The sequence below is a fragment of the Cupressus sempervirens genome, chromosome 2 (genome assembly GCF_028749045.1).
Source record: "Cupressus sempervirens isolate cs-2001-9-10 chromosome 2, ASM2874904v1, whole genome shotgun sequence".
NCBI classification, from domain to species: domain Eukaryota; kingdom Viridiplantae; phylum Streptophyta; class Pinopsida; order Cupressales; family Cupressaceae; genus Cupressus; species Cupressus sempervirens.
The window spans coordinates 530,241,896-530,386,074 of NC_143119.1; the positions used below are offsets into that span (position 1 = coordinate 530,241,896).

General features: G+C 34.4%; 2 protein-coding genes across 2 annotated transcripts; both read left to right on the forward strand.

Moving 5' to 3' along the window:
• Positions 1–26,679: 26,679 nt before the first annotated feature.
• Positions 26,680–81,630, forward strand: LOC149573295 (putative RNA-dependent RNA polymerase 1). Its single transcript, XM_089814503.1, has 4 exons — positions 26,680–28,147; positions 35,107–37,013; positions 80,085–80,235; positions 80,596–81,630. Exons 1-4 carry the CDS (start codon positions 27,911–27,913, stop codon positions 81,376–81,378), a joined length of 3,078 nt encoding a protein of 1,025 aa, XP_089670629.1. The 5' UTR covers positions 26,680–27,910; the 3' UTR covers positions 81,379–81,630.
• Positions 81,631–92,816: 11,186 nt separating this feature from the next.
• On the forward strand, positions 92,817–97,000 carry LOC149573296 (uncharacterized). The gene is made up of 4 exons (XM_089815936.1): positions 92,817–95,573; positions 95,715–96,679; positions 96,775–96,843; positions 96,935–97,000. Exons 2-4 carry the CDS (start codon positions 96,410–96,412, stop codon positions 96,998–97,000), a joined length of 405 nt encoding a protein of 134 aa, XP_089672062.1. The 5' UTR covers positions 92,817–95,573; positions 95,715–96,409.
• Positions 97,001–144,179: the final 47,179 nt, after the last annotated feature.

A 144,179-nucleotide genomic window follows, 5' to 3' on the forward strand; every position in this document is an offset into this window, starting at 1 on the left:
GGTACCTCCATCCATGTCATCCCCTAATTATCTACCTCGTAATACGTACCATGTCACTGATGCCATATCACCAGCCTCGCCACATGGCAGTTTGTCACTATGTCACTATGGGATCTCAAGTCCACCATATCACTAGCAACATAGCGATGTCACAACACTTGTTCAACCTCACCATGTCAACACTTTGAGAATCGTGCCAAGCTCAGAAACCTCTGCCACATGTCCTCCTATGGTTTGTTCTCAAGTTGCTACTTGTCACATTATGGTTGGTCAGGAAATCCACATCATCCGTCTAGCTGCTTTGGTCAAAATTTGACTTTTTACATCTTTCGATCATCCATGGGCCCCATGCTAGAATTCTTTAGCTCAAAAGCCTTGTGTCTTGAAGACAATAAGCAATAGAGCGACTTGGTATTTAAATATCAAAAATTTTCTTCATGGCATTAATGTGGGATTAAAGACTTCAATGTTTCTTGCACTTTCCTTTGCCTTGTCAATTCTCACATTAAGAAAAGCATTTCATCTCATGCTTGGACACTATTAAAACCATCTCAAAACCTCCATTTCCTTTTCATGATCTCATAGACAGGTATGGGTATAAATGAAATTTTAAAGAAATAATAGGTGTCATGTTTAAAAAAATACACCAATAATATGTGAAATTTTAATAATGGGAATCCCTCTTGTGGCTTAGAACACATCACAAATAGGTAGGAGCCATTTTCAAAAGAAGTGTGAAGGGGTCAGTGATTAAGTGGCAAGTTTGATCATCCATCCAACGCATTAGGGCAGGGAAGAAGGCCAATATATCTAGGCTACCCAGTTGTGGGTTTTGATAACCGCATTCAAGCAACTAGTGAATGCAAACAAGTGATCCATTCCCACTGAGATGAGAATTATACTCCCACACATATTTTCAATAAAAATGAGACCATTTGTAGTTGGGACCGTCATATGCACACAACTTTGTTGTTTGACGTGGTAGTGAGAATGCCCTTGTTTCAATTCTGAGAGGCCATGAAGGATGTGAATAAATTAAGAGATTTGGATCCTTGGAGGATGTGTGATGTGAGTATAATAGGTATGTGGTCTATTAAGAAGTCAAAGGCATACCTTGGACCGATTGAGGATGTGGTGACATTTGAGCTTATAGTCCTCTTCATATGACCCTCTTCATCTATTTGACAAAGAAAGGGATGATATATGCGTAATATAACACTTTAGTGATTGATATCATTATAATTACTTTTTAGAAACACCCTCCTCATACTTTGATGGTCAAAATGAAAAAATTTTTCCTAATGTAGGTTCAATAACATTTTGAATCCCCATAGTTAAAACATTTCTTGAAGTTAGTCAGCCCCAAGGTGGGTTCGACAATTTTTTTTTCTATTTTCAAACAACTAACATCTCAAATTGATCTATTGAACACCTAAATCTGACTGAAATCAATTTGCATCAATGGTTCAATTTTAAAACTCATTTTCACCTCTTTTTGCAAATTGTCAACTTTGTGCCAAGGGGTCCTTTGACTAGTTTTTAAAACTAACCAAAACACTTGATTAAGTCATGCAATCTAATAAGCTAATACTTTGTTCCACACTCATGCACCATTTTAGATCTCATCCCATGATGACTTCAGGGTCAAAAGTTGCCCTATCAGAATGGCCTACAAGAAAAAATGTCAGAAGACCATAAAATGCATTCAGTTTTGACTTTGAAAACAAGTCAACCTGACACTTGGGGGCACAAAAATTTGGGTGTTAGTTCACTATTGTGAGGAGAGTATAAATCTAGGATTTAAGCTCATAAAAAATAACTAGGTGAATTTGGCAAGTGGTCAAAGTGGGCTACTCAGATTTGCAAAATTGGGAACAATGACAGAAAAGTGATTTTTGCAAATGGAATGGACCTAGGAAAGTGTGCAGACGGATTCATCTAGACTTGCAAACTGACACACTTAAAGAATTTTTAGAGTAAAACACAAAAATACAATCCATTTGATCTCACCTATCACAGACTCGGAGTTAAAAAATCTCGAACAAGGGTACTAATCAATCTACATTTCTTGACACCAGTAAAATATCATAAATTGCATTTGGAATCACATTCGAAAATTGATCAAATGGATTTGTCATAAGCTCAAATCTAAAACATAGCAAGTCTCTAACCTCTAGAATGTAATGAAAAAGGAATTTTTTTCATTTTGGTCAACTTGGTCAAAGTTATAACAGGTCAAACAGGGCCTCACAGAATTCTAAACAATTTACATCAACATGACAACACTAAACAACTGACTTTGAGGGATTCAAAACCTAGTCAAAATATGTTGAAACAACTTGAAATCTAAAACATAGGTTCTTTGATATGTGTACTAAACATTTCCAAAGTGGTGAGTCATGAAACATTACGAGGTGCAAGATATTCAAATGCAAACTAGGCTACATGTCATTGTTTGATACTAAGGTAAATATGCAGATTTGAACATTGCTCAAAACGGAACTTCATGAAATGAATCAGAATGGCAATTTATCTTCATGGGATGAGTGGATATGTTAAATTTAAGTTGTTAGAAACATTAAACACCTCTTAGGCCTCAAAAGGATAGCTAGGTAATCATGTATTAAAATGTGCTTAAAAGGACTCAAAAGCTTGGAATGGTACTCAAATCGGGAAGGCGATTTTGAGTCCCAACAATTTTTTCAACTAATAATTTATGCATGTATACATATCGTACCTTTGTAATTAATACATGTTCTAATTTTATTTTTTGCACACATTTATGTATGTATTGTAGGGGTACATGCCTCTTTTTACTCTATTTTTGATGCCAAATTGTGTACGTCGTCAAGACTCATTTGATGATGTAAGTAGTGGACAAGTGAGTTCTACTTTTTTTGAATTAGACACATGTGATTTTTAAATGTAATGTAATTTGCACGCAATTTATAAATTTAAAAGAGATTTAATTACATATGAAATTGTGTACATTGATTTCACTTTCTCTTGAATATATATATATATATATATCTAGGTGTCAACACATCCTAGTGAGCATCCTGATAGTCAGTCTTCAAAATATGAAATTGTGTACATTGATTTCACTTTCTCTTGAATATATATATAGGGGTCAACACATCCTAGTGAGCATCCTGATAGTCAATCTTCAAAATGCACTATGAGGAGACATCATGATGATAGTCCTACAACTGACGATCTATAGTTTTTTTTTACTATATATTATTTTCTCTAGACTTTCATCTAGAGAGATAATTTGATCTAGAATTTCATCTAGATTATACATTTTATTTTTTATTTGATCTAGGCTTTCATCCAAGTTATACATGTTTGATGATTGACATACGTATATATACATTCTCTAGACATTTCTTTTATATGTTAGATTATGTTGGATTATGTTAGATTTTGTTAGCATGTGTTGTTTTACACGTTAGATTATGTTGGAAATTATGTTAGATTAAATGTTAGATTATGTTGGATTATGTTAGATTACATGTTCTTTTACATGTTAGATTATTGTGATATTGCTATCAAGATTTACCTGTGTGATTTTTTAGTCAAACTTATTGACCCATGTTTCATGAGTAGTGATTCAACATGAATCCATCTCTCATGGAAATAAATGGAACACTTATCACTCATTGAGTCTAGGTGATGCTCATAGGGGTGAAGCACTGAGACTTCTCGGGAGGTCACCCATCCCAGTACTACTCATAGAATATCACAATTTGACTTGATGTGGAAATTATCTCCTACTTGTCAATGTTAGATTATATTAGATTATGTTGGTTTATGAAATTGATGTATACATATGAAATTGGTTAGGGTTAGGGTTAGGTAATTAACTTTACATAATTCTTGATTCCTAATAATGCAAGCGATATTTATATATGATTAAAGTCTAGTTCAAATCTAGTTCTATATTTCATCCCCTAAAGACACAAGTCCTAATTTCATCCCCTTAAGACAAGTGTTCGAATTTCTTCCCCTCTAGGCACATGTCCTAATTAGTTGCATACAAGTTCCTAATTTCTATAGTTGTTACAAATCACAATTTAAACTTCACAAGTTAAATGAAAGAGTAAAAGTAATATATAATTAGTTACAAGTCCTAATTTCATCCCCTTAAGACAAGTGTTCAAATTTCTTCCCCTCAAGGCACATGTTTTAATTAGTTCCATACAAGTTCCTAATTTCTATAATTAGTTAAAAATCACAATTTAAACTTCACAAGTTAAATGAAAGAGTAAAAGTAATATATAATTAGTTACAAGTCCTAATTTCATCCCCTTAAGATGAGTGCTCAAATTTCTTCCCCTCAAGGCACATGTCCTAATTAGTTGCATGCAAGTTCCTAATTTCTATAATTAGTTACAAAATTTCAATGAAAGAATAAAAGTAATATACAATTAGTTCAACCATATTTCAAATTGAAAATGATCAAGTTCAACCAAATTTCAAATTTCAAATAGCTCAACCAAATTTCAAAATGCTCAAGTTGTTTCAAATTACAAGTTGTTTCTATCTTGTATCAAGTGTGTCAACTCGATTCTGGATAACATTTAATATTTTCCATGATCATCAACATCGAGCCTCCACTTACGTATTCTAGGTCCTTTGACTAGATAAAGAGGTAGACCAGTGGCAATAACATGGTTACTATATGGATATACCTTGTTGTTAGGTTGATAATCAATTAAATGAATCCCATTCTTAAGTACTCTATTTTTCTTCAAATATGTTCCATGTACAACGATAGAACCTACATACACCAATCAAATAAGTCAATAAATTTGAATTCATAAAAACATAGATGTACATACACGTACATGATTCAACTATATACTAACCTATGGGAAACTTAATTCTATCACTTATTTCAATCTTTGTTAGCTTCTCTCTTTGTATTGTGTTAGGCAATAAATAATAGCTAACACTTTCTACATTTTCATATTCTCCCATGATTGCAAAAATACTGCTTACACAAAGTATATGTATATAAATTCCATGTGTCATGTACATGAGTATATATATTAAATAACTTACCAAAAATTATGAAACAAATACACTTGTATGTATATACATACATACTAACTCTGATCAATCTTGAAATATGGTCATACTCACTAGAAATCAATGGAATATCATCATAGTTTTCATCCTCAAACTCAATCATATTGATAACATGTAGTGGCACCAAAGTCCATTCACCCACATATCCACGTTCTTGATTAATGAAACCATCATAGTTTTCATCAATGCAATCAAGACAAAAACATAAGTATTCTCTTGTGTACAATGACCACACATTACTATATGTACTCATAACTCAATGCAAAGATCATGTCTTCTCTACCCTCTTGCATGCATGCATTGATCTTTGAATGTAAGGTCCATACATACATATAAAAAATGAGTTTTAAACATATATGTATCATATTTTAGTTATCACGTAATGTATTAAATATAAAATTAATTCAATTATAATATTCAAATTAATTTATACCTAATACCTCCCAAAACACTCTAAATGGTATGAATCAATCCACTTGCAATGACGTGTTGTTTGTATTTGTTGGCACCCTAAAATGTGTTTTGTGCCACTCAACCACATCATAGGCATTATTAATGTGATATCCTTTATAGTCCATTTGATACTTTCTTAAAGCATGTTTGATACAAGCTCCTACACCATCATGCTCACCATTTCCATGTCCACTCTCAAAAAAACTCCAAATGTGTGGTATATTAAGGTATCAATGATATCTACATACTACATAAAATGGTCTAGCTGATTTCAATTGTGTTGCACATCCATCTAACCATACAAAATGCTTTTCCATTTTTATGCCTTTATTTTTCAAATATTCAAAAAATGTCTTAAAACAATGTTCCATAAAATGTGTGTCATGTTCTTTGTCATCACTAATGTAAAAGTGATACTCTTTTTTAATGACTCATGCTTGATCTATACTTTCCACACCATCCAAATCAATTTGTGCACGTTGATAATAAACTTGAACCATAATAGTAACTTGCTCTATAAAGTAGTATTTTGCTTGAAGTTGTTTTTGAGAAATGAAGGAGTAATTCTTTGCAAAGTGAACAATAGAAAAAATTGTTCCGAGTGGGAAAGTTTCTCATAGTGTTTGAAACTATTCTACTTGCCACTTAGCAAAAAACCCATGACATATATATGGTTGAATCAATTTATGAAAATTTGACATAAATTCTCTAGCATGTATGTCATCCTCTACGTATACCAACCTTGTTGATTCTTTTCCAACTTTTGTTTCTAACTTTATGTACCTATATCTCTTACATTTTACCATCCTCATCATATTAGTATCTTCATCTCTCAAAGGAAATTTGGTTAGGTTATCAAGTTTCACAAGTTCCTCTTATGCAATCTATTTCACCTATTCCACAATCATTTGGTTTCTCACATAAGATTGATGTTATGAATTGGCTCAGTCATTTATGAAGAGAATTTTGAGAACCACCACTTTCTGCGATCATCTTTTTGAAACCTTGATAATAAAAATCAAATTCAACATGACATCAACAATAACATGTTTCGAAAGATCTATTTAGCTTCATAAAATAGGGTTTCAATCTTTCAAACATTGTGTCAAGATTTCAATTACAAAATGAGAGATACAATTCATGTTGCATGAGACCCAACCAATGTTTTGTGTGTTGAACATACTCCTTAGGCCTAGTCATTTTCTTGATGATATCTATTCTATTTGGTGAAGGATGTGTATTATCAATCCAAAATTGAATGAATAAGTTCTTAATTATTTCCACAATCCTATCAGATCGAGGAACTCTACACATTAGTGCCCAATTTCCTTCTAATATACTATCATCCAAATTGTTTCTCCTTTTTCAAATAATGTGATATCATCTTTCGACTATACCCAAGATGAGATGATAGTGAAGAAATCTGTCTTTTTTGCCATAATTTCTTATTTAAAATAGATGTTAGTGTCACTCTTTGTGCAATGGATTTATCTGCAGATCTAATTTTTTTCCCAACGTAATGTAACCCTTAACACTTTCAACAATATAATTTTTTAGTTTAGAAGTCTCCCTCTATCTTATACTTGTATCTATACCCAATAGTTTCAATGGCTCTTTTAATTCATCTTTTTAAGAAGTGAAATTGATAATAGTTGAGTTTTCTCCATTGTATCAAGATTCTCAAATTGTGCAATTATTTCTTTAGACTTTTTATTCAATTTCCTCGTTGTAGTATGTATAGGTTGACTAACATATTCTCTCAATTTTTCCACATCCATTTCAATTAAATGATCTATGTTTCTATGATTATTTTTTCTCTTAAAACTTTGAGCTAGATTAATATTCTCATTTGTTGTTTGATCTCGGGCTACAAGAAAAATTGAAATAAAGAATTAAGATACAACTTCTCTTTAGGGTCCACATATGTGTATATACATAAAAAATAAACTATTAAATACAATTTATCTAACCTTCAGATGATCCTTCTTTGATATCCATTCCTTCATCTTCAATTTCCTCATGTCCAACATTTTCATCATATACTACTGCACGTGCATGATATAACAAATAAAATCAATCACGTTTGTAAGGGGATTTGTCTCTAAGATTAAAAATCAAAGATATAAAGTTTGCCTCTAGACCTAGAAATCTAGAGAGAAATTGTATTTGTAAGAGATGCATGCATACATACCTGTTTGAACTTGGGATGAACCTTCTCCAACCTTAGTAGGTTGTCTTGGATAACTACATCCTAAATAAATTCATAATTTAAAACACCATAATTAAAATAAATCCTAATTCTAAATATTATAATTTAAAAGCCATAATGTAATAAACCCTAATTCTAAATATTCATAATTTAAAAACTATAATGTAATAAACCCTAATCCTAAATATTCATAATTTAATAAAACCTAATCCTAAATATTCATAATTCAATAAAACCTTAATATTAAGTTAATAGCAACCCTAAGTAAATTATATTTACCTTATTCCTAATTGGATAAACCCTAACCCTAACTATATACATGCAAAAAGTCTACAATACAATTGTACAATATATGAACTAAATATGCATTGAAAAAAAGATTGAACATGTACCTTGCCTCCTATAATATCCTACTCAAGTTTTTTTGATAATTTTCATCTTCTTGTTTGTCAGTTCTTCTTTGTGAATGTTTACTTTCTCTTTTACCTTTATTTCCAATGTTACAAATTTTTCTTCCAAAATTCAAAAACAAACAAGTTGCAAAATATTTCCTCCCTCCCAACTAAAGTGTGAATTATCTAATTGGATTTGAATGTTATAATTGAAATATATATATATATATATATATATATATATATATATATATAACAATGTTTATTAAAAAAAAAAACCCTTAAGGTCGACCTTAGTTTTGATTGAAACTACATTAGGTAGTTTCGATGGAAACTAAGGTCAGCCCATTTAACTGCATGGGTCAAGCTTTCTTAGTTTTGATAGAAACTGGACAATTTTGTTTCTATCAAAATTGATGTTTTGAGTTTATATCAAAACTAGGTAATTATAAGTCATCCCCAAGTGTAACAAGATTTCCAATATTTTCATGGCCTTCAAGCTTAATTAATAGGTTCAGATGGAGCACTAAAGTCACATCATTTTGCATGATAGAATTACTTTGAATGAGATTTCTAATGAGTATGAATTTGCTACATTTTGAATTTTTTAGGTATACATTTTTGCATGTGAATTGAATAGAGGTTCATTATACAAAAATAAACCTATATATTGGATGCTCATGGAAAAATAGTAACTAAGAGAAAATAAGTTTTGAAAACTAACTACAATCTCCGTATTTGAGTCCTATTTCAATCAAAAAAAGAAATCATGAAATCGGCTAAATATATAATAAGTTACATGTGTCAAAAACCATGTATGTCCAAATTCGTGTTAGGTCAACTTTAAACTCTGATAAAATATGAAATACTATGGATAAAGATATTAGATCACCTCCATGGTTTTGGTATGGATGTTAATAAACTAAATTTGAAAGAATTGCATTGATATCTATTGTAGAAAAAAAGTTGTGTGTGTCAAAAATAATGTCACTTTTTAAACATCAGGTTTTTGATAACATACCAATTTTTGTGGGAGAAAAAAATAATTCAATCAAATAAATTACAAAAAAATATTTTAAAAATATTTTGATTCTACACAAAAAATCCTAAAAGACTTTAATTTACTTCATCTTCAAATTCCTAACCGTTAAATGGTAATTTGCATCTGAAAGTGAAAGTTTTCTTTAAAATTCATAGTTAAGTGTCAGTTTAGGAAAAAAAAGTGTAACCCACTATTGTGGTTTCACCCGAATCTCTATAGCACTAATTCACTTGGCAACCCTTCAAGAAATCACTCTTCACCTCTTCATAACTCTTCTTAGCCTCCTGCTTAAGTTCACCAGTCAATAGCATCAACAACTTATCCAACCTTACTAGGTTAGCCCTTGTCCCTCCTTAAATAGGTAATTTTGATCTTTTACCTCTTAAACATCACTGTAGATCATAGGGTTTGGTCAGATTCATTGAATCCTTCCATCATTTTGTCTCTTCATTTCCATTCTAGAAACTTCTCCAAACCTCTCTTTGAATTCATGCATAGAAACGGTCAAACATGATTTCCCTTGAATTAAATGATCTAGGTCATCCATCCTTATCTTCAAAATTTTTTACATATTCCAAGAATTCAATTATGTTGGCTGGAAATCAAGATTTCCTAATAATCTATCAAATGTTGTCACTTGGCCAACATTGGGTTCTGACATTCAATCATCACTGAATTAATCGGTTGATACTAATTATTCTTGTTCAACATACATATTGATACTTGGTTGATACTGATGCTTGGTTGACACTATATTTTTCTCGACTTATGTTGTCACTCAATCAACTCTAGCATCACTCAGCATAAACTTCTAGTTACTTAATCTTTTGTCTTTACTCAATCAAGTCGATGCATTTGGTCATGTATTGATCACTTCTTCTAGGCTTCAATTAAATTGTATTCTCCACATGTGTTATGATTAAACAATCATATTATCTTGTCAAATTCTAACAATGATTAAGTGCCCATTGTAGTTCCTCATAACTCAACCTTTCCTCTAGGTCCTTTTGTTATCTCCTCTTCATCAATCATCTTGATATTGCACTCTACTCAAATAGCAATTGTCTTACCAATAAGGTTTCACATCACTGATAACATAACAATTGTTCCAATTGTAATTTTGAATAATTTCATGGTTCCATGTCTCCTTTGACAATAATTGGTTTGAGGATTTTGAGGCACACTTAGACCCACATAGCTAGGTGGAGTCAATGTCTGGTGCTTGCACACACCTGTATCACCAATTGACAAGATATAAAGCATATAAATATATATAGAAGCTGTAACAAATGAATTTTCATAACCAATTTAAAACTCCTAATGATATGATTTATAAGTAGTTAATTCCATTTCACATGACAATGACTTCTATTAACCAAATATAACTATGATAAAAGTCATTGTTTCTAATTGAACTATATTTCATATTCAACTGATATAACAAGAACGAGGAATATATATATATATATATATATATATATATATATATATATATATATATATATATATATATATATATATATATATATATATATATATATATATATATATATATATATATATATATATATATATATATATATATTGCTAACAATTTAACCATTTCTAACTAATAACATATTCAGCTGATAAATAACGACTAACTTTCTTAATTGAATTTATATCAAACTAAAATAAACATTTATTCAATGTAAGTGAAAAATATTTACTCTATCTGAAATATAAAACTATCTAATTATTTCTACTAAAGGATTATAAAGTAAAAGTGAAAAAGAAACATATATTAATAATGGAAGATTCTTTATTTGGTTGTTCAAGCTTTGGCATTGATGAGAGGAGAAGCATTGACATAGGCTTAACCTCCCAACCTTGGACCATACTTATCCCCACACATCGTAACTTATTAGAACGATCGTTCCTACCTCAAGATCAGGCTTGGGATGTTCTTCAGTCCAACCATTCGAGCTATCGTGTGGTCTGAGTGCCCAATCAGTTATACCTATATAACTCACATGTGCAAACAAACAAGTGATCTCAAGATTGGCATATATGCCTATAAACTACCTTGGCCAAGGATTTCAAATGGGTTCATGGACCCAATCACCACCACTCAACTTGAAAACCGATACCATTACTGGGACATGTATGAGCTATTAATTATTCATTATTTAGATATTCATATCTAATTTCATCATTTGTTCTTGCAGGTTATTTTAACCTCTTCACAATTCCATCGCTTCTATGTTAGGTGAATCCTAGGTGCTTGAAAGATTATGATCATCCTGTTATTATTTACATCTCTTCACCTTTTCTATGGCATCTTGCCAGTGAATTCCTCAATGTTTTTGAGATTATGAACATTATGATATTATTTACACCTCTTCACCATTTCTATGGCATCTTGCCAGTGAATTCCTCAGTGTTATAAGTATTCTGATTATGTTTGGGAATTATGATAGCATGGTCATTGATGTCAGTTCACACAATCAATCAAGTTTTCTACAACTACCATTTGTATTCATAAATGATATAAATCACAAGGATACTTGATGAAGATCTTCAATGATCTCTATGTAATGTAGGGGATCAAAAACAAAGTATTGTAAATTGATTTCAATCTAACATATTAGAATAGAAAGAAGTTATGAACTTGGAAACATATTTTGTTTTATTCTCAGCCCTCTCATTATATACTGACTGTAATATGACATTATACTTGGTGAAAATCAAACTATGAATTACAAATGCTTGTATTGTATTTCATTCAACCTTAGAATGAGTAGCCGACTACAGTTGGGCTTAAACTTAGAAAAGAAGAAGATAAATTATGACATGTGATTGCTTAAATTCATGACCTGCGATTAAGATGTAGCTTCTTTTGCCCCTGGCTGGAACTTTTGTTGGCTGCTAGCTCACCCGATATTTGATACTTAGTTTTAGTCTTCAATTGCCAATAGAATTAAGGAAAGAAAAGAAATCAAGTTTGAGAAAAAAAATGGGGAATGTTCAGTTGAGAATGTCTAATCTTGGCTTAATATGAAACATATCAGATAATAGAAAGGAGAGGAAGGAAGGAATGATTGCCCTTAGTCAATTCATGGCTTCTTTAAAGGTTAGCAAAGACTCCTCGACTTCCATCGGTTTTTCAAAATGTCCATTCAAATTCATAAACATTAATTCAATTTGAGAAGAAAAGAAATGTAGAGGGAAAAGAAATAAAAAAGAGTTAAAGAGTTATAATCTTTATTTTATTATTATTATACATTCTTATATACTTTCACATAAGTATATTGATGAGGTGACATCATTAGATTATATTATTATAATTTATTGGTGCCATTTCATTTTTATATTTATGTGTTCGTATGTAAGTGTTTATTATAATGATAAGATAAAAATTAATAAATAATCTCTAAAGTTATGTATTATTATTTAATTTAGATTATTTTATGTTTTATTATATTATTTCCTTAATAGCTCATGCGGTCCCATAATGTAACCCGTGGACAAGTCTTCATATCCTTTCCAAGGAAGTCTTAGGTCATACCTATCAATCCTGATGACTAAACCAAATGAACATCCCATTCCTATGATCCCATTTAGCAATGCTTCCCCTCTCTTTAATCTTCTCTTGCAATCACCCATGTAAAACATTCTCGCCAAAACATTAATTTCATAATATTTCAAAACAAAATATATTAATCATTAATTCAAATCAAACAACTATTAGTCATCTAATAAAAATTATAGGTTACCAGTCATTTCATCAATGTATATAAATAACTAATTCATTTCTCATGATCATGAAAAAAAAAATCGTTAATAGTTGAAACAATGTATATAAATAACTAACCCATTTCACATGATTATGAATAGAAATAATTTGTTAACAGTTGGTACAAATTATATAAATAACTAACTCATTTCACATGATTATGAAAATAAATAATTCATTAAACCAATAGTTATGATCAAATTTTAAAATTAGGGCAAAATTTGGAATGTAACATACCCTCTAGCTTAGATTTTTCATCGTCTTCAATGAACATAACAACAAAACTTAAAGCAATACTTAATTAGTTTAAACAAGAAGAAAATAAATGTTTAGTTTCCAGTTCTAGAGAAAAGATGTGGGTGTTTTTGGAAAAATTCATGATAATCCTCCCAAGTGGCATTATCCTCAGCATATTGGTCCCACTAGACCTTGCCCTAAATCACCTCCTAATTTCGTAAGCGTAGCTTACATACCTCAACTATTTTGAGTGGTCTTATCTCTATCACCCCTGGTTCTCGCAGTTGTAATAATTTCCAATCAATCATATGATCATGGTGCGTAATGTACTTTTAAAGATATGACACATGGAAGATGTCATGCATCCTAGCAAGGGCTAGTGGTAAAGCAATTTTGTAAGCTATCGGGTTCACAACTTCCATTACTTCAAAGGGTCCCACATATCTCGGGGCTAATTTAGCATTCTTACCAAACTTGATGGTACTCTTCTAAGGTTTAACTCTTAATAATACCTTTTCCCCTACTAAGAATTCTCTAGGTGTTCTTATGGCATCAACATAACTTTTATGTCTATCATTAGCTTCCTTTAATCTTTGACAAATCTGGATTAGCTGTTCTTCCATTTCTTTAAGCATTTTGGGTCCAACAATGATTCTATCTTCCAACCAATTCCAATTCATAGGAGTTCTACATTTATGACCATACAAGGCCTCAAAGGGGACCATTTTAATGGTGGACTAATAGCAATTGTTATATGAAAATTCTACCAAGGGTAAGTATGTTTCCCACTAGTATTGTTGGTCCATACAGTATACTCTTAGAAGATCTCCTAACACCTAATTCACTCTTTTTGTTTGACCATCTGTCTCAGGGTGATAAGCTGAACTGATGTTTAATTTAGTGCCCAAAGCTGAAAATAATGTTTTCCAAAATCTAGAAGTTATCCTAGCATCCCTATCTAAAATAAATTTCTCTAGAATTCTATACAATCTAAAAATTTCTTTTATGAATTTATGGAAAATCTTCAATGCTCCATCAACTAAATTCCCTAGTATAAAATGAGTAACCTTTGTCAATCTATCAAACATAACCAAAATGGTATTGTATCAATTTCGCATCATAGGTAATCCTTGTACGAAATCCACGAATATTATCTATCATTTCCATTGGGGTACCTCATTAGAGTGTAAACGAACTACTGGGTATCGATGTTCTATTTTACTCTCTGGCATTCCAAACAACTTGTGAAAAACTCTGTTATCTCCCTTTTTCATTCCCTTCCAAAAATATAGGGGTTTTATATTATATAGCATTTTTGTTACTCTTGGCTATCCAGAATATGGGGCTAAATGGAATTCTGCTACAATCAGTCTTCAAAATTTAGGGTTGATGGGTACATAGATCCTGTTGTGATATCTTAGTAATCCATCCTCTTCTAAACTAAAGTCTGTATACTTGGAATCTTGTGGATCCCTGATAAGAGCTAGGCTAATTTCTACATTAAACTCACCATGTTCTAAGTATTGTAAAATCCGGTCCCTTAACCTGAAGTTTATAGTAGCCATTGCATAGATGTGCCTTCTCCGACTTAGGGAATCTCCCACCTTGTTTTCCTTTCCTTTAATATAACTTATGTCAAACTCATAGTTAGCTAAAAATTATAGCCACCTCCTTTGTCTAGCATTTAGATTTGGTTGGGTGAAGATATATTTCAAACCGTGATGATCGGATCTAAGTTCAAAAGGAATCTAATTAAGTAATGTCTCCACATTTGTAAGGCATGCACAATAGTTGCTAATTCAAGATCACGGGATGCATAATTCTATTCATAGTTTTTCAATTTCCTTGATTCATAAGCAATAACCTGTTCATCCTACATTAACACACCTCCTAATCCTTTTTCAGATGCATCTGTTATGTGAACTGCTTTTGTAGATCAAGTACCTTTAATATGGGTGTTGTAGTTAGTTTTTCTTTCAAAAACTCAAAGGCTTATTGACATTTTTCTGTCTAGATAAATTTCTTTCCCTTTCTCTGAAGTAGTGTGATCGGATAGGCTATCCTTGAGAAATTTCTAACAAATTTTCTATACAACCTACTAATCCCATAAAGCTTCTAACCTCTGATACAGTTCTAGGTATAGGCCATTCCTTAATTGCTTTAATTTTGAATGGATCTACTGCTATGCCCTGAGCTGATATAATGTGCCCTAAATACTAAATTTCCTTTTGATAAAAGGCACACTTAGATAATTTTTCATATAGTTTATGTTCTCTTAATCTTTGCAAAACTATTTCTAAATGCCTTTGATGTTCTTCCTCATTCTTATAATAGATTAAAATATCATCTATAAAGACCAACAGAAGCTTATCCAGGCAGTCTTGAAATATGTTGTTCATTAAGCTCATAAAAGCTACTAGGGCATTGGTTAACCCAAATGGAAATATAGTAAACTCGTAATTTCCATACCTAGTTCTGAATGCAATTTTATGTATATCTTCATCCTTTATACGAAGTTGGTGGTAACTTGACTTCAAATCAATTTTTGAAAACACTATCGTGTCCTTCATTTGATCAAACAGATCATCTATTCTAGGTAATGGGTATCAATTTTCAATGGTAACTTTATTGAGCATTCTGTAATCTATGCATAATCTCATGGTTCTATCCTTTTTTCTAATGAAGAATAGTAGGGCTGCCCACGATGAAACACTGGGCTAGATCAGTTTCTTTTCTAACATGTCTTGAAGCTAGATTTGTAATTCCATTAATTTTGTACTTGTCATCCTATACATGGTGCCCAAGATATGAGTTCTGCTCCTGGTATCAAATTTATGGTGAAATCAAAGGCTCGAGAAGGGGGCAGTCCAGGGAATTCTTCAGGAAATACATCTAGATAATTCTTTAAATAGTGATATTTTTCCTCAAAAGATTCTTTTAACTTTTCTCTGATTTCCCCATCCTCATAAATATATTTGTCTCCATAAGTGGTGGTTTTAGGTTCTCTCTTGTCCTCAATCTTGACTACAAAAATCTCATAGCCTTTTCTTCCATATCTCTCAAGTTACATTACATAAATCTGTTTCAATCTAATTTCATGTTTAATCCCTATAATGCTTGTTGGTCTACCTCAATCATCCACACAACTTACAGTTTTGGCAAGACAATCTACCTTGGCCTTATGTTTACTAAGCCAATTGATTCCTATGATAATGTCATAAGACCCAAGAGGTGCTACATACAAATTCAATTTTGTTGAAAATTTTGGGAAGTCAACTTGAGCTTCAAACAGGCACTACTCTACCTTAGTCCTTGACTGGTTTGCATATTTGACTATCCATGGTTTTGCCATAAAGCTAGATCTTTTTGGAAACCTACTTAATAGTCTAGGTGCTATAAAATATTTAGAAGCTCCAGTATCAATTAAAATGAACATAGGGTTTTCGTAGATCTTACCTGGAGTTTCAATAGGGCCTATCTACTATTTTGTTTGCCTATTATTTAGGGCTGCATGAATCCTCTGCTAAAAAACTTATTGTTGTTGTGGAAAAGGTGTCATTGTGGCTGGTTGGTATTGGGTTTACTGTGGCACTTACTAGCACAATGATTTCCTCCATAGGTGAAGCATCATAGAATTGGTCCCTTCTTTTCATTATTCTTCTCATTCTTATTTGTATTGTAATTACCTTTAACATACTTGACCCCATTTCCTTTTGACTCTAGTTTGTTGTACTTGAAGTCCTTAAATTGTCTTTTCTGGGATCCAAAATCAACACCCTTTGAATTCCAGGTTGTTTTCCTCTTATTGTCTCGAATGGAATCATCCTTCTTGATTTTGTGCTCTTTCCAAACTACCTTCTCTAGAGCTTCCTCCATGGTTTAGGGGTGAGAACATCAACAACTCCACCTATTTTGTTCTTCAAACCCATGATGAATTTTCTCACTTTCAAATTGGTATCCTACTGATATGATGGTACATACTTTAATAGTCGAGTGAACTTCTCCCAGTACTTATGTACTAGCATGTCTCCTTGCTTCAAGTTTTGAAAGTCTAGAAGTTTCTAATCATAAAAGGTTTCGGGCAGCCAGTGGTTCCTAAAAATGGTTACAAACTTTTCCCAAGTGATCTTAGTGGTTTTTATGTTTTGTTCAACTTTGGTGTTTCCCCACCAAATTGCAGCTTCTCCTATAAAATGATATATTCCCTAAACTGCTTTTGAGGTTTCAGAGAAGTTCCTAATCTCAAAATATCATTCCATTTCAGTTAACCAAGCTTTTGCTTCCTCCCCAGACTCAGAACCAGAAAACTTGGGTGGTTTGATTTTCTTAATATCTGCTGATAGATCAGTCACTATTTCTTGTTTCTTTTATTTTTCTAATTGTTTGGGTGAGGAAGTTTTCTTATTATGCTCAAAGAATTCTATCTCTGCTCTAAGAGGAGGGGAGGATTGAGTTTCCTCACGACTTTGCCCCATTTGGGCTACCATTTCATTCATTCTTCTTTCCACATTTTCCAACTTTAGTTGTGTTTCTTGCACGATTTGAAGTAACAAGTCATTAAAAGACTGCGTGTTCTCATGAATTATGCCTTGATCTAAAACATTCTTGTTGTTGTTCATTTTATGTTTATTGTTTTCACCTATTAATTTACAAATTTGTGTCAATTAAGTGGATTTAAAAAAAAAAATCATAAAAGAAAAGGTCTTGCAAATACATGAAACACATGAATTAAGAACTTAGTACTTTGTTGCTTCACTTAGAGCAACCTTATTTACAAAATTTCCTCTATTGAGGATGTTTAGATCAAAATTATTTAGTCTTGCTTTGCAACACTTAATTTTGGCTCAGATTGGTACATATCCCGCACCATCCAAGCTCTATGGAACTATAAAACGGAATTGCCTTGCCAAACGTTCCAGTTTTGAATCAATTTGATCTTATATGTTGCTTTGCTAGCAAGAGTCCATTTGACTCTTTCTTTCTTCATCCATTGTATTGCCTAGTTCAGAGTTTTGTTGTCTCGGGGCATGGAAAAGTAGGTGTACTCGTATCTAGGCATGGTTTTAATTAAATAAGGAAAAATGGGATGTCAAGTCTTCTTGTGGGGTATTTTACGTACTTGCATCTTGTGCAATCAGTCTAGAACTTTTAGGTTTACATAGAAGGTAGTGTGCCCTAGGTTCAGTGCGAACCCATCGCTTTGATACCATATGTAACAAAAAAAAATTCATAACCAATTTAAAACTCCTAATGATCTAATTTATAAGTCACCAATTCCATTTCACATGACAATGACTTCTATTAATTGAATATAACTATGATCAAAGTAACTATTTCTAATCTAACTATATTTCATGTTTAGCTAATATAACGAGAATGAGGAATAAATATATATACATTGCTAACAATTTAACCATTTCTAACTGATAACATAGTCAATTGAAAAATAACGACTAACTTTCTTAATTGAATTTATATCAAACTGAAATAAATATTTATTCAATGCAAATGAAAAACATTTACTCTATTTGAAATATAAAATTGTCTAATTATTTCTACTAAAGGATTATAAACTAAAAGTTAAAAAGAAGCATACAGTAATAATATGAGATTCTTTATTTGGTTGTTGAAGCTTTGACATTGGTGAGAGGAGAAGCATTGACATAGGCTTAACCTCTCAACCTCAGACCATACTTATCCCTATGCATCCTATCTTATTAGAACAACCCTCCCTACCTCAAGATCGGGCTTGGAATGTTCTTTAGTCCAGCCATCCAAGCTATCAGGTGGTTTGAGTACCCATTCAATTATATCTATATAACTAAAGTCTACAGACAAACAAGTGATCTCAAGATTGGCACATATGCCTATAAACTACCTTGGCCAAGGATTTTAGATGGGTTCATGGACTTGATCACCACCACTCGACTTGACAATAGATTCCATTACTAGGACATGCATGAGCTATTAATTATTCATTATTTAGATATTCATATCTAATTTCATCATTGGTTCTTGCAAGTTATTTCCACCTCTTCACCATTCCATGGCTTCTATGTTGGGTGAATCCTAGGTGCTTGAAAGATTATGATCATCCTATTATTATTTACACCTCTTCACCTTTTCTATGGCATCTTGCTAGTGAATTCCTCAGTGTTTGTGAGATTATGAGCATTCTAATATTATTTACACCTCTTCACCATTTCTATGGCATCTTGTCAACGAATTTCGTAGTGTTATAAGTATTCTGATTATGTTTGGGGATTATAATAGCATGGTCATTGATGTCGGTTCACACAATCGATCAAGTTTTCTACAGCTACCATTTGTATTCATAAATGATATAAATCACAAGGATACTCGATGAAGATCTTCAATGATCTCTATGTAATGCATGGGATCAACAAAAAAGTATTATAAATTGATTTTAGTCTAACAATGCATAGCCGGCTATGGATGAATATCAGAATAGAAAGAAGTTATGAACTTGAAAACATATTTTGTTTTATTCTTAGTCCTATCATTATGTACTAACTGTAATATGACATTATACTAAGTGAAAATCAAACTATGAATTACAAATGCTTCTACTATATTTCATTCAACCTTGGAATGAGTAGCCAACTATAGTCGAGCTTAAACTTAGAAAAGAAGAAGATAAATTATGACATTTGATTGTTTAAATTCATGACCTATGATGATGTGGCTCTTCTTGCCCCTGGCCAAAAATTCTGTTGGCTACTAGTTCACCTGCTATTTGATGCTTGGTTTCATACTTTAGTGGCCAGTAGCATTAAGGAAAGAAAAGAAATCAAGTTTGAGAAAAAAACTAGCGAATGTTTAGTTGAGAATGTCTAAGCTCGACTTAATATGAAATGTATCAAATAATAGAAAGGAGAGGAAGGAATGAATGATCCACCTTAGTCGATTCATGGCTTCTTTAAAGGTTAGCCGAGACTCCTCGGCTTCCATCAGTTTTTGAAGATGTCCATTCAAATTCATAAACATTAATTCAATTTGAGAACAAAAGAAATGTAGAGGGAAAATAAATAAAAAGGTGTTGAAGAGTTATAATATTTATTTTATTATTATAATACGTTCTTATATAAGTTCACATAAGTATATTAATGAGGTGACATCATTAAATTATATTATTATAATTTATTGGTGCCATTTCATTTGTATATTTATGTGTTCGTATGTAAGTGTTTGTTACAATGATAAGATAAAAATTAATAAACAATCTCTAAAGGTATGTATTATTATTTAATTTAGATTATTTTATGGTTTATTATATTGTTTCCTTAATATCTCATGCGGTCCCATAATGTAAACTATGGATAAGTCTTCATATCCTTTCCAAGGAAGTCTTAAGTCATACGTGCCAATCCTGATGACTGAACCAAATGAACATCCCATTATGATGATCTCGTTTAGCAATGCCTCCCCTCTCTTCAATCTTCTCCTGCAATCACCCATGTAAAACATTCTTGCCAAAATATTAATTCCATAGTATTTCAAAACAAAATATGTTGATCATTAATTCAAATCAAACAATTACTAATCATCTCATAACAATTATAGGTTATCGGTCATTTCATCAATGAATATAAATAACTAACTCATTTCACATGATCATGAAAAGAAATAATTCATTAACACTTGGTAAAATGTATATAAATAACTAACTCATTTCACATGATTATGAAAAGAAGTAATTCGTTAATAGTTGGTACAATGTATATAAATAACTAACTCATTTCACATGATTATGAAAAGAAATAATTTGTTAAACCAACAGTTATGATCAAATTTAAAAATTAGGGCAAAATTTTTGATGTAACAGAAGCAATGATAGATATGGAAGGAGGAATGCGACATCATGTAGATCTCCCAAAGAAATGGCTATTACTACCTCCCCTCATCCACACACCAAGAAGAGTAAACATACATATATAAGGCATCATGGGTTAGCTTAAGAGCAAATAATAATAAGAACATTATAAAAAAGGTATTGAAAACACAAATAATGAACACATAAAGAATAATATAATTCAACCATATACCCAATATTCTAAAGACATCAAATAGAACATGATCAAATGCCTAATGCAAAGAAATATGTAACATCATAAGAAATAAAAGTGAAGTATAAACATATTATAGCATAAGAACCTAGTTGATTACCAGTTTCTGAGTAGATAGGTACCATGCTTTTGTGTTAAGAATGTATGATATTATCTTATAGTTTTACTTATACATGAATTTGTAAAGTTATGAAATCAATGGGTACTAGAAGTAACCTTATCTCCCAACCTAGTACATGTGTGCTTATGCTATCTTCAAAACCCTACTAATACTTGTTAAGATAAGAGGGGTATTACAATAACTATGTAGTGACTCTACTAGAGTGTAATCACTTCGCTCATACTAGCCCAATATGTATAATGGGTATGGTAAATCAACTCCCTTATGAGGTTACATATTATGTCCTCACACCAGCTTCTATAGAAGAATTGATATCGCTTAGACACACCATCCTTGCATTGGTTCCCTTGGGACACATAACTATTGCTTAGATGGGAAGATCACTTATCTCATATTAAGTTTTACTATCCCATGTTTATTAATTGATTATCACTTTTTAGAACCTCTCCATATTATCTTGTAGGCCACTTACTTGGAAATGGTGCTTGTATGAGGCACTCCATCACTTTACCCTATATACCCTTCTCATCATACAATAAGTGTCATTAGGATATGGAAGTTCCCAACCCAACCCAAACATAAATATACACTCAACTAGCCTAGATCTAGGAGTTCAGGTCTTATGAGATCGTGTTATAGGAATGTGCACATATTCATGAGTGAGAATAACCAACTTCATGTAAAACAATGATAAACAATATGCAAGGGTTGAATTCATTAAATACAACATTAAAAGAAAAGCATAAACACACTCACGAAATAAATTGAGTGGAAACCATAATGAGATACAATAACACAACTCAAAAAACCACTTTTCCAAGATCACAAATTCTCATGAAATACATAATTCATTGCATACCATACAATGGTGGCATATAATGCACACAAAGGAACCAATACTCAAATTATGGCATAAACTAGCAAAAGACAAAAATTCACACTTCACAACTAAAAGCACAAACTCAAATCAAGATTTAAAATCCTTAAGAATGTTCTCTATCCCTTTTGATTCCATAGTTCTAGTCTATGTGGCAAAGGATACTAACAAAAAATTCAAGTCAAGCTACACAAGGCAATAGACAATTATTGGGTGGTACAGAAAACAAGGCAATGCTCCAAACACAAAAAATTAAAAGCATCCCAAAATTCAACAAAATTGAAAATCCATTTCCAAAACATGTGCAAACTGTAAAAGATCCAATAAAAAGAAGTTTCATGCATACGCACAAAATTTGACAACATAAGTAGTAAAAACTTTCATTTTCAAACATGAAATCATATAAATGAACATGCTTGTCTAATTGGGTCACATGACTGCATGAAAATGGGGGGCAAATACTAGATCTCAACTTCTAACCATTTAGCTATAAAAAAAAGCTAAAATGAAGAAAAACAATAAAAATGAGGAATCCCTACCTCAAGTCAAAGCTCAAAAAATTGAAAAGAAGAGAATAAATTAACATGAGTACAAAAGAGGATGAAAATTATGGGGTATGTGAGGAATTGTGCCACAAATCCAATGAGCCACTCCTCACGAAGATATGGCGAGCCAATCTCAGCCAATGAACAAATCTCTAATTTCTCCAAAAGGGTTTTGGAGAGAAAAAATCTATTTTCCAAACACAAAAAGTAGAAGTGAGTGTGAAGAACTCACTTTTTTGCCTATTATAAGAACTTTTATTAAAGTGACTTATAAATTAGAGCATGAAATCACTTAAAAGACTAATTTTCCTATTTCTAAAATTAAATATATTGGCTTTAGGCATTTGGAATCCAACTATGATAAATTAGTTGGTAAATAAATTAAATAAATTAAATCATCAAGAATCTTCCAACACAAAATTAATTTTAGTTTTAATAATTTCCACCACAATTACAAAACCCTAAATGCATAGATACATTCACTGGCCTAATCACATAATGCATTATGAATATGAATCTACCAATATTTACCAAAGGGTTAATAATATAATAATTAGATACATAATGCATATAGGGATGACATTGGTTCAATATGCAAGGTCAAGATCACTATCTCCTAGTGCCCATTGTCAATGATATATGTACATACTCAAATCCTATATTAATGGAGGATGTATATGGTGCCTATTCAATAAACAAGAAAACATCAAGTACAAATGCTCAATATATAAATAGCTAAAGCATAAACAAACACATATTCACATTGAAGGAGAACATAACACTTTGTAGATCTCATATGCAAGTGACTACGACTTCATTCCCACTTCATACTAGCACCAACTATCAATTACACATAAAAGTTGTGCAATAGAACATAACAACATATAATCACATGATATTGCATTTAGGTTAAAATATTTAATTAATCATTTACAATCATTTTGACCTATATATTAGTTGAAATTGATATATATATATATATATATATATATATATATATATATATATATATATATATATCAACAACATAAAGGCATAATAACAATGAGTCCAAATTAACATCCTATAGATATATAATCCATCATCCAAACACATATGTAAATAAATCATTTCCTAATTATTCTAAGCATATGTCAATGGAAATAAGTAACTGAATTACTCAACAACGTATATGGCACAATAATTTACAAATCCTAAACAATCATCGTAGAGAAACATCAATAATCTCAAATGCAAAGTAAATCAGACAATATCGTAAGACACCATCATATAGATATAGTCAAAATACTACTAACAATTTGATTAAATATATAAGTCAACACTACTACAAGAACTAGAATCATATGTAATAGTCAAATGCATCACATAGTGCAACCATTACTTATATCTCAAGGGCACTCACAGAATAATGTTGTGATACCATATAAATCTAGGTGAGCATTGGCACAAACCTCAGTAAAACCATTGAATACATCATAAGCCTCATAAGTTAGACATAAAGCATAATTATTCTACTAATACAACATAAGTCAAATCACCCCAAAGGTTTAGAACACTCTTGGGTCCCAATATGATCACTCAAAAGGCTCAAATGTCAAGGTCACGACCATTAAGATGACATATAGAATGAAAATAGGAGAGGCACTACACCTCTTATGTTATCCTCATTTTGGCCCTGTCATAGATAAATTATATTAAAACTCAATTTGTCTTATTTTGCATATAAGTTCATCCAAACATAGAAGCCATTATGCTATCATTCTACCTTAACCTCATATGGTGTGCAATAACTACATATGTAACCAAATATATGACTTGTACTTGATTATAAACATGAACATGTCCATGGGACATGTCACCCTCGTAGCCTAGTTCTCCTAATTTAATTTGTATTCCCAATTCATTGGGTCAACTGTTTTAGATAATGAAACCATTACTTATTGGGTTAGACACTAAATATTCCATGTTTTTAATATTAATCAACAACAAAAATAGGTACCAACCCTTACAAAACCACACTTCAAGGCTGTAAAACTAGCATCACACTTTTAAAAACATTAAAAGCAACAAGTAGAAACACCACCCCAAAAGTAACCAAAAGTAGTGGTTAGATAACCTAAAAACCTAGAATATTATGCTTCATGTTAAGAACTAAGAATATTATATTCACTGATTAGCCCTAGGTCCATATTAAATCATCAAATAATTGAATTTCATTTTCTTTACATCATATAATGACTAGGAACTTGCACTAACACCTACATAAATATATATTTAACACTAAATTTATCATTTATTCATCTTACATATATACTTGATATGGATTTTAATTTGTTCATTGTAAATAATGATTCACTAGTTACTAAGAAACTCTCTATCTCTTTACAATCGTACAATATCTTCAAGGTGCTTTGTAGCACTAGCCATCTTTTGATACACATTTATGGGTACTATGTAGAGCATTAGAACATACGAGAAAGCTATATGACAAAGATGGAAGCACCTTAGGTAAAATGGATAGTAAGTAGAACTCATTTGAAGTGTGTAGACATTCTATAACATTTTTGATAAAGTGCAAAGCTCATTTTAATTCAATTATTGATCACACAATATACACATTAAATAAAAAGTCATCAACAACACACAACAAGTGAAAAGAACTAAGCACATCCTTACCCTCTCTTTAATATTCACACTTATTGTACAAATTTATACTTTATATTTTGCATTGATTTATTAAAATTGAATTAATGTATTACGTGCTTACTTTCTTACAAGCATACTCATTCAAAGAATTAAACATTCTACAATGCTTTTGATAAAGTGCAACGTTGATTTTATAATTCAATCATTGATCACACAATATTAACATTAAATAAATAATCATCAACAATACACATCAAGTAAAAAAAACACTAAGCACATCCTTACCCTCTCTTCAATACTCACACTTATTGTACAAATTTATACTTTATATTTTGCACCAATTTATTAAAAGTAAATTACTGCTTTATTTTCTTACAAATGTATGACAGTAATGTGAAAAAAGAAAATCAATCCCCTCCATAGACCCCTCAATCTTAAATTAAAAAATATGGGGCCTAATTAGCTTTGATTTTAAGGAGAAGAAATAATAAACAATAAGGTTGAGTTGAACTTTTCATAGAACCCTCCATAAACCTCTCAATCTTAAATCAACATCATGGGTCCTCCTTAATCTTTGATTTTGATGAGGGAAAAAATGATAACAATGAATGGGACTTCTCATCTAAATTTGTCCCTTTCCATTTACACTTTAAATTAAAATTATTATTTTATCTTTATTCAATAAAATTTAGTAAATAAACCAACCACTACTAATAAAACATTAAAAGATTCTAACAAAAGCAAGTCTAAGAAACCTAGACAATATGATAGTTTATTGAATTGATAACACTTTATGTGAACACCCCCTATGCTTTCACTATGAAAGCTCAATTCAGTCTAACTTGGCTTTTGAAAGATCAATGAAATTTCCTCTAATTCAATCTTAAATTGTAAGAGGAAGAATAATAAAAGATAAGGTTGAAAGTGACTTCCTATATACCTTTAGATGAATGTCATTTTATCTTATTGGAAAAAAATTGAAAAATAGGTCCCTAATCCTATACCACTAAAATATTTGAAAATTCTAAAAAAAACGGATTGAAAAAACCTATGCAATCCAACAATGATGAACTTTTGTAATTCTTTTTATGATTTAAAAACAAATACAAGCCCCTAAAAGATGCTTAAAAAAATATTAAAAATAAATAAATTAAAGATTACTAAAGAGCAATATGCTTTCCCATTCTCATTATAACCTTTCTTTTCTAAATTATTTTATCCAAAGAAAGTTCAGAGTATTTTCCTCTGATTTATACGATAGAATAATATATCGTAGCAGAATTGACCATGGTACTCTTCTAATGGCGTTCTTACACCTGTGAGTTAAGGTATCGAGCACTCCCTGTCATTGGTATGAAGCTTCACTGCAGCTTTCGCTGATCCCAACATTTGAGGTTTCATGTAATTATGATGTTTCTTATAATGCCGATCAAGTACAAACACTCGCAACAATTCTGTAACAGAGGAAGCGACCTTGAGCTTTCTCCAACTAGATTCCACCCAAAAGCGCTCCACGCTCTGTATTTTAATTTTATACTTCGTACCACATACATTTCTTCGTTTAGAAGAAAGAAATAATATCAAATATGATACGGAGAATCGGGGAACTCAACTGTGGGAAGGCCTGAAACTTGCTTTCATTCTCCAAAATGGTTGGTTAAACTTCCCCAAAACTGGTCTAATGCAATTCTCTAGCAATACATGGTGGACTCATTTCGCTTGATTGGATCGAAATTGGGATGTGAAGGACCGCTCTTGTGGGTTCACGGTGAAGCTTATTTTTAATTGGAAACCCTTCTCTATAGTCCACTGTACTAAATAGATATTTGAGGGTCAATTAGAATCTGCCACATTTATGTTAAACATTTTCAGCAATTCACTTCAACAGGCTCGGATCATATGTTGAATGTCAGATATTGTCCAGAGATCAATGTGTTAGAACTTAGTACATGGCTGTGTTATGCGAGGACAGATGCTAGGGTATTTCTCTGATTGTGGTCATTTTAATGGAGTTGTTCTTCTTGGGAGGACAAATTCGAGGGTTTGTCTCTGATTGAGGTGATTATAATGTAGCTGTAGTTCTTGGGAGCTTAGTCATGGATATCTGTACGAGTATGACAAGGTTCCAAAGTGCTCATTCAACAGCGCAAAGCAATCACTGGGAAGGGGACCGTATTTGCATGTAAATTGAGGACACCGAAACCAGAGAAATCAAGAATCTATGCCCCTGCAGTTTAAAATCCACAAGTTAGCAAAGGTAGTCCATGATTTGGCAAGCAGAGGTAATATTCAGCTAGGTCACAATGAATTAAGAGTTTAATTTCTAGAGACAGAATATCCAATCCAAAAAAAACAGAGGTAATATTCTGCTAGGTCAAAATAAATTAAGAGCCCTATTTGTAGAGAGAGACAGAGCATCCAAGCCAAAATCCATGGATACTCATATTTTGAGAGGGACGCTGTACGTGGGCAACCTTGTATCTCAGAATGCATTCTCTTTTCTATGGAATTCTGATTATTCTGCTGCTGCTGCGTTTGGATTCGGTAATAGGGAACTGTGCTTCTTTCTGAAGGAGCTGTCAGTTGAGTACAAGTTGGAGCTAGGCTTCAGAGATATTCGGTTTATACATCTCCGCAATGCAAAGGGCGTGAAGCTTCTTTTTGTTCAGGTTTGATTAGGACATCTCTTCCCTTCTCATGAACACATACATCAGTTTATGCATTATTTTAAGTCAAATATTAATGGTTCAAGTATCAGCATTAATATTGGGTGCTCAACTCCAGTTTTAATGGAGAATTGGAATTGTGGATAAATGGTAATATTGAGTCTTTAAGAAATGAAAATATGAAGGGGTTTAAAATAAGTAGCATATTGAAAAAACTCCAAGTTAGTTTATTTTCTATTCCTTATTATTTCTAAATTTTTCTATTCTTTTTTATCACTAAATATTATCTCCAGTTTTAATATAAAATATCAATATTAAAATAGTTAGCACCAATATTAACATTCACTTGGGGCCATCAGCTCCCTATATTACTTCCTAAAAAACTATGCAGTGGCTGCTAGGCAAAATAAGCCTAGCAACTGCATGGGCCTTGCTCTAACATTAAGATGTTTATGCTTTTTAAAATATGATGTTTTAAATCATCTATCGAGACATGGGTTACTTTGTTACACAAAGGAAACCTGACTTTGATTATATATATGTGAAACTGATAATTCATCACTTGTATTAGTACCAAAGAGTATTCCTTGCTAAAAAAAAATTCTTTGGAGTCATGTTTTACCGGTTTATCTAAGTCTTATGTTCTTGTTGAGGGATCCCAACATCACCATAGAGTTCACAATCAAATTTAAAAGCGATTCATATTAATATTTAAAAAAAAATTGTCTATTATGTAAATATCATATGCTGATAAGTGTTAAAATGGAATAGTGATTAAATTACTTAGAGGAAAAGGATGAGGTGAGGCATAGAGATTTTGGTAAGAACAATGGAAATGTATTAGAGTTCACAATGAAATTAATTTTTTAATTGCATATTAATTATAAATATCTTGCTCATTTAAACATCACTATGAGCATTACAAATTTCTCATGAACAAACATAATAGAAATTAATTATAGAAAATTAAGAATCTTGTATTCAAATTTATTTTCTTTAGAAACAACAAAACCTTAAGATTTCTTTTTAAGCATCCTTATAAAAATTGAATTTGAATCTTCATAACAAAAACTCAACATTTCAATTCTTGAACAATAATATTATCATCATTTTTTTTACATAGTGCTTTCTGACTTGTCCCAAGGTGAAAATCAAACCCTCTCATAACAAAATAGGTAGTCCTGTATTTGACTTCTATAATATTTCATACTTCAAGTTTTTACTTTGTAATTTTAAGTTGAACATTTTCATCTTTCTAATCTTTTATAATTATGACTGCAATTTTCAAGCCCAAGCTGTGAACATTTTGAATTCATGGCATTACATGATAACTAATATTCAATAGAATAAATGATTATATCAATTATTTTCCCTTAAAAATGCTTATTTCCTATTATTTGATCTCACTTGTGTGACTCTACATGGTTAGGACACCCCTTGTCATAAATTTATTGTCCCAATTCATAATCAACGTTATATTCTATAAAATGATTAATATAAGATGGAATTGTTTCTTTAGTATGTTGTTCCCAAGTTATATGGTAAACTCCATATTCAAATACTTCAATAGAATATTTTTACAAATTATTTGACTACCATCTATATTATAGATTTCATCATGTAATTCTATAAATTTTCTTTTATGTGTCACATACATCTATAATGTTTAAACTTTCAACCTTACATACCAAATAGTATGATTCTTCTTGTATTTCCATAAAGGATATGTTGTTCTTTGCATTTGTAGTAGAATGAGTTCATCTCTTATGCTTGTGTTTATCTGTTTAATTCATTGACCTTCTCTTAAATATTTGAAATGGTGAATTAATAGTAAGAAATAAATATGATAAAGGAATCAAACTGACCTACAAAAAATTGATGTACATAAGAAATAATCTTAAAGAAAACTTGAGAAAAAGGAGCATTAATTCTTCATCTCCATAATATTCGTTATATTGTTATAAGCTTACTTTCCTCTTGATGCCTACAAGAACATCAACATTCTTCAAAAGCATATATTTTTTGTAATGGTTTGTGGATCACTTCCTTTCTTAGTAAATCTACTACTATCCTCCATACTAGTATTTACAATTTGCACTATGCATATCAGCACTTGGAAGAAAGTGCCTCACAACATTAGCTTATTTTGCTTCTTCAACCTTTTTTGAATTTTTAAAATATGAAGACAAAACATTGTACCTCTTTTATATAGTCATTAGTTCATCCTGAAAAAACTCAAATACTTTAGGCACTTGTTTGAAACAAAACTACCACATTAGATAGACAATAAAAACAAAGCACCCCTTTAGGCAAGTAACAAAAACGGAAAAAAAAAAAAACAACACTTTTGTAAAACCACTGCTTTATACAATTTGAAGACTACCCCTTCATGTAGGTGGTGAAAATAAAACTATCATTCCTCTTCATGTAGGTGGTGAAAATAAAACTATCATTGACAAATGAAATTGTCACTTATATGTTCAATAATTGTTGAAACTTGCAAATGTCATAACTTACAAATAAAATCAAAATTGTGTCATTTTTTGCAAGTGTATAACATGTCTATGGGGAATTCAAGCAGAAAATAAAAATCCAATCTAGAAAAATCCCTTAGGTTGGTTTTTTCTCTTAAAATAAACCTATATTTATGAAGCCATATGAACATTTCAAAGCACTTGCAATTTTTCATTGGCTCAACAAAATGAGATGTTGCATTTCAAATTACATGGTCTAGTTTGGAGACTTATAGTTTGACAAAATATCTATAATTAGAAGGTAAGGGTTCACCTTCTATCCTCTCAAATGTGATCCTTTATCATCAATTTTTGAATGGTTATGCTTCTCTCTTGGAGATAGTCATTCCCTTCTATACTTTGCAAAGCCATATTGGTCTTAGAGTCTTGGACTTCAAATATTTGTCAGTTGACCTCTTGCACTCTTGAGAGTCTTGATCCATCTTTTGGATTTCTCTTTTTGCACTCTCATTCCTTACCTATGCTCTCATTTATCCTTTTTAGGTCCTTCTATTGCAATACATATGCTTGTGGCTGGAGTGAAGCTCTCTCTTAGGGATGGTTACATTAGAAAAACCCTCTTGATGCTCATATTATGTCAACAATGAAAGAAAACTTTTATATCAAGAAAGTAGCTTGCTAAAAGTTACCAATTTTATAAAAGTATGTACATATCTTATAAATCATTTTTTTTTTCAAATATATATTATAATTAAATATTTGCATCAATAATAAATTAAATATACATTAATATATAATCTTTCAACAATGTATCCAACAATGCAAGATTCATATTAACACCCATATGAACATAAGAAATTTTCTATTTTGACAAATCTCAAGAGCTATGGTATTTTTCATTCCCTCAAGAATGAGCCACATTTTAAACTTTGTGTTTTACTCATACAAAGTTCTTATATCATGTCATATTTTTAGTTGGAACTCTTATCCTTTCACCAATCATGTTTCCAAGCTTCACTTTGTTGATCTATTTTGTTTTTTGCCTTCCATCAATTTTCATTGTGTAGGAACAATGAATACAGTATTCTCAAAAGTAGATAGTCGCTTGCATTGAAGAATCAAGGAGGTTTTTAAAACAAGAACGTCCTTGTTCTTTCCTTAAACAGGTTTTCAAAATTTAATTTGTTGGTTATTGTTGTTTTCATCTTCCGCCATTTCTCATTATATAGGAATGATGAATACGACTCTCGAAAGTTTTTAGTCAATTGCATAGAACAATTGAGAAGGTGTTCAAAACAAGAATTTGGTTGTATGTTTTATAGGTGCAAACAAGCCTACAAGAGTGTACCTCAATTATGGGAAAATGCACCTAAATAATAGAAAAATTAATAGCAAGGTTAAATATTGGTACCCCATCCTAGAATAGATGACTTGTTAGATTGTTTAGCTCATGCCAAGTTTTTTTCAAAGATTGATTTGAAGAGCAACTACCATGAAATTCAAATCCAACAAGGGGATGAATGGAAGACAACATTTAAGGTCAAGGATGGGTTATATGAATGGTTGGTGATGTGTTTTGGTATGTTTAATGCTCTTGCCACTTTTATGCACACCATGAACATAGTATTTACATCCGACATTAGAAAGTTTGTTATAATCTTTTTTATTGATATTATGATTTTAAGAAAAAGCATGGAAAAACATTTGAAGCACCTTTGAACAATTTTTAATACTATTAGAATGGAGAGATCATTTATAAATCTTTTAAAAAATTGATTTATTATAGAAATAAGTTGGTTTTCCTTGGAAATGTGATTTCAATAGGAGGAGCATGAATCTTGAAAAAATTAAGGTCATACTTAGAATGTCCTACCTCTAAAAAACATAGTAGAAATAAAGAGTTTTCATGGGTTAGTAAACTTATATAAGAAGTTTATCAAAAATTGTAGTTGAGTGTCCCCTTGACTGATTGTACTAAAGGAATGCTTTTTTCTTGGACTAGACAGCTGATAAGAGTTTTGAGAAACTTAGAAGGAAGGTGATCGAGGCCCCTATACTTGTTCTAATGAACTTTATTTATTTTTAACTGTTGACTCCGATGCTTATCAAGTTTTGAAAGGAGAACAGAAAAATACAGGCTTACACAAACCTTTACCTTTTCTTGAAGGACCATAGTTTGAAAAATACAGGCTTACACAAACCTTTACCTTCTCTTGAAGGACCATGGGTTGGCATCTCCATGGATTTTGAATTGGGATAACCTTGTACTCCGCAAGGAAATGATTCCATTTTTTGTTTAGATTTATTCTCAAAGATGGCCCACTTTATTCTATGCAAAAGGAAATGTAAGTAAGGTTGCTGATTTGTTCTTTAAAACAAATTATCCACTCGCATTACTAGTTATCAGGATACAAAATCTTTAGGCCACTTTTGGAGGACTTTGTGGAAGAATCTCAATAGCAAACTGCAAAAATATCACCCTTGAACAAATCAGTAAACCGAGATGGTAAATCAGCTGGTTAATTTGCTTCGTTTGTTTTGTTGGTGAGAACCCAACGTAGTGGGATTTATTTTGGCACAAACTGAGTTTTCTTTTAATTCAAGCATCAATAGGTCCAATGGTAAGTCTCGCTTCTAAATTGTTTTAGGAATAAACCCCAACGGGGTTGTTTATCTTATTGATTTTTTGAGTCGGAAATGGGTCAGTCAAGATGCAACTAACCAATGAACAATATTAAAGGAAAGCTCATTTGCATCAGAGTGAGAAAATATATGAAGAAGTTGAACACATCATGGTGGATTTACATAAAGAAGGATTTCCTTGGGGCACTCATACCAAATTAAAAAAATTAAAATTGAAAAAAGTGAGACCATGCAAAATACCTATGTTACCCCAGGTTTCCGGGATGAGGGGACAGGGGATGGGGAAACAGGTTTTGGGACGGATGTTTTTTCTTGGACCAGGGACGACAGTGGGAACAACTATATAAAAAATAGGGAAAACTTGCAATATATAAGAAAATTTTAAATATTCATATAAAAAAATGGATAAAACATGCTAGTATGAATTATAGAACCTTAACATATAATGTTTGTATTAAATAATTGAATTTTAAATTTCACATGAGAATATATATCAAACAAAATATCAAAACTGAAACATTAATTTTACGGGACAGCCAAGACAAAGGTTTCCGAAATGTCCTGGAAGTGAGGATGGATCAATTTTGCTGGAAACGCATCCTTGGGTAACACTGCAAAATACTAAAGAAAATGATTGAGAAATAGATTTGCCTGAATATTTGGATATCGGTTATGTTTTCAATCTTGCAGATCTATACTCTTATCGTGCTGGTCCTGAACAAGTCCCTGATGAAGATGTGCTGAGACACCTGACCATAACATTGACACAGAGAAAAAGGGAGCACATTGAAAAGGTAGTGGATTCTAAGATTGCTGCCACACGAGCTAATTTGGTCAAGGGGGCTGGGTTTGCCTGATTTCAACAACACATGAATCACCAAAGAAGATCTCATGAAATTTAAAGGACTAGACTCTTCTGAATCAGGAGATTCCGAACCTTTCAAAGGCAAGGAATATAATGCAACAATGGATCAATTTTTGGGCCCACTACCTCACTGCCTTGTTTTTATCTTGACGATTTCTGTCTTATTTGGTTTGCGACAGTCTGTTTTGGACAAATACTAATTTTGGTTTCCTCTTGGTGGGAGTGGAGGCAGATTTTCGGGAGGGATTATTGTGGCATGAGTTATTTGGTTTTGTGAGGGATCACAGTTCTGAGTGGGGATCTGTAGACGTTTTGTCTGTTTTTAATAGTGAAGATTCAATATGCTATTTTACTGTCTCTTACATATCTTATATGCATCTCTCCATTTACTGTTTATATTTGTTACCAAATTATTTATAGCTGATTCTGCAAATTTGGATTTTTTTTCAGTTAGCTATGATTAATTTGATTTGTGGGATTCATAGTCACTAAATAATTTGGTCAGTCAAGATAAATGAGGTCAAGCAAGAAAAAATGTTTTTATAAGATATAGATCACCTAATACGACACAACCTCAAACGGTCTTTTATACAAAAAAGAAGAGTAATATGTTCAAGAGGAAAAACACAATGATGGTAATCGTGTTGGCATCGTCACTCATGAGTTCTCAACCAATCAAACTTTAGTTAATCTACATAAAATTGCTAGGATTTAAATTTATGAATGAAAAAATATTTTATAATCATGCACAATTCTGTAATCTGAACATAAATCCTTAATTACGTGCCTGAGTAAAATTCAATATCGTATATTGTATGCAAGTCGATTTTGGGTATCTATCTGTTTTAATAAATTTCATGGGCTAATCCGCATTGAAGAATGCGACTAGAGTTTATTTGTGCACTTACATTTTGCAAGTACTGTGAGTTGAGTAATTACGCTAAAGTGATCTGTCAGCTTATACATTAATCTTATGACAGTTGCGTGGCGCTCCAAAGATATATTACAACGAAGAACCGTCTTCCAGTCATCATATGGATCATAGGGACCTGAGCTTGTCATACATGGACTGTAGTGATGATACCTGGGTCAGAACAACGGATTTTACACAGTCTTCTTGTATAGGCCAATCAACATCACTATGCTTTGAACTTCCAAGTGACAGCGACTTTTCTGAAATTCGACAGAATTTTGCTCATTACAAAGAAATTAAGGAGCAGTTCTCACTCGAATCAGGCACTCCATTTTCTTCGGCAGGCTTGGTGCCAATTTTAAGTCCTCCCCTGGAGCTTAATGTGCCTTTCGAAACACTGTTCCAAGTAAATTCACTTGTTCAGAATGGATTACTTAGTGGGCCAAACCTTAACACGGAATTCTTCAAGTTGCTGCATCCTAAATGGTTTCCTAGTAACTTTATAAGTTGGGCTCTTGTAAAACTAAATAATTTGAGAAGCACATGCTATGATCCAGTGAAATTAATCAAGAGAGAATATGAAAAGCTTAAAAAAGCAAGACATTTAAGAAGGCACACTGGTTCACTAAATGGTTACCTGGACGATGGCTTGATGCGTGTCTACCGGGTACAAGTCACGCCTTCGAAAGTGTACTTCTTTGGACCCGAAATAAATGTATCCAACCGTGTGACACGACGATATGCAGAATATATTGATGACTTTCTCCGTGTAAACTTTGTTGATGAAAACGGGAATAAACTGTACTCAAATGATTTGGCCCCGAGGGTACGTAATGGTGTAGAAAGACGCACAAAACTATACGAACGTATTCTCTCTGTCTTAAAGGAAGGTATAGTAATAGGGAGTAAGAAGTATGAATTTCTTGCATTTTCCACTAGTCAGCTACGGGACAATTCTGTATGGTTTTTTGCTTCAAATGGAAAAGTTAATGCCAGAAGCATCCAAGAATGGATGGGTGATTTTTGGTCTATTAGAAATGTGGCGAAATGTGCTGCAAGAATGGGACAGTCTTTCAGCTCATCAACAGAAACACTTCATGTTCCTCAGTATGGAATTCAAAATATTCCAGACGTTTGCATTGAGAGACAGGGTAAAAATTATAATTTTTCAGATGGAATTGGGAAGATATCTTCATCCCTGGCAAAACAGGTAGCTGCCAAGTGTAAATGTGATAATACACCTTCCGCATTTCAAATAAGGATTGGTGGTTACAAAGGTGTTGTAGCTGTGGATCCTCGATCCCCGCATAAACTTTCTCTGAGGCCAAGCATGAAAAAATATGAGTCAAAAAATAGTAATCTTGATGTTCTTGCATGGACCAAATTCAGACCATGCTTTTTGAATCGCCAAATCATAACTCTTTTGTCTACTTTGGGAGTTGAAGATCATAACTTTGAGAAAATGCAGGGAGAAGCAGTACAAAAACTAGATCAACTTTTGACTAACAGAGCCATGACCCTGGAACTCCTGCAATTCATGACTGTGGGTCATTCTCACAAGGCCCTTGTAAGTATGCTTTCAGCTGGCTATTTGCCTAATTCTGAGCCATACCTGTCAATGCTTATTCATGCATTTCGAGCGACTCAGCTGTTTGAGTTAAGATATAAAGCACATATATTTGTTCCGAAGGGGGCATGCTTGATGGGCTGTCTGGATGAAACTAGAACATTGAATTATGGTGAAGTATTTATTCAAGTTTCTCGCACTCCAGGAAACAAGCGATTTCTTGATAAGGGGTTTAGTGCAGCTCAGAAGTGGAGCATTGATTCTGGAACTAGCATAGTTGAAGGGAAAGTGGTAGTTGCCAAAAACCCGTGCCTTCACCCAGGCGATGTACGTGTTTTATCAGCAGTTAACATCCCCAAGCTTCATCACATGATTGACTGTGTAGTTTTCCCTCAACAAGGGCAACGGTAAGTAGACAAAATTCTTGAATCTGCTCGATATGGATCTGATACTCGTTTTTTGTTTCCCATCAGTATTCTGTTCTGTCTTTGCTTTGTGCACAAACATAGTCATATTTGCTGAGAAGTAACAATTCATCGGTTACTGCGACTATTGTGATTTATTCAGAGCCATTTTTAATTCAAATTGATGTGTTGATTGGAAGCTCTTGAAAACCTACATTGTATTTCCCTTCAGATAAGCAGGACAACCTGATTCGCCATTGAGGCAGTACTGAAAAATCTAGGTCTCAAAATGCAAAACTCAAACACAAACTCAGTTATCAAAGCAGAGGTTCTCTGCTTCTAGACAACACTCTCATTTCAACTTACTCTCCTCCATTCACTGCAGTCCCTCTTGTATTGCCTCTTCTTGTACTTATCTTTCTATTGATAATCATGTCTTTCACATCATCGCGAAATACTTACTCTTAATTAGCCTTTTCATTACAAACCATCAAACACCGTTTTTCGTCTCACTTGGATTCCCCAATACGAGGCCATCTATGATTGCATAGACATCATGTTAGGGAGCAATAGTTTATTAGGTATTTCCCTCTTATATATAATTCAATTTAGTTCGCTTCGCAACTCGGTCGATATACATTTGATAATCATTTTGGCTCTGGAGTGTCTGACACAAAGATAGTTGATTGAGTATGAAATACCAATATAAAATATCTTCTTTCTTTAGTAATCATTATTGGACATAGTCATCTTATGCTGATAAATCATTGTTTTCCTAGATAATTCCTTCTAATTTATTGTAGAGAATTCACGTCCTCCTGTGTTAGTAGAGATTTGTGTAATTTCTACATATTTAATGTTTATAGAATATATGTTTGTAGAAAGAATGTAGATGTCTATATTTTGATTGTTGACTATATATCTGGTGATTCTTTTAATTACCACACTTAGCTGTGAACTTATTTGTTCCTATAGGGCTTCCGTCCATTCTTCACTTTAACCAATTACTAGTTGTAGTTCTCAATTCATTAGTATCTTAGAATAACTGTAGTTGTTCTCTATTCATTAATATCTTAGAATACATCTGCCTGAGTTTCTCCCTACTGGATAATAGTTAGGTAATTCCTGATTGGATGGTACTGTTGACTCATATGATGGCGTCTTCAATCTGACTGCAACTAATCCCCATGCTTTGTACTAGGTGCTGACGGTCTCCAATTTGTTGTAGTCTCCCCTCCAGTATATGCTGCAATAACTATATTGTCTGTTGCTGCTTATTCTGGTATCCGATATGTTTTTTTGTTTTTCCCTCTCCTTTGCTAGTTATCTGTTACATATATAAGTGATCGCTTATAATGGACTGATAGGGTGATTGCATCCCTACTCCGTAATGTGATGCGCTGAATCTATCCTCTTCCTCTGATGTCATAGGCAGTCTCATTCACTATTTATTATGACTGTGTATCGATGCCAAAACAAATGGTGCGTTGGCTTTCAAGATCGATACTGGTTGTTCATGAAAGGTTGATTGTCTGACAACTTGGGAAGCTTCATGCCTGTTCTTTTTCTTTCCAGGCTGATTATAGTCGCTGTTCTACCCGTAATACACGGTTCTTCTTTGTCTGAGCTGATTTGGACTTTTGTATCTTTATACTGACCTGTAGCCTCCCACACTGAATCTAAAATAAGGGAATATTGTTTTCTACTTTGTACTTGATATAGTTTTCAGATTATAATCTGATCTGCATGTCTTCTTTGTCCATTTTTCTTTCTTATATAGTTTACTTGATGTGGGGTTGTGCCTATTCAAATTAGGTTACAATCTTTAGTTCTTTAAGTTTTATCTATATATATATATATATGATCGGTAAGAGGCTGAAGCCAAGATTAATTGATAAGAGATTCACAATTTATCCTTGTATTGTAGACTCTTACCTAGTAAGTGATATATATTTATTATAATTATTTGATTTATATTTATAATATTTTTTGTTTATATATTTAATAATTATATAATTGACTCTATAACTATCTAATATGATTATGTTGATCAATATATGTATTATATATTATTAACTTCTAATATAGTAATACTACATAATAATAAATTATATTTTAATTTATTCTATTAAAATCTTTGTAAATATGGGATATGACATATACTCCCAATGATGCCTATTTTGTCATCTTTCAATTGTTCTAGCTCCACTTTCTTCCATCTTCCTAGCTGATTCCTCTATCATCATTTAACCTCCCTCATCATGTCAAAGATGCAAACTATTACAAGTTTGACCTACCTCAGTGGTACTTCATTTCTTCAAAATGGAAATTGAATGGTTAGACGATCCATATGAAACATATTCACACAATTCTTCAGATCTTACAGAACCTGCGATGGATACCCATACTCTATTTTGATACTCCCATTCTGACATGGGGGTAGGCAGGATGCTCTTGTTAGATTGGGTAGTGTGAAGTTGTTTTTCTATTTGCCATGATTAGGCAATATTTGTTATAACTTTTACTAGAAACTTTATTTAGTGTAGGAACAAATATTTGTTTAATTATTAGTTTCTTGCAACCAACTTGGTCTTGGTTGTTAAGAGGCCTTTTATCTCAACTATTGATTTTTCAGTGAGAGTAGTATAAAAGGGGGGCTAGGGGGGCATTTGGAAATGAATAAGTTTGTGAAGTATTTGCAGTAATAGCAAATAATTTTGTAGTGTTAGCAAGGGCGCAGTGATAGCGTTGTGGTTAGCAGTGGAGAATATCAATGGGAGAAATTAGGAGGTTGTCGGAGTTAAACCAGTAAGAGGCAACAAATTTTGTATCTCTTGATTTGCTAAAGTTAATATAATTCCTCATCTGTAGAACTGGTTTTCTCTCAAGAGTTTTTCCAGAGACGATTTCTCCAAAAATATTGTGTTGCTTATTTCTTTTTGTATTTTATTGGTGAACTTGTAGTTGTGTTATTTTTCGTTATTAGCTGTGAATTAATTTTCGGTAGTTAAATAATTGTTTAAGATAGGAGATTAATAATTAGTGACTGCAATAGTAATTTTCACAACTCTTGCAACAGACACCCAAGGTCTAAAGGGAACATTTCTAGTGTTAAACTCATAAACATTTGCAAACCCAGTGTTTGTCTTGGCTCCACTTTTGTGATTTGTTAACTGGCATTATTCCGTTCTTCACTTCCTACAACCTTAAATATTATTCCCTTTCATTCTTACTCATTTACTTCTGCCCTTCATAAGGTTCAAATAATCAAATTTGATTTCCCACTAGTATAGTCTATCAAAATCAGAATATGCCACTCAATTATATATTTCTCAACAAAACAAATGTCTTCCCTTATTTCTTTTGCTGATTTACATTTTCCATAGCCTTCTTCTGTTAAAGTTTAAGGATCACTGCAAATTTAATAACACTTCCAATTATTTCTCTGTTCCAAATGCAGATTTGAATGTGAATAAATATGTGTAGATGAGACATGTATCTATGGTAATATATAAGTTAATAATCATTAGACTATATATATATATATATATATATATATATATATATATATTTATATATAACTAGATATATTAGGGTTTTGTCTAATTGATGATTAATTGATAACCATAGAGGGATTAGTTGTTGGTCAATTCAATTTTAGTGAAGCTACGACATTAACACTCCCTCTTAGCTAGGGAAGATTGTTATAGAACACATTATGTTCTCAAGCATATAGAGAGAGATCATCTCAATATGATATTCTTGGAATGACACATTTAGAGATATCAACATATATCCATCAAATTAGATGTTATCTTTCAATATCATCCGAAGTATGATTCAATAAAGAATATCAATCATATGATATTCATCATACTTATATTCTCTTGGTATGTTCACTGACATTAAGTTCATGATGCCTACCAAGAGAATATGTTATATCCTATAAGGATATGTGTTATCTAATCGCTGACTAATTTCGAGACAACAACTGAAAGGAGTCTGTCGGATAACAATCACGATCTTCAACTCATTCCAAGACAGCAACTTAATGTAGTCCATCAGGAGAATAGGTCAAGCTATTGTTAAGGTCGTCACCTTACAATAGCGACCTCACAAAGAAACATCAATGAAATATCGTCACCTTTCATGACATTATCCACATATGCAAAATAGTAACTCACATGATATCCATCATGAACAATGTCAGAGGCTGGATCTGCCATAGGATGATCTTGTAGCATCTCTTATGTATGCATGCAAACCAATATAGAAGCAATTGTTATGCATTTCTTGACATTTCAATCATTCCAATTCACAACTTCTACTGCAGATCTTCTTTGTGTTAGAATATATAGTCCACCAATATAATTGAAGGGGGTGAATTAGTTATCCAACTATTATCACAATTATCAACCTTATTAAATCTTAACCATATGAGCAATATAATCAGAACCATAACAAGATACTTATGCACAATAACACTAGATATGTTAACTAGGGAAACCCTTGATCAGAGGGAAAACCCTAGTGGGGATGGTACCCACAAGATGATGTACTTATATAAATATTCCTTGTTAGAGGATGAACCTTGTTAGGAGTCTATGAAAGCATTTAGTACATATCAGTTTCTATTAGGAGACTTTGAATCCTTGTTAGGAGTTGTAGAAGGTAGATGGACCCACTATCCAAACAGCTTTAAGGGCAAGACCAATGAACCCACTCTCCAAATGATCTCTGAATTGTTCCTCGCACAATAATAGAATTGAACTGTACTGCTCCTTCCTCTTTCTCTATCCTGTCAACCAGACTTTTGCTTCTTATGATCTCAATACTAGATCACAAAATTAGCATCCAATAATCCCTTGGATTGCTTACTTGCATTTACAAAATAATTTGCCCTTGTTCGCACTTCTTTGAACACTTCACACTCCACACACACTTTACAACCAAGGAAAATACTTTCCTTTATACCACGTCCTGAAAACAATTCCTCGAGTCGGTGTTGAGGCTTTCCCAATTAAGTATAATAGCATTATCGGCTCACAGTCTACACAACTTCTCACACATGTGACTTCAGGACTTGCACACTTACTAACGTCATCATCAGGTTGTTCTCTATCACTATATAACTTCACATATCCAGATTATATCTCTGTTAGAAGATATAATACAATCATCAGAAATTGTTTCATAGGTACTCTGTTTCTACACTGCTTTTTGTAAATCACTTATAATTGTCGTATGTCTATGACTTAGGTTACATGCACTTAACCCCATCATCAGGACACAATGTATAACATGTCCCTAACTTTGCCACCTAATCATCAAAACTTTGTCTGTACGACCACGATCTCTATCTGCTATTCTACTAGTCTTTACAAAATTATTGCTATGTTGACATAAATGACAAACATACTCATGAATGCAACATGTCAATACTGCCACATGCTCTTCAATGCTTAGGATACTCCCCTAAAGGAATACCATCAACATTCATGCTAACACTTTGAACTCAGTTACCTTTCTATAGGTAAGGCTAGAATGCCCAATTTGTTGAATCTCTTGTATTCCAATTCTCTAGCATGATGACGAGGAGACTGAAGGAATAAACCGAGTTGTGTCTCTTTTGAACTACAATGATGCCAACCATACTAGCAACGAAGATCACAGGCTCTTCCCATATAGTCACAATGCCCAAAATACTAGCTAGGATCTACAAACTTTCAAGTAGACATATTTTGACTCAAATATGAGTTGAAATGTAGTGGAATTTTGTTCAGTTATTTCCCAACCAAGAAATTGAGATATTTGACACACAACAAGGAAAGTCTTCAGGCAAATTATCTACTCAATAGCTACCACCAATAAATTTATCATCTTGATCTCAGTTCAATTTACAATTCACCTCATACAGCTATATGAAAACATAGGATTCATACAACAACAAAAAGTTAAAATCCAATTGCTCAACCTCTAGTTATAGAAGCATCGGAAAATCCTTCCTTCAAATCCACACACCAAGTTTTTTATCATTGTACTCTTAATAAATCGCCATCGGCAAACACAATTACTTAAAAGGAATTGCCAATACTAAGGATGAGTCACCAATATATTTAGGGGAGGATGTTGAATATAAAGTCAATATTCAGGAATACATAGTGAACATGTGTAATTATTGAGTAATCATGTTATATTCCTCAATGATTATAGAAACCAATGTGGTATGTTAATATATCAAATTCTTCAACGGTTCAATATGTCAGGAGTACAAAAACTAGATCAACTTTTGACTAACAGAGCCATGACCCTTAAACTCCTGCAATTCATGACTGTGGGTCATTCTCACAAGGCCCTTGTAAGTATGCTTTCAGCTGGCTATTTGCCTAATTCTGAGCCATACTTGTCAATGCTTCTTCATGCATTTCGAGCGACTCAGCTGTTTGAGTTGAGATGTAAAGCACATATATTTGTTCCGAAGGGGGCATGCTTGATGGGCTGTCTGGATGAAACTAGAACATTGAATTATGGTGAAGTGTTTATTCAAGTTTCTCGCACTCCAGGAAACAAGCGATTTCTTGATAAGGGGCTTAGTGCAGCTCAAAAGTGGAGCATTAATTCTGGAACTAGCATAGTTGAAGGGAAAGTGGTAGTTGCCAAAAACCCGTGCCTTCACCCAGTTGATGTACGTGTTTTATCAGCAGTTAACATCCCCAAGCTTCATCACATGATCGACCGTGTAGTTTTCCCTCAACAAGGGCAACGGTAAGTAGATAAAATTCTTGAATCTGCTCGATATGGATCTGATATTCGTTTTTTGTTTCCCGTCAGTATTCTGTTCTGTCTTTGCTTTGCGCACAAACATGGTCATATTTGCTGAGAAGTAACAATTCATCGGTTACTGCGAATATGGTGATTTATTCAGAGCCATTTTTAATTCAAATTGATGTGTTGATTGGAAGCTCTTGAAAACCTACATTGTATTTTCCTTCAGATAAGCAGGACAACCTGATTCGCCATTGAGGCAGTACTGAAAACTCTAGGTCTCAAAATGCAAAACTCAAACACAAACTCAGTTATCAAAGCAGAGATTCTCTGCTTCTAGACAACAGTCTCATTTCAACTTACCCTCCTCCATTCACTGCAGTCCCTCTTGTATTGCCTGTTCTTGTACTTATCTTTCTATTGATAATCATGTCTTTCACATCATCGCTAAATACTTACTCTTAATTAGCCTTTTCATTACAACCATCAACACCATTTTTCGTCTCACTTGGATTCCCCAATACGAGGCCATCTATGATTGCATAGACATCATGTTAGGGAGCAATAGTTTATTAGTTATTTCCCTCTTATATATAATTCAATTTAGTTCGCTTGGAAACTCGGTCTATATACATTTGATAATCATTTTGGCTTTGGAGTTTCTGACAAGATAGTTGATTTGAGTATGAAATACCAATATAAAATATCTTCTTTCTTTAGTAACCATTATTGGACATAGTCATCTTATGCTGATAAATCATTGTTTTCCTAGATACTCTCATTGCCAATGCTGGTTCTTTCTAATTTATTGTAGAGAATTCACGTCCTCCTGTGTTAGTAGAGATTTGTTTAATTTCTACATATTTAATGTTTGTAGAAAGAATGTAGATGTCTATATTTTGATTGTTGACTATATATCTGGCGATTCTTTTAATTACCACACTTAGCTGTGAACTTATTTGTTCCTATAGGGCTTCCGTCCATTCTTCACTATCACCAATTACTACTTGTAGTTCTCTATTCATTAATATCGTAATTCAGTTATTCTCTATTCATTAATATCTTAGAATGCATCTGCCTGAGTTTCTCCCTACTGCATAATAGTTAGGCAATTCCTGATTGGATGGGACTGTTGACTCATATGATGGCCTCTTCAATCTGACTGCAACTATCAGCTTAGACTCTTACAAGAAGCTCATATCTTTTGGCAATTTTCAACGTAAACACAAAGTAGTCACACTTTATAATGCTTAGAACTTTAGGATGATCTTGTAGCATCTCTTATCTATGTATGCAAACTAGTATATAAGCAATTGTTATGCATTTCTTTACATTTCAATCATTCCAATTCACAACTTCTACTGCAGATCTTCTTTGTGTTAGAATATATAGTCCACCAATATAATTGAGGGGTGGGGGGGGGAATCAATTATCCAACTATTATCACAATTATCAACCTTATTAAATCTTAACCATATGAGCAATATAATCAAAAACCGCAACAAGATACTCATGCACAATAACACTAGATATGTTAACTAGGGAAACCCTTGATTAGAGGGAAAACCCCAGTGGGGATGGTACTCACAAGATGATGTACTAATATAAATATTCCTTGTTAGGAGTTTGTGAAAACATTCAGTACATATTAGTTTCTATTAGGACACTTTGAATCCCTGTTAGGAGTTGTAGAAGGCAGATGGACCCACTATCCAAACAGCTTCAAGGACAAGACCAGTGAACTCACTCTCCAGATGATCTCTTAATTGTTCCTTGCACAATAATAGAAGTGAACTATACTGCTCCTTCCTCTTTCTCTGTCCTGTCATCTAAACTTTTGCTTCTTATGATCTCGATACTAGATCACAAAATTTGCATCCAATGATCCCTTGGGTCGCTTACTCGCATTTACAAAATAATCTGCTCTTGTTCGCACTTCCTTGAACACTTCACATTCCACACACTTTACAATCAAGGAAATTAATTTCCTTTATACCACATCGTCAAAACAATTTGTTGAGTTGGCCTTGAGGCTTTCCCAATTAATTATAATAGTACTGTTGGCTCACAGTCTACACAACTTCTCACACATGTGATTTCAGGACTTGCACACTTACTGACATCATCATTAGACTATCCTCTGTCAGTGTATAACTTCACATATCAAGATTATATCCCTGTTAGAAGATATAGTACAATCATCAGAAATTGTTTCATAGGTACTTTGTTTCTGTATTGCTCTTTGTAAATCACTTATAACTGTTGTATGTCTACGACTTATGTTACATGCACTTAACCCCATCATCAGGACACAATGTAGAACATGTCCTTAGCTTTGCATTACCTAATCATCAAAACTTTGTCTGTACGACCACTATCTCTGTCTGCTATTTTGCCACTCTTTACAAAATTACTGCTTTGTTGACATCAATGACAGACATAGTCATGAATGCAACACGTCAATACTACCACATGCTCTTCAATGCTTAGGTTATTCCCCCAAAGGAATACCATCAACATTCATGCTAACACTTTGAACTCAATTACCTTTCTATAGGTAAGGCTAAAATGCCCAATTTGTTGAATCTCTTGTATTCCAATTCTCTAGCATGATGACGAGGAGACTGAAGGAATAAACTGAGTTGTGTCTCTTTTGAACTACAACAATGCCAACCATACTAGCAACGAAGATCACAGGCTCTTCCCATATAATCACAATGCCCAAAATACTAGCTAGGCTCTACAAACTTTCAAGTAGACATACTTTGATTCAAATATGAGTTGAAATGTAGTGGAATTTTGTTTAGTTATTTCCCAACCAAGAAATTGAGATATTTGACACACAACAAGGAAAGTCTTCACGCAAATTATCTACTGAAGAGCTACCACCAATGAATTTATCATCTTGATCTCTGTTCAATTTACAATTCACCTCATACAGCCATGCAAAAACATAGAATTCATACAACAACAAAAAGTTCAAATCTAATTGCTCAATCTCTAGTTATAGAAGTATCTGAAAATCCTTCCTTCAAATCCACACCAAGTTTTTTTATCATTATACTCTTAATAAATCGCCATCAGCAAACACAATTACTTAAAAGGAATTGCCAATACTAAGGATGAGTCACCAATATATTTAGGGGAGGATGTTGAATATAAAGTCAATATTCAAGAATACATAGTGAACATGTGTAATTATTCAATAATCATGTTATATTCCTCAATGATTATAGAAACCAATGTAGTATGTTAATATATCAAATTCTTCAATGGTTCAATATGTTAGGAGTTTGATGGTGGCTCATTTTGACAACCAACTTATAATGTACTAGTGATTAATAACTTCTGCAAATACAAGTGGTAATTATTTGGAACTCGTCACTTCAAAACAACGTACATAGGGGGTAGGCCCATATAGTCATACATATTGACTTTTGAACTCCCTTTGAATATCAATCATCTGAGCTCCTCATCCAAAATTTCCTTTGAAGAAGTGTCAAACTCCTTTTGAATTTGGTATCAATCTCCCTTCTCCTGCAGTAATATTTTCAAAGGAAAAGTTCAAGGCACATAGCTTTTATAGTATGTATTGAAAATAAAAAATAAGAGAGACTACAATAATACTCAAGGATAATAAATAGTTTTGCATAATTATATTTCTTTCCAATAATATAGATAAATGTCTATACTTTGAACATATATTTTCAACTATGTATCCCATTCAGACTTTCTTCAATTACACCAAAATACTCACTAAGCTTCCACATGCACTTGTATAAAGCTCGTTTTAATTATAGAGAATATATATAATTTAAAATGTTATCTATTTATGACCACCTTGAATAAGTAAATGAAATATCATTTAAAATACTTTCATATTCTTATATATAAAATACTTGCATATTCTTATATATATATATATATATATATATAAAAGAACTATAAAATTTATACTATCTCCAATATTATATAAGAATGAACAGTTGCAATCATACTTTTTATTACCTTATTTCTCATTTCACCTATATGCCCAACCCTCTATATTCTACAATGTCTTAACATTTGTTTCACCAGCAATTAGGGTCTCGTCTCATAATTTTTTGTCCCTATTGGGAGAAACTTGGACTGTAATGTCCCCACTAGCAACTACAATAATATCTACAAAACCAATGTTAGAATTTATACAATAATAAATTATATTTCACTATCCTACCCTCTATCCTAACCCAACCTTAAAGACGTCTCCACATCGGGATCAATAACCCTCTTGAGGATCCTTAGATCTCTTGTTATTTCTTTGTCTTCTATGAAGTGCTCCCTTTAAGGTCCTTCATAGAAGAGACATTCTCTATCCAAGGCCCTTGACACATATGCATATGTTTACATCTATGAAATATTCCAGCCTTATAACCATATTAAGATCACTCTCTTCTCAAAGGGACTCTCTTGATCTTAAGCTATTAACCATATTAATCTCACTCTCTTCCCTAAAAAGTGACTCTCGTGACTCTCTTGATCTTAAACCATTAACCATTAAGTCATGTGTGTTATCCATTTTGAATTCCATCTTTACTTTATATATACATATGTATATGCATAAATTATCCACAAGTATGATTCATTAATATAAATAAATTAATAAAATATAAGTAAACAAATATAATTAATAAACATACCTTTCTTACCTTCCTCTTTTCTTGGTCCATGTCACTTTATCCTTAGTTGGCCCTTCAATGAATTATTCCTACTAGAATATCTCAACTCTATATTTTCTTTCTAAAATTATACTTTTTCGTTTCTTCTTTTCCAAGAGTCACAACCTTTCATTATACAAATTTTTTGAAAAGTCACAACGCTTCATAGTTATAATCCTTTCGAAAAATCACAACACTTCATAACTAAAATCCTTTGGAAAAGTCCCTGTACTTTATAATTACAACATTTTTTAAGAGTTACAACTATTCATAATTATGACCCTTTCGAAGGTTCACATCCTTTCAATATCTTGATACCTTTTCGAAAAATCACTTTCTAATTTTTCTTCATATTGCTTTTCTCTTCCATTTTTTCCTTTTTGAACTCCTATCTTCTTCTCTCTTTTTTTCTTCTCCCTCTAAAATAAACTCTCCTCCCCTTTATATCTTGATTTTTAAGTAGTCATGTCTATTTGTAATTATTTAAAATATCATGCTAAATATTATTTCAGTGATAATATAGATTAAATAATAATTATTTTCTATATTTATATTTTAATATTAGTTTTAATATAACTTTATTATCATTATTTATTTAACAAGGGTTTTGTTCAAGCATGAGTCCCTGCCTATTAGGACAAAGACAAATAGAAGAAAATAAAATATTAAAAAGAAAAATTAATTATTAGAATGACTAATTCATAGGTGTATATTGAGTCTAAATATTTTGTTGTTAGTTATTGTTATTACATTATGATTGTATAATAACAATTTAATGATTTTATTAGTGAGTTACTTATTTTATCATAATATTGCTATCTTGAACTATAATTATATTTATTTTTTTATCTTGCATTAATATATAATCTATTATCACATTTAAGTAACATAATCTTAGATTATTAATTAAAATGTATAATTATAATAATAATTATAGTATAACATCTATTTTTTAATTATGATATAAATAGAACACATAGTCATGTAGTTGTACATATATCATCAAAATAAATATTTAATATTAAATTAAGTATAAAAATCATCACAAATTTAAAATAATAATCTAGATTTAAAAAAATCTAATTGAATAAAATAGAATAATTTTTTATAACTTAAAAACTAATTTTAATAGAAGCCACTAACCAAACCAAATTAAATAACCAATCTAAATTTTAAAAATAAATCCGAATTTTAAATAAAAACAAGAACCAAAAGGGTCATGTTGGCTTTTGAACTGTAAGATGTAGGCATAAATAAAGTATTCATTTTTGCTAAATTATTCAAGTGAAAAGTGGGGGTGAGTAAAATACATAGTTAGCAACAAAAAAAACCTAAGACCATCGGAAATATGCTAAAAGGGGCAAATGGCAAATGGTTGAAGAATGAAAAATTGAGCATTTTTCCTTGTTCTCATTAAATAACTTACTTTGGACGTGTCCTTTCATACTTTTTTTCTTATTTAATTTTCATCACAAAATGCCCAAAACCCCAGCAAAATTTCGTACAGCCCATCACAAAATAAGAAAAACAGCTGGAAATATAAATTTAAAATAATCACATATGAGACTTGGGCTTTGAATTTGATGTGATGCCCAAAATTAATACAAGTGGACGTCCAAAACATTAGTTCTCTGCCTTTAGACTAGTAACATTCTATTATCTTACAATTCTATTTTAAAACGGGAATATGACAGACAAGTACTATAATCTCCTCTTTATTCGGTGGTTTGGATGGAGATCCAATTCTCCAATCATCTTATTTTATGTGTGCACTTTCTTTTATTGTGATTGTCTTCCTCTTGTTAGTCCCTGCCTATGTATAGGCAGGTACTAATGTTTTCAGTTGAGGTCACATTTAATTTTTACAACTAAAATTAGTCACTTTCTAAAGTTAAAAAGTCAGTCAATTTTTAAATTAATTTTTACATGTTAATTGCTTAATTTTGATTGGCTGACCCCTATTTTTCTAGGGGTAATTTTGATTTATCCATACAAGATATTCAATAAATTAAATTCTGGAAACTTCTTCGAAATCTGTGGAATGTTGTTCATAGTGCTGGAAGCTTCCCTCTGTAATGAGTGTGGATTCGCATCTGATTATACTTGCAGTTTGATCTTCGGTGAAGCCGTTTCCGTTGAGCACGTACGCGAGCTGTTCAACACTATCCAGGGTTTTGAGCCGCCCGGCGAGAATTGAGAAATTAAAGTGAGAATGAGTTAGGGTTTTGAGAAACAGAGTACGCCAAAGAGGCAAGCAGAAGAACAGATTGGTTATCATGTTTCAACAAACGCATCACACTAGGTACGAGCTAGGGTTTCAAGAATTTGTGTGCGGGAGAAAGATGTTTATATTGAAAATTTTGCACTAGACGAAGGACATCAAGGTTTTGAACATGTGAGCAAAGGGCTCCAAGGTTCTTTAAACAATCGATTTTGACAAATAAATTGGCAACAGAGAGATGTTTATCGTGAAAATTCTTGGAGCATGGCATAACATATTCACTTTCTAGTTAATGCTTTTGAATAAGTAGAGATTGAAATTATAATTTTTAATTGTGCAGTTTTTTAATTAAATTTATAATTTGACCTTTTTTTGTTCTGTTTTGTTTGTGTTTTAAATAAATAAATAAATAAATAAATAAACACAAATTGATTGTATTGTTAGTGTATCTTTACAAATTGATAATATAAGGAAATATGCAATCTTGAATTAGATATTAAGTAACGATATAATGCATATTGAGGAAGAAATGTACTATGGCACTTTACTCTCATAGCCTTAACTATAATGAGGATTAAGATAGTTACTAACTTTTACATATCTTCTTCTTGTGGCGTCAAATTAAAGCATTTCAACTTGGCAATTTAGGGACCATGAATCTTATTAATATCTCTTTAGCTAAGAACTTTATAATATTATTTATTACATCCTTAGAAGTTTCATAACTGGATTAACCCAAGTTAATAGTCTCTTTATCTCAAATTGAACTTTTAGCTGTAATTACTATCTTATTATTGATTCTTACATTCCCTTCTAAATGCCACAATAGGCAGGGACTTGTGCTCAAACAGAGCTCTTGTCGTGATTGCATTCGGTGTTTATGTTTTTATTTTTATGTAACGCAGCGATTGTTTATACGCAGATTCCTTACGCTTCATCTTGCTCCATTTATATGAATGTAATTTGACCCCCTACTTGATGTCGCATCATTTACTGCGCGTCCTTGTTTCCCATATTATGCATATGAGTATTCATTTTCTGGGTCGCTTTTATCATTTGTCCTTTCGAATGCTCCTCGTATTCTCTATTTTTCTAATAATCTTGAACTCTCACACGGGTTGTACTCATGACATGCTTTAATCTACAAGAGAGGTGACAGACTCTTACAAAATATAAAGTCTCACGCACACACTCTATCTCTCCAGTAGACGAAATCCGAAATGGTGGGCAGTGTGAAAAATCAACTATTGCAGTCACTGATTATTAATCTCCTATCATAAATGATTATTAAACTGCTGAAAACAAATTCCCAGCTAATATTGAAAAATAACACAACTGCAATTTCACTTATAATACGGAAAGAAATGAACAACACAATGAACACAATATTTTCGGACAAATTGTCCTTGGAAAAACCCCTAAGGGAAAACCAGTTCTACAGATGAGGAATTATATTAAACTTCAGCAAATCAAGAGATACAAAATTCCTTGCCTTTCACTGGCAGAACTCCGACAACCTCCTAATTTCTCCTGCTGATATTCCCCACTGCTATCCCCACGCTAACACTGCGCCCTTGCTAACACTGCAAGACTGTTTGCTAACACTGCAAACGTTTCTCCAAAACTTCTTCATCCAAATGACCCAATGACCCCTTTTTATACTACTCCTGTTGGTAAACCAACGACTGAGATTAAATCAAACCAACGGCTGAGATTAAGACAACTCGACAGCTAATAATAGAATTGGTTGCAAGGTGTCCAAAAGGGAATCTCCAAAATTAGTAAATAATAACCATTTACTAATTCTTGGCAAGTGAACAAACAGCTGTCCAAACCACCCATAAATACAACAGCTATTCATAGATAAGGACGAACAATTGTCCAAGCTACCCATAAATACTACTGCTATTTCCGGGTCAGAAATAACAGCTGTCCAACTAACAATAATTAACACTCCCTCTTAGCGAGGACGCTGTTCTGCATGACACCCATCTTATCTCTGAAAAAGATAAATTTGGCCTTTCCCAAAGCCTTCGTCAGAATGTCTGCTACCTGCTCCTCTGTAGGTATGTACTGTAGCTGAACAACTTTCCTTTGTACACAATCTCTGATGAAGTGATATCTGATATCTATATGTTTAGACCTATCATGAAACACTGGATTTTCAGACAACTTGATGCAACTCTGATTGTCACAATGTATCACAGTAGTCTCAACCTTCTGACCAAACAAGGCTACTAACAACTTCCGAAGCCATATAGCTTCACATGTCGCCATGCTAGCTGCTATGTATTCTGCTTCTGCTGAACTTAGAGCCACAGACTTCTGCTTCCTGCTGAACCAAGATACAACTCCTGATCCCAAGCTGAAACAACACCCTGAAGTGCTCCTTTTGTTTGTTGTACTTCCTGCCCAATCTGCGTCAGTATAGCCTATCAACCTGATACCTTCACCTCGAACATATCTGATCCCATACTCGACTGTACCACGCAAGTAATGTAGCACATGCTTAGCCGCTATCCAATGCATTCTCTTTGGTTCAACCATGAATTGACTAAGAGAGTTTACTGCAAATGCTATATCTAGCCTAGTGTTAACCAAATACATCAGTGAACCAATCAACTGTCTATATAAAGTGGGATCTACATCTTTCTCCTTAGATGTATCTACCTTCCTTCAATTTGTGATCATGGGTGTAGACATGGCTTTGCAATCCTCCATCTCAAATTTCTTCAAAATTTCAATGCAATATTTCCCTTGACCAAGGAAAATCTCCCCATCTGTCTGCCACACTTCCATGCCTAGAAAGTAGTGCATAAGTCCTAAATCCTTCATCTCGAACTCTTCTGCAAGGTTCTTCTTGCAATCCACTATGAGCCCTAGTGAACCTGTAAGAAATAGGTCGTCCACATAAAGAACAAGAATGAGAATCTGACCCCTAACCATCAAGTAGTAGAGGTTAGCATCTGCTTCACTCTTCACAAAGCCCATTTTCTGCAAGTATGTATCAATGCGCTCATACCACGCTCTAGGAGCCTGCTTGAGTCCGTACAATGCTTTCTTCAATTTGCACACGTGGGTCTTTGCTGTGTGCTACAAAGCCTTCTGGTTGTTCTATGTATACCTCCTCCTTCAACTCACCATTGAGGAATGCTGTCTTGACATCCATTTGATGGATTTGCCATCCCATCTGTGCTGCAAGTGAGATTACAGCTCGTATAGAAGTATACCTGGCAACTGGAGCAAATGTCTCCTCATAGTCTATTCCCTCCTTATGAGAGAACCCCTTTGCCACGAACCTAGCCTTGTATTTCTTGATGCTACCATCTACACCCTGCTATATCTTATAGATCCAGCGTGATCCAACTACAGCCCTATCTGTTGGTCTAGGTACTACCTCCCACACATCATTCTGCATTATTGAAGAATATTCCTCAGCCATAGCATCTCGCCATACCTGATGTTCTGCAGCTTCCTGATAGCTAGAAGGCTCACTATCTACCAACTGACTAACTAATGCCACATAGTCATTGAACTTGGCTGGTTGTCTTCGTTGTCTAGTGCTCTTCCTAGGAGCTCCCACAAACTCTTGAGTATCCCTTTGTGTATCTGGAACCAGATGGTTCCTGCTGCCAACTGTAGAGGATGAAATGTCAACCTCTAAGTCATCTAGATGCATTTTCTGTTGCACCTGTTGCTCCATACTCTGTGAATCTTTACTAACTGAGTCTACACTCGTACTGGCAACTGTACTTGAGCTTTGCTGCCCTTGACTTGGTCTTGGAGCTTCTGTTGGCTGCTCACTCTGATCATCTGCTGGCAAATCTTTGGATCTCTTGAATACCTTGTCCTCCATGAACTTGACATCCCGTCTGACAATAATTCTTTTAGTCCCTGGAATGAAAATCCTGTATGCCTTTGAGGTCTCACTGTACCCAACAAAGTACCCCCTCTTTGCAGTGTGATCTAACTTTGTACGTGTATCTCCTGGAATATGACTATATGCCAAACTCCCGAATATCCTGAAGTGACTAACATCTGGCTTCTTCCCTGTGAAAGCCTCCTCTGGTGTCATCTTCCCTAGCACCTTGTGTGGAACTCTATTCTGAATGTAGACTGCTGTATTACACACCTCTGCCCATAAGTAACGGGGCATGTCTTGGTCATGTAGCATAGCTCTTGCTGCCTCCGATATAGAACGGTTCTTCCTCTCAGCAACTCCATTCTGCTGTGGATTGTAAGGAACAGTCCATTCTCTCTTGATTCCTTCTCTGGTACAGAACTCTTGGAAGACATTTCCTTTGTACTCGCCTCCATTGTCTGACCGAAGAACCTTTATCTTCTTTCCTGTTGAGTTCTCCACAAGAGCCTTGAACTCTTGGAATCGACTGAAAACCTCATCCTTAGTCTTCAAGAAGTATATCCAGGTCTTTCTAGAGAAATCATCAATAAAAGTAACATAGTACTCATATCCTCTGAGAGATTTCGTCGACATTAGTCCACAAACATCTGAATGTACTAGATCAAGAACACCCTTAGATTTGGTGTCACTCCTTGGAAAAGATGCTTTCGCAAACTTCCCCAACACACATCCCTTACATACATCGTCATGCTCTGTGCTCACCTCTGGAACACCTGTCACGGTCTCACGAAGCAATCTAAGTGCTTCATGATGAATATGGCCCATCCTCCTATGCCATAGCTCTCCAAGATCTTTAGGATTACTGTTGCTCATAAGTGCCTTAGGAGTATCAAACTGCAATCTATAAAGGCGACCACTCCTAACTCTAGTAGTTATGGGTGATTTCCAATCCTTGTGCTTAATCAACACATGTGTCCCTCTAAAGAGTACATTATACCCCCTATCTTGAAGAACAGATACAGAAATCAAATTCATACCTAAGCTTGGCACATATAACACATCATGAAGTGGAATTATCTTTCCATTCTCCCTCTGAAATTGAACAGTCCCTTTCCCAATAGGGTTGAGTTTGGACAAGTTTCCCATAGAAATCTGGATGTTGGTGTCCTCCTCCTTGTAACTGGAGAAGTACTCTCTAACTCTTGTCATATGAAATGACGCCCCACTATCTATATACCAAACACACTGTGAGGTTGAGCTAACCATACAAGCTATGAGTGCAAACTCATCTTCCATTCTACTGGAGAGTTCTTCTGCACTTGCTGAAGCTGCCACCTGCTTCTTACCCTTCTTCCTCCCTGGAAATCACTGACATAGTGGTCAAACTCGTGACATCCAAAGCACTTGACCTTAGAAAGGTCCTTCTTCTTCTTTTCACTTTGTGAATTTGATCCTTTGCTAGATCCCTTCTTTGCTTTCCCTTTACCCGCTAGGGCAACGTTCTCTTGTTCCACCTCATTTTTCTGACTCTTGTTGGCCCCATTGACAAGACTTAGTCTAAACTCCTCCTGAGTGAAATCAATCCATAGTCGATCCCAACTCGGTAAAGTATCTCATCCACTGACAACTTGAACAAAGACACTCCATTGTTTAGTAAACCCATTTAGGGCTATTCTCAAAAGCTCATCATCACTAGGGCTATCTCCAACAGCTGCTAACTCATCCTTGACAAGTCTGAGCCTGGTGAGGTAACTTGTGATGTCTTCTTCCTGATTCATCCGGGTATTCTTTAGCTTCTCTTTGAGAATCAACTTCCTGTTGGTGGTAGCATTCTGGTACAGATTTAGAATGGCGTCCCACATCTTCTTTGCTATATCTAGCTCCGAGATATGTGGAACAATATGATCCTTGACACCATCAAGGATAATCCTCCTCGCTTTGGCATCGTCCTTCCTATATGCTGCAAGCTGTGTTGCATCTGTTGGTATAGGTACACCACTGGTAGCATAATCCTTGATACCATTCTCTTCCAACAATAAAGAAATTCTGGCCTTCCAGACACCAAAATTTGAGGCACCATCCAATCTATCCTGATCTCTCAAACCAGCTGAAGCCATCTCAAGGGTTTAAAGCAATAATAAATCTAAAGAGATCAAAATTTCTTTCCTAAGGCAAAACTCTTCTACCCTTAACAATGCTCTGATACCATGTGAAAAATCAACTATTGCAGTCACTGATTATTAATCTCCTATCATAAATGATTATTAAACTGCTGAAAACAAATTCCCAGCTAATATTGAAAAATAACACAACTGCAATTTCACTTATAATACAGAAAGAAATGAACAACACAATGAACACAATATTTTCGGACAAATTGTCCCTGGAAAAACCCCTAAGGGAAAACCAGTTCTACAGATGAGGAATTATATTAAACTTCAGCAAATCAAGAGATACAAAATTCTTTGCCTCTCACTGGCAGAACTCCGACAACCTCCTAATTTCTCTCGCTGATATTCCCCACTGCTATCCCCACGCTAACACTGCGCCCTTGCTAACACTGCAAGACTGTTTGCTAACACTGCAAATGTTTCTCCAAAACTTCTTCATCCAAATGACCCAATGACCTCTTTTTATACTACTCCTATTGGTAAACCAACGACCGAGATTAAATCAAACCAACGGCTAAGATTAAAACAACTCGACAGCCAATAATAGAATTGGTTGCAAGGTGTCCAAAAGGTAATCTCTAAAATTAGTAAATAATAACCATTTACTAATTCTTGGCAAGTGGACAAACAGCTGTCCAAACCAACCATAAATACAACAGCTGTACAAAATTCTTTGCCTCTCACTGGCAGAACTCTAAAATTAGTAAATCTCTAACTGTCCAAAATTCTTTGCCTCTCACTGTCCAAAAGGTAATCTCTAAAATTAGTAAATAATAACCATTTACTAATTCTTGGCAAGTGGACAAACAGCTGTCCAAACCACCCATAAATACAACAGCTGTACAAAATTCTTTGCCTCTCACTGGCAGAACTCCGACAACCTCCTAATTTCTCTCGCTGATATTCCCCACTACTATCCCCACGCTAACACTGCGCCCTTGCTAACACTGCAAGACTGTTTGCTAACATTGCAAATGTTTCTCCAAAACTTCTTCATCCAAATGACCCAATGACCTCTTTTTATACTACTATTGGTAAACCAACGACCGAGATTAAATCAAACCAACGGCTAAGATTAAAACAACTCGACAGCCAATAATAGAATTGGTTGCAAGGTGTCCAAAAGGTAATCTCTAAAATTAGTAAATAATAACCATTTACTAATTCTTGGCAAGTGGACAAACAGCTGTCCAAACCACCCATAAATACAACAGCTATTCATAGATAAGGACGAACAGCTGTCCAAGCTACCCATAAATACTACTGCTATTTCCGGATCAGAAATAACAGCTGTCCAACTAACAATAATTAACAGGCAGAGGTTTAGAAGAAGTGCAATTGTTGGGCATGGCAGGATTGGTGGCAGAGGCCTTCAAAATCCTTCACTCTACGCCCAAATTACCGGGCGACGTAATACTTACCATGCTGCTACATCTTCATTTCATAATCTCCAACCACAACTCTAGCTCAAATCCCTACTTCGAAAACATAATGAAGGTATCAGGGCTTCTTAATGATAACGATACATATTCTTTGGAGAGGGAATCCCTAAACAAAATCTATGTTGAATTTGGGGAAGTTATCCTATTGGAAGTCGCCCATAAATTTTTTCATCTTCAATGGTCGCACCAGGTACAATTACTCGACAACCCCTTGTTTTATCAGGCACGTGGGACCCCGATGCTACGTACATCCTTAAGCTTGGATGCAATAGTCTATGGTCTGCTATGCATATTTAATATTTAATATTTATTCTTTTAATATATTCAATATTTAATGTTGTAGTATTCATTTATACATTTGCCGTTCAGTTTTGATACCATGTTAAAATATAAGGATCTCTGCAAATGTAATAACACTTTCAATTATTTCTGTGTGAGAACAATAATCAAGAGACTCAAATTCTGCATTTCCTTAAAAGGGATAAGATCTCTAATCAAGGGCCCTTCATGTTTATTTTATCAAACTAAGAATCATCAGAAATACCTTCACTCACCTCCACTTCATGCCTTTCAAATTCATGAAGGCAACTGAATCAACAATTGGTGATCTGCGGATCACAAAATAAACCAAAATACAAAAGCTCCAAATTGCCTTGAAGAAATAAGAGGCAAGGCATCTATTAAATGGAAAACCAAAAGGGAGGTGAAATTATGGAATTCAACCATATTCACCAAATATACTACAATAATATAGAGCTGCAAAAATCAACTACAATATTGAATACATACGACCATATAATTAATATGGGCATAGCAAAGTCAAGAAATGCTGCCCCAAAGTCTAGAAAGGTTGCTCCAGTGGACATTAATGCTATCAATTCAGCTTTATCTAAGTTATCTACTGCTGCAGTAATTTCTATTTCTCTTTGTTCTCATTAGCATAAATTTTTTTTGGTAAAATTTAATTTTACCTCGCCTTTTGCGGCAACCTTTGTTCCACCTGAAATCAGCTCTTCACATTCTCTGTCAACTGCTTCAATATGCATCAGCAAATCATCCTTCTCAGCTTTTCCTTGGTTAATTTTAACAAAAAAACATGTTTTTGCTTCATGCCATCTATATCAACAACGAAACAAACCCCTGCATTGCTGCATAACTTTTCCATTGCTACTTCCATTCGCTTCAACTTATGTCTCATTCCAAATTTCTCATCATTGCCTTGGCTAGAAATGTCTTCTAAAAAGTGACCAACTTATTTAAACACCACTCTTTTCTTATAATCTATCTAGTTCACTTGCAAGAGCTCAATGGACTCATATGATCACTAAGTAAAGAGGCAACAACAGCATTATCATTTCTGTTTGTGTCCATAACTTTCCATGGTATGCTTTTTCCTTATAGTCACCAATAGCCCATAGTAAAAATCTGGTCCGTATATACTAATGCAAAGAGTAACTCTAACATGCTGATAAGGCCCATCCTTTGTCCAACTACTTAATTTACATTCACCTTGCTTCCAAAGTTTTCCAAGGAGGATATTAACCATGGTCCATAATTGGGAGGCAATGTCACGAGTTATTGGTATAACAATTCGTATAAAGGGATAACAACACTGGTGGTTCGATCTTTGAAAATGTCCTCTTGAATAACATTATTGAAGATGCACTTGATGCAACCTGCAAGGACTTTGATACCCTGCTTAATTTCTTGTACTTGCAGCCAATCAATATTATGCGCCTTCCCTCCTGCTAACCTTTTTATGCCATATTTAATATCCCAAATGGTGAAAAGCCCAATTATTACAATGATTACTGGGGGTGTGTTGATTCTGGTCACACACACGTAGCAGTTTTGTATATTCAAACCATTGCAAACTTTGTTACATTGTTTTATATCTTTTGATAGATGTCATTCTTTTTTTAATGGACCGACAAGCTACCTCATTCATGGTGCTTATTCCTTGCATTTAATTTATTTCCTCTAGTAGGATCAATGTAAAGAAATGTTGTCCATGCTTGTTTCAATATCTTCATCCGCTCCTCTCCTTCCACCAACCTTCTGATTTATTGTCGATGTGTGATATGCTGAGAGAGATTTGTATTGTGTTCCAGAGTTTAGTATAGGTGCGCTGTGGTAGAGGTGGACGGATTATGATGGGTTGAAACTTGAAACCCACGAGACTGAGGAAGAATGAAAGTTGCATTTGGAGGAGGTGTTTGGTTTATGGCGAAGATGATTCCAATTAATGAGGTAAGTACTGAACAAAGTTGTCAAAGAAGGATGCTTGGTTTAGTTAGATGTTGGAAGAGGAGAAATAAGTTATTAGAGGTACCAAATTTTGTGATAGATTTGGTTTAGAATTACTTGCAATCTAAAAGGTTTGTACTACCACTCAACTCTATTTTGTGAATCGATATTCCCAAAATTTTCCCTACACTAGGTGTCTAATGCAAGAGCATCTTGGTATGTGAGAGTAATTTTGCATCAACCAAGCTATAATCTATATTTTTTTAAATGTTTCTAATGAATATGTTTGATGTAATGAGTAAAATATATGATAAATCATTTGGCCAAATCCTAAGGTCTAATCTAGCCTAGGAATTTGACACATGTTGGCAACATCTTCTTGGCATATTCTTGGAATTTTCCATAATTATCAAATAGTAAATTTTAAAATATATTATTTGCTACATTTAAAGATCGTCTCTTCGCAAGTTGGTATCCAGGTGACAAGTGGCAGTGCATATCTTAGTAGAGATTCTTGCGAAGTTATAGAGCTGTCATAATTGACCAATTTGATTGGCTATTAGAGGAGGCAGCTTATGACAACAATTATGAAGAATCTTGTATTTTAGTTATTATTTTATGGCAGACCCATTATTTAGACATGGTATTGGGAGAAAATCTACTTTTGCGATAATAATTTATGTTATTTTTCATTGAAGGTGAGGTGTATTTATGCAGCATTACGACAACATTCAATGGATTTTGATGTGGAATTTTCTAGTTTGGCCATTAGTGGTGGTAGAACTAGTTGGTAAATATTTTAATATAATATATTTTCTTTGTTCAAAACTTTAAAGAGCATACCCAGGTGAAAAGTGATAGTGCTATCTTACTACAGATTCTTGTGGAGTTATAGAGTTGTCATAGTTGTCTAGTTTGATTTGCTGTATGAAAAGGCAGCTTATGACATCATTTAAGAAGCTTCTTGTTAAGTCGATAGGCTTCACTCCTTCAGAAACAAGGATCGAAATGTTCGATTATCCGGCAGTCATATGCCGTTAAACGGAAAAACGATGCCGCTAAAAAAGGAAATGGATTATTTCAGAATCATCTTGAAACGCAATCAACATGAAGCTAAGCTGACATGATAGTGTCAGAAATGGTAATTCTAATCGTGGATTTTCAAGCAGCTTGTTTGGAAGAGCAGCAACTTTGTGTAACTATTGCCCGTAAAAGCCATGGTGGAAAAAGTCGGGGAAGATTGGGAAACAATGTATTCAGATCACCAAGCTCTGCATCTATACATGGCGGAACAACTAAATCCCTTCTGTTTGGCTTATTTGCACGTCATCAACCCATGATTTATAGCATAGGGAACGAATTGACATTTTTTACTGTGAACGAATCAAAGCATTAACTGCATCGATCAGTATCACAATCATAGTTGTCCTTGTCATCAAGGGAACAAAATGGCTGTCAGTTTGTGAGGTATTGTACCAATAACATATATTCAAATTCGGTTCAAAATAGTTACAAAGTTTAGTGACTTCAATTGAATGAGCAACAAAACAAATGTAATATATCAGGCTTATGACGATGCCTTGGTAGTGAAAGCTTGATTAGACGATTTACTTGGTGGCTGTGCAATTCTGGCCATTTCCCATTATTTCTGTAATGCGCATTTCCGATTGACGTACTCCGTTCCATCTATCTATTACCATGTAGTGCAGGATGATTTAAGAGTATCTTGGCTGCGCAATTGCAATAAGAATGAAGGGGTTGATAGAATATTGCTGTCCACCCAGACAAATAAAAGCTCCATCTCCTTCTTTATATTCCTTGTATATATTGGTGAACTAATGCCATTAAGCCGGTAATCTCAGACGTCCTAGAAACTACTATGCATAGAGTTAACATATTTAAATCACATTGTTAACAAAATTATTATATAAGAAACTATAACAGCAAATTTTCAATTCATACTATTCACATGAATGAGGCGGTAATGTGACCGTGGAAAACCTAAATAGATAGATGAGACCCAAGGAAATCAAGCCAAAGTACAAACTATACTTAAGGGATTTTTGATAAAATATGGTGAAATCTTTAATCTAATAAATGAAATAGGTTTAGAATCATAATTTTAACAAAGATTATTATTGCTAAGAAACAAACCCTTGATCAACTTCTTAAAACTAATTCTTTTAATAAGCTCTTTTAATGTTTGATTATGGTATGTTTGAAATAAATAATATTGTCTCTACCTTTACAAGGTCTCAAACTAAGAATTAATACAATATTATCATAAAAGACAGTATTTTATTTCTTAAATTAATTATGGCATCTCAAGGTTACTATTCTAGATGGATTTATACAATTGACATGACAAAGTAGAAGAGAAAAGCTTTATTAATTGACACTAAATCTGTATGGTTTGATCCTTATATTTATAAAGTCATAAAATTTAAATATCAAATAACCTCTAATATAGTAGTAACTTCTCAATCCCTAACATTTTTTATTAAAGTTATTTATTTATTCTTAAATTAACATATAAAAATACATTTGTAAATAAGAGTGGACAATTGCAAGGGTAAACCCAATCCTTCTAGACTTTGATGAAGCATCTTAATCAATCCTCTTCACTCACTTAGGAAATACCATATTAACTCCTTTGAAGAGGACAATGCAGTATGTTTACAACAAATATATGGATAGAGGAAGGACTTATTAATGGAACTCTCGTTTAGGTTGTTGGCATTGTTTATGGGCTAGGTTGTAAGGCACCAATTGTCCCCATATATGTTCTCATATGTTTTGAAAAATATAGTAGGTCATCATGAAACCAACAGTCTCAAAAGAGTATGTCGATTGTGCCTATCAAATTAGGTTGGTAAAGAAAACTCCCACTCACCATGTCATGAGCTCTTACTATACATTAATTATAGGGTATCATGCCATAGAAGGCAATAATTGACATCGCTAAAATAAAAAGAGAAAGAATGACATTTACAACTATGTCTATAGTAGAGACTCTAGACAGTCCTTGTATTCAACACACTTTTACCTTCGATAGGTAGGGCAAAATACAAAATAATCCATATACAAGTATCCTAAAATTAGAGGAATCTCGCTTGAAACAACAAAATATAACTATTTTGCACATATAGAATAAGAAGGATGGCATTATCGCATTAAATGTTCTAATATAAAACAAAATAGATTATGAGAGAACTCTCTACAACAAAGATACCACAACATTGTGTGATATATATAACACTATCGGCATAAAAAGGTGCAAGAGCTAGTATTTAATTTATCATTTTATAGTGGCCTTCTTATTTAGACATGTTATGTGGAGAAAATATGATTTTGTATTAAGAATTTATGGTGGCCGAACTCATGCAACACTATGATGAATATTTAGTGAAATTTGATGTGGCATCTTCCACTTTGTCTATTTGTAATTGTTGGTGTAAATAATTATTCACTATTTACACTTAAGTTTACTTAGGGTTATGCATTATTTTATTATTTCTTTGGTGAGACACTTAGGAGTTTGCGTACTCTTATGAGTTGTCATGTTGACAACACTGGAGTAAGCAACTTTAATTCAACACATGGTGTCCACAACACTGGAGTTTGCATAATTAACTGAGTTGTCACATGTAGACAACATAGTTATTAGCACTTTTAATTTATCACATGGTGTCTACAACATAATTTTGTGTGCTACACCTTTGTAGGCTTGTTCTCTCATCATTGCACTTACTCCTGTGCTTAATGGAGGATAACCCATTCTTGGTGGACATGTGCTTAGTTGTGGAGCTTATCATATGGCTAACTCCTAGACATTCTAGATGCATCTTAGAGGCCTTTATATACATACACTTCTAGTGTACATATTATATCAATTACATTGAATTGAATACATATCGATATTCTGATCATACTCTTTCGGTTTACTATTGTGCTTGTTCTTGAGTTCCTTGATCTTGGGTGATTTTGCCCTAAGGAAAATTCTGTTACATCCCAATTTTTGACCTAATTTGAAATGTAGCCATTAAGGTTCGCATGAAGTCAGTTGGCAATTTAATTCGTTATAATCCTGTGAAATGGTAAGACGGTTAGTCGTTATAATTTCAAAGTAAGGATAACAAGTTAGTTGATCATTTATCACGAGTTTATGGAATTGAGAAGATGGTTAACCGATATGATTATTTATGATCAAATAATTTATTATGATAATATAATTTAATTGCGAAGAACTTCCTTGCAGGAAACATGTCGAAGGGGTGGAAGCATTGTCAGAAAGGAATTAGGCACGGGAACATTGCCATCACTGGGCAAACAGGTTAAGGACCTAGCAACTTGAAATAGGACACATCTGTGAGACCCGCATGAGCTATTAAGGAGACAATATAATAAAAACATAAAATAAAATAAATTAAAATATAATGCATACCTTTAGAGATTTATTATTGAATTTCCTTATTTTATCATTATAATAAACACTTGAATACGATCACATAAACATAAAAATGAAATGACACCAATAAATTATAATCATATAATTTAATGATGTCACCTCATCGATATACATATATGAACGTATATAAGAGCATATTATAATAATAAAATAAAGAAAAAACTTCTCAACTCCTCTTTATTTTCTTTCCCTCTTATTTCTTTTCCTTTTTATAATTCAAATTTATGAAATATTTGAATAGCTTCTTGATAACCGATGGAAGCCATAAGGTCACGGTTGACTATTAAAAGAACATCTTGAATCGATTTGAGACATCCTTCTTCCCTTCTGTATTTTCTCTATTTTATTTCCCAATTAGCTACTTCTTGATATCGAGCCTAGTAAGCAACATTTCCTGTATGAAATCATTCCTAGCTCCACAGCCCGATTTATCTCTGATTTTCTTTTCCTTTAAAACCATTCTCGTTAGGATTTCCGAATAGAGGATATACAGTGAGAGGTCAAGCAATCCGGCCGGCAGAAAGAGGAATCGAATCGGCATTTAGGTCACATTATTTCTTGCTGACTAAATTTGGTTGGCTTCCATATTTTTCTATTTCTAAATTTCAGCAGTGCCTGTAGGAATTGTTTATCATTAAAATACTTGTAGTTGATTAATATTATGAACATAGAAGTGAATAGAAGGAGTAGTCGGATACACAACTTCCCTCCATAATCAGTTTTATAAAGAGATTGATATATTGTTTCTTGATTTAAATTGAATAACCTTGATAATACTGCAATATTGAATTTAGAAGGAAGGAGTTCTTTGTAATAGGTCACGTGAGTTATACCATATCCATTTCTTTGTGTATACAATCTGTTTACCTTTCTTATTCTCACTACTATACCCAAGTCAACGTTTAATCATAGTGTTAATATTGCCATCCAAATTATGTAATGATTGAATAGAAAATGTGTGCATAAGTATAGTTTCTTAGTCGGATCATCACAGGGTTTGATATCATGTCTCCAACAGTAATAATAACCATGTGTTTGTCACAGTCATAGTTATGGAAGGTGAAAACTATAATGATAACCTTAAGTCAATGTTCTCATCCAAATCTATTCTATTTCTTTTTATATCTTATGCAAAAGTGTGAATAATATCATGATGTCCAAACACCAAAGAATTCACCGGCAGGGATGCCATTGATGGTGAAAAGGTGAAAATTGAGATAAAGTGGATACAACCTCTTATGCACCAAGGACTCACCGGCAGAGGTGAAGATTACTTGCAAGAATCAAGTTTTAAATTAGATAACTATGAAATGATCATATAGAATAGCTCATGCATGATCCTGTGAATGTAATCTCCTGCTGTCAAGTCGTGGGGTGTGGTCAAACACTGGGATGATCAGTAAATGACAGATGTTCCAAATCCAATTCCGAGTAGGGAGGGCCTTTCTAGTTAGAGATCGTGTAGGGATATGTTGTGGTCCGAGGTTGGGTGGTTAAGCCCCTGATAATGTTTCACCTTTCTCAAGATGTCGGACATGTGTCAGACAGAGATAAGCTATGCATTCATTTGTTTGTTGGAAACAGGTAATATCACTTTTATTTATGAAGAGATAAGTAATCGGAAGGAAGAGAAATCTGAAGCCCTAATTGATTGTATGATAGCTGGAACCTTAAATGATACAGTGGTATTGGAAGCCCTAAATGAATCTGTGGTCACGGAAGCCCTAGATTAAATTCGTCGTCAGGGATGCCCTAAATTTAATTCCGTGGTCATGGAAGCCCTAAGTGGTAAGTGATTTCAGAAGCCCTAAATGAATCAGTGGTAATTGATGCCCTAATTGATACAGTGGTTTGTGATGCCCTAAATTTTAATTATAGTGGTATTCAATTGTAATCATCATTTGATTTTGAGATAGCGGTTTTTAGATGATAGTCGTCATTTGGAATTGTTATAAAGTATATCTGGACTAACTTGGGTGGTTGTAGAATCATCCCTAGTTGATTTCGAATTTAGTATTTCCGAGGTATGTAGTTTTCAATTTCTGTAGTTATTTCATTTAAAGGTATTTCAAGTTTTTAGTCAAGAAATTTTGTCTAACTGATTTTAACGGTAAATCTTATTCACATGAACATGAATGTTGTAACTGCCTTCCTATGAAACAAATAAGTAACTGTATTCCTTGAGTAAGTTGAATGATAAATTAGACCCGGGTAATTGACATGTTACAAATTCTTACATAGTATCATAGCTTGGGGAGATTCTCTTCACATAGTTGTTCAAGACCATTCTTGTTTCAACACCTTGACCTAGATCCAGAGAATCTGTAGAAATTGGGAGCCTCTAGAGCCAAAGCAGACCTCACCATTGTGTTCGGAATGTTGATTCGGTGAAAATCCACTATAAATTCGCCTATATTGGCCCATATTCAAATTTGAGGCAATTTTTTTTTTGCAAACAGGCACCCGGAGGTCCGATTTATGGAATTGGTATGATCATTTCAGATCTCTGAATTTAAATTTCAGATCTGCATGTTTTATCATTTGAATCTTTGCTATTTTTTTCAGATTTGCATTATTTTCCAGAATTTTTTTGGCCATCAAGCCAGTAGGAGAGATTTTTTGCAAGCAAAGATTAGAGCTTGTTGGTGCTAATTAGATATTGGCATCATATTTAGAAGGTCAAAAAAACCCCCAAATTGACTTTTGTTTCATCAAAATCGGACATTTGAGGTGAAATCTAGAGTCAATTGATTTTTGGAGGCACGACGGCGGCGATTCAGGAAAAATAATAACAGAGGTGATTTTCAAACGATGATATCTCCCTCATGTGGACTCCTTTTTTCGAGCAATTTTTTTTTGTTTTGGGGTAGAGTTTTGTGATCTACACGTTGGTGCAGGTGGTTTGAGATTTATGTTCCTGAATTTTTTTGCAACTCGCAAATCCCAATTTTTGCCACTTCAAATGCTTAGTACGGGCTTGTCTGGACACATAATCAAGTTCTGTTTTTTTTGAAAGTGTATAATTTTTTGTCTACTTTTCAAATCTGCAAACAGATTATAGGCTTCTGTAGATAGAAATATTGCTTTTGGAAATAGGCGCTAAATTGGCCTTTATAATCGCACTACCTATAAAGTGTCAAATCATATATTAGGGGGGTTGATTGATTATTTCTATATTTTGGGGGGGGGGGGGGTGCTTACATTCATTGATCTCATGGATGAGTTTTTTGGCACATGTTGGTAAATTAGACCCCCGTTAACAAGAAGGAACTATCACAAATGGAGTGCTTTAATCATTGATCATCTAAGAAGTAAGCATAAAGAAGTACTTCCTTATTTATGTTCCAATGAACTGATCTCTGACATTGAAGAATAGCCACCTGTTAACAGACTTTTGGATATTATTATACTCAATATCAGTTCTGATTGTTGGCCTGTCATTAAAAAGTTCATTCACCCTTATGATATGTGGATGGCTCTTTGGAAAGAATATGGAGATCCAATAGTTCCTCCTTTTCCAAAGGACATTCTATCTTTAGTCACTTCAGTTATGGTTTCTTCAACTCTAGATGAGATACCACCTCCTGATACTCTTGTCGATTCTACTGATCCAATTCAAGCCACATATGCTTCTGATTTAATGTAGCAGGAAACATTATGTCTTCCTACTTCAGCTTCATGACACGATTTCCTTCCAGATATTGCAGGTTTGTTTGTGGGGTCTCACATTGAAGATGCGGGAGACATCATCGATGATATTCATCTTCTCTTTGTTGAGGTGAATACTTCATCCATAGCCATAGTGGTCTAGAACAACAAGGTACACCTTGTCTTCCAGCTCCAACATCAGTGGATGACTTCTTGATAGATATTTCAGGTTTGGTCATGGAGTCACACATAGCAGATTGGGGAGACAGCATTGATGATATACATTTTCTCTTTGATGAAGAAGATCCTTCTTCAGTTGTTGCAAGGGCTCACTTTGACCCTCTTGTCCATTCTCTACACAATCAGTCTTCAAATGCTGATATGGTTGTGGATCTTATGTACGGCAGTTGCAGGAGGTCTCTTTATCATTTGAGGAGACAGATAGTTCTTTGAGACAGGTTCTACATCCATCCTTCCTAGATCCGATATTGTTCTTTTTAGCAACTATCAACACAAGGATAGTTGAACAGGTTTCAGAGGCATCATTGATCATCGGGATTCTTTCTGCACATAGGGGAAGCATCTCATATGTACCTATGATATTGTTTCTTCCAAAGGGGAGGAACATTATTCAGCAGTCCTGGATTAGCGTCTACATTGGAGCAGCTATCATTGATCGACACTCTACATTTGGGGTGGGGGTGGACTACCTTGTCTCCTCCTTCTCTTTTATGGGGAGGATTTTTTCCTCTTATGGGATTTCTCGTAATGGGGGGTCTTGATTACTCCATCCATCCATGCATTTTGTTTTTTCATCTCTCTTTTTGTTGGGAGGGATTTTCCCATGAGGTTTTCCCTCTTTCTCCACTTTATGAGAGATTGCATTTCATTTTGTACATGGGTACCTAACATAGCCTAGTAGCCAAAACCCATTATGCATTTCATCCTAGCTTTCGTAAGCTTAAGTGCATTCCCCTAAGTTGCACTTAAGGGGGGGTGTTGGTGTAAATAATTATTCACTATTTACACTTACTTAAGTTTACTTAGGTTTATGCATTATTTTATTATTTCTTTGGTGAGACACTTAGGAGTTTATGTACTCTTATGAGTTGTCATGTTGACAACACTGGAGTAAGCAACTCTAATTCAGCACATGATGTCTACAACACTGGAGTTTGCATAATTAACTGAGTTGTCATGTAAACAACATAATTATTAACACTCTTAATTTAGCTCATGGTGTCTACAACATAATTTTGCGTGCTACACCTTTGTAGGCTTATCGTTTCATCATCGCACTTACTTCTGTGCTTAATGGAGGATAACCCATTCTTGGTGGACATGTGCTTAGTTGTGGAGCTTATCATATGGCTAACTCCTAGACATTCTAGATGCAATCTTAGAGGCCTTTATATACAGGCACCTCTAGTGTACTTATTATATCAATTACATTGAATTGAATACATATCGATATTCTGATCATACTCTTTTGGTCTACTGTTGTGCTTGTGCTTGAGCTCCTTGATCTTGGGTGATTTTTCCCTAAGGCAAATTCTTACAGTAATGACAGTTAGTAAATATTTTAAACTATTGCATTTTCTATGTTTAAGGAGCATTTCTTTGTAGGTGGGTATCTAGGTGACAAGTGACAATGCATATCGTACTACAGATTCTTGTGGAGTTATGAAGTTGCCATAGTTAACCACTTTGATCTGCTATTTGTTGTGAGGTTTTCACACATCGCCCCAAAATCTTGGGGACCCCCTTTTTAATCGCCTTTAGGGCCAGTGGAGAAGGTTAGATGTATTTTTCACCCGGTTTCAACTTGATTTTCCAGAGCTATCAGTTCTATCCTTAGGCCGAATAAGTTCAAAATTGATTTCAACTTGGCAGGATAAGATTGTGAATTTTGTACTTAGACGATTTCTTTTGAAAATTTGGATTTAATTGTAAATTTGAATGATTTTCAAATAAGGAAATTTTTCGTTAGACTTAGGTTCTTGGAAAATCTTATTTTTTTTGGTGAAATAGAATTTAATTTTGTAAGATGAAGTTAAATTGCAAAATCGATTTTTACTCTAGAGGCAATTTTATTTTTTGTCATAAAATTTTAATTATTTAGCAAAATTGATTTAGAGGAAAATTGCAAAAATTGGCTTTAATAGATTAAATTTGCCTTGAAAGCTTTTGGTATTTAATGAAATTGGTAAATTAATATTAAGAAATGGCTTTTGGTTAGCCAAAATTCAACTTCAAAGATGTATTAATTAGCAAACCCTCATTAAATAGAAATTTTTAGCATCCCCAAGGCACCATTTAATTTCGTTTTGCAATTTGTGGTTAATTAGTAAATTAAAAGTGCAGTTTTCATTTTAGAAAATTAAAATTTTGGCAAAGTATTTAAAGTGGGCCACTAACTTAGCTTTAATTTTGGTTTTTTTCCTCTATAGGACCAAGTCGGCCAGCCTGGGAGGAAGGTGAAAGCTGCTATAAAGGGAGTCCCCTCCCATTTCATTTTCATCAATTCATTTGCTCCTCATGCTTGGGCGAATTTGAAGCGAGGGCAGATTTCCAGACTTGGGCGAAATTGGTGGAAGGCAGTTTTTTGGCGATTTTTGGGCAATTTCTCCATTGCCATTGTTGGGCGATTTGTCTAAGGGCCAGATTTTTTGCGTTTTTGGGGATTTTTGCTCCACTTTGTGGGCTGCGATTTGTGCCCTAGGTGGCAGATTTTATAGATTTTGCTCCTTTGCTTGGGCGAATTTTGTGGAAGGGCAGATTTTTTTTTCATGCTTAGCCGAATTTTGTGGGAGCCGAATTTTGTGGGGGCCAAAATTTGTGGAAGACAAAATTCTGATTTTCTAGAGGGGCTGCAATTTTTTTTATATCAGATTTGGGCAATTTTGTTGGGAGAAGAGATACATATTAAAGTTTAATTTTTGCATAGAAGGCAAGTGTTGGATAAGCTTAGAGGCTTTGTTTTCTAATTTGCAAAGGGATTTGTAATTCTTTGATGTCATATCCCGGGTTCCGAAAAGTTGCTGTAAGATTATTAGTTAAGGTGAAAGTCATCATCTAGAGTTGCAAGGAGTGCTTAAGCTGACATCCATTCTTTCGCTCTTTTCTAAGAATTGCACTACTTGGTTCTTCTTGCCTTTTGGTCCACCACTCTACCATCCCGTAATAGGGCGACGAGCATGGAGGATGATAGTGCAAGTAAGAATCCCAAGCAGGCAAACGCTAAGAAAGACAAAGAGGATATGACGCCCAAAACTTCCTTCTTCTCGAAAATGAAGAAAATAACCGATACTAATATCGCTACAGTGGACATGATACGGATGAGGGACAGACTAAAGGAAGGACAATCCCCCTTGGCAAAGAGGATATACAAGAGCAAAATTGTACATGCAGCAGCTTTTCCTCCTACTTTGCCTTGTCCAGAATTGATTATGGAGTGTGCATCCAGATTTGATCTAGACAGTAAATCCATCATTTTTGGCGAAGGGAAGAGAGTGTTGGCCAACATTGGCGAACAAGCAATTGAAGAGACATTTAATATTCCCCAGAGCAAGGGCATGACAGTTGTAATGGTGGATCAGGCGGCCAAATCATTTCAAGGTAACCAAGAGGCCTACTTCTCACATCTAAAGCGGAATTGGATACACGAAGGAAGGAAAGGAGTTAACAAATCAACAAGGCTTATAGTGGCAGATTTCAAGCCGGAATATGGCGATCTCATTGTTCTTCTCAGCCGGATCATGGGCCTAGCTCAAGCTATGCAATTCGAAAATTGGATGTACTTCTTCATTGATGAAATTGAAAAGGGAAAAGGAAAATTTGATTGGGCTAGGATCATAAGTGAAAATTTAGAGTTGCAACTTAGAACAGTTCAAAACCAAAGGCAATTCTACATGGGATCCTATCTGTTTTACTTAATTGCTAGATTGTATGAGAGTCCGGGACTTAGGGCCTTAGGAGAGATTGGTAATGGGCCGAGGCAATATTTGGTGCATGAATGCTATCCGCAGCTTCATTTGCACAATAACAAGGATTACAAGATGTTTTGCGATGCATTCGCCATGAAGACAGTAAGGGTATTACAAGGGGCGCCTGCTAAGAGACTTTCATCAGAAGCAGAAGCAAGGATTAAGAAGTTTGGGAGTTGGTTCATCCAATTCCCGCAATTCACATACATTAGAGTGGCAGGAAGTACAGTTTGTCCCAAGAGGCTTCCAAGATACCCGCCCGACAAGGTAGTTTTGATGGAATTGGCTAGGCAGCTTGAGCACTATGATAGAGTAATGAGGAATGAGGGGAAAACAGGCGTTTCCTTCTCAATTATAATTGGCAATGATAGTTGCCCAAATCGGGCCACCTTTGAGGCTGCGGAAAAGGAATTGGAGTGGTATCATCTAGGATGGTACAGAGCAAGGCAAGGATTCGACCCTGTTGGTCTTATCAAGGCATCTCATGGAAGCAAATTTAAGCATGTTCCCACTATAGAGGACTTTTGGGCCAATGCAAAGGATGATTTTCACGTGAGAAAGCTAGCTTTCTCGAGATTATCGGTGAACATGATGAGAGATATCAGATGGAGAGGCTTTGATATTCTCGATCAATTGGAGGATGATCGTAGTGTGTTGAGAGAAGACTATGAGACAGTAGTTGGAATAGAGTTGAATCCAGTGGATTGGGACGATCATCAGGATCCTTCCTTGGAGGCAGTCACAAGGACAGTAGATTTGCATACCGAGTCGTGGTATAATGCCAAGATGAGAAAGCTACAAAGACAAAAGGTTTTCCTTACTTATGAGATGATGAAACCAAAGGAAGGTCTAGTAGAATCAATCGGACAGAAGGGTGAAGGAAGTGGTCGGCAATCGGAGGCAGTTAGAAATAGCAAGAAGAGGGCTTTGGAGGTAGAGAAAAGCCAAGAACGTTCGGAACCTCCAGCCAAGAGACAGCGGGCAGCGCCGTCAAGGGAGAGTATAACTAAGGCTAGAAGCCAAGAGGTCAATTCGAGTGATAAAGGGGCCGCAGTGGAGGTGAGCTCTGATTCGGAATCAAGTGGCTACAGTGAAAGTACGGAGTACTCCCCTCTCTCGGAGAACCAGCAAGGAAATATGGCAGAAACTAGTAGAGAAGAAGATGGGCCGATTGATATTGAAGAGATAAGTCAGGCGTCTAGGGCCGTTGGTGATGCTTTGTTGGTCGAACCGAATCCGGATTTGGGGAGATGCACTGCACCACTATGGTTAAGGCAAATGCTTATGCCGAGAGGCGAGGTGGTAATGGCTCACGCAGTTGATGATATCCAAGGACTAATAGAAAAGGATGATAGCGAGAACCAAAAACAGATGGCAAATACGGTGGCAAGGGTAATCAGAAGCGACAGTGATGGTCACCGAAGGGTTCAGATTGCTATACCAACAGTCAATAAGGCAGCGGATGAGATTGCAGCCCAGGAGTACGAAATAGTAGAACATAATTTGGGAAGAAATACAGATGATATGGAATGTGAGGAGGTTCAGGAAGGCATAGCATCAATCAGAGAAAGATTGAGGAAGGCAAACGAAAGGATAGTAAAGTTGGAGGCCGAAAACAAATATTGGAGAGATTGCCAGCCAATCCAACAGCTGCATCAGGCAGCCCTTCCTCAAGACAGCGGGAGCAATTCAGAAGAGGTATCAGCTCAATTACATGAAGTAAGGGGTTGGATCTATGATACAATCCAAGATGGGCAAAATTTCTTGCCCTCCTTCATCTCAACATTCCAGTCATTGGTGACTGTTAGAAACAAATTCAGATTATTTGAAGAGGAATGGAAGAATTTTCTTCCCATCAAGGATTTGGTTATTCCTAGGCTGCAGGCTTTCATTAGGCTACTAGAGGCATATTTGGAAAGAGCCCGGTTGGTTGATGAGAGAGGATTGAGCATAGTTGAATCTTGGTATGTCGCATTGACTACCAGATTCAGAACACTTGAAGAAATTCATGATGAGATTGCACAACACGGCCCAAGCGTCGACACTTCCATTTCGACCATGATGAGCGACGTTGGGGTGGCGCTTGATTTTGAGGGTATTAGAGAGGAGGATGTCAGTGAGACAAGATTTGGATCGAGATTGGATGAGTTAGGAAAGGCTGCCGTCAAAAGGAAACATCTGAACACCCTTTCCTCACTCAATGCTTTTATTGGGTTTGCAAAGGAATATGAGAAGGATCACGAAAGGATACTACAAGCAGAAAACAGCGTGGCAAAGTCAGCAGAACTCCGAGCGAAGCACACACCTTGTCCTCCTATGGAAGAAGTTAACGAAAGGCTAGCTAAGTTCATTGCCTTAGCTAAAAGAACAAAAGAAAAAGGAAGAATTATATTAGAAGATCATCTTATGTAAGCCCAAGTGGCAACTTTCTCTTTCTTCTAGAATAGGACAAGTGTTTGTTTCTGATTGGCCACCATTTTGGTGCCTTCTCATTGGTTGCCACTTTTGCACTTTTTTCATTGGTCCATTGAGGTGGCATCTTCTCATTGGCCGATGGGGTGGCAACCCTAATTAGGGTTTTTGGATCCAATCTGGATCGTCGATCTTGTTTTGATCTCTACCGTCCATTGTATTTTGGACCTCTATATAAGGCCATTGGCTCTCATTTGTAAAGAGGGGGTTGGAGAAATTGTTGCGAAAATAATACCAAAGTGCTCTCTTTTTCATTGCATGTTGACTAAGAACATTGGGTGTTATTGCATGTTTTCTACTTCCACATAGTTAAATTTTCTTTTCAAGTTGAAGCAATTTCATTTCAAGTTGTTAGAGTAAGAGTAAAATAAAATGGATAGTTGCATGGTAGCTTTGGTAGATGTTTGATAGGGGTCAACATTAGGCCACTAGCATTCTAGCGGCTGGTTGGGAGGCTTTGTGTGGTGATCTAGTTTACTTTCCTTTGAAGCGTTGCATCTATGGAGGTAGGGCCGCTGGTTAGCCTTCATTAGATTCGATCCCCGTCCACCTGCTAACCTTCCATTCTTAGGAGTAGGAGTAGTTGAGCAGCCAAATTTCATGCTTAGAAGAGGTTAGTTAGAGAAGTAAACCAAAACGTCGGCATTCTCACCTTCCATCGCCATTCATCCTACATTGCCATCATCGCGCCATCAACATCATCTAGCATTCACACCGAACCACCATCTCCATTTTCTCACCAAGATCCAAATTTTTCTCAAACAAGAAAACGTAAGGCCGCCTACGTGATTACCAGCAAATCACATTGATAAAACTGAGCGAGTATCCAACGGTGTAAGGAACATTGGAGTTATACTCATGTCCCATGAGAGATAACTTTTCAAGAGAGGAATTGTGTATTTGATATTCTGTATCAAGCATCCAATTACTAATATGTTATGTAGTGACACAAAACTCGCATCAACACTATTATTTAAGGTGCCTTATGACACCATTTGTGAAGCATCTTATATTTTATTTTATTATTCATGGTGGTCTACTTATTTAGACATGGAATCAATTTGGTAGTTGTAGGTTGAAGGACAAAGCTTGGAATGCAGTTGTATTTCAAGTGTGATATGAATTCCTTTAGTTTTTTCTGTTGCTTGTTTTTTATTTATATAAGATTGGAGATGTTTATTTTAGGACCATGTGGTTGTGCGATGGTGATTCACAATGACTAATTGGAAAGCTAGATTGTAGTAGAAACCTTAGAGGAAAGAGTTAGTTTCTATTGATTGTTCTTACTTGCATATAGTGTTAGTCAAATCCTTATTTGGAATATTATATGCATGGTTTTCAAAGAAGAGGAAAACCTATCCATGTTTTGATTAAGTAAAAATAGGTTTTAAAGGACCTGAAACCTTTTACATAGGAACATAACGACAAGAGCAGAGAAGCCTAGGAGAATTGTGCATCAATACCTAAGAACAAAACTAACTAAGACAAGAAGCCTTAAAACAAATAGCAGGAAAAGACAACAAAAGGAAAGCAAAGAGATAACACAAATACAACTACAGGGTCTTCAGTAAATCAGTTGTCTGGTCTGGTGTTCATGTATTCGCAGAGGTCTTCAGATCATCCATTTTTTTGGCTTCCACGACCTCAATCGTTTTTGAGTTAGTGCTGGTATGCTTGCTGGGTTTGCGGTCATCTTTCATGTCCTTGGAGCCTTGACCTTTCCCCTATTCAAATTTTTTTAGTAGAGTATTCAAATTATGCATTGTGGAAACTGGAAAATGCAAATGAAGGATTATTTATACATAAAATATTTGTGGCAACCATTACAAGGAAAAGCTAAGAAAGCAGCAGTCATGTTCGATGAAGATTGGGATATTTTATATAGAAAAGCACTAGGAGCAATTTCATTGTGCTCAGCTCCATCTATAGCATTTAATATATCTAAAGGAAATAGAGCTGCTGAATTGATGAGTATATTGGATAAATTATATGAAAAACCTTCCGCATTGAATAAGTTATTTCTTATTTAGTCATTGGTTAATATGAAAATGACTGAAGGTAGATCTGTACCAGAACATTCAAATAATATTAATATTATAACTAGTCAGTTAGCTTCTATAAAATTACTTCTGATGAAGAAGTGTGCTTCTATAAACATTACTTCTGATGAAGAAGTGTGGACTGTTAAATCTTGTTCTCTTTGCCAGTAAGTTGGAACAATGTGGTTATGGCAGTTAATATTTCTGTTTCTGATTCAAATACCTTGAAATTTGATGATGTTGTTAGTGTTATTCTAAGTGAAGAAATGCAAAGGAAAAACGAGGGTGAGACACCAACAGGTGATGCTTTTATTACAAATGACAGGCACAAATCAAGAGAAGAGGGAGGAATCCAGGTGATCATAACAAATCACAAGCAAGGTCAAAATCTAGAAGTAGAGAGACTGGCTGTTGGTTTTGTAGCAAGCTAGACCACATCAAAAAATATTGTTGGTGATATAAGAAGGTTGTGGATAAACAAAAATAAGAGGAAGCCAATGTAGCACGCCAAGAAGATATGGGTATTCTTATTCTAGGCATCGAGGAAGCTGCAAATCATGTTTGGGTGCTTGATTCGAAAGCATCATTTCATGTGACCCACTAAAAGGAGTATTTCGAAAATATGACTCTTTTCTTGGTAAGGTGTTCTTGGTAACCATGACTCTTTTCCTATTTCTGGTAAAGGGGACATGTTTTTAAAATATAAAAATGGGGGTAGTTGGCTGTTAAGGGAAGTTAGATATGTTCCTCAGCTCAAACACAATTTGATTTCAGTTGGGCAACTGGGTTCTCAAGGGCGCAAAGTTAGTTTCAAATCCAATAGATAGAAGATAATGAAGGGGGCTGTGGTAATATCAGAGGGCAGTAAAATCAGTCGCCTGTATTTAGTAGAGAGTTGCTTCAAAGTGGGAGATTTTTTGTTACCCACAAAATCTACCTTATCAGATGTTGTAATTGATTCTATCATTGATGAATTCCTTGATATGTTGGAATTTGGCACTGATTACGTGTGGTATTTATTCTGATAAAAAGTTTGTGCAATCTGTCATGGAGATACACAAACGTCTATGGAGGGTAGTTTTGAAAACAAGCAGCATGTAGAGCTCATGGCGGACGAGAATAAAGGACAATTTATAAGTGATAGTAAATGGCGAGGAGGAATTTGCAAGTGCACTGAGAGAGAAAAAGAAACGAGGGAAAGATTGAAGAGCCAGATAAACCAAAGAAGAATCTTGATTTGGTGAAGGTACTTGCAGACAAAAAATCCACTGTTTCGATCTCTGAGCCAGTTTTTGAGCCCTGAGACAATGATTGAGAATGATCACATTGGTGAATTCTCAGTAGTAGAGCAGGAGGTTGCAGCTGATAAGATAAGATAATGATATTAATGTTCAACAAGAGACTAACAAAGGGTCTAAGGGATTGGAAGATACAACAGTGAAGAAAAAATAACCCAGCAGGAACATCAAATGGTGTCCGTGAAAAAACAAAAAGAAAGCAAAGAAAGGGAAAAATAACAGATGAGAGGACTATAAATATCCTTTCTCGGTAAAAAGAAGTCAAGCACTGAAGAAGAATTCCATTTTACAGAACAGGTCCAAATTTCGGAAGCACCTGTTGTTGTAAATGAAACTGTAACTAAACAATGGACCCCATCTGTTAACAATGAAGTTAAATCTGAATGTGAAGTGTCTGTTGTAATTAATGATGTTGTGAGGAAATCGTATGCATCAATCATTAAAGTGACAGTGGAAAACATAGCACCTGTGGTCGTAGTTCGGAAAACTTCTACAGTGAGAACTGTAGCGGTAAGTGTTGAGTGCCAACCAAGAAATTCATCCCTGCCAAAGGTGCTACTGAGATTTCTAGTCCATTTCCTGCCAATGGAACTGACAACAGTACTAAAATTGATTCAGAAGGAAATGGATGGTCTATCTATATCAGAAACTTACCTTACAATGCTACTGCATTTCAACTCGAGGAAGACTTTTAAGACATTCAAGTGAGGAGTAAGCAAGGGGGATTCTGCTATGGTTTTGTTGGATTTGAAATAGCAGCCTCTGTCCAAATGGCACTGAAGGTACCCCTCTGTCCAAATGGCACTGAAGGTATCCCCTATTACTAATGGCAGAACGCAAGCATCCATAGAAGAGAAGAGGCCAAATTATGGTGGCCCTAATTCTGATTTTAATTCTAGAGGCTGTAAGAACTGTTGGATGTCAAAAGAGAGGTCTGTTCCATTTTATTGGTATGAGAATTATAAGGGCTTGTCTCGTGAAATCCCCAGAGCAGAGCAGTTCGATGAAATTCACAAAATTTTATGAAGTTGGAGTAAGTTTTACCGAGTCTGATTTAGTTTGGAAAAGATTGATTCCTGGTGTTTATAACAGGTCTTTGCAAAATTGAAGTCATGCATACTTTTTTCTCCATGATTGATTTGATGTTATGTGAAATTGATAGTTTGCAGCAGCAGTGGTTGGGTTTTAAGTGGGAGATTGTTGTATCCTGAAAGCCAACAATTACTTATGTTTTCCCTCCAAATCCTCTGGCTCTTTGCATCCTGTGTATGGCTGATATAATTGCTTATAAAATGGTGTGCTATTGTTGTGTGCAAGGATCTGAGAATTATATCTTGAACAATTGATTAATAACTATATTGCCCTGCTTGAAAGTGGATATAGCGTTTATGGTGAACCACGAAAAAATTGTCTCGCCTCTTTTGGATCTTTGTTTAGTGTTGTTTAGTTTTCATTAACTTGCTGTTTATTATTTTAACCCTCACCGTTATTATGCATTTCTAAACAGTCAAGTGGAACACAATTTCCTGCGATTCCAACATTCAAATTATAGACCATGGAATTTAATATACATAACATGGGTTTCACGACATTGATCGTTTGACCCAAAGGATCAGAAGAAAGACTTAAAATCCCTCAAAACATCTATCTATTTTCTTCTGTCTATTATATTTTACTTAGTTCATATTTCTACTTCAGAGCGTTTTTAAGATTATAAAATTGGCCAGGCCTTACATTATCATTTTTAAGAGTATGCAGGCCCCATCCAGACGAGTGTTCTGGCAGTGATTTGGATGGTGACTTATACTTTGTAAGCTGGGATACGTCTCTTATTCCACCTCAACAGGACAGCCCAATGGATTATGAGGCAAAGCCAGCAGAAATATTGGACCATGCGGTTACAATTGAGGTATGACTGTTACATGGAGATTTGAGATTATTCTAGTGTTTTGAGTCATGGAATGCGCACGTTAGTGCTTTTGCTCTGATTTCGTTTGAAGCTTAGAACAGGCGACTATTTGGGCTTTTACTGTAGGCTAACCCACCTTCCTGTCTTTTTTCAAAGTGTTGTGATTGACAACATAGAGAACTAGCAATCTCAGCCACCTTCCTGCTCTGCCCATTTTTCTTTAGAACACCAGTCTATCAGCATCTGTAGAAAATTAGAAATAGCAAATGGTGATATCTTAACGTCAATAGTTTTACAGTGCTAATCGACTTAGCTGCTATATCTTGGACTTTTCCTAATCCAGATGGCTTCACGATGCAGGAGATTCAAGAGTATTTTGTCAATTATATGGTGAATGACACATTGGGAATCATATCCAATAAGCACACTGTTTATGCTGATCTGGAGCTCACCATGGCTCGAAGTCCAAGTTGCCTAGAGTTGGCCAAGCTCTTTTCAACGGCAGTGGATTTCCCCAAAACTGGCGTTCCTGCTCATATACCACCTTATCTAAATCCAAAATGTTATCCTGATTTCATGGAGAAAGAGGATAAATCCATGTACGAATCAACAAGAGTTATTGGAAAACTATACAGATCTATCAAGAAATTGGCAACGGAGGCTCTTTTCATGAATCCATTCACAAGGGAAGTTGCACAAAAGTCATATGATAAGGATTTGGAGGTGCGGGGGTTTGAGTACTATCTTGAGGAAGCAATAATGTGCAAAAACTGTTATGACTCCAGATTAGCCATACTAATGTACCATTATGGAGTTAAGTATGAAGCGGAGATTGTCAGTGGAAACATCTTCAGTTTATCAAAGTTTCGTGGCTCTAGGCTCGGAGATCTCAAAGAAGCTATCATGACAGATATTAAGGCTCTGAAAATGCAAGCAAGGTCGTGGTTTGACGATGAGGAAGGTAGCTCCAATGGTGATAAATATGCAAAAGCTTCTGCCTGGTATCATGTAACATATCATCCTAAATATTGGGGTCGCGGAGAATATGGAGGGAAAGATGAGAACAACCCTCATTTTATAAGCTTCCCTTGGGTCATTTATGAAAAGTTATTGCGAATCAAGCGCAAGGTTTTAAGGAAGTAACCAGTAAAATAAGACAATGGGATATGCTCTTCAATGAGCACAGATTTGAATTTTTTAAAATAGCAGGAGAGATTTTTTAACTGCAAACGAATAAATGGTTTTTTGGTGGATTAGGTATCCTTTCGTGGAAACAGCTAATCTTTGTTTGAATAGTAGATTAATCTGAGTATTTGAAAGGTTACAAATTTACCAAGTAAAGGATGGAAGGCCTTTTTTCATATTAATTGATAATTTTAATTGTTTTTGAGACAATATTTGTTTTTTTTTTAAAATATTTTTTATGTTTTAAAATATTTCTGGCTAAATTTTTATTTAGAAATAATTTTGAAGGAATTAGGGATTAATTTATTATAATTCTAATTTTAATAGAATTTTATTTAAGTATGATATGTTGAAGTGAAGACGATTAGTTTAGAATTATGAAAATGAAAATAGACTAGTAGTTGTATACTTTTGTGTGTAACAATTAGTTGATAAGACTTTGTTAAAAATAAACTACTAGTGGGGGATGAACTTGCATGGCGGTAAGTCATGAGCCTTATTTGGGAGAGGTCTAAAGCTTGACTCTTACCCACCCCATCAACTTTGGTCGTGATTTGCAGATGTTTATCTTCCCGCTTAGTTTTCCCTCTCACACTGGTTGGATATTTGTTTTCCCATGTTGATTAAACATGTGACATGCATGTTGTTGGGATTGGTGTGCTCATCTTCCTTGGCGACTTAGTTCTACCTTTCCCACATGTTGGTTCAGTTGCATCCGTCAATGCTCGAGAGATATAAGGTGATAGGGAGTTATAAGTAGATTTGTGATGTAGAGATAAGGAGATTGGGAGGTATGAGATGTGATTTGGAGTGATAAGGTGAATAGTTGTGGAGTCTCTTGACATTGTTGTTTCTGGATTGGTAAGAGATATAAGGTGATAGGGAGTTATAAGGAGATTTGTGATGTAGAGATAAGGAGATTGGGAGGTATAAGGAGATGTGATATGAAGTGATAAGGTGAATAGTTATGGATTCTCTTGATGATGTTACTTCTAGGTTGGCGAGAGATAAGGTGATAGGGAGTTATAAGGAGATTTTTGATGTAGAGATAAGAAGATGGAGAGGTATAAGGAAATGTGATTTGGAGTGCTAAGGTGAACAATTGTGGATTCCCTTGACGGTGTTGTTTCTAGGTTGGCAAGAGATATAAAGTGATAGGGAGTTATAAGGAGATTTGTGGTATAGAGATAAGGAGATGGAGAGGTATAAGGAGATGTGATTTGGATGATAAGGTTAATAGTGTGGAGTCTCTTGATGGTGTTACTTTTGGGTTGGCATGAATCTCACACAAATTGGCCTCAAGGTTTCTTTTATCGCGATGTCTGCTAGAGCCAAATACTAGAGGTGTTAATGAATTATTGTAGGGATGAAGGCCCCCAAATACGATCCCACTAGTTCAAAGTTACAGACAAAAGTACCGATCAAAAAATTTAAATTAATCATTAATGATATGTAGAGGAATTTGGAAATGATATTTAACAATCATTAGTTCATGAGATTTCCTTGTAATTTTATATTTTTCCAAATGTGTCAAATTTGTTATTGTTTACTGCATAATATTGATAGAAAATAAATAACAAATAAAATATAAAATATCATTCAATCTTGTGAATGAAAGACTATTAAAGAATAGTTTGCCATATAAATCTAAATAATGATTTAAAAACATTAAAAATGAATCCATATGCATTCATCACAATGTTGCAAAAATAAAATAACACTAAGTCTTGTGATAAATATTTTGTGAAATAAAAATATAATGAATTTAAGTAAAATAAATATTGATGAATGCACATTTTTAAATATTTTCTTAAAAAGAATAAAAATTTATTTTTAAAAAATAATTTAATTAAATTAATATTATTACTATGGTTTATATATTTGAAGTAAAGTCATTATCAAAATATTAAAAAAAAAACATGAACCATCTCTTATGTAGTACCGTTGAATTGGATTTAGATTAAAATTAAGTTAAAAAAGGTTATGTTACCTGTGCTAAGTAAATGCATTCAGAGAAGCATGAGATTATTCAAAGGTTGTGGGTGACCTATGACTAAAATAAACCCCTAGAAAAGGTCGGCTTCCTGAGGTATCACCTAAAACTAACACTCTTCAGAGGGAAAAGATTAAGGAAAAACTTAAAATTGGAAATGGCATAAACAAAGGCTAAGATTAAAAATGTTGTAAAGGAGGTGATACACCAAAATATAAAATACAAATTGCTTCTTAGATATCAACTACATGCACTCATAAACTTGTACAACCCATTGCTTCATGCATGTGCATAAGTGTTGAACATAAAGGCCTAAAAAAATTATAAGCTTAGGAAGGGCAGGGGTCTTTCATAACATGAAAACTATAATAATTCTTTTGCCGCAAATTGCAACCTACATACAAACACTTCAAAACCACATAAAGAGGTATGTTTATGAGACAAAAATGAAAGGGAAAATGAGCTTTCATAGTCTTATCAATCACACACTTAATATACTAATTCTGTAATGAATGAGAATGCAAAAATGCATAAAGTGATCTCCAATGTATTACTATATCTTCAAAAGTGAGCTACAAAATTGATGCCAGTAAGAGCAAAGGACTGTAGAAATGGTCACTAAGGTTGGGATCCCATGGAGGGGGGCTTCCTTCAAAATAGAGTGGGTGATCGCTTTGAGTTTTTAGGAATGTTTAAAGGTGACTGGCCCCCATGTATTGTGGTTTAAAAATTTCAGCGACTCCATTTGTGGAAGTTGAGAAGATTTTAAAAAGTAAAAACTTTGTTTTTAGTGGGAAAGAATGAGCACAACTTGTCATGTCGCATAACTTTTCCCTAAGTTGGCAGGGCCATTTCCAACCCCACCTCTTTTTCACCCTCTCAATTTAAGAGGGCTAAAAAATAGGGGCTCCTATTTTGGAGGAAAAGATTCTAAATAATTCTCTAGCCCCCGCCGCCCCCCGCCGTCTCTGCCCCCCCCCCCCAAAAAAAAAAAACATTTCTCATGGGAACTCTATTCCCTAAAAAATAGAGCCCAAATCCCCATCATGGGACCCTTGCCTAAGTCTCTCCACTTGTAGCACCACATAAAAGTGAGTGAAAACTTATTAAGTACAACCACCCCAACCAACTGGGGTCAGATGCAAGAAAATAGGCTAAACAATAGCCCTTCCCACTCTTTGAAATGATGCCAAAAGAAGGAAAAAGTCCCTTCAAGATACAAACACAATGATAGCACATCGAAACCTCCTTACAAAGACTCCAAGAACAAATAAATTCCCATTCATACCATAGAATAAGTCAAATTCGACCCTTGGGCTGTCTATATAGAATCAACAAAACCCTTGATCCACTACCTCATCCTCCAAGAAGGAAGCTCTACCCAGCCGACATAATAGTTATTTATTTGTTATATTAAATTAAGATTGTAAGTTGACTGTTTTATAATTTCTAAATAATAAATAAATTATGATATACAACCATTTTGTTAGCTGCATACCCATTTCGCTTCAAAAACTCATGCCCCTCCATATTCAACTCGAAAATGCCACCGCTCCCTTTTGGTACCAAAATAATTGAATTAATTAAGTAAATGTTGAACACCTCAACAAATAAAAATTTGTACAATGATATCATTGGAGTAGAATTTCTAGACCATCCTCGGGCTATGAAGATTTACCATAGAGTTCAATACAAGCTATTTTATGTTATTCAACATTCAATCGAGAATTTATATCACAGGAGCATATTAGTGAACACTAGTAGTTGTGAAGAAATTTTAGCAGACCAGATGCTTACAATAACCATTAGAATTTTTATTAGTGAATAAGTGTGTTTTATGAATCAGTGGATTCCATCAGTGATTGCCAGCTAGTTCCATCAAATTTTCTCAGCAAACTCTAGCAGTGAATCGTCTCCCTTTACATCCAATTCCCTTGTGAAGAAAATAATTATATCCTTGGTCAACATTTTATTGCTCCAAGTGACATCATTTTTAAATATAAAAAGCAAATTTCTACCAAAGAACTAGAGATAAAAAGATTAATTTCAACAATTTCTGAGACTACTAATAAGTGACTAAGTGAGCGAATTTTGGCCAGGTAGACCAATTTTTTTGCAAAGAATGATTGAGATTAAAATTGGAAAACTTTGCATCATCATAAAAATATGGCAAACACGCACGGAAAGAAGAGAAATACAAATCAAATTTTGCATCATCAGAAAATTAATTATAGCTATTTTCATAAAACCAAATATGCTTTGGCTCTATCGAATCCTTTTGAAGCCCTCGTTGTGCTTCATGAGGAAAATCGAGATACACGACTATGGAGAGAAAAAATAGTTCAGAGCTCGATCCACATCAAAATAATGAAATTAAAATTGCAAATGAAGGCTCGAAGAAAGCGATCCCACAACCGAATAGTCCTAATCATAGTGCATGGTTATGCAAGGCGAACAGGTCAGCAATCATAGTGCATGACAAGGCAAACAAGCCAACAACCAAACAAAAAAATGACAGTAGTGAAAAGCGGAAAGCAAGCAAGGGTGCACAAGCAATTATTTATCTCATCCAATAATGGGGGTAAATGTTGAACAAAAACAGAGAAATTAACACTGCAGAAGAACTTAGGAAATGCAAACTTGAGCGCCGATATCCCAGCCTCAACCATTCTATTTATAGCTGAATGAGTAATAAATTTACAGAGCATTCTAGAGATAAATTTGGTTGTGTATTTAATGGTTGTAGTTGAGAAAAACGTCTGCACATTTTTTTCATGTGTTTCTAGAGATTTCACTGGTCTGTGCCGACCATACTGTTTGGTTTTTTGTAATTAATTTATGTTGACATCCCCCCTAAATTAATTACAATAGCTATACTAAATATCTACTATCTAAATATCCCCCCATAATCTACATATGATGGGTCCTGGCCTAAAGCCTTGTTAGGTACCCATTTACAATCAGTTATCTCCTAAATTCAATGGTTGGAATTCATAAGAATCCCCCCTGAATGACAACCATGAGACAATTATGTCACTGCTCTTAAGCCCAAAAGATGTCGAAGAGATACAAACTTGGCTTCACTTAAAGCCTTGGTGAATAAGTCAGCAATCTGGTCCTCTGTCTTGCAATATTGAAGATGAATCACCTGTTGTTGGAGAAGATGCCTGATATAATGATGATAAACTTCAATATGTTTGGTGCGAGCATGGAACACTGGATTCTTAGACAATGATATGGCACTTTGATTGTCACAATGAAGTAGAGAAGGCCCTGCATGATGTTGCCTAAGGACTGATAAGATAGCTCGTAGCCAAGTGATGTCTTTTGTTGCTTCGTTTGCTGCAATATATTCAGCTTCTGTAGTGGATAGAGCTATGGTAGACTACTTTTTACTGCACCAAGAAACGGGACCTGCACCAAGATAGACAACATAACCTGTAGTGGACTTATGATCATCCATGCATCCTGCCCAATCAGAATCTGAATAGCCAATAAGGGAAATATCTCCATGAAATGAATAATAGATGCCCATCATTAAAGTCCCTTTCACATATCTTAGTATTCTTTTAGCAGCTATCCAATGTGGGACTTTAGGTGAGCTCAAAAATCTGGAAACCACACTAACTGCAAAAGAAATATCAGGACGAGTGTGTGTTAAATATACAAGACTACCAACCAATTGCCTATATAAGGTAGGATCAACATCTTCACCTTCCATGTCGTTGCTTAATTTCAACCCCGAAGCAATTGGAGTAGATACACTTTTACAATCTGTCATTTGAAACCTCTTCAATATGTCTAGGGCATACTTAGTTTGAGAAAGATAAAATCCATCATCCTTTTGCCATACTTGTATACCAAGAAAATAGTGTAGAAAACCAAGATCTGTCATCTCAAATGTATTTTGCAAGCTTAACTTTATGTTACTAATTTTATCCATGCTATGTCCTGTGATAATAAGATCATCAACATAAAGCACAATGATTATGATATCACCACTAGCAAATTCCTTCACATACAAATTTGGATCATGTGGACTATTATGGAAGCCTTGAATTGGAAAATATTCATCAATTCTAGCATACCAAGCCCTTGGAGCTTGTTTGAGACCATATAAAGACTTCCTTAATTTGCAAACCAAATGTTCTTTCCCTTGTATTTCAAATCCTTGTGGCTGAGTCATATAAATCTCTTCATCAATTTCACCATTCAAAAATTCATTTTTAACATCCATTTGGTGTAGAGGCCACTTAAAATGAGCTGCTAATGCTATAATAACTCTGACAGTACTAATCTTTGCTACTGGGCCAAAAGTTTCTATGTAATCAATCCCTTCCTTTTGTGAATACCCTTTGGCTACTAGTCTTGCCTTATATTTTTCAATACTCCCATTTGACTTGAACTTGGTCTTATATACCCACTTATTGTTAACCACATTCTTATCTTTTGGCAACTCTACCAATTCCCAAGTGTTGTTCTTTATCAATGAATCATACTCATTTTTCATAGCTTCTTCCCATTCATGTTTTCCTTTGGCCTCTTCATATGTTTGAGGATCATTAGTCTTCATTATGGTGGTCATCAAAGCATAATTAATTTGATGAGTCCTTTGATAAATTTCTTGAATACTCTTGGTCTTTGGAGAAGGACTAGATTTTTCATCCATGTCAAAGGGTTCTTTAGAACTTTCACTAGTTTCAAAATCATTAGGATCTTCATGATTCTCAATGGCTATGTGTGGAATAGGAGTGGATATTGGCATATCATCAAACCCTTCATTAAACTTGACATCCCTACTTGTAAACACATCTTCCACACTAGGATCATATAACATATATCCTTTCCTTTGGTCATCATACCCCACAAAGATGCACTTAATGCTTTTCTTATCAAATTTCTTTTCTCTAATCTCATCTGGCACATGGGCATAGGCTTCACATCCAAACACTCTAAAATACTTAACATTAGGTTTTCTTCCACTCCAAGCTTCTTCAGGAGTAATGTTTTGCAAAACATTTGTGGGAGATCTATTCAAAACATGAGATGCGGTATTAATAGCTTCAACCCATAGAAACAAAGGAAGATTCTTAGATTGTAGCATACAACGTGCCATTTCCACTAAAGTCCTATTCTTCCTTTCAGCAATACCATTTTGTTGAGGAGTATATCTATTAGTCATCTCTCTTTTGATCCCATGATGATCACAAAATGATTTGAACCTATTGTTTACATATTCTCCACCATTGTCAGTTCTAATTCTCTTGATCTTATTTCCACTTTCATTTTCCACAAGAGCTTTAAATATTTCAAATTTGTTAAACACTTCATCCTTTTGTTTCAAGAAATAAACCCAAATTTTCCTTGAAAAATCATCAATAAATGTCAAGATATACCTAGCTCCTCCCTTTGATGTTGGATTCATGTAGACTTCTCAAAAGTGTCTCTATGTTGTTTACCAACCATGCATCCTTCACACACATTTGTATTTAATTTTATCCAAGGTAATCCATCAACCATATTCATCTTTGAAAGCATAGTCAAACTTTGATAATTTAACTGACCATATCTTTGATGCCATAACTCACTTAAGGATGATCTTGTAGTGATATAAGCCTTCTTAGCAACACTAGCTTGAAATTTATATAATCCATCATTCTCAACTCCTCAAGCAACTATTTTGTATCCATCATTAATATTCTTGATTAAACACTTATCTAAATAAAATTCCACCTTATATCCATATTGAGTTATTTGACTCACTGATAGAAGATTTTTGGTCAACCTAGGTACAAAATTCACATTAGTTATTTCCAAATTTTTACCATCATTACCTTTCATTGAAATTGTACCTATTCCTTCTATGTCATGTGAACTATCATCACCAAGAAATATTTTTGCACCTTTTGTTGCTTCTAAAGAGCTAAAGATATTTTTGTTGTGAGTTAGATGTTGGCTAGCTCCCGAATCAATATACCATGCATTACTTGAATCACCTTGAGCAGCCAAAGAAGCTATCATTATATGATGATCACCCTCTTCTTGAACAAAATTTGATTGCCTTCTTTGATTAAATCTCTTTTGCCATTTCTTAAAACATTGATCTGATACCATGAACAAAAACAGAGAAATTAACACTGCAGAAGAACTTAGGAAATGCAAACTTGAGCGCTGATATCCCCGCCTCAACCATTCTATTTATAGCTGAATGAGTAATAAATTTACAGAGCATTCTAGAGATAAATTTGGTTGTGTATTTAATGGTTGTAGTTGGGAAGAATGGCTGCACATTTTTTTCATGTGTTTCTAGAGATTTCACTGGTCTGTGCCGACCATACTGTTTGGTTTTTTGTAATTAATTTATGTTGACAAATGTAGTACCGATAGGGCACCTGTAGAGTGGAAAGTGGAATTCAAAATAAAATATTTGGAAAAATGAATGAATGATTTAAAATTTCTAATACAGTGAGATGGTAATTTTAATTTGATATTAATTAATAAATAAATGTTTATAAAAAGTCGTTTTGTTTGTTGGCTAGCCGCTTTCTCAAAAATAGATGCCCACTATTTAGGACAAAGAAAGATAGGCACCAAATAAGAAGGGATCCGATAACAAATCATCACAGGTAAAATAATACAAAGGACCTAGAAAGTTGGAGACTCCCAAAGTCAATGCCACAAGATTACAATAAGACAGGAAAAGATAACCAAAATTGTAGCTAGTTGAACTTCAATATAGAGCATTTTGTAGCTAGTTGAACTTCAATATAGAGCATAAAGGAATTGCACATCAAGAAGAAAAAAAAAGAAAAAATTATGATCATTAGCAATCATTTTTTAGAGTCGATGGTTTGAATGTGAAGCCTATGGATTGTTTGCATTACTGAATAATCCAAATCCAAAGAAATTGACCTTGGTAGATTGTTTAAATACATGCAATATCCCTTTATGATTCTTTAGCATATGTACATTGCATCAATGAATAGAGTAGTGATGAGCTCATACTTGGACCTCAATGTTTTCTTGATGGGTTATGGTATAATCCAAATCCAAAGAAATTGACCTTGGTAGATTGTTTAAATACATGTAGTATGGGCCAGGTAAGAATACTAACCCTTTATGATTCTTTAGCATAGGTACATTGCATCAATGAATAGAGGAGGGATGATCTCATACTTGGACCTCAATGTTTTCTTGATGGGTATAGTGCAATATTTTGTAAATGGGTACCAAACTTTAATGAAAAGATCATTAGTAATATGAATAAATCTACATGGATAACAATAAAAAATCTCCCAAAGGGGAGCTTAACCATATTCAGATTTTTAAAAGGATAGGCAATTCCATAGGTGAATTTTTAGGTCTAGAAACTAGCTACATACATTCAAATGAGACCAAAATTCTAGTTGGCATAAAGATTGATACCTAGATTATGGATCCAATTAAAATCATCACAAACAAATCATTATATAAATCACAACCTAATTTCTACATCAACTCAAGAGACAATTTTGATTGACCCAGGCTCCAGATATAATGAACATAATTTTAAGATGCTTGTTCATATAACAATAGATTTGAAGAATATGTTTACAAATGGTATCGAGAAAACAACAATAGGGTCAATCTATCATAACATGGAGGAAGAGGGTTTCAAGAACTTAAGAGAAGGAGAGGGAATAGGAAAGCATCTAGCTAGCATGATTCAAACCTTAGAGCATGATCTTGAGGAAGGAGAGATAATGGAGATAGAAGAAACTCTAAATCTAGAATTAAACCTACAAACATAATACCTAGATAAAAGTAAACAAGACTAGGAATATTTGAAAGAGGTTACTGGAAATAAAAGTAACTAGGATGTTGGAATAGGTGATGCAATAATAGAATATAAGATCAATAGGTTAGAACAATGTAAAATCTATAAAAAACAAAACCTATATCTAGAAGATGTAATGGAAAATATCAGAAAACATAGTCGGTTGATGAATGATACAATCTTGATTCATAATGACATTTGTGACAACTCATATTATGGGAAGAGGTTCACGATCCTTGCAATGATCTGAAGGAACAACCATTGGAAAATGAATCAAGGTTAAATTTGGAAATATCATTGAAAGGAGATAAGACATGGGAAAGCCAAAAGTAGAAGTAGAAGACATTATTGACTCAAAAATAAACCTAAGGATAGAGGATTCCATTTAAAGTTTAAATAAAAGAATAAGTAGAGAGAATCCAATAGCACTTTTCGAACCAATAATGGACAATAATTCATAACCCATCCTAGAATTATGGAAGGAAGAAGGCTTATCATGCTCATAACAACATCAATTGAGTAATACATCAGAATATGAGGAAGACACATGCCCAAACATTAGAAATATCAATCAACCATTAGATAAAAATCAATAGAAAGAAAGGAATTATTGAGAGAAACAAACATAGAATCACCAAGAAATAATCAAAGAAAAGTTACTAAAAGGGAGTACAGAGTAATCAATAAAAGGGCAAAAAAGAGGAAACAAACCTTAGTGATAAGACAAGAGATCAGTCCAATGGACATCATGTTAAATAATGAACCAATATCAAATGAGAATACTAACATGGGTATCTCAACAAGAATGGTAGAATATAAGAAATCAACTATTACAGTGGAGAAAGACAGGGATAATAGAAAACAAGGGGATATAGAACCCATATTGATCCCCCAAGAGGAAACAAAATAGGGAGAAGGAAACCAAAGATACATTCGCCTAGAAGTAGAAATAATATTAAGAATAATTGAAATGACAAATCTGGAGGGAACCTTTATAGACTACTTAGCAAGAAATAATGGAGGAAAAATTCAAAACTAGGAATAGTTTGGGGTTTAGGAATTGAAAGTTATTAGCAAGACCTATACAAGATAAAAGATGTAGATGGTCACATAAGGAAAATAGAAGATTTAGATAATGCCAATGGTTAGAAATATTTTAGCAACAAAATAATGAAAGAATTGGAAAAAGAACAATTAGAAAAGAGGAAGATGAATCTATCAAGGTAAGTGTGCAAAATGCTAGTAATAATCCAAATATCCTTAGCATTGCAACAAAATTGGATGGCTTAGAACTACCTATACGTGGAAAAAATAATAAAAATTAAGGAAGTCCTTAGCTAAGCTTAGAGTGGCTATGGGTATGATAGATAACCAGAAAAAGATAAACAATCTTAATGCGGGGAAGGGGAGGTTCCTTCCCATAGAGCCATGAAGTTAAGAAGGTGAAAAACTAAGTAGAAATTTGGAATTTGGAAAGATGAATTGGTGGATTTAGTAGGGGCCTTTGAAGGAATTGGGATTATATGGGATCCAAGGATGGCTGGCTTCACATTATATGCATCTAATAACAACTGTATTGGGGGGGGGGGGGGGGGGGGGAGTTTACAGCTTTAAAAGTTCAGTTCAGTTCTTACTAATAAACGTGTATGGACCAATTCCAACAACATATAAGAAAGTAGCATGGAATGAGATCAATAATTTTATGGAGCCAAACCCTACAGAGAGTGTCCTTATTGGGGGAGATTTTATTGTTATTGTAAATTTGAAAGAAAAAGTAGGTAGAACCAAAGAAATCTCACAAAGTATGATAGACTTCAAATAATGGTTTGGAGGGTCAATCTTCTTGATATTCCAACCTCTAATAGGGTGTTCACATGGAATAATAGACGAGATGGTTTCTGTAACATAGTAGAATGATTGGATAGATTTATATTTAGAGACAATTTATTTACATTCAACCTTCCATTCAAATCAATAATTCTACTAAATGCGGGTTCACTTCATTACCCAGTCAGACTTGAGATAGGAGAACCTCATAAACCAACCATAAACTTCTTTAAGTGCAAAAAAATGTGGTTTCTAGATGATGATTTCTTGGAAAATATAAATCAGTCGTCGCATGAAGAAAAGTGTATAGGATCCAAAATGTTTTGTTTCATACCAAAACTGAAAACACTAAAAGAAAATAAATAAATAAATGGGATAAAGATCATTTTAATAACATATCTAAAGAAAAAATAAAAATTGAACAAAAACTAAAAAAACTAAATCAAGAAATTATCAAGGTAGGAATGGATAATGATAGTTATATTAAAGAAAAAGAACTATTGGCTAAAGAAGAAAATATACTAGTGAAAGAAGAAATATTCTGGAAACATAAGTCAAGAGAGACATGGTTTTCATAAGGAGACAAAAATACAAAAAATTTCAGAACAATACTCTTAATAAAAGAAACATAAACCAAAAAATCAAAATTAAGGACAATACAGGATATGTGATTGAAAATCCAAATAAGATTGTAGAAACTTTTGTTAAATTTTTCACTAACACTAAATAAATTTGAATCTTCAAACATAACAACTCAAAATAAGATGTTATGTTCAATTCTTAAATTAATCACAACAAAAAAAGAAAAATATAAATAAGAAATTCACAAAAGAGGAAATAAACTAAGCTCTCTTCCAACTTAATTTAGATAAATCACTGGGGCTCGATGGTTTTCAAGCTTCCTTCTTTAAAAAATGATGGGATATATTAGGACATGATCTGCGGGAGGCTATCACAGTAACTAGATATTCTAGATTCCTATTAATTGAAATCAACAATACTTTTCTAGCATGAGGACTTGAAAGATTTTAAACCTATAGCTTTATGCAATAACATCTATAAAATTCTATCTAAAGCATTAGCCAACAACTTAAAAAGGTTTTACCAAAGCTCATCTCAAAAGAGCAAACATGCTTTGTTCCCAATAGATTGATTCTCGATGGTATAATCATAATTTAAGAATTAATACATTCCATACAGACTAATAAGGAATCTTGTATTTTAATGAAGTTGTACATTTAGAAAGCCTATGACAAAGTAGATTGGAGAATTTTGTGTAAAACACCCCAAGCCTTTGGCTTCTCTCATCAATGGAAAAACTTAGTATATAAGGTAAGATAAGACAATATTAATGTCCAACAAGAGACCACAACACATGTCTATGGGATTGGGAGCTTACAACCAAGAAGATAGCACCAACTGCCCCTATTTGGACCCTCAACAATCAAAACATAAAAACAAGGGGTCATAAAAAACCCTCAGCAATCAAAACATAGTTTAATTCAAACCCTGAACAATCAAACAATAAATGTATTTTGAAACCTATAATTTCTCCACTCATAAATGATACACCTAAAGGTTTCTTTAGTATTTCTAGAGGTATTAAGCAAGGGGACCCAATATCACCTTTCCTTTCCATCATCATGATTGAAGCATTTGGTAGAGCCATAAAACAAGCACAAACAAAAAGAAAGAATAGAGGTATTATAGTAATAGAGGAAATCCCTAAAATAACACACCAACAATTTTTTGATGACACCATTTAACCAGGGGAGAGTACTTTAGTAGAGGCTCAAAACTTAAAGCAAATTATTAGAACTTATATGGAAGCTTCAGGACAAAAAGTAAATTCAAACAAATAAAAAAAATTCTTTATTAATATGAATGATGATTCAAAGAAAAATGTTTTCACTATAATGTGATATCGTAAATGAAATTTTCTATTTAAATATCTTAGAATCCAACTAGAAAAAGGAGTTAGAGAAGGCCAAACTTGGAATATGATTTTGAAAAAAATAGATAAGAAAATAGAGAGTTGGAAAGGAAAATAGTTAATTAAAGTAGGTAGGACAACTATGATCAAAGTAGTTCTATTGGACATTCCTACATATCAGATGTCGTGTCTTCCCCTAAACAAAGGAGTTAAAAAAACTAGAATTTAAAGTAAAAAACTTATTTTGGCAAGGTATCACAGATAAGAAAAAACAAGCATTGATAAAATGAGACAATCTATGTAGACCTAAAGAATATGGGTACTGAGTTGTGGTGCCAAAAAGGTGACAACTCTTTTTTTTTTTTTTTTTTCTATTTTGAATAGCACATACGTGCTTTTAAAAAAGTGAATTTTTATAGATGGGCTGCATACTTGTAGCCCATCATTTTCATCTCAGTTTTTTTGCATTCCTACACTAGCAACACGTATGCAGGTTGAAGAAACAAAGGTTTTCACCATCCCCCTTGCCAATATGCCTCCTCACTAGCAAAATTCGAGATCACAAGCACGCCCATGTTGATGCCGTATGTGATCTAAACTTCATTTTGCATTGTTTGATATGTTTTTCATATTGTTTTGTAGGTTTTTAATATTGTTTTGTAGGGGTTTTACAATTTTTATTTAGATTTGTTTATTTATTTGGATTTCAATTGATTTTTTATCAGGAAATGTCCATAATCAATCAACAAATGCACAAGAACCTCAAAACCCTCAAGAAACTCAAAACCAAAACCCTCCCCAAGAAGAACAACAAATTCCATAACCCAAACCAATTGCAAGACCTCCGCCAGGCACACAAGAAAATATAATAAATGAAATAGGGAGAGGCAAAACTGAATTAGAAGGACTCATTGCTCGGTTGAAAGAATCTGGACAAACCAATCCAATGAAGGCTCAATTGGCATCATCCCTCGAATCCATTAAGACCTAGATAGCCTCAGTTAGTGGTCAGTTAGATATTTGGTGGGTTAAGAGGGATGAGAAAAAAAGATTTTATGCAAATAAATTATCATATGAAGATGTTAAAAAAAAAGAAATACCAAAAGGTAGAATATGTGCATTATTTAGAAAATCCGGTGAGCAAAATACTGTTAGAGAGGGTACTAAACGGTTCCCCATCCATTGGTGCATACACGATGCTATTAGAAATAATTTTTGGGATAGATGGTGGATGGTTTTTTATGCCCCTCCTTGCAACAATCACGAGGTCCCCATGTATTTTTTGAAAAAATTATATTGTGAGTTTGTCCTTGGCGAGATCCCCAATTATTTTGATATTTTAGAATCTTAGGGTAGAGGTGGGGGGTCATCATTTGAGAGGCCGAAAGCACGTCGTGACCCTAATGTAGTTAGGGCACCTATGGTCAAGCCACAATGCGAGCATGTGACTATTCCTTCAGTTGTGAAGGAGCATGTAGAGGCCAATGCTCTAGGGACCATTAATGCTTTGACGCAAACCCTCATCCATTCCATGAGCCCATTAGTTGAGGGGGAGCATTCTGTGCATCGTGGTCACATGTGCACTTCATGCGGATCCCTATGCACATTTGGCACTCATGCTGGAGATGGTGTAGATGATGGGCTCATCACTGATCAGTTCCTGAACGACACATTTGTCATTGACACACAGGTAAATTACAATTATAATTTACTAATTTGATTACATTTCATATGTATAGTGAATGATTAATTAATTAGCATCTATTAACATTGTTCAAAATTCAGGGTCAGAGTGTTGTCAAGCCTAGCAGCGATCCTTCGGCCCCATTTTTTGTCCCCTCCACGAGTCCAGAGGTATGTATCGATTTAATCATTTAAATTAATACACATATTTATTAAGTAATCATATTAAGGATTGACAAAAAAAATTATGCATGTGCTTCAGTTCTCTACTGGACCGTCAACCTTTATTACGGACTCGGAGCATAGACATCATACGAGCTATGTATAGGTACATTTGTTTCATGTTAATTTAATTCATTTTATTATCTTTGTTTCATGTTTCATGTTACATGTAATGTGTATTGTATGACATGCAGCTCATGACGTCAAACACTCCTCATCTCCGATAGTTCGTTGATCATGGAGTGGCCGCAGCTATGGCTAGCTCACAGTCATTAACTGAGGTATGAAATAATTTTCTTGGTTTTAGTTTTTGTTTATAATAGTTAAGTATCAAATTTTTTAATGTTATTTATAAGTGATTATATTTATTGAATTGTTGTAGAGTCTCATCATGCCTGATCGTCCACGAGCCTTCGAGGTGGACTTATAGAGTGACTATTTGATGACAGTAAGAAAATAATTAATTTTGTGTGTACATATATTTTATTTCAACGTATAATAAATATTGATTCATATCTACTTTGTTTGTATCAGCTCGAGTTAGAGAAGAGCCTCAACAAAAGAACAAGTGAGCGTGTCAAGAGGACCCCATCATCTCCACCGTCTCCATCCACATGATGACAGAAGATGTCGAGAGATTTGTTTCCTTCCTACGAAGGGAAGGAAAAGATATAGTTGATCTAGACATGTATATATATATATATATATATATATATATATATATATATATATATATATATAGGCAACAGTGGACATATTTGATACACATTTGATGTATGACATTATTCAACTTATGACATTATTGGTTAATATATGATATGTTTGTTCATATACAACATTATTGGTTATCATAATATATTATGTGTTTGTTAATGTACATGACATTATTGGTTATCATTTTATATTATATATTTGTTCATGTATGACATTAAATTAGATATGTTCGTGTATGACATTAAATTAGATATGTGCATGTATGACATTGAATTAGATATGTTTATGTATGACATTAAATTCAATACCTAATCTGTTCGAAACTTTGATAGAATATTGATTAACAATAAACTTTATCACTGTTTAAGCATAAGTTAACCATTTGCAATATGTCATTGTCATATGATTTATGATCTTGTTCATGTTTAAAGTTTTCCTTCTCTATCATTTGTTTATCAAGTTTAATTCAATACCTAATTAGTTTGAATTTTTGATACAATATTGATTGGCAATAAACTTTATCAGTCAAGATCGATTAGGACCTCCTGGCAATAAACTTTATCATGCAATATTCGTGGACCTCCTGGCAATTGGTCACCTAAATGAGAACCTTGAGATTTATTAAGAACTCCATGAAAGAAATCAGTAGCTTGAGAAGCTCTCCATTTGTTAGTTGAATTAAAACCTTGGATTGTAGATGGCTGGCCTTCATTGTATAGACCAATTTTATAGATATATAATCAAATAAATAGTGTATTCATCTAAGCATAGAAATATTGTTACATAAGAAGAAGATCAAGTTTTACAATTGCTAATAATCACTAATGTATGCACACACACTTAAACCTAGAAAGGTTGACCTAAAGAAGACAAATTAAGTATGAAGTCGATACAAAATCAATAAGAGAGTTCTAGCATGATATCTTTAGTATTTTTTGAATTAGAGAAAACTAAGTATTAATATGATGATCTCTATGAATCTATATCACCATCTAGATGTCTCTTTGCGTCTCCCTAACTCTCTCTATTTTATCTCACATTCATCCTCTTCTTATATCTCTATTCATTTATCACTATGTTTTTATTTCCTTTAATCTTCATGTCTACCTACACCTTCTTTTGTTTCCCTCTATCTCTATGCATCTTCTCCATGCTTAGCAAGCATTGGAGTTATAGGAATAGTGTTAAGAAACATGCTTATGTTACAAAGAGAGGTGAGAAGGCGAAAATAAGGGCGTACTGTAAGTTGGAAGCTGAAGATGATTTAATGGTTGATAAGTGGGCATATTATTATGATGATCCTAATGATCAACACATTTGCACGGAGGTTGTCCAAGGTAGAGCTCATTGCAGTCTTATGCTATATGACAATCCATATGCAGATGCTATTTTGAATAAGTCTATTTTTGTCCCTTGATTGTAATCTTAGCTCCATGATGTTTTGATTTGGGAGGTGGTTAGATGGAGCTATGAATATCTTTAAGTAATAAATTGTATTGATTTTGATTTAATTTATTATTAAAGATTTTAATGGATACAACTTTGCTCTAAATATTTCTTCATTATAGGCTTAGTTATACCATTTTTACAATATGAATCTTCATGGTCACTTGTGGCTCTTCTCTAGTACTTATATTTATAATATTTATAAATAATAAATAATTTAGTTATAATAGAGTTTTAGTCTTTTATGAAAATAATTTTTTGATGGAAGATTTTTCATTAAAAATTTTGTCTTACATTCAGTAAAATTGTTATTTGCTGGGTGCTTAAAGAGATTTCAACTTCATCAATAGACCAATGGCCTATTGAAAATTATCTTTGTTTGAAATTACTCTATCCAACAAAATTAGATCAAAAGTTCTCTAAACATTTATGTTAAAAATAAGATAAAAATTTGATCACAAGTGGTCACAAAGTTTGTGTAGAAGAAAAATCGTTGTTACAAAAAGAATATAGACAAGAAGAAAAAACACAATTAGCTTGTTGAGCTTCAATACATAACCACCATTCTTTATCATCAATTAAAAAATGTTAGAGATAGTAGAGAAAAGATGGATTATTTGCAAAGAAAGTCATTTAAAAAATCATAAATGTAACATAATCACTGATAGTTTTATGTGTTTTCATACATTAATGATTGTAACATAATCACCAGTTGATTGGAATGTGTTGTTATTATTCTATAGTAACTAGATTAAGGTAAAAATAAAAGTAAAATAAATAGTTGTGATGTATAGGAAAGAGAGATATCTCACATGAGAGGGGGACAAATCTAAGATGACACATAAGATACTTGTAAGAGGGAGCAATACTTGTTAACAAATTTACAATGCATGTTATGGAAAATCATAGAGCATCTTTAAAAGGAAATAAAAGAGTATGACAAGTGGAAGGAACATGTTGTTTTGTAGACTCGTATTCAAATTTGGGTGTCGATTTTCTAATGAAGGATTCAAGCACTGCAATTTGATAGTTTTGGCTCATGTTATCCTTGTATCTCACTCTCTCTTATTCCCCCACTCTTTATATTTCTATTTTTTCCATATCTATTTTTTTCCATATCTATGTAGCCATCTATCCTCTTTATCTCCCCCTCACTAATGCAAAGATGTTGAGCAAGAAGTGAGGTTTAATCACTTTCTTCTTCCTAATCTACCAAACTAAACTTGTGGCCTTCCTAATATCTTACTCCTTTAGGATATCATTTTTGTGGCCTATCCAAAGTGATAGGGTCATTTGTGAACTCCTCCAAGGTGAGTACTTCTCCAGTCAAGATCATGCACCTTTTTGTGTTAGGGACACTAGCCCTATTCCAAGCCAATAACTGTAACTCTTCACCAATGGCTTCACCAACCCCAATTTTCTATTGGGACACCTTCCTTATGTTGAACTGATTAAGAATCAACTCTTGGTTTAACCCTCCAATTGTCATACAGTACAAAATGTTGACTATTATAGAATTCCTTATAAGTCTCCTACTCTGATTTTCTGGACTTAAATTTCTCTTAGGTTGAATTCTAACTATTCTATGGGTAGATTCAGACACCCTTTTGGAATTTATTTAAGACTCTAAAGCCTCGATTCCCAATTCCATTCCTGTAGCACCTAACCCATGTAAAGTACATAGACCTAATAAGGTCACAGTAGGTTTGGTTTTCAAAGTAATTACTAGATAATTGGTGCATGAATTGGTGCATGGCCTTAGACCTCCTCTACTAACCAAAAATAACTCAAATCCACCACTAAACTACCCATCAATTCAATTCAACATTTTTAAATCTTTTTGGTCTCAATCCTACGTGAATACACTAAGCTATTCAACTTAGGGACTAATGCAAACCTGGTTTTTCCATCGAGACACTTCTTGAGCTCTAGGAATCTATAATTATACCCTCTTTGAATTTTCTAGAATCTTAGAGAATTCCACTGGTTCAAATACAAGTTAGGGCTTCATTTGTGGAATGAGCTCTTAACAAGCCTTTTCCTAGATTGTTTCTAGAAAACTTTCCTTAAACACTTTAAATCAAAATTAATCTATCTCAAACCAATTTAAAATATCACAATAACACAAAGGATCTTCAAAAAATCAACTTAGTTTGTAAGAATCACCACAGATACGATTGCACAACTAAAACCACACTCCCTAAGACACTTCTCTAACATGTACCATGCTTACTAACCTTGTAATGAGCATTTAATCTGAAGAATTAGTGGCCACCAAGGAAGAAAGTTATGAAAATAAGTGTTAAAGTTGAGGGGACAGACCTATAGCAGGAGATTTTTCTTAATAATGATAGTGTTTGAGTTTGGGAACATGCTTTTGATGAAAAAACATTGATGTTTGCATCTTTAATTGGTTAGAAAAGTGTTGACACGTGTGGGATTGACCAAGCCCTAGGAACAAGGGTTCTGAAAGGGTGAATTGGGGCTTTTGGGGTTAGGGAGCCCTTAGATTGAAATTGAGTGTGGAATCTCCTAATTTGGAAACCAGATCTTAAGTCTTCCTATCAGTTGCTTTGTAATTGCATCATTCTTGCATTATTGGAAACAAGGGTAGCGTGAAGGATCTCTAATATTTTCCAAAGGAAGGGTATCTAATTTTTATATATGTTTTGTGCAAGGATAAAGGGTATCCAAAACATCCATTTTTTCAAGGAGTCTTTTGGGAAAAACAAAAGTTATTGATCAATTTGTCTTGCTGCTATCATAGAATCGGAAAAACTTGCATTGACAACATTTGGGTACGTTGAGCATTTTGGCTTAGAAGGTATTGAAACTGAAAGGTATTGATTGGAACATGTTAGATATGCCAAAAAAAACCTATTGATGCCTTGAAACCTCCTAGAGTTGACTATTTTTAGATTTTGCCCATCAAGACCTAGAAGGGTCTCTTAGAACACTTCTACACTTTTGCTCATTTTGGGTTGTTTAAAGGGCCCATCATACTTTCCTCTGCATCAGAAGGGGACATGGCGAGGCTAGGGATAGGGTTTACTTGGCCACCCGGAGCTAACAAAGTAGACAGTTCGATCCCATGACGAAAAGTCCGAGATATGCCCCGTCAAAGATTGCAGCCCTATGGCATTTAGTGACCCTTAGAGACATTCTAGTTCGGCGTGCTCGAGAATGTTTGAGCAATGAAGAGGATAAGACAAGGTTGGGGATAAGTTTACTCGGCCACTTGGAGCTAAGAGAAACAGTCAGTTTGATTCCACGATAAAAAGTGAGAGAGATTTGGCAGTTGACAACTTTGTATTGGTCAACACTACAAGTTTCAACATCGCCCAAGATGGTATCATAAAATGAAAACAGAGTGTGATCTCCAAAAAGAGAGAGGTTATTGTAGGCCTCTGCAACATGGTCCTGTAGGAACTAAAATCACATCCTTACCTCACACGAGCTTCGAGATATGCCCCATCAAAGATCACAACCCTATGGCATTTAGTGACCCTTAGGGACATTCCAGTTTGACGTGCCCAAGAACATTTGAGGGCTGAAGGGGATAGGATGAGGTTGTGGATAGGTTTTACCTGGCCACTCGAAGCTAACAGAACAGACAATTCGATCCCATGACGAAAGGTGAGAGAGATTTGGTAGTTGGCAACTTTGTACTGGCCAACACTACAAGTTTCAGCATCACCCAAGATGGCATCATCAAATGAAAATGGAGTGTGTTCTCCAAAAAGTGAGAGAGGTTATTGTAGGTCTCCACAACATGGTCTTGTAGGAACTAAAATCGCATCCATACCTCACACGAGCTCTGAGATATACCCTATCAAAGATTGCAACCCTATGACATTTAGTGACCCTTAGGAACATTCCAGTTCGGCATGCCTGAGAACATTCGAGCACTGAAGGGGACATGATGAGGTTGGGGATAGGGTTTACCTAGCCACCCGGAGCTAACAGAGCAAATAGTTCGATCCCATGATGAAAGGTGAGAGATTTGGCAGCTGGCAACTTTGTACTAGCCAACACTGCAAGTTTCAGCATCACCCGAGATGGCATCGTAAAATGAAAATGGAGTATGATCTCCAAAAAGTGAGAGAGGTTATTGTGGGCATGCACAACATGATCCTATAAAAATTGGAATCACATCCATATTTCACACAATGTTTGAGATATGCCCCATCAAAGATCGCAGCCCTATGGCATTTAGTGACCCTTAGGGACGTTCCGGTTCGGCATGCCCGATAATGTTTGAGCACTGAAGGGGACAGGACAAGGTTTGAGATAGGGCTTACCCGACCACCTAGAGCTAACAGAGTAGACAATTCTATCCCACGACGAAAGGTGAGAGAGATTTGGCAGTTGGCAACTTTTTACTAGCCAACACTGCAAGTTTCAACATCACTTGAGATGGCATCATAAAATGAAAATAGATTGTGATCTCCAAAAAGTGAGAGAGGTTATTGTAGGTCTCCACAACACAGTCCTGTAGGAACTAGAATTACATCCATACCTCAAACGAGCTTGAAGATATGCCTTGTCAAAGATTGCAGCCCTATGGCATTTAGTGACCCTTAGGAACATTCTGGTTCGGTGTGCCCGAGAACGTTCAAGCGCTGAAGGGGATAGGACGAGGTTGAGGATAGGGTTTACCTGGCCACCTGAAGCTAACAGAGCAGATAGTTTGATCCCACAATGAAAGATGAGAGAGATGTGGTAGTTGGCAACTTTGTACTGGCCAACACTACAAGTTTCAGCATCACCCGATATGGCATTGTAAAATGAAAACAAAGTGTGATCTCCAAAAAGTGAGAGAGGTTATTGTAGGCCTCTGCAACATGGTCCTGTAGGAACTAGAATCGCATCCATACCTCACATGAGCTCCAAGATATGCCCCATCAAAGATCACAATCCTATGGCATTTAGTGACCCTTAGGGACATTCCAGTTCAGCATGCCCGAGAATGTTCGAGCATTGAAGGGGACAAGACGAGGTTGGGGATAGGGTTTACCCGGCCACCCAAAGCTAACAGAGCAGAAAGTTTGATCCCACGATGAAAGGTGAGAGAGATTTGGCAGTTGGCAACTTTGTACTGGTCAACATTGCAAGTTTAAACATCACCCGAGATGGCATCATAAAATGAAAATAGAGTGTGATCTCCAAAAAGAGAGATAGGTTATTGTAGGTCTCCACAACAAGGTCCTATAGGAACTAGAATCACATTCATACCTTGCACGAGCTCCGAGATATCCCTGTCAAAAGATCGCAACTGTATGGCATTTAGTGACCCCTAGGGACGTTCCGATTCAGCGTGCCCGAGAATGTTCAAGCATTGAAGGGGATAGGATGAAGTTGGGGATATGGTTTACTTGGCCACCCAGAGCTAATGGAGTAGATAGTTCGATCCCACGACCCTTTTCCACTAAGTTGCAAATTTGAGCAACTTTTACAACTTTCAACAATGCAACTTTGCACAAAAAGTGCAATTTTTACATTTTTCACTTGATTCAAATTATATGACTTAGAAAAGGTTTGGAAACAGTAAAATAACTTATTTTCAAATGCTCATCCCTTTATCAATTCCCAAACTCCTACAATTCCCAAACTCCTACAAAGTTGTCAGCATTTTTGCAATTTTGCTTTGACAACTTTTGCAATTTTTCGCAAATTTTGACATCTTAACTCCTAGATACCCTAAACTTAACCTAATGACCCTAAGGACATTTATAACCTTCTAAGAAACATAAAATTCTTTTTTTCCTTGAAAAATTACTTATATTGCTCATTTTTATGCCTAAAAAGTGGCTCATAGGCATATTTGACACAAAACCCCACAAATACAAATAATGAGTAGTGGTGAATTCCAAGCATGGAAAGGGTCTATTTAGGTCCAAACTAATATGAATCTAACATTAGATTCAAATTATGCAACTTTCATTGGCTAGTTGCTTCACAAACTCAAGACTAGGCTTATAGCCTTGAACATGGAAAATCGCAAACATCTCCTCACAACCCAAAGAAAAGAATCATGGATTTGGATACCCTTTTGTGTTTTATACAATATAATAAAGCCTTGAGATCTCAAGAGAAGTATGCAACAACTAAGTTTTTTAAGGCTCACTTAGGAATGTAGGCAATTAGGCATCCATTAATAAAGGAAGTACCCTACCCATGACCAAAAATTTAAACCAAAAATTGGAACATGAGGAGGATCATGTAAGATGATCACATACTAATTTTCAAGCCTCGAAACCTTCTTTGTAGTGAGTTATAGAAGATGTTGCTACAAATTTCTAGCATGCACATGGATTTTGCATGCCTAGGGCATCAAAATTTTCTCTCCAGCCTCATTCTTTTGATCTAAAACCAAAAAGAACATAAAAACCATTTTCATAACTTGGATTCCACCAAGGTTAGTTAATTTCCCGTGGTGGAATCTCAAGATGTGCGGGAAAATAGATGAAACCCTAGGTAATGGCACAAAATGGGGACATCAGTTAGTAAAATGGGAATATCTTGAGTTGTAGAGTGAATTAGAACCCCATTCTGAGTGCAACAGAAAGAAGATTCACAAAGCTATCCAACCATACTAGATATCCATACTTATATGTGATCAACTTGACCAATGAGCTGCAAACATTGAATAAAACTTAGAATTTATGCCTTTTTCTCTATTGTTTCAATTTTGTACGGCTTGTACGGATTGGTAGTAGTGAAATTTTGGTATGGTTGGTATGTATAGATTGGTAGTACTCATACTTTCTTTGTAACCTAGCCTAATCTGGCCAATTACGTCTATGACTCAAAGTGGGTGTTAGTTGGTGCTAGAACAGAGTTAGAGTTTGATCTTTTGGAATCTCTAAGAAGTGAAAAAGAATCTTTTCTAATGAGTGACACTAGATTTGAGGTTTTTCTTGATGTAGTACAAACGGAATACCAGGGAAGGAATCAAAAGAGATTGAAATATTCCTTATAATATATAGTAGAATGGAGTTGTTGAGAGAAAGAATCATTCTATATATAAGATAGAAAGTGTTATATGCTACATGACTAGGACATGCCTTGTTACCTATGGGAAGAGACATGTAGTACAATAGTATATAGATACAAAAAATCTCCACACAAGATGCTAGGGAAGATGACACTAGAGGAAGCTTTCATAAGGGAGAAGCTAGATGTTAGTCGCTTCAATATATTTGGAAGTTTGATATATTTTCATATTCCAAGTGATACACATGTACTAAGTAAGATCTGACTATAGATATGGGGTACTTTTTTTGGTATAGTAAAACCTCAAAGGAATATAGGAATTTTATTCCAAACACTAGAAGAGTTATACTCAGATGTGATGTTAAGCTCATGGAGGAAAAGGCATTTAGAAGGTATAAATATTTTCTACTCGATGATCAAAGTGAGTAGCTGATAAAAGCTACAAGGATAAATCGACCAAGTCAAAGGCATCAAATCTTAAGTATAGTTACTAGTACAAAGTAGGATCATGTGGTGAGGATTCAAAAAATATGGAAAAGTCGGTGCAACATGAAACACATCAAGAGGATATAGAGGTTAATATTCCATCCTCTGTAATTGGAAATAGGAACCATGAGGTTAAAAAAAGGTGTAGGGATACTCAAGAAATTATGGAAGATCCTAGGAAGAGTATGATATAGTAGAGATGACACCTTAAGTGATGTAGAGGTTAGTTGATGTAAAGTCAACACTTTGGAAGCACCAAACAACCCTAGTGCACCTTTGAATCACCAAGCAACTCAAACTATCATCCAAACCCTCTATACTCCACAAGATCTCTCAAGGCTTGAATAAATTTCACAAGGACTACTCTAAGACACCATTAAAACATTAAGACACCATGGGGTTAAAGGTTTGTGAAAATTGCAAAAAAGTGCAAAATGCAAAATGTTGCTAAAGAGCAATTTTTGCAAATAATAGTTGTCAAACTGAAAATGAGGTTGTATGGTGTTCCAAATATCCAAATGGAAGTTATAACTATTGGGATACATGTACTTAATATCCCCACATGTGGGAAAGGTCATTGTACGAACGGTGGACAACATTAGTGAATAAAAAGCTCAGATTTTATGTCTTTTTTACTATTTTTTCAATTCTATACGGCCTGTAAGGATTGGTGGTTGCACAAGTCCTATATGGTTGGATAGAGGGTTGAGTTAGGATTCCATTGTAATTGGTTTGAGGTCTTTATCTTGTATATAGAAAAAGTTATATCAGTTTTAGTGCAGGTAGGTCAAATTTACACCAAATTTGAGAGTTTTAGCAAGATGGAATCCTAACTTGCAAACCCAGCATGGGATTTCAATGCCACTTTGTGGAATGAAAAATAGGAGAGGGTTCTTTGAGATGGTAGAGATTCAGGGCTATACGAGCATGTCATCTATTTTTACCAGCAAGCCCTAAACTGAACATAATCTTATGTCTAGTCTAGATTTGAAGGAAAAAGAAGGATCAGGCTCCCAAGCTGATTAATTTGACCCAGGTGAAGGGTGTAAAAGAAAAATTTTGATGTATAGCAGAGATCCAAGGGGTTGAACCAAATCTATGAACCCATTTGTTTATGTTTTCCTTGTAACCCAGCCTAAATTGGCCATTTAGGACTATGACACAAAGTGGGCATAACTTGATGTTGGAGCTGAGTTGGTGGTTAATCTTTTGGAATCTCTTAGGGGATGTTGAAGAGTGTTTAAAAATTTTAAAAAAGTGGGGGGTCCTTTGTATGGTTTGGGAGTTTGACTGTTAAAACTAAAAAATGTCCTAGTAGGAAGTGCTGGTAACCGTTTTGAAATTTGATTGTTGAGTGTTGATAGACCTCAAGTTTGGGATTTTTCTTGTTGGTTTGAGTCTATAATAACCATTTTCATCTAAAAATTCGAGTGTCAAAACCATTTAATAAGTATTTTCCTGTGTAGGCCTATTGGTGGCAGGGAGTTCCTAGGTGTTGATCCAAGTTGTTTGAGTACCCTAAGTTTGAGGGTTGGGCTTGTGAAGTGGAGTCCACTTGAAAGGTAGAGTCTCCCTATATTATAATTCCATTGGATCCTTAGTCCTTGGTGTCTTCAATGAATGTATCTTCCTAGAATGACCTTGGTGCCCCTACACCATTAAGCGATGATGATGAACATGAGTAAAATTATGAGATCTGTGCCTACATGTTACAATGAAAAAGTCATATCTATTTTGAAATTAAGAACTATAAAACAAGTTTCAAGAGAAGCTTAGGCTGGAAGAATTTTTTCTATGAGATGAATACTCTTGGTAATAAGCTACCAAATATTGAAACTACACTCAAATCCAATATTTATAAGGATAAGGAAGAACTTTTGAAAGATAGTAGCTATGCTAAGTGTAAGAATTTGCTGAAGGCAAAAAAATGAAAATGGCAAGATCTAGTAGCTCAATAGATAACACAAATTTTTCAAATTTTGGCCAACACTAGTGCAGGAGCACCAAGGTCACAAGAAAGAGGCAAGATGAGCAGTTGGGACATTGATGGATCCTTAGGTGGATTGGAAGAAAAATGACCTTCTAAGGCCATTAAAACTTGTAATGATTTTAATCATGGACATGTGATCTTGTTTTGATCATAGATAGGTTAAATAGCCCTTTACTTCATAAATCACTTCAACTCAATCATTACGTTGTACAAAGAACCTCATCATATGTCACTTGAACAAACCTATCATGTACAACATGAGGGAAAAATCCACATAATTAAATCTTAAAATGTTACAAACCTATCATCAGATCGAGACCCTTTTTCCTTGTTACTTTTTGATGATTGTGATCCTCTACAATTCCAGGCATAAGATGATTAACACAAAATGTTACTTAAACAAAACATAATAATAAATATTGAGGATGTGAATTGATAATACCATTTTGCAGATGATTTTGGCATCTCACCCTTAAACTAAATCTCATCACTTGCACATCATAACAATATGGTCCACCTTAGTCATGTGGATAGTCTTGGGGAAGAGGTTGCAACATTGTATTTGGATCCAATTGATCACTCTTTTTCTCTCTCCCTCTCTCCCTATTCAATCTAATGAGCCAACTGGATCTGCTCGACATTTTAATGTTTCAAGTATTGCCTCATGGTCTGACTCACGAACTATCCAAATAATCTTATTATGTGGTTTTCCACCATATTTTATCAAGTGGACATTTGATGCAACAACAAGGTTTGAATAATGAAGAATCTTCCTCTTTGTTTGCCAATCCTTGAATAACCACAAGTTAGGGTTCTTCATAGAATATCGTCTAAGCCATGTGCCAGTTACAACCACTACATCGACATGGTACTCTAAACCTTCACCATCTATAATTGAGTGATCCAATTTTTGTTTGGCTTCAACACAATGACACAAATTATAATCTATCCCTTCTTCATTATCTTCAGGTGCAATAACAACAAAAACATGGCTTGTAGTGACAAATGTAAAAAATGCAATCATTAATTTAGAAAATACTTGGGTAAAAGTTATAAAGTTACATATTGAAATTACAAAGATATATAAATAAATATATATTACCAGGTTGCACTAGATCTGACAAGCGGTCAAAGTCAATAGACGAATCCATCTTTACCATTTCTAGTGCTTGTGGGGGATGCTAGGTGTCAATTGGGTCCAAAACTTGTATATCCCATTTGTCCACCCATTCAGTTGACTCACAGTCATCCCAATTTTCCTCTACACATGATGGACAATAGCATGCCATTTTTCATGTGTGGATACTCCTTGAAGATGCATCAGAGCTTCTAAAAGAGTGTAACTCACTAGATCCTATTAGTGTGCAACAATCCTGATATGGTGCAATATTAGTATTATCTATCAACCAAAAAAATCTACGAACCATAGACTCACCTTCCTTACCTGGACCCATTGTAGCGTTACACCATTAGACGATGGATTTTGCATCTATCAATATTGCTCCATCTTTGTACTTTAGTTCTTCATGAGCCAAGGCTCTTTTAATGCATGCGCCTGCACCATCGTGCTCTCCCTTACCATGACCAGCCTCTATGAAATTCCACATATATTGAATTCTACACAACCTGTGCATCCTACTCAACCAATAGAACATCTGTGCATTCTTGAATTGAGATGCGCAATTTTCTGACCAAATAATGTGCTGATGATATGTTATGCCCCTGTTAGCCAAATCTCCATAAAATAGTTGAAAATAACCATGCACGAACTCTGTAGAATGTGATCAATCATCGCTGATGTAAAAATGGTACTCCCTCAAAATCTTCCTATCATCCTCTATACTTGTAGGTGAATGCATGAATGCTATGTGAACAAATATGGAAACTTGTTGAGAAGTATAATACTTTGCTTGCACCTCATTTTGTGGTTGTAGTCTGTAGTTCTCTGCGAAATCTACAACCAAAACAATGGTATCTAGTGGAAACGTGTCCTTGCACAACTTGAATTGCAAATCCAACCATTGAGCTCTATGGGTATGCCTTGCATACTCCTAAATAATTTTTTCATGAAAAATCTTCATGAACTCATACATTGGAATATTTTCAATGACTAAATCAATCTTTTACTATGTTTCCCATCTTTTAGAGCATATGTCATTGTCTTAAATTTTTTGTAATCTACTATTTCATTTCCAATTGCATGTGTACTATCCATATGTTGACAAGTTGATAAAAGTTGCAAAGAACCACAAAATAAGCACGTACCATCCAAGCATGATGTCTCATAAAATTTTTGGTCATCCCCTATTTCACATAATATGTTAGATATGATTTCTCTTGAAGATCTTGGTGGATCATTCATGTCACAATCCTGCAAAACAAACTGAGAATTAAAAAATATGCATATATGCTTAAAAACATCAAAATGGTTAGAAAATTTAATATGTATCCTACAACAAGAAGTTGTGCATGTGTGATTTATCTTCACATAAAAAAGTTTACCCCTCTCAAAAAATCTTTGACTTATTCGAATTTGAGGATACATACCAATAAATTTTGCAAAAAAATGTGTTTGAGTTGAGTCCAAAAAATGTTTTGCAAGTGGGTCGCAATTTTGGCTAACAATCCTCCTTCTTACAACATCTCTTTGATTAGGGGAAACACGCGTATTATTTTTCCAAAAATCTTCGATCAATGATTTCAAGGCTTCACTAATTTCTTTATTCTTTCGCGGTAGTCTACCGCTAAATGTTCATAACTCATTTTTTGTTAGATCTTCCAATCTCTCACGCCTTAGCATGGCTCTCCTTAGAGTACCTCTACCAATTTTTAATGTTTTTCTTGTCTTTCTCATGAGTCAAGCTAAGTAGCCAAATGAAGAAAGCTTTACAATGCTTTCTTCATTTGGCTACTTACTATTGTATTCTTTACAATGCTTTTTTCATGATTCTTTGTAAAGCATTGTAAACAATGGACTATCTTTGGTGCATGATTTAGAATGCACTTTGTCATAAGCACTCATTAGATTCTTTACAATGCTTTTTTTATTTGAATCGTCCATCGTTCTTAGCCCAAGAATCTTCATGATAGGCCTAAATTTCAAATTCCTCATCATTTCAACAAATAATTGGCATTGACCTATAATATTTAACTCTTCAAAAAATAATCTCCATATATGATTAACTTTTCTTTTACAAGTATGCTTGCTAATCTTGTCAGGCATTGATTTCAAAATGTTAGTATCAATATCAATGAAATATTTTGGTCTTCTAAAATGAATTCTAGAAGGTGATCTAATCTCTTCAATTCTCTCAACATTTTGAACATCAATATAAGGTTGAGTGTATTGCATACCTTGAACTAAAGATGATGTGCCTTGGCAATAAGATGTAAAAGATGGAATATCACCTACTTGATGTGTTGATGTTGTGCTTTCAACATGACATGATGGAGTGTGTATATCGTTGGATCTATAAATTAGTGTCTCTTCAAAATTGGAAGATGGTGTAGTGGACGATGACTCCAATATTGGAAGATGGTGTAGCTTCACAATTCAATTGTCTTCTTAAGCGTAACAATCTCATTCGTTCTCTTTGTCTTTCTAATTCTTCCTCTTTGTTTCTTTGTATTGGTGGTTCTTGATCCTCTTCGAAAGTCAATTCTTCATTATTGCTTTAAAATTTTCTTTGTTCACGTAGTAATTTTATTTTATCTCTTTTAATTGCCAAATCTCTCTCCCTATCTTCATTTGTTTGAGTTTTTGGTTTCTTCCTTGGCCTGATGATGATTTCTACATGTCAAATTATTCAAACATCTAAATTACTTAAAATGTGTAAATTACAAATTATTTAAATACATATAAAAATTATAATTATTTGAATGAATACACAATATATATCAAATGACTTGTCAAATTTCTAACCATTTCAAAATAACATTTCATTCAAACATACAATTTTCAATGAATTCACTATATATTAAACAACATGTCAAATTATAATCAAATTTGTATCTATGTATTGAAAAAAAATATTTAAAATGGATTGCACTAACCTTTTCTATACAAGGAATATTCAAAAAGTCTTCAAGTTGCATATCCAATGATTGAATTTGGTGTTTGCTAGCTTCAAAAAGTGTTGAAATAGTGTTTGCTATGTTGAAACCCATGATTTCTGTCAGAATAATAGAGTGCACAACAGACCAAAAGAAGAGAATGGATGAAATGGGCCCCAAAGTTTCTTTTTGACCATTTTTAGGTGATTTCATACAGTGCGTACGCACTATGTGAAAACACATCACTCTCCATCCTCCCTACTCTTTATCCTCCCACTCTCTGTCTCTCCCTACTCTCTCTCCCCTCTCCTATCCCCTACTCTCTCTCCCATCCCCTACACTCTCTCTCCCCCCTCTCCCATCCCCTACTCTCTCTCTCTCTCTCTCTCTCTCGCTCTTCCTCTCCCACCACCTACTCTCTCTACCTCTCTCACCCTCTCTCCTCTTCCATCCCCTACTCTTTAGATCTCTCACACACACTCCCATCCTCCCTCTCCCACTTCCTACTCTCTCTCTCTCTCTCTCTCTCTCCCCCATCCCCCTACTCTCTCCCATCCCCTACTCTCTCTCACATCTACTACTCTCTCTCTCCCCCCTCTCTCATCCCCTAAACTCTCTCTTTTACAGATACACACTCCCATCCCCCTCTCTCTCCCCCTCTCCCACTCCCTCTCCCATCACCTACTATCTCCCTCTCAAGTTCCCTCTCTCCCTCTCTACTCTCTCTCTCTCTCTCCCACATCCCCTACTCTTATTCTTTCTCTCCAATCCCCAACTCTCTCTCACACTCTCTCCCATCCCCTACTCTCTCTCACACTCTCTCTCATCCTTTCACTTTGTCTCTCTCATCCCAGACTCTCTCTCTTTTCCACCTCTTACTCTCTCTCACACTCTTTCCCATCTATTTACTCTATCTCTCCCATCCCATACTCTCTTTGCTACCCCCTACTCTCTCTCACACTCTCTCCCATCCCCTACTCTCTCTCTTTCACACACACACACACACACACACACACACACACACACACACACACCCATCCCCCCTCTCTCTTCTCTCCCATCCCCTACTCTCTAGATTTTTCACACACACTCCCATCCCCCTCTCTCTATCTTTCTCTCCCTACTCTATCTCACACTCTCTCCCATTCCCTACTCTCACTCTCTCTCCCATCCCGTTCTCTCTCTCTCTCTCTCTCTACCACCTCCTACTCTCTCTCACACTCTCTCCCATCCCCTACTCTCTCTTACACATACTCCCATCTACCCTTCTCTCCCTCTCCCACCACCTAGTCTCTCTCTCCCATCTGCTTCTCTCTCTCTCTCTCTCTCTCTCTCTCTCTCTCTCTCTCTCTCCCCTCTCCCATCCCTTGAACTCTCTCTTTTGTAGATACACACTCCCATACCTCTCTCTCTCTCTCCCCTCTCCCATCCCTTACTCTCTAGATCTCTCACATGCACTCCCATCCCTCTCTCTCCTCCTCTCCCACTCCCTCTCCCACCGCCTACTATCTATCTTTCTCAAGTTCTCTCTCTCCCTCTCTACTCTCTCTCTCCCATCCCCTACTCTTACTCTTTCTCTTCCATTCCCAACTCTCTCTCACACTCTCTCCCATCCCATACTCTCTTTGCCACCCCCTACTCTCTCTCACACTATCACACTCTCTCTCTCTTTCACATACACACACACACACACACACACACTCACACTCCCATCACCCTCTCTCTCTCTCTTCTCTCCCATCCCCTACTCTCTCTCACACACTCTCCTATCCTTTAATCTCACTCTCTCCCTCTCCCACCACCTACTCTCTATCCTCCATCCCCTAGTCTCTCTCTCTCTCCCCTCTCACATCCCCTACTCTCTCTCTTTCATAGACATACACAATCTTATCCCCCCACTCTCTTCTCTCCCATCCCCTATTCTCTAGATCTATCACACACACTCCCATCCCCCTATTTCTCTCCCTCTCTCTCTCCCACTCCCTCTCCTACCACCTACTATCTCTCTCTCAAGTTCTCTCTCTCTCTCCCTATCTGCTCTCTCTCTCTCTCTCTCTCTCCCATCCCTTACTCTCACTCTCTCTCTCCCCCATCCCCTTCTCTCTCACACTCTCCCATCCCCTAATCTCACTCTCTCTCTCCCATCTCATACGAGCTCTTTCTTCCACAACATACTCTCTCTCACACTCTCACACTCTCTCCCATCCCCTACTTTGTCTCTCTTACAAACATTCCCATTCCCCCCTCTCTCTCCCTCTCCCACTCCCTCTCCCACCACCTACTCTCTCTCCCCCATCCCCTATGCTCTCTCTCCCCTCTCACATCCCCTACTCTCTCTCTTTCATAGACACACACACACTCCCATCCCCCCTCTCTCTCCCTCTCCCACTCCCTCTTGCACCACCTACTATCTCTCTCTCTCTCTCTACTTTCTCTCTCCCATCCCCTACTCTCACTCTCTCTCTTCCATCCCCTACTCTCTCTCACACTCTCTCCCATCCCCTTCTCTCTCTCTCTCTCTCTCTCTCTCTCTCTCTCTCTCTCTCTCTCTCTCTCCCTCCCTCCCTCTCTCTCCTTCTCTCTCTCCCCTTATGAGCTCTCTTTTCCACCCCCTACTCTCTCTCAAACTCTCACACTCTCTCCCATCCCCTACTCTATCTCTCTTACACACTTCCATTCCCCCTCTCTCTCCCTCCCACTCCCTCTCCCACTGCTTACTATCTCTCTCTCCCTCTCTCTCACATCCCCTACTCTCACTCTCTCTTTGCCACCCCTACTCTCTCTTACACTCTCACACTCTCTCCCATCCCCTACTTTCTCTCTTAGACACACTCCCATCCCCCCTCTCTCTCCCTCTCCCACTCCCTCTACCATTGCCCACTCTCTTTCTCTCCCATCCCCTACTCTCTCTATCTCTCTCTCCCCTCTCTCATCCCATACTCTCTCTCTTTCACACACACACACATCCCCCCTCTCTCCTCTCCCATCCCCTACTTTGTCTCTCACTCTCTCTCCTTCTCCCACTGCCTAATCTCTCTCTCACTCTCACTCTCACTCTCAATCTCAATCTCACTCTCACTCTCTCTCTCACTCTCACACTCTCTCTCTCTCTCACTCTCACACTCTCTCTCACACACATTTTCACACTCCTATCCTCTAGTCTCTCTGTCTTTCTCTCTTACACACATTTCCATCCCCCCTCTCTCTCCCTCTCCCATCACCTACTCTCTCTTCCATCCCCTACTCTCTCTCTCTCAAGCTACTTTGTCTTCCCCCTCTCCCATTCCCTACTCTCTCTCTTTCACACACATGCACTCCCATCCTCCTCTCTCTTGCTCTTCCTCTCCCAGTCTATCTCCCACCACCTACTCTCTCTCCCCCATCCCCTACTCTCAATCTCTCTCTCCCAACCTGTACTCTCACATTTCCTCTCTCTCCCATTCCCTACTTTCAATCTCTCTCCCCCATCCTATACTCTCTCTTTTCCACCCCTACTCTCTCTCACACTTCCTCTCTCTTGCATCTTGTACTCTCTATGCCACCCCTACTCTCCCATCTTTTACCCTCTCTACCACCCCTACTCTTTCTCACTCCCTCTCTCCCATCATGTACTCTCTCCCCTCTCCCATCCCCTACTTTCTTTCTATCTTTCTCTCTCTCTCTCTCACACACACACACACACACACACACACACACACACACACACACACACACACACACACACACACACAACCATTCCCCCACCCCCAACCCTCTCTTATGCTTGGTTTGAAATTTAGGTCTCAATAGTGTGTGCGCACTATAGTGCACACATGCTATTGAGAATTTAAATGCTTGTAATAGCATGTGTGTGCTATAGGGCTCACACGCTATTGAAAGCTTTGTATTAAAACCAAGCCTAAGGCTTGAATTTGCCTTGGAGATCCAACCCAAAGGTTTGGAGTTTAGAAGTAGGTCTAAGACGTGTTTTCTAGCAAACATACTAAAAATGGTTGATTTTTCTTGTGTGCTCCCCTTCAAGATTCCTCGTGGTTGGGTATTGATAAGATTAGGTTACATAACATTATAGGTCTCATGTTAACTATCTAACCATATAATTTATTTTTAATTTGAACTATTTCAAGCCTTTCATCTATAATTTCTTTTGAATGTATGTTCATTTTTTGTCAAAAACCACCATGTACTAATTGGGCTATAGATTTTAGCTTGTTCATCAAATTTTGCAACAACTTAGTTTTTTAGAAACTAGACTCCATTCTACACACTTTAAAAAAAAAAGTTTTGATTTTAGATAAGTTTTAATTATTTCTAGTGGGAGCACACAAATATTTCACATTTTTGGGATGTGTCTAGTTAAAAAATTCATAAAAAAAATACACATTATAAAATTACCCAAAAAATTTGGGATAAACTACATAGTGTTAAGTAACTTTTGACTAGAGCAATTAAAGAATTTAAAAAAAAAAGTTAAAATTTTAGGGGGGCCAGACTTTGTACTTTGTTATGTTTTTTTGGAATAAACAGTACCACTTTTTATGGCCCCCTTTTTTGAGGACCTAAAACTAAACCATTTTGAAAAAAAATTAGTAGTTTAGAAACTAGATTCAAAGGACTACGACTTTTATTTTTGTCATATCTTAAAATTTTGAGTGTAACTATCTTCAAATTCTTGTTGAAGTTCAAAAATTATAGATTTTAGGAAAAAGGTGTTCACTTATACCCCACTTTTGGCACCACAACTTGGTGCATTTACCCATATGGAAGCCTAGGAGTAAAAAAATTTAAGCCGACAAAACAAAACTTTAGGAGAAAAACTTATATGGAGAATGTACAAAGAGCATAATAGTAAATATGTTCAAATTCTATTTCATAATACTTGAACAACTCTAACCCCCTTTCCTTGTTCTAAACTAGAAATCCTCCAAAAGGATCTAGAATCTAGAATTTTATGATGAAATGTCGCCCTTTAATATCAAATAATGTAACTTGGAACATCAGGGTTGGTTAGGAAATTTTTTTTTGGAAGGACTCATGGGATTGTACTTCCTTTTCTAGATACCTTTAATTACCAATGAATAGCAAGAATATCCTAATTACTATTTGGGGGCAACAGGTTTGTAGTTATAAAATTAAAGTAAATAATAACCACTATGGAGGATGGCAATGGAAAACCCTAGATGACACTCTTATACCACCTCGGGAAAAAATCACATTCTCTCAATTTCTAAATAGAAGACAGGTCAATCATGAGAAATGGGTGACAAATTAATATGGGGAGCTTTAATGGATGAAAATTACAAAGTTAAAATAGGATATGAGAAGATATTAAAATCCCAACAATTGGAAAATATAGATATCCCCCTTAACCCATGTTGGGATTCAACACCCCTTCCAAAGGCAGGACTATTTATCTGGACTGTCATTCAAAAAAGAATCCTAACATCATACATGTTTACTAAGATGGGTTTCGAGGGTCCATCATAGTGTCCATTATGTGAAGATGATTCTGAATCAGTTGAGCATTTGTTGTACTATTGTCCATATGCTAGGGATAATTGGCAATGCTTAAGGTAGAAATTAAATTGGGAAATAACATTTCTTGAAAATCTTGTAATCCTTTTAAGGAGTTGGCCCACCTTTATTGAATCTAGGGTTTACAATTTGACCCATGGAAAATGTCCCCCTCCATACTCCTATGTGAATTATGGAAAGAAAGAAACAAAAGGGTATTCGACAATGAAAAGATGGATCAAACAACCTTTCTTAATAAGGTGGATGCAAGTATCATAGAGGTAACTAACAATTATCTCCAAAACATTTATAAGAAGCAAGAGACTTTTACTAAATGGGATGTAGAGATGCACAAGAACTGGTTCAACTTAATTGATCCTCCAATGACTTATCCAAAATCAAACAAACTAGCAAGGGCATGATGCAAATGGGAACCCCCACTTAAACTTTGATGAGGCTTCTAAGGGAAACCCAGGTTCCACTGGCTTAGGATGTATTATTCACTCAAATAAAGTTTCTTGTTTAATCTAATGTGCTAATCCTCTAGGAGTAATGTCTAATAATTTAGTGGAGTGAGAGGCTTTGATCGAAGGTTTAAATATCAACAAAGAATTGGGCATTAATAAACTCATTATTGAAGGTGATTCACAAATCTTTTTAATTGCAATAACAAAAAGGAAAACCCCTAATTGGATTCTCAACTCTAAACTCAAATATGTATTAATCATAGTTGATTAATTGAAGGAAAGAATCATAAAACATATACATGGAGAAGGATATAAAGAGGCAAACAACCTTGCAAACAAAAGTGTAGATTGAGAGTACATTTTTCTTAGATTATTTAGCTGACATACTGATCTTAGATTCCATATCTAGATCCTATACAACTTTAATTATAATTAGTAACTATCATTTTGTAAAACTAGCCAACTTTGATAAAAAAACTAAAGGTATATATAAGAATAATATAATTTTAACTAGGCTAAACATTAGGGAATTGCTTAAGATATATACTAATTTTCTTTATTGTACAAATTACATTAAATTCATCACCATTGCATAGAAAGAAATTATAGGAATATTCACGAGAATTAAAAATTAAGAGAACTAATTATTAATGGTAATATATTCTCTTAGTAATAATGTGCTTATCAATATGGTGCAACTTGAATAACCTGATTTAAAGGACATTTTCAAGATTAAAACACTTAGTCATCACAATAGAGATGATAGGGATCATCACTTTAGAAGAAAAAAAGAAGAGGTTAATGGGTTGTCTTTTATCATAAGATACATGAATTGTTAAGATGAATGAATTCTATTCAATTTGGATTAAATATTCATTGATTATTACTAACAATGATCTTGGTTAAAGAGGTGAGTGTATGTAGGTTAAATAAAGTGAGAAAACTAAGCAAAAGTTAAAACAAGAAGAACAAATCCTACTAAAAAGGAAATTACATGAATAGGTAAATAAAATGCTCTAAATTGTGTAAAAAGGGCACAATCCTCATAATGTAATTATTTATGCAAATAAGGGTATGCTCTTAAATTTTTTGTATCTTTGATGGATGTAAGTCCCTAAGCAAGGATGGAGGTTTCTCAACTCTGTTCTTTCTTACCATTATCATCTTGAATAGAGGAAATTTGTATAAATTTTATTAACTAATCATAAAAATCACGGCCTTAGCCTTTTATTGGTAAAAAATAAATAAATGATAAATAAAAATAATTAATAATTTTGACTTAGAAAATTTATTAGTAAATAAGAATCTACCAATAGTCAATATCATCAATTATCCTACCACTACCTTATTCACTCCATCATTTATCATGTTAATAATGTTTTTCATGCATTTTATAAGTTACATCAATGAGGCTATAAGTAAGGGATACACAACTTACCAAGGCCTGGGGTCATTGAATTAATTTAATTGGACAAAATGACAAATAAAAAAACCATAAAAAATCAATATGTTCCAAAAGAGTTTCTAGGTTATTCTAACCCTAAATTGGTTGCATTGCATCCCATTTGATATCCTCACTCTTGAAAGCATTTTCTTTGTTGCTAGAAAACAAACCCTACCTACCATATTGCACTATGTGACTTTCATGGCTCTATTCAACTTGAACATTAACTAGAAGTGTGGATTTATGTCTTTAGAGATCATTCCCTTCACGGAGCCAACTTCTGTAAGTGTGTTTACTTCATTGCATTCATGGAAGTCATTTATTTGAATATCAGGATTAGCTATGTTTTGAGATATGACATTTGAGATCTTACCCCATAATGAGTAATGTAGATAATAGTTATTCATCTAGAAGTTGTAATCTATTGGATCTTACCCCATTATGTTATCACTTTCAAGATATATGCATAAAAGGAAAGAAAGTTGAGTTGCAGGATAGCAAGAGCACAACTGTCAAAGTCACGGGCACAACAACTAGTCATTCAAGCAATCACAAACTCTACTTTTCATTTATGCTTTTTATCACATGTATGCATACTTTGATGAATAAAAATATTACATTTTCAAATTTTAAAAAATATAATATCTCATTTTTTGTTGTGTCCTTTCCTTCATATAATGTAATACTTTATTTGCAATTATGTTTGACCAAAGTTATTACCTTAAGGTTAAAGCATTTGAAACTTATTAGAAAGAAAAAATATACCTTGTTTGTTGGGACTATAATGCCTACAACGTGTAGGTGAAATTAGGTAACAAGTCAGTGATTACTTATAGGAAGAACATGAACATTTTATTAACATATTTCTATAATATTAATAAAAATTAAATCCAATATTAACCCAATTTATGATATTATCACAACCCTAGGTATGATGCTAATTAAAATGTCTAAATAGGTTTTTATATAAAAACTATCAATCAACTAAAAATAGAAATAGAAAAAATCAATTATATATTTTATCTAATGTTAAAGATGAAAAATATCTTATTTTAAAATTATTTGTATATATGCATGTATTTTTTTATTTTCTAAATTAGAAAGTTCTATTTTATGTTTAAAATTTAGAATCATTAAGTTTTTAATCTTTTTGAATTATTTAAACCTTAACTATATATTGTTTTATATAATTATTTTCAAAATATTTATGTGATTTAGAAAATTCTTTAAAAACAAAAAATATTAATCTCATATATACGCATGTGTTTTAAAAGGTAATATATTTGCATTGCAAAAATCAACAAGAAGTTTAAACCCTAACAATACAACTTTAACAAAATATTAATTCAAACTACTCATTTACATTAAGATCTGAGAACAAAAATGTATTGAACCAAATAACTATTATTTAAATTACTCATTTTGAATATAGCAGAATTTTCTTATAACATTATGAATATATAACAAAAAAATTAAAATAATCAAAACAGAGATAAGCACATTAAAGCATTGGATTTCCACTAATAAATGCACTAAATGCACTCGAATGAGGTGAAAATACCTTACTTGCCTGAATTGTAACCATAGTTTTTTGTCATTCTCAAGACACATAAATAATGAATCTATTGTGCAAAAACATCATCATAGAACAAACTATTGAAGCTTCTTCAGATATCAAACCTTTACAGGAATTTGGCTTTCAATGTAGCCTTTATAGAAATTTGGCCTTTGATGTCGCTTCTTAACACAATAAAATTGTTGGAAATATAAGAGGAGTAACTGAGAGGGGAGGGGTGAATCAGTTACCACTAAAATAAATCTCATATCCCTTAGATGCAAGCACAAAACATATACTTCACTGAAAAATACTATTGCTCGACAAACACACAGGCACATAGTTAATACTAATAATATGTTGTAACTTAGTAACCACTGAAATAACAATTGTAACTTGATAAATGCTTAACATGAAAATCATAAGATATTATCTATGATTAACCTTAATTAACTTAGTTCCATACACATGAAAGAAATAACATGAACACAAGTGATGCCAAGATTTAATGTGGAAACCCAATTTGGGAAAAACCACCAATTGCAACTAGTTATTGATTTTCACTCTTCTGAAGTGATCCCTGTTAGGAGCCAACCCTATTAAAGGTTACAAAACACACTGTTAGGTGTGACCCTACTAGAGGATTTAATCACCCTCTTAGGAGTGACCTTGTTAGAGGTCTTTAGACACTTCAATCTAGAAATACCACCTTGTTAGAGGATTTACAAATAGCTGTTAAGCCAACTCTATTAAGAGATTTAGATCACTGCTACAATGGTTAGAGAGTAATAATGAAATGACATAATTTTTGATGAAACTGAATTGTTGATTACAGATCTCAATTCTGGCTTGAATACTTAATCCTTCATGATTGAATGTATCTTTTAAGCCCCTTAAGGATAATGCGCTTATCCTTCTAATTCACTTCCTCTTAACATCTTCTATTCTTCCATACACTTGCACACATTCAATCATCATCTTAACCTTATACTTATATCATATCCATTGTCATGTCGACTTGAATAAAACTTAGAATAATTAATATTCATCTCCTTACTTATCTAGAACAAACAAACAAATCCATTGAACTTAATATGCCAAAACAAGAAAATCCTTCGTTAGCCAACCTTGCTCGGCAAACACTAACTCATAAATGATTTTCCTATATATACCTTGGTGAACTTGATTAACACTGCATCTTTGCTAACTTCCTTTGGTAACCAAGTGAGCTCAGTTAACACTGATTCCATTCAACATTTCCTTTGTTACTCGAGTGAGCTCAGTTAACACCCAACTTTTGCAAACTTCTCTTCGACACCTGAGTGAGCTCAGTAGACACTACCTTCTAAACTTGGTAAACATTGCCTTCTAAACTTGGCAAACACTGAATGCTTGACAGACATAGGAAACTGTCTTCATCACCTGATTGAGCTCGACATACACTGACTAGTAAAGATATGACATTTTGTGTAACATTAAAGACAATACACAATTAACCAATTATTTTCAAGAATCTCCCTCTTTGGCATTGATGGCAACACAATATGTCATAATACAATGAAATTTTAGAGAAAAATAATATTAAGGATAATATTATTAGTTTCATTCTTATCCTCATCTATGAGAACTCCCTCTATCAGTATGAATTCCCTTTTCCTTTAGTTTCTCCCTTTGTTAGCAAACTCTATCTTCAGCATCTTCTTGTGATAGCAAAGTCTCCTTTGACATTAGACCAAGTTCTTCCTCTTTCACATTTATGAAAATTCTCCCTCATCACAAAACTCTCCCTCTTTATAAAATTTTTGTGAATATGATATCAAACTTTCCCTCTTTGACATCTCATGCCAAAGACAATATTTAGTGAATGGCAATGTACCCCATGTACTAATTGATATGCAATCTGCCCTTTTCAATACTGCATCAACTTCACTGATCTTTAACATGCACTAATTGATGCATCACTAAACTTTATTTAGTGAGCTTTTGATAGGGGAATAACCCCTAACTTACTTCTTACATACAAAATGCATCCTTAGGTAATAGCTTAGTGAATATGTCTACAATTTGTTCCTTAGTATTCACATATTCCAATCTTACCTCTTTACCTTACACCAATTCTCTTAGAAAATGATATTTTATTGCAATGCGCTTAGTTTTGGTATGCATCACAAGATCCTTTGATATATTAATTGCACTAGTGTTATCACAGAAGATAACCATTGCATTGTTGATTTCTACCTTCATACCTATCAATAGTTGCTTGAACCAAACAATATTGGAAGAATTAACTACTGTTGCAACATACTATGCTTCTGCTATAGACTAAGAAATACAATTATGCTTCTTGCTTGTCCAAGACACTAGTCTTTTACCAAGAAAGAATGCTCCACCACTGGTGCTCTTTTTGTCATCAACACTTCTTGCCCAATCAACATCTGTGAAGGCTTTCAAATCTGAAGTGTCTCCTTTCTTGTACCATACCATAGTCTTCAGTTCGCTTCAAATACCTCATGATTCTTTTGATTGCCATCTTATGATTTTCTTTAGGATTTGCTGAGAAACTTGCCACCATACCAACTGCTAATGCAATATTAGGTCTTATATGCACTACATATTGCAGTTTAACAATCATTGATATGTATGTGATTTGATCTACTTCCTTGAAATAATCATTCTTGGAAAGCTTATGTCCAGTAAACATAGGTGTTCCAACTAGTCTTGAATCCTCCATTGCAAATTTTTTAGTATCTCCTTGATATATTTGGATTGAGTAATGTAGATACCATCTTTCTTCTGTTGAATCTGTAATCCAACAAAGAATTGTATCTCTCCAAACATAGACATCTCAAATTCTTTACTCATTTGTTTTGCAAGAGCTTTGCACGAGTCATCATTTCTTGTGAATAATGTTTCATCCAAAAAGATTTTTGCCAACACAATCTTCTTGTTTGGTCCTTCTTTGATGTATATGTTGTTGTTATCATTTGTTCTTTGGAAACTAATCGTTATTAAATAGTTATGAAGTCTTTCATACTAAGATTTGGGAGCTTGCTTGAGTCCATACAATGCTTTGTGTAGTTTACAAACTATATCCTTTTTTTCAGATCTACAAAACCTTCTGGTTGTTCTATGTAAACTTCCTCATTTCACATCCATTTGATAAACTTGAAATCCTTTATGTGCAACATAAGCAAGTAAATTCCTAACGCCTTCTAATCTTGAAACATGAGAATTTTTTTCACTATAATCAATACCTTATCCTTGAGAATAACCTTTGCATGCTAGCGTTTCTTTGTTTATGGAAACTTCTCCATCTTCATTCAACTTATTTCTAAAAATTGACTTTGTGCCAATTACATTCTTATCCTTGGGTCTAGGAACAAGAGTGCAAGTCTTATTCCTTTCTATCTATTCTATCTCTTCATTCATTACTTCAATCCAACTTTCATTATCCAAAGCATCTTTAACTAATCTAGGTTCAAATTTAGTAAACAAACATGTACCTTTCAATTTGTTTCTTGTCATTGTTCCATCTAACTTGTTTGCAATGATTTAATCAGGTGCATGGTTCCTTCTAACATATCTTGCTAACACAGATACTTTGGATTTAGGACTTGTTCTACTTGCCTCACCATGATCTTTTGCATCATGCTTGGGCCCCAATATTTGTGACTCAAGTCTGTCAGACTCGATTTTCTCTGGCAACAACTTGGTAGCCTTTGATTGTGACTTAGGTCCTTTAGACTATGACTTGAGTTGCACTGGATGCAACTTGGTAGCTTCTGGAGATTTTAGGGACTTGGGAGGTGAATTCTACTGACTTCCAATTAGATTTGGCAATGTATTAGGCTCATAGTAGATAAATTTTTTGTTGTCCTTAGGTTCTTTGTTGCTCTCTTCTTCACTCTTTTATGCAAACTCATCAATTCTCACATCTGCACTTTCTATGATCTTATGAGTGGATAAATTCAAACATTTATATGCTTTACTTCTGTAAAAATATGCTAGGAATATACCTTCATCACTTTTGACATCAAATTTACCTTTCTTAGATTCCTTCAAAATATAACATTTGCTACCAAATACTTTCAAGTAACTTACAGTAGGTTTGTAACCATACATAGTTCATAAGGAGTTTGGTTTGAGTCTTTCTTTAGTTATACTCTATTCAAGGTATGATGCAAGAGCATCTTGGGTTTTCTCAGTGACTACTTTGGAGTTCATGGGAGGAGGCTTAGTAGTTGCTTTGAAGGGTGCTTGGACTGGTGCTTGGCATGCTTTGGGAGCTTGACATGGTCTTGGAGCTCAGTATGGTGTGTTGTGCTCTGCATGTGTTGTTTACTCAACAATGCTTGAGAATTTTCTTTCACTTAGCAGTCTGTTGGTGTTGAATGGAGTTCTTGGTGAATTTGATGCATGTAGCATGTGATCGTGTCATGGATCAATCTGGGAGTATGTGTGGACCTATTTGTGGTGTTGGTTATCACTCCTATGTGCATTTAAATATGTATTGTAAACTTGGGGCTTGTCCTAATTATTTTGTGTGGTTATCACATGTTAAGTATGTGTTAACATGATGGTTAAAATTTTGTATTTAATGTTTGTTGTGAGCTAACTTCTGGCTTAAATATGAATTAAATGCAAGGGGTTTATTTGATTTTTTATTACCAAGCTGACTTTTGTCTTAGTTGGGTATAAGTAGGAGGTCTTGTGGAGTCTTTTAGTCATTCATTCATTCAAAAGAGTAATTCTAGAGAATAGCTAAAGAGCAAGTTTTCTTAAGTCTATGGACAAAGTGCTAAATGTGAGGCAATTTACAATAGGATTGTGGTGGAGTTGTGAGTTTGTGAGAAGAGCTATTGGTTGTAGTTTAGAAACAAGGAGGTTGCTTGGTGGCTTGTGAAGACAAGTTGAGATCTTGTTGGTTTCTACCAGATTGTTGTTATGTTATAGATCTAGATTAAATAGGGTTTGGATTGGATCTTGAGGAATCTTGCAGAACCATTTTTGTAATTGTTTTTGTTGTTGGCCCTAACATGGAAGGCCTTACAATTGAGAATATTGCATGTAAATATTTATTTTATCAATAAAGAGTTGCATTTGGTATTAGATCTTGATTTATTGTTATCTTGTGTTTTGTTTATGCTTTGTGGTTATTTGTTGGGGGCTAGGACATATCCTTTGGGGTTTCTCTTGCCTTGCACTGTGTCAAGGTATGCACTGTAGTATTGATTGTTCCATTTTAGTATTCAATTGTAACATTCTTTTCTATCATTAAAGTTCTTGCACAATCCATGATGGATTTGTTCCTTCTTTTAGCTATACCATTCTACAGTGGTGTACCAGGGGCTGATATTTCTTTTAATTCCTCTTTCAATGCAAAATTCATTGAATTTATTGAAAATAAATTCACCACCTCTATTTGATCTCAAACACTTCATCTTCTTTCCAGTTTCCTTCTCTACTCTTGCCAGATACCGCTTAAACTTTTGAAATGCTTCAGACTTATCTTTTAGATACATTATAGTCATCATTCTAGAATAATCATCAACAAAAAGAATAAAGTACTTATCTCCACTATAGCTCTCAATTCCAATTGGTCAACATAAGTCTGTATGAACCAACTCCAAGACTTCTTCAGAATGATAGTTCTTGCTTTTAAAACTTGTCTTGCCCATTGACATTTTTTGCATAGGCCCAAATCAAGTTTCCTCAAACTATGAATACCTCTCACTCTTTTGTTTTGCTTATCTTGATCATATTATCAAAGTTCACATGACATAAATTTTTATGCCATAACCAACTTTCTTCTACTTGAGCAATGAAACATGAACTTTCACTAAAATCTAGATAGAATAAGTTACCTTTTGTTTGGTTACTAGACCCAACTAGATTCGCTTTTCCATCTAGCAGCTTGGCCTTCCCATTAATGAATTCTACCTTGAATTCAATGTTATTCAATTGTGCCACACTTAGTAGATTATACTTTAGTCCTTCAACCCAATAAGCATTATCACATCTAAGTTCATTGGTTAGTGAGATACAACCTTTACCCTTTATGCAACATGGTTCATTGTTTCCAAATCTCACACTTCCACCATCATAGCATTCTATATGTTCAAGTTTTACTTTGTCACTAGTCATATGATATGGACAACCATTATCAATAATCCATGTATCATTTTTTCTAACATGAGAGATAATTGTCATTTTATCTTCATCATCATCAGATTCATCTTTTATAACAATATAGATCATCTCATCATCATCACTACTATTTGAATCTTTAGCCATAAAACAAGATTTCTTACCTTTATCCTTGTAGTCCTTGAAGTTTTTGAAATTATTCTTTCCTTTGAACTTTTTGTGCTTATTTTCATCTTTTTCTTCTTTGTTTGAAAACCTTGCAACAATGTGACCAACTTCTTCATAAGAAAAGAAAATTAAAGGAATTTTACCTTTATACTTTCCTTTTCCTTTGGGATATCTTCTTGCAAGTAATGATTCAATAGTTTCAAGATCAATGTTAGAACTATCTTCTTCTTCACTTTCATATTGTTTTTATTTTGACCTTGTATCTTTCTTCTTGAGTGAGAACTTGGCTTTAAATGTAGACTTAATATTGCTAGAACTAGGAACATAATTATCATAGTTATCTAGCTCAAATATTATTAATCTTCCAACTACTGTATCCAATGCTATATCATTCTTTGGATTGCATCTCATTTCTTGAATTGCTAATACTCTGATTGCATATATAGGAAGAAGTGTTTTGAGAAACTTACTTATCACTTTCTCATCCTCAATCTTTCCTCCTAAAGCATTGACTGCACAAATATTGGCTTTGATTCTATCACTGTACTTTGCAATGTTCTCATCTTCTCTCATCTTTAATTTGATCAAATTGTCCTTTGATACTTTCATCTTTAGCTCTTCTTACATTATCATCTCCTCCATAGATGGCTTTCAGTGTGATCCACATCTCATAAGCAGTTCCATAGTCTTTGACTTCATCAAATTCAGCATAGTTGAGAGATGAAGCAATATCAATCATTATAATTTATGACTCTTCTTCTGTAAAATTTCTTCAACAGTCATAGGTGTCACATATTTGGTGTCTAGGTACTTTAGGCTTGAATCTCCAATGGTTTCCAAATGTAGTCTCATGAGTTCTTTCCATGCCTTGAAGTTATCTCCGTTCAGCATAGGGATCTCCTTTCTGTAAGACATCTCAATCTTTACCTTAGGTCCTTGAAACGTTATCTACAAATACCAAAAGCTCTGGTACCAATTGTTGGAAATATAAGAGGAGTAACTGAGAGGGGAGGGGTGAATCAGTTACGACTAAAATAAATCCTAGATCTCATAGATGTCAGGGAAGGACATAAACTTCACTGAAAAATATTGTTGCTCAGAAAACACATAGACACTTGGTTAATACTAATAATATGCTATAACTCGGTGACCACTAAAAGAACAACTGTAACTCGACAAATGCTTAACATGCAAATCTTAAGATATTATCTATGATTAACCTTAATTAACTTAGTTGCATACACATGAAAAATAACATGAACACACGTGACACCAAGATTTAACGTAGAAATCCAATTTGGGAAAAAACCACCAATTGCAACTAGTTATTGATTATCATTCTTTGGAAGTGAGCCCTGTTAGGAGCCAACCATGTTAAAGGTTACAAAACATAATGTTAGAGGATTTAATCATTGTCTTAGGAGTGGCCTTGTTGAGGTCTTTACACACTTCAATCTAGAAATACCACCTTGTTAGAGGATTTACAAATAACTGTTAAGCCAACTCTATTAAGAGATTTAGATCACTATACAATGGTTAGAAAGTAATAATGAGATGACTTGATTTCTGATGCAACTAAATTTTTGATTACATATCTCAATTCTACTCGAATAGTTGATCCTTCCTAATTGAAAGTATATTTTCAGCTCCTCAAGGATATTCTACTTATCCTTCTAATTCTCTTCCTCTTAACATCTTCTATTGTTCCATATACTTGCACACATTCAATCCTCAGCTTGACCTTATATCATATCCATTGTGAAATTGACCTGAATATTACATTAGAATAATTAATATTCATCTCCTTAGTCAGCTAGAGCCAACAAACAAATCCATTGAACTTAATATTCCAAACCGAGAAAATCCTTCATTAGCTAACCGTGCTCGGTAGGCACTGACTCAAAAATGATTTTTCCTATGCTAACCAATTGAACTTGATTAATGCTACATATTTGTGAACTTCCTTTGGTAATCAAGTGAGCTTGATTAACTCTCATTCCATCCAACATTTCCTTTGTTACTTGAGTGAGCTCGGTTAACACTCAATTTCTACGAACTTCTCTTTGACACACGAGTGAGCTCGGTAGACACTACCTTCTAAACTTGGCAAACACTAGAGTTCTCAATAGACATAGGAAACTATCTTCATCACCCAAGTGAGCTCAACGTATACTAATTGGTAAAGATATGACATTTTGTGTAACATTAAAGGCAGTACACAATTAACCAATTATTTTCAACAAAAATAACTTTGGCTATAAGATTGACAATTTATAGAAGCAGAGGTACTTTGTATGTCAACCCTTCGCACTATTAGAAAAAATAAAAGAATTGACCCATTTTCTAATTAATCCAATAGAACGAAGGCATTAGAACCCGGTACAAGAGTTTTCTCATCATTTTACAGCAAAACTATTGGTAAATTTCATAATATCTTAGCTAGACAAATTTAGAATTGAAGGTTTTCCCTACCATTTAAAGCAATTTAAGGTCTAAGAAAGTAAACATAAAATTACCCACAACATATTCAAACTCTAAGATGCCAAACTCACCCCCTCTGATTTTCCTTTCTTCATAAAATTTCAATGAAACAAAAGTGAGATTATAAGATATCTTATAAAATAACCTTAGTGACAAGTTGCTTCCTGGGAGCACACACTTTAATGAATTTATGGGTTGTCTACTTAGTACTAGTCATTCATTTTCCTTCAAATGGATATGAAATTACCAAATAAAAATAAAATTATTCAAGGTATCACCATGTTGCCAAAAAAAAATTTACCAATCACTGAGATAGATAATACATGTACATAGAAATGAGAATCCAATAGATCCTAACAATTTTACCCCACCTTAGCTTTCTGATACAAAACTTTTGTACTAGCTTCAAGAAATGAGATATTAGATTAAAAATCAATATTAAAATGTACGAGGTTGTGCATTTTTTTTTTTTTGATTGATTTATATAAAAACATTAAAAAATTGATGTTTCTGTTTTCAACGATTGTAGATTTGTTGATTATTTTGTTGGGTTCTTTCTATTTTTTTTTTATCAAATCAAATTTTAAATTGTTAATATTTTTAAATTGTAGTGTAAATTGTAAGTGTTATTCTTTTATTCTTATCTTGTGATTGTACACTAAAAAAAGGTTAGTCATAGAGGCTAACAATTTTTTGGCCAATCTTTTTTTGAGGGACCAAAGCTCCCACAAATAGCTTATCAACTAAATCAATAAAACATATTTTAGCATTTTATATTAAATAATAAAAATTGTGCATCAATTATATTTTATACCATTAATATGAAAATAACGTGTCTATTATTTGATCATTTTAAAGTTCAAATGTATTTTGTTTTTTATATTAGTAGTACAATGAAACAAAAGGATTATAAGAAGATCACCATTAACAAAATGTATATTGTAATTAGAAAAAAGAAGATAGACAACAACCTATACTTATCTCTATAAAAATAAATCAACATCTATGTACATAAAATCATATAGCAACAATAGGAGTATTGCCTATTCTAACACAATTATGATATCTAGTAGGACTACTTAAACTTAGTGATGTAGGGCTAACTAACCATAACTTTGTCAAGAGTATAAAACCTAACAATAGAAAGATAAAAAGGAAGCCCACACAAGTCAAATAAAGATGATTTAACTACAAAGCCACCAACAAGCATTAGGATCTCTTCTCATTAAGGGTCTTTGCCAATAATACCTTGGCAACTAATTTCCTACCATTTTGTTATAAAAATATTTAATTAATATTTATGTTCTCATTATTCATTTATAGAACACAAATTTAAAAAAATTAAAAGTTTTCTTGTAAAATAACATAAATCTATTGTTATAATTGACATTAGAAGTTTTTTTTATAGGTAATGGGATGAAGCCTAGACTAATTATTATTATAATTATTTATTTACCTCAAGAAGACTTGGAACACAAGATTCCCACATAAGAGGCTCATAACTTATTGTTGTGTTGTAGGCTCTTGCCTAAAATTACATTAGATGGTGTTATTAATATCTTTATTTGTTTAAGATATTAATTTTATCACAAAAATATAATGCATTTTCAAATTGCAATAGATTTTTAAATCAAAATTTTATGTATAAGATGTGTTTATAAATTGTCTTTGTACTTGTATTTAATATCTTTATATTATTTATCTTAATTCAAATCTTTGTATATTATAAAATAATTTAAGGTGTGTTGTGTTCCATTATATTTGTGGTTTATTGTGCTTTAAATTCTTATGCCACACTAGGGAAAGTGGAAGAATGACCTTTGGGTATAACCTTTTGAAGCGAGGCTCAAATTAGATCAACACAAATCTAGAAGGTTATAAGGGGTGCCAATACAAAATTTAAGGCCCTTACCAAAAATTAAAATCAAAAAACAAATTTATACCAAGGCACTTTCCCTTATTTGTGATGTTCTATATTGATTTGATTAAGTGATTATTAAGTGCAAGTGAATTGACCAAATATTATGGAAACAATGGATAAACTTGTATGCTAGTAAAACACATGAAAAGATCAAACTTGACACATCAAAATTAGTGTTATGAAATGAAAAATGAAGCACAAAAATCACCTTGGGGTCTCATGAAGTGGATTCAATTGGATTTGGAAAAATATTGTAAAAAACTATAAAAATTTGAAATTGTTTAGGATCTTAGACTTGTAGACTAATATCATAGGATTCTACAAATCTGGGGGTCTAAGGATGGGGACGATTTCCAAAGTTTAGGTCAAGATGGGGTCAAGGATGACCTGGGTAAGGAAAAAGGATGTCCCTTACCTTATTTGAATGAAGTTTAGATCTTTGGATATGGACCTATAACATGAAACCCTAATCTACAAATTTAAGTCTCGTGGCTTTGAAACCTATAAATATATACCTACAAGAAAGTTTTTTTAATTTTTTTATAAATTTTATTTGAGGGATGAGGGGATTTCTTTGATCAATCCCTTGGTGAGGAATCAACCTTAAAGATATAAAGCTTGCAAAAAGAAAGATAAATATAAATATTCAACCTTCTTATAAAAAATGGATGGATTCAGATCTATTATCCACAAAGATGTATCAATGCTTTTCAAAAGATGATGATGTAGGATGTCTTCACAAATGTAAATAGATCCACTAATTCCAAATCATAGATCCATTAATAAAGATATACTAGTGAAATTCTCCTTGAAGGATAACTGCCTTGGATGAATCTTACTCTCAATAGACATAGAATGGGTGCTGATAAATTTTTCTTGAACATAAATATATTTTTGCTTGTCTAGTGGATTGATTTAATGTATAATTAAATATTGAATGAAGTGAGTTAGCCTCCTTCTATACTGATTTTGAAATCAAAGTCTAAAGGGCTAATGACGCTAGGAAGGAAACAAATTAAAAACCTGAAAAATAGGTTTGGGATTCAAGGAAAAACCCTCAAGTAAGGGATGACCTCAACCCTTACCCCAAGGTTTGTGGGCCTCAAAATGGTTTCCAGGGTCTCAGGGATGCAAAAAAGTTGTCACCAGAAATAGGCATAACTCAAGAATGAGAGCAATAAAAGCATAAGTGCATTCATGAATCTAGAAGATCGTTAAAGAGATAGTTAAAAGGTTTTACAAGGAAAGTGCTTCCATTTTGAGATGGTAAAACTATAAATATTAGTTTAATTATATTTAACATAATTATGTATTCAATAAATTAGAAATAAATGTGTTTAGTCTTGTTGGGACTCAAAACTGCCTTCCCAATTTGAGTACCATTCCAAGTTTTTGAGCCCTTTAAAGTGCATTTTGTTGCATGTGTACCCGCCTATTTGTTTGAGGCCTAAGAGGTGTTAATGTTTCTAATACCTTGTAGTCAACTTATCTACTTTTCCTATGAAGATAAATTTCCATTTCAAGTCATTCTGTGAAGTTCTGTTTTGAGCAATGTCCAAATCTGCATTTTTGCCTAAGTGTCAAAAATCGATAGGAGGCCTAGCTTCCAATCACTCTTTTAATATTTATTAGTATGCTATCAAAGAACCTATGTTTCAGATTTCAAGTCATTTTGACATGTTTTACTAGGTTTTGAATCCCTCAAAATCAGTTGCTTATTGTTGTGATGCTGATGTAAATTGTTCAAAATTTTAGGAGGCCCTATTTGACCTATTATAACTTTGACCTAGTTGACCAAAATGAGATTTTTCCTTTTTCATTTTATTCTAGAGGTTAGAGACTTCTTATGTTTCAATTTTGAGCTCATGATGAATCTATTTGATTAGTTTTCGAACGTGATTCCATTTACAATTTGTGAAGTTTTACTGGTGTCATGAAGTGTAGATTGATTGGTACCCCTATTTGGGATGTCATAAATCTATATCCATGATAGGTGAGATCAAATGGATTGTGTCATTGTGTTCTACTCTAAAAATTCTTTAAGTGTGCCAATTTACAAGTCTTGACGAATCCGTCTGCGCACTTTCCTAGGTCCATTCTATTTGCAAATATCACTTTTCTACCAGTGTTTCTAGTTTTGCAAATCTGAGTAGCCCACTTTGATCGCTCACCAAATTCTCCCTATTATTTTTCATTAGCCGAAATCATAGATTCATGTTCTCTTCATAATAGTGAACCAATGCCCCAAATTTTTATTTCCCCAGGTGTCTTTTTGCCCCATTTTTGAAGCCGAAACTGAATGTGATTTATGGTTTTCTGAGATGTTTGCTTGCAGGTAGTTCTGAGAAGACAATTTCAAAGGTCAATATCTTTTGACTGAATGATCATCATGACATGACTTTGGCGAGATTCAATAATGTGGAATAAAGACTCAATATATCTGTTTTCAGAGATCTGTTCAGTGTTTCAGTCAATTTTTAAGGCAAGTCAAAGGATCCCTTGGCATGAAGTTGACAATTTGTAGAAAAAGGTGAAAAAGAGTTTTAAAAGTTGAACCAATGACGTAGATTGATTTCAGTCAGAGTTAGATGTTCAGTAGGCTAGTTTGAGATGTTGGTTGTTTGAAAATATTTTTTTTTTAGCTGGGCCCACTTTGGGGCTCGACTAATTTCATCTGATTCATAAGTCTTAAGTGGGAGTCATCATGGAGGGCATTTACAATATGCATATTACCACTTGAAACTTAAGCATTAGTCATGTCATTGTTTCCATGACCCTAATCCAAAGCTAGGATGCCTCCAGTATACATTTGATTTTCAATCACCTTGGAATAACTAGAGAATGAATAGGTTTCTCTACTACCATCTACATAATCATTTACAAATTTTTGGTGATCATGTGTTGGAAGTTTATGGTTGGGCAACAGTTATTTTTATTATCATAGAACCTCTTCATAACATTTTCTAACCTTGTTCCTCATAAAATAAAGTGTTATGAACCTTCTATTAGTGGATTGGATCCCTAAGAAGAAAGAGATTGCCAAGTTTTTTCATGGTCATGGATTGGAAAGAGAAATTCATTAAGGTTCACATGGCACGGTTTTGGGCCCATTTGAAACCCATTTGTGAGAAAAGATTCTTGAGGCTTGTGGAAACATTAAGGTGGTAGTTGGTCTTTAAATACAATGACTTCACTAAAAGTTTTTGAAGAAGCGAGAAAAAGTGTTTCCTTCAATTTGTCCAAGTCAATCCGACAGGTGATGGTGCACTTGACCACTGGGTGTGATTGAAACAATTCAACCTAGCCATAGCATATTTTCTCCTCATTTGTGAGTTCTAGAACAAAGGTATCAATCTCCTCTGCAGTCAAGTTGGAAGGAAAGCATGAGCATGAGATGTAACATATAAAACAAAATTTCACCATATTAAAAAATTTGCAAGATTCTTTCTTGAGCATCCACTTTCCAATTCGTGGCATGCCCAATAAAGACGTCCCCATGCTTCAGATGATGGATCTCATTTGGGAGATTCCACATTCAAAACTAAAAGCTCGGAAGCTGGAAAGTAATATTACTGCACAATGCCATGCAAAATATGTATGAGGTCTTTTATAAATTGTTAATGTGGTGAACTATATTTAAAATAAAATAAAAATGAGTATGGATGAATCTACACCATAGAAATGATGCTACACCTCCACCCACATCATTAAAGAAAACACCATGGAAGAGATGATATGTCATATCTATTAGGATTAGACCATGGATAGAAATAACAATTACATGCAAATATAACCAATAACAAAAAATAATAGATGACATAGAAAAGAACACAAGGCACCAAGATTTAATGTGGTTCACCTAGTCCCTAGGCTACATCTATCAAACAACAAGTTTGATATTATTATGATTCAGTGAATACAACCTAATTACAATTTGTAATCCCTTACAACTCAATATCGTCACAAGAACCAATTTCTGCATCACCACAATGAAACAATCCCTAACCCTAAGCCCTTTTATACAAGTATTTTTATGCTACTTTAGGGTTACAACATGTTGGTCATATGTTAGCAATACATCAGCCACAACGTTGGCCATGACCCAAATTTTTTTTCGGGGCACTACCCTGAACCCCAAAGAATTTATGGAGTATGCACAATATGCACAATACTTCCCTAATCAGTCACCACAAACTAACAATCTCCCACTTGAGGACTAATCAGACTCCACACTAGACAACAATCTCCCACTTGGAGACTGATCCTGTAGGCATACTGCTACCGCATGAGGCTCCCATTGGATCAAACCACCCTAGACCTTGCTATTCTTTTATTCATGTTTAGTCTAGAAGACCAACCAAAGCAGAAGAGGAGTTCAACTTCTACTTTTTTACTACCTTTGTAAACATATCTACTTGATTATCATCTGTATGTATCTTATCCAGCTTTAACTGTCCATCCTCCAAAATTGACCGAATGAAATGGTACCACAACTATATGTGTTTGGTCTTTGAATATAAAGCTGAATTCTTTGCAAGATGAATGGTACTTTAACTACCTATAAACAAATAATTATCCCTCTGAGGGTGTCCCAATTCTTCCAAGAAGAACTAAAGCCATATCATCTCCTTGGCTACCTCTATAGTAGCTACATACTTTGCCTCTATAGTGGATAAATCATTAACCTTCTGTAACCTAGAAACCTAGCTCACGACTACCCCACCAACAGTAAAGACATGACCTTTAGTACTCCGCCTGGTATCAATATCCCCTACTAAATCTAAGTCAACATAGCCCTGTAAATTAGTAGTAGAGCCCCCAAAGTGTAAACACTTATTAGATGTTCCTCTCAAATATCTGAGAATCCATTTGATAGCATTCCAATGCTCAATTCTTAGATTACTCATATACCTACTAATGACTCCCACTGAATGTGCAATATCTAGCCTAGTACATACCATAACATACATCAAGCTTCCTATAAGTGAAGCATAGGGTACCTTGAACATCTTATCCTCCTCTTCTTGTGTATTAGGACACATCTTCTCAGTCAACTTCAAGTGACTAGGTAAAGGTGTGTTGACAACTTTAGCGTTCTCCATAGAGAAATGTTGCAACACCTTCTCAACATAATTAGCTTGAGATAGTGTCAATTTTCTATTTTTCCTATCTCTACAAATCTTCATACTGAGGGTTTTTTTTACTGCCCCCAAATCCTTCATAGCAAATGCATGTGCTAATTGGCATTTCAGCCCCTTAATGTGATCCATGTTAGACCCAACTACAATCATATCATCAACATATCAAAATAAAATAATATACCTATCATCAACCAACCTCTTAAAAAAAACACAATGATCTGAATGACACCTATTGTATCCATGCTCATGCATAAAACTATCAAATTTCAGATATCATTGCCAAGGTGCTTGCCTCAAGCTATATAAACTTTTTTTCAATTCGCACACTAAGTTCTCCTTACCTTTTACCTCAAATCCCTGTGCTTGAGCCATATATATCTCTTCATCCAAATCACCATGAAGGAAGGCTGTTTCAAGATCAAGCTGCTCTAAATGAAAATCTTCAGTAGCTACAAGACTTAAAACAATACAGATAGAAGTCATCTTAACAATAGGAGAAAATATCTCATCAAAATCAATACCCTTTTTCTATTCAAATCCTTTCACAACTAACCTGGCTTTAAATATTTTCTTACCTCCTTCCTCTTCTTTCAACTTGTAAACCCACTTAGTCTGTAAAGCCTTTTTACCTGCAGGCAACTTGCGTAAATCCCATGTCTTATTCTTCAACAAAGAGTCCATTTCATCTTTCATTGTAGACTCCCACTAAATCTTAGTATCCACCTGCACAACTTCATCATAACATGCAGGTTCAACAACATTTGTTAATAAAATAGAATACAAAGATGAAGAAAATCTTTCTAGAGGTCTAATTTTCCTTGTGTGTGGTATTTGTTGTCGTGTTGTTGCACATCATGAGGAATGGTTGGAACATCATCTTGTGGAGTATCATCCAACACTACATAATTATCGTCTTTCTTCTCATGTTGTTGCAAAAAATCTTTGTACAACACTTTCTCATTGAATATGACATCCTTGCTTCTTACAATTTTCTAATTTTCAAAATCCCAAAGCCTATAATCAAATTTATTAATGCCATATCAAACAAATACACATTTCTTTGACATAGCTTCTAGCTTGGTTCTATTTTCATAATCTATGTGAGCAAATGCTTCACAACTAAAGGTTTTGAGAAAAGAATAACTCACCTTCTTACTAGTCCATGCTTCCTCTGGAACACCACAACCCAAAGGAGTAGAGGGACCTCTTTTAATCAAATATACAATAGTATTGACAGTCTTCACCCACATGTGTAAGGGCAACCCAACATGCAATCTCATGCTCCTTGCATGCTCCATTATAGTCCTATTCATGCATTTAGCCACTCCATTTTCTTGTGGGGTCATTGGAATAGTTTTCTATCTACGAATACCATTAGTGGAGCAATAATCTTCAAATTCATGACTGCAATACTCACAACCATTATCAGTTCTAAGAAATTTTAATTTCTCACTAGTCTCATTTTCAACCAAGCATTTCCATTTCTTAAAAGTTTGAAATACATTAGATTTCTGTCTAAGGAAATAAACCCATACTTTTCTAGTTGTTTCATCAATAAATGTAACATAAGAATGAGAGCCACAAAGGGAAGCTACCTAAGCCGGTCCCCATACATTGGTATGTAAAAGCTCTGATTTCTCCTTTTTGTTTTCCTTCCCAGTCTTTACAAAACTCACTCTCTTTTGTTTTCCATACACACAACTTTCACAGAAATCTATATTAACACATTTTAGACCTAGTAGAATTTTATTTGAATGAAGTACTTTCATACCTTTCTCACTCATGTGCCCAAGTCTATTGTGCCACAACGTTGTATCAGAATTTACAGTAGCTATTTTTTCTCCTTGCTCAACTGCAACAATTGATCCTAAACTTTCATTTTTCTCTGAAACAATTAAAGTAGAAGGAACAATATGACTTGTACAAAGATATAAGGTGCCTAGTTTCACACCTTTTGCTACTATAAGGGAACCTTTTGTAACCTTCCAATTTTTATTATTAAAAGTAACTACACAACCCTCATCACCGAGTTTCCCTGCTGAAATTAAATTCCTGCTTAGTCCTGGAACATGTCTTACTTCATGTAGTAGCCAATAATTCCCATTCTGCAACTTAATCTTAATTTTCCCCTTTCCAACAATTTGATAGGGTTCATTATCCCCCAAATAAGCAAGCCCAAAATCCCCTTGGACATAATCAATGAAATAACCTCTATGAGGTGTAGCATGAAATGAAGCACTAGAATCTAAAACCCATGAATCATCAACACTTTCTAAAGACAGAAGCAAAGCATCCTCTTCGGATTTATTACTTACTACATTTGCTTCCTTGTCTCCATCTGGTTTATCTCTTTCATTTTTATTTTGATTCTAAAAATCTTTCTTTCTGTGTCCTAGTTTCCCATAGTACCAGTAGTCGTTTGGTCCTCTCAATTGAGGCCTCCTCCCCTTTGACTTTCCTCTTGATTTCCCACAATTTTTAGAATTACTTCCTCTCTCAGTCATTATGCCCCTACTTTGTAAATTCAAAGCACTTCCTAATGTAGATCCACTTGAAGTTTTCATATGATTTTTCTCACTCAAAACAACACCAATCACATCATCATATTTTAAGGTACTAGATCCAAGAACAAAATTACTCACAACCATTACCAAGCCATTCCAGCTTTCAGGCAAAGAATGAAAAATCAAGAGAGCCCTAATTTCTTCTTCAAAATTGATAGCCACAGAAGATAACTAACTAGTACTAGTATTAAACTCATTTAAATAATCTGCAAAAGATCCACCTTTTTCCATTTTCATATTAAATAAATGCTTCATGAGAAATACCTTGTTTGAAGCAGAGGGCTTTTCATAAAGTGTCACTAGGGTTTTCATCAACTCTTCTATTGTCTTAGCTTTTGTAATATTAAATGCCACTGATGGTGCTAGGCATAATCAAATGCTTGCAAGTGCATTTCTATTCCCATTCATCATTTGACATAGATCCTTGGTTCTTGGCTTTGCCTTCTAACAACTTCTATAAATCCTTGTGATAAAGATAGTCTTCCATTTGCATCTTCCATAACTAGAAGTTCTACCCATTAAACCTGTCAACCCTGAACTTACCCTCATCTTCCATTTCTCCCACTCAACTATGAGACTTTCTTGCAAAGAATAACTGAAAAAAACCTCATTTTGATACCACTTGATAGGATTATGATGGATAGAAATAACAATTACATGCAAATATAATCAATAACAGAAACTAATAGATCATACAAAAAAGAACACAAGGCACCAAGATTTAACATGGTTCACCCAATTCCTGGGCTACATCCACCAAACAAAAAGTTTTTTATTATTATGATCCAGTGATTACAACCTGATTACAATTCGTAATCCCTTACAGCTCAATACTGCCACAAGAACCATCCCTAACTCTAAGCCTTTTTATACAAGCATTTTTATGCCGCTTTAGTGTTACAACATATTATCCATATGTTGGCCATACATCAGCCACAATGTTAGCCATGACCCAAAAAAAATTTTGGGGCACTACCTTGAAACTCAAAGAATTTATGAAGTATGTACAATACTTCCCTGATCAGTCACCACAAACTAACAATATTAATGTGGCATTTGAAATTAAAATTCATTTTTCCTAATACCAAATTTTCTTGTCTTTGATTCTCAACGGAGGAAGTTGTGTGTTGTAGAGGAGGAAGTGGTTTATGACGTTAAGAGCTAGGAGGTGCAAGCAAAATGGAAAGGAAGACAAATAGACTATTTTCGAAAAGCAAAGTTCATGTACAACTAAATCACCAAAGCATTCTTTGAGTGGGGTTTCGAAGGACAAAGTGGCCAATGTTATCTTGACTCACAGAGTTCAATAGATCAAATTAAAGAGGGATTTATCATCCCATTTCTTTCCTCCACTCTGCAAACCATGCACGATGGGAGATGAAGTTCTTAATGCCTTGACCAGGCATCAAACCCAGCTTAGCAATGAATCTCTATAGTTAAAACTCCACTTTCAAGCTCGCAGAAGCTTTTCCACATCATCCCACATGTATTGTGGGGATTTTTTTGGGGTATAAATACCCAAACCTTGAAATGATAAATGACTTAAAGGTTTGTGCTTTTTGACAAGAAGTTCTTCTAGCTTGTGGGCTCACAACTGGATTGGAAAAAGGAAGTAATTTTGAATGGACAAACATGATGATATGTTGATGTTAGTAATGATGTGGTAGTTGAGGAGATCCATCAAATGAATTACAAATGGACACATAGTAGAGGATCTCTAGCTTGGCATGCAAAATGAGATGATGATGTGGTGAACAACAAGATGTGGTGCAAGGTCAGTATGTTGCTGGTGACATGGCGGTGCTGAGATGACATGGTGACATAGTGACAAGCTGCCATGTGGTGGAGGCTAGTGAGGTGGACAAGATGATGTGGTGCAGTTCCCAAGGTGATTATGAGGTGATGACATGGATAGAGGTGCCACATATCATGACATCACTATGTTGTGATGATGTGGCAACCATGCTGACTAGGATAGTGACATGGCAACCCAATAAGAGGTTGTCATGTGGCAGAGGGCTAGTCACAAGTGGTAGAATAAGGACCAATCTGGTGGTGCCATGAGGGTGCCTGGGTGGCAAATGAGGGTGTAGAACTAACCAATGGTAAGGCGAATGGAAATAAAAAGGAAAGAATTCAAAATGAAAAAGTTTGATTTTTTACTATCCTTTAGTGCTAAACGTACGTAATTTTTTAAATTAAAAAAGGATATATCCTAAAGTTTTGACTTTAGGAAATTTTAAATTTTTGCATAAAATTTAAAGATATATGTAGACCTATGAGGCTAGTTCAGGGACCTAAACTTCAAAATGATATTTTGGGTGTTTCCAATAAGCAGATATATGACTATTATATATTGTTGAAATCATGAGAAATTGAAATTTCCATTTTTGGGGTTTGTTTTTCCACATGAAGCCACTAGTTCAATTTATTCAAGGTTTTGTCCTAGGTATCCATTTTTCAATTTCATTTAGTTAGGGCAATTCAGATTTGATTTTTGATGAAATGGTGAATTGGATGAATATTAGAGGTAGTATGAATGTAGTTTGGGGTTGATTTTGTCACCTCCAAGTCATTTTAGTGGATGTTTATCAGCATTTAAAATATTTTGGCAAAATAAGGGTTTTCATCATTTAAAAGAGATATTTCCAAGTTTGTTACAGAACAAGATGAAAATCATATCAGATTTTAGTTATAGAAAGAAAAGAGATGCTTTGCAACAATAGGGAATGAAGATTCAAGTGGACACATGTCACTTCTAGATTAGATTTGGGATTTCAGTCTTTTCCTACATCTCTCTTTTTGATTCATTGTAGAGGTTCAAATCTTGAGTTTTTTCTCAATATTGTGAGACCAAGGTTCCAATTTTTGGAGAAAGTTTCTCATGAGTGTGATACCATTCTCTTCAACATATTTATTTTGTATGAATATCAATAGTTAAGCTAATGTAGATAGTTTTGATCTATTTAGTGATTTTATGAGTTGTTTACATGCATCTTGAATGTATAGTTTCAAAGAAATGAATACAATGAGCAAGAATCTCCTTAGTTTCATTCTGATTCTCATCTCCTATCTTTGCAATTCGTAATGTTGTGTGGTTTAGGGACAAAGAACTTAGATCCATTTGCATCCCCTTAATGTTGTATGTCTGATATGCTTTTCTATTGGAACAAAGAGCCAAGTAAATACTTAATGTATTTGACAAGGTTGCTGGTTATTTGAGAAAGATACTTCATGAGAGTGAGGTCTTTATAAACACCGATGTCTAATTCACAAAGTGATAAGATAAATCTAATATCTTAATGTATAGAATATGTTACTAGTATCATAGATGTATGTGTGTGATTCATGGAATTGCCAAATAGATAAGCCATTGATCAGCTACATGATCAACTTGTTCTTACTATTTCATATTTAGGAATTTTCTGAAATCAACAATTATAATCATCCATTTCCCTCTCCGTTTAAGAGCTGAAAGGATGCCCTCACTTAGCTTATGAATTTCTTAGGTCATGTCATTAGTTGTTTCATGTCTATGATATTTGCATAAGTACTAAAGATATAAATGTTAGAGAAAACGGTTCATTTAATTTCATTAATTAAATTACCTTTTCTTCCTTCTTAAGATTTCAATTTATGTATTTTTTGTTTTCTCTATTTAATAATTAATTAGTAATTATTAAATAGCTTTTACCTTTTAGGTTACTCTTTGTAACTTTTTAGGTTACCCTTTTCATGTTTCAATTTCCTTTTATAAGAATTGATCTCTTTGTAATTTAATTAATTCACTTTTGATAATAGCAATCTCTCTTTTTTCTCATCAAGAATGTCTCATTTATGGATCTGACAATTCTTACCTCCATAGCTTTTTGCTTCTCTTTTTGTAATAGGTGTTTGAATGTAGGTGATTCTTGGGAGTTGTGGGGTTGATCTTTCACCAACTTCAACATGGTATTAGAGCTCTACATATTCATGCCCCTATTCAATTTATGAGAGATTTTTCTTGGCTTTTAGATCTATGCTTTTTTTTTAATTTCAAAGGGTTTTAGTTTTCAAAGTTATTTTGTATTAGAGTTGGGGGTCATTTTTCAGTGCATTTTGAGCCCAAACGGACCTCATTGTTGGATTCGTAGCACCTCAACACCCCTATTTCTATATAAAATTTGTCCAATTTAGACAGTTTTAATTTGAAACAAATTTG

Coding starts and splice junctions, on each gene's coding strand:
- LOC149573295 (XM_089814503.1), top strand. CDS start 27,911: ATGGATACTCATATTTTGAGAGGGACGCTGTACGTGGGCAACCTTGTA. Junction 28,148..35,106: donor TGAAGCTTCTTTTTGTTCAG/GTTTGATTAGGA, acceptor ATCTTATGACAG/TTGCGTGGCGCTCCAAAGAT. Junction 80,236..80,595: donor ACCATGCGGTTACAATTGAG/GTATGACTGTTA, acceptor TTCACGATGCAG/GAGATTCAAGAGTATTTTGT.
- LOC149573296 (XM_089815936.1), top strand. CDS start 96,410: ATGGTCAAGCCACAATGCGAGCATGTGACTATTCCTTCAGTTGTGAAG. Junction 96,680..96,774: donor CATTTGTCATTGACACACAG/GTAAATTACAAT, acceptor TTCAAAATTCAG/GGTCAGAGTGTTGTCAAGCC. Junction 96,844..96,934: donor TCCCCTCCACGAGTCCAGAG/GTATGTATCGAT, acceptor CATGTGCTTCAG/TTCTCTACTGGACCGTCAAC.